At 32.5% G+C, this 144,179-nt stretch overlaps 3 protein-coding genes across 5 annotated transcripts; 2 read left to right on the top strand and 1 right to left on the bottom strand.

Annotated features, from left to right (window-relative positions):
- The first annotated feature begins 21,686 nt into the window (after window positions 1–21,686).
- LOC127733375 (protein glass-like) lies at window positions 21,687–31,570 on the top strand. Its single transcript, XM_052242746.1, has 2 exons — window positions 21,687–21,898; window positions 30,481–31,570. The coding sequence occupies exons 1-2, from the start codon at window positions 21,687–21,689 to the stop codon at window positions 31,568–31,570; spliced, it is 1,302 nt and encodes a 433-aa protein (XP_052098706.1).
- Window positions 31,571–40,384: 8,814 nt separating this feature from the next.
- Window positions 40,385–90,431, bottom strand: LOC127733951 (uncharacterized). 2 transcript variants are annotated; one of them, XM_052243434.1, is made up of 16 exons: window positions 90,364–90,431; window positions 83,343–83,578; window positions 79,980–80,078; window positions 76,811–76,976; window positions 72,744–72,972; window positions 71,286–71,370; window positions 69,339–69,422; window positions 68,150–68,307; window positions 65,119–65,174; window positions 60,398–60,518; window positions 57,035–57,187; window positions 55,415–55,592; window positions 46,699–46,806; window positions 43,010–43,570; window positions 40,778–40,807; window positions 40,385–40,747 (listed from the first exon to the last, which is right to left on the bottom strand). In XM_052243434.1, exons 3-16 carry the CDS (start codon window positions 80,028–80,030, stop codon window positions 40,700–40,702), a joined length of 2,028 nt encoding a protein of 675 aa, XP_052099394.1. In that variant the 5' UTR covers window positions 80,031–80,078; window positions 83,343–83,578; window positions 90,364–90,431; the 3' UTR covers window positions 40,385–40,699. The 2 variants fall into 2 exon arrangements, with proteins under 2 accessions (XP_052099394.1, XP_052099393.1); XM_052243433.1 differs by having other exon boundaries at window positions 40,385–40,807.
- Window position 90,432: 1 nt separating this feature from the next.
- Window positions 90,433–130,433, top strand: LOC127733949 (SH3 and PX domain-containing protein 2B-like). 2 transcript variants are annotated; one of them, XM_052243431.1, is made up of 12 exons: window positions 90,433–90,630; window positions 91,596–91,676; window positions 91,932–92,007; window positions 97,828–97,904; window positions 103,870–103,967; window positions 109,631–109,776; window positions 117,151–117,261; window positions 117,953–118,070; window positions 120,003–120,261; window positions 122,290–122,406; window positions 122,786–122,893; window positions 124,645–130,433. In XM_052243431.1, exons 1-12 carry the CDS (start codon window positions 90,550–90,552, stop codon window positions 126,676–126,678), a joined length of 3,306 nt encoding a protein of 1,101 aa, XP_052099391.1. In that variant the 5' UTR covers window positions 90,433–90,549; the 3' UTR covers window positions 126,679–130,433. The 2 variants fall into 2 exon arrangements, with proteins under 2 accessions (XP_052099391.1, XP_052099392.1); XM_052243432.1 differs by lacking the exons at window positions 90,433–90,630; window positions 91,596–91,676; window positions 91,932–92,007; window positions 97,828–97,904; window positions 103,870–103,967 and adding an exon at window positions 105,201–105,606.
- Window positions 130,434–144,179: the final 13,746 nt, after the last annotated feature.

Genomic DNA, 144,179 nt, shown 5'->3' with positions numbered 1-144,179 from the left:
AGATAGGCCAGTGGTTTTTGTATTAGACTTGTTATATTCCTTGAATCCTTTAGATTGGTACTGATGAATAAATGTATTTTTTCTACATATACTTCAGAAATATTTAATTCTTGCTAAATACAGCCTTTATTTTGCTTTCAAAGTAATATCCTATTAACCTTAGACTATGTAGGATATATGCACACAGAATTTTTTAATGAAATTTAATAAATTTATTCATTGTTATGTATGAGCAATACGATGATGGTCTTTAAAAAAAATAGGTTGATGATTTTATAAAATGAAAGTTACTGCCTTCAAAGATTTTCAGTTTATAACATAATATCTATAAATAAATAAGTGAACTGAAATTTACAAAACTATCGTTTAAGGATTATCTAACAAACCTTGGATAAATCATGGCACCTGAATGTATACATTTTTCCTGTTTAACATGGAGATACTGATACCACCTCAATGATCTTGTGATAGGGTACTCCACACAATTGTGGGACCATGTGAGTTTGATCCACAGCTGGGCAAACCAGACTTAAAATTGGTATTTGCTGCTTCTCTACGTAGCACATGGCATTTAGGAGAAATAGCAAAGAATGGTTGGCTCGGAGTCAGAATACTGTGTCCAGGTAAGGTGTGAACTAGCACATTAAAAATAAGGCTCATCATGTTGGTCTTGTACAAAGGAGGGTTCATATTCTTACCACATGACATGTTCTCTTCCTGATATCCATGTAGCATTTGCCACTAGATGTTCAACACCAATACATCATAGTCATTGAAAAATCTTTGTCACAAACAAGGTCAAATGGATGATGTGAAACTAGTTTAGGCAATTCTAATATTTTTACCATAGACACAAATACTCCATAAAGATCCTGCAACTTGTAGACAGTGATCATCTGTATATTTTCACCTGGTCAGTACCATTACTGGCAGACTGATAGTCTCAAGATTACTAACTGTCTGGTAGCCAGTGCATCAGTACTGTAATATACTTTGATTCAATATTTTCCATTTATAAATAAATGGTACTAAAAGAAAGGTTGCCACTTCTTCAGGCAAAGTTTACATTTGACTTTTTTGGCTGTTCTATTAAGGTCCATTTGGTTTTAGTTTTCCAAAACATTTTATGTGTCTGGCTTCCCAAACTGTTTGACTTGAGCGTTCCTGATGAAAATATGCGTCATGCACAATGAAATCCATCATAACTTATCCATGCACTTAATTTTGATTTTGAATATTGATAGTTAGTTTTTAATCCAAAACACTATGAAAACACATGACATGTCTTTCAATAAAATATCTGATAGAAATTTAACCATGCCCTTGACTTAATGTAGCTATAGTGTCGTTGGATCAAGGATTTGTATAGTAAGACTTACTATACAAATCCTTGGTTGGATCAATTATACAGGAGTGATATTTGTCTCTTGATATCAATCAGATTGTGTGTATCATAAACTGCCTTATTTGTTATCTTAAATGTTTCAATAGCTGTGATCTTATTCATCCAACTTTAAAGAAAAAGGTATTTTTTGCAGTTTAATTCTTCACATAAGTCGTAAAGACTTAACAAACCTATGCCTGCGTGGTCTTTGTTTTTGTAGTATTCTTATTAGAATTAAACAAAATTATGGAGATAATGACTGGTTAGACAAACAAGCTTATTTAAGACGCTATTAGTTCTTTTAAAAGTCATATGAAACTAGTTTCTGGTAATAATAAAGAGTCAATAAAGTTGAGGAAATTTTTGAATCAATGCATGCATATATAATATACTAAGTCCTCTGCGCACGTTTTTAAATTTTTATCTCGCCTTGACGGAGTCAAAAAGCAAAACACAGGTATGCTGTTTCTGGTGTCGGCGGCGGCGTCAACAATGTATTAGTTTGTGATTAGGTCTAGTTTAAGGTGAACCACTAGTGGTTGGTCAATAATATTTGGTATGCAGTTGTATTAGCACTGGCACATCTCATTTCCATGAAGATTATTTGGTCCTGCCCCCGCAGTGATGGTCTATTGACTTTGAAAATTTTGCTTAGTTTACATAAAATTGAAAATGGAAATGGGGAATGTGTCTAAGAGACAACAACCCGACCATAGAGTAGACAACAGCCGAAGGCCACTAATGGGTCTTCAATGCAGCGAGAAACTCCCACACCCGGAGGCATCCTTCAGCTGCCCCCTAAACAAATATGTATACTTTGAAACTTTTGCCTAGTTTACATGTATTAGTTTGTGATTAGATTAGTTTAAGATGAACCGCTAATGTTAAGTCAATGATATTTGGTATGTAAATTTATTGGCATTTGCAAGTCTTGTTTCCATGGAGATTATATAGCCCCACCCCCTCATCATGGTTCATTGACTGAAACTTTTACATAGTTTACAAGTCAATGTTTGTGTTTAGGTTTGTTGATAGGGAACTACTTATGATAAGTCTATGGTATTTGGTAGGCAGTTGTATAAGCATTGGCACAATTTATTTCCATGGAGATTGTTTTGCCATGTACCTTCAGCCATGGTTCATTGACTTTGAATATTTGCATAACTTACATGTTAAAGTATTGCTATTTTAATTTCAACATTTGCATTATCAAAAGTAAGAAAAGGCGAGACATATCTCTGTGTTAACAGTTTATTAAACATTTACTACAAATCCATGCGGTATAATCGACAAAAAATATTTCATCTTGTGATTGTTGATCGAAAATTTTTACCAGCAAATTAACTTTCAGGTTTTGGTGCCGAAGTTTACCGATTGTAAGGGGACGACCATTTGATATTCTGGGGGGGGCCAGGAGGATTTTGAAAATAAATAACTCAGCCTTGATAATCACAAAAATAAATGGTTTGTTCTGTGGTAGTTTGAAAATAAATAACCTGACTTGCAATGTATTAAAAATAAATAACTCGGCAGGTCTATTTGAGAGCATGAGATTGCACCAGATTCTTCCTAAAATTCAACTTTTTTTTCAAAAAAAAATCGGGAATCACTTCCCAAATCTTTGAATAATAAAAGTATAAATATTATTTAAAATACTTGAAATGTCTGAAAAATGGGTTTCATTTAACTTGAGGTATATTGTCTCAGGAACACTTAACTCACTTTTATTACATATGGCAGTAACTACATTCAGGCAAATGCCTCATGTAGGAAATTTCAAAACCAAAAGCTTGTCTTCATATCAAATTGTTTTTGCGGCAAGAAGCAAGTTCTGTTCTCCCTCAGACGTAGCTCCTGTTTTTTGGGGATCAATGTTTCTTATTTATTTGTCTTTTGTTCATTGATTGCCTTCTGTATTCTGTTAGTGTTGCATTCCTTTTGTAATTTAGTAATTTTGTTATTAACTTGATCAAGAGTTTAAAAAAAAACAGCAGCCACATACTTAACTATGTGAATTAAATTTTTGCTTTATCTTTGTCTTTTGATGTTGTTCCTAAAAACTTAAGTCTTACACTGAATCTATACATGTTTCTTTGAGACCAAAATTTGTCAAAAAATTATTAAAACAGAACCTTCATTTTCAGATTAATAAAGGGTATGGGAAACACATTTTGCATAATTAGTTCTATAGCAACTTGGGGACTTCAGCGGCTCCAAAACCCTTCAAATTTTTTTTAGCCTCGCTCCGCTCGGCATACATCAATTGGAATACTTAAAAGACGCTAATTACAGCCAATCTTTAATATCTTGTATGTATGCAATACATGTATATGCAGTTGGGAATTCAGAAGATTCATTTCTACAGATGATGATGATTAATTCTGATTAAATGGTACATTATGATTGGACTATTCATGTATAATTTATAATAAAAAATGAATTTAAAAATTGTATGTTTTCAAATATTATAAATATAGTTGTGAAAATAAATAATCAGTCCCTTGCTTTAATGAAAATGAAAAATCTTGCTTCAACAGTGCAGAAAATAGATAATCTGTCCTCTTAGTTTACAAAAATAAATAACCGATCAAAAACAAATCCTCCTGCCCCCCCCCCCCCCCCCCCCAGAATATCAAATGGTCGTCCCCTAACCTATTGATACACAATCAACATAGAATCATGGAACACGTGCAAAATGAGTGAGACGATATATTGAGCGTACGGAAGCTGTAAAGGGACACATAACAAATAAGATTAATCTGTGATCTCAGATTAATAATCCATGACCTCGATTTCCATCCCGTCATTTCGGATTCCAAATCCGTGATCTCGGATAAATAATCCGTCCTTATAAAAATAAGGAGATGTTGTATGATTGCCAATGAGACAACCATCCACCAAAGTTCCAATGAAGTTTTCCCCGATCCGCGATGTCGGATTCACAATGCGTGATCTCAAATTAATAATCCATTATCTCGGTTTCCCCTTTATGGCTTCCGTAAGAGCGATATATAGTTGTTTTTTTAATGTTTTCCATGCGTACCCATTTGTTAATTGAACTTTATTGTATTAACAGTTGCAGGGCCGTAAATTATATGGAAGTGACTTGGATGGAGAGTTGTCTCATTGGCACTCATACCACGTCTTCTTATATCTATGTAGGCAGTTGCCTCCTATTGTCGGCCCACCAACAAAATAATACAAGAGAGAAATATAAACCAAAAAAATATCTCCTCTTGATACTGGACACTTGATGCTGTCAAGACTAGAGTCAGTCAAGACATACTAAATGCGAAGTATTATTTCTGTGAACTATCGGGCCTACTACCTAAATTTTGTCATTGTTAGCAGTTGTCAGAATTTTTATGGCAATTCTAGGTAAAATCACCATGCATGCTATGAAAGATTAAGGCCAAGTCGCCGTTGAATTTATTTGATGTATGATCAAGAGAAATGCCTATTCTACCGGGGAAAACGGTTCCTGCAAACTAGAAGAAACTTGATGGACATCACAAACCAATAGTTAAGCTTTGTTGTTGAAACACTACGAAATGTTCTTGATATACTTGATGCAATTACAAACTAGACTACTGTTGGCAAATCTTATGCATCATCATACAAACTGACTTTAACTAAGACAGTGTAAACATAGTTTGACAATATTTCGGATTTTCATAATTCATTGAACTACATATGCATATAAAAAAGGTACATGCAGCATTAATTTGCAGATTCTAGAGATACAATTGATTTAAATAATTAAGAAAACAGAAACTAAAAATGTATGGAATGTTGATGTAGGTCACCAGATTCTTTTTTCCCCGTCTTAATCATTAAATACAATGGCTGATGCAAGAAAAAACATGAACGCCAATATTGCAGTAAAAAAACGTATCCGTGTAAATCTGTGGACGCAATTTCGAGAAATTTGAATTAAAAAGGAATAGTAATCGATGCTTTTTACGTACATTCTATACACTTATAGATCCCTTTCACAAATTTTTGATCTGAATTATAGTAGTAAATATTTCACCCTTGTAGATATAAATATGTAGTTTAACGTGCTCCAAACTGATGCGCTTAAAATCTGAAATGCCGCCCAATTACATATAACGACGCCTTAATTTTGAAACAATAGTTGTAGTTGTTACTTTGAATTTAAGACCTTTGTCTATAGAACTTCAATCAGCAACAATGATCTTGCGGATGCTCATGTCCAAGCAAGCTAGAACACGGCTTGCTATATCTTTTATCGAGATATGAGAAAAATTTATAGAACAAGTACACTACTATCGCAAATAAGAAAAAAAATTAAGACTTTGACAAATCATTTTAATAACTAATAACAATGTTCATTAATATCTTCACCAAACTAAAAAGACAAATAATAAAAGGAGAATTTGATATTAATAATCAAAATGATCAGTTATGTAAGAATGCCCTTTTAGTGTTGAGGTTGAAAAAGTTTCTCTAAAACCAAATAAAAATATCACGGGGAAAAGGCAAACAAGCAGGCTAATGCACGAATAACTAACCAACTTCGGGCGGTTTAGGCGAAATCAGGATCCCCGCCTTTTCTAATGCCTCCTATTAAACAAGTTCTTATTTACGGCCCTGAGTTGTTTTTAATTTTAGAATCGATTTTAATAATATCTTCTGTCCAAGTTTGTTACCTTTTCCTTCATCACGATTGTCCCTCACACTTGTTGATTGCCGTGGTTCTAACGAAAGGTGTTATGGTAAAGGTCACTGCATACGGAAAATCTGTCGGCGAATTAGAGTACGAGAAGACAATAATTCAATAGCAGTTCATTTTTGAAGATTTTGATAAAATGACGAATGTTTGGGACCATTACATTTCGAATCTGTCTTTTCTTTCCTAACCATACACATTTCATGTTTTTTTATTAGCATCCATTGTTCGCTGGATTTCTGATTTTCTTATTACATGAAAATTGTGAATTTGAAAGCAAGCACATTTATTATCTGTTTTTTTGGCACAAAGTTCAATAAATCAGGACAACAAAGAAGGGAGAACACAATATTGAAAAGGAGATTACTGTCACCATCGCAAAGTTCCGGGGAAAAAATCTCTGACAATTTTGTAAACGGCAAATTAAGTTAGTGTACACGATGTAAAAACAAACCAATTTTATGACCAGAGTTTGCTTTTTATATCGATTATGCTTTATGTTACGGTCTGTTTGATCGAATGGTGATTATTCACTGAAATTTGAGATAATTAATACTTTTTTGTAAAAAAAAGTTATTGTTAACAATCGTGATTTTATAACAAAAAAATATTATTATTTCCTTGAATTTCAGTTTAAAGAAAAAACAAAATGTATTAAAATTTACGAGATTTGTGGTTTTTAAGCAAACCATTTTATACATTGTAGATCCATTATATATAGAATACAATGCCTTGTATGCTTGTCCTGAGATTTTTTCCATTGTTTCTTTTAAAAGTGCCGTTTTACCCGAAGATAACATGTAGTAATAAATATGAATCAACCGTTTCATTCACTTCACATTGTAAAACATTAAAGTAGTGTCTGCATTTATCGAAGAAAACCCCAAAATGCCACGTCACAAAACGAAAACGACGAAACGATAAACAGTCTATCAAATACTACGCGTAATACTTAACACATGCTTAAGACTGAGCAACACAAAACAAGATATGAATATAAAAGTAGTCATTTATAATTGTATCATTAATTTTCAGTGTTTTATTTGGTTTTCATGCTTCTAATTTAGACATTTCCCTATTTAAAACCTCAACATACACATCATTGTCACATACATTATCAATATCTATACTATAATCACTCTCGTTTCTCCCATCCTTCCATTTTAATATTTGATATATTCCAATAATATCTCAACATCAATTGTATGCTTCTTTTTTTCTTGTTTTGAGACCTTGTGAAGTGTTTTCCAAACTTTTTTTGAGTCCGCCTTCCTTGGACGATTAGTTCAAGTGTTGAATAAAGTATGAATCTCTTATAGGCTGGTATGCAGAATAAGACAAACTGCTAAAATAATAAGTTTACTCGGAAAGTTTTTCTTTAATTTAATCAACAGAAAGCTTATTTTATTACATGACGCCCCCCCCCCCCCCCTCCCCTCTCCCCCCCGGTAGGGGAACACAATTATAGTGGAATATATCCCTTTAGACGACATAGTTCATTTTACGCTAGAGATCATATATATGTAAAAATTCTTAGCTTCAAAAAATTCTGCATGGTAAAAATTTCTGTTAAGGTGGTCAGTCAAATCAATTCCACACCTAAGCTTTATTTTGTACTCTGGTGTGGCTATATTAGAACCGCTACCCCGAAGTCCAGACACTGAAGAATTTTGGACATTGAAAATTGCATCCACGAACAAAAATACTTCTGTTATAAAAAAAATTCAATAATTTGCACGAGACAAGTGAATATTTCTAAAATATATTTTCGACTTCAATTTGTAAAAACCCAAATAGCTGAATGTGAATGACAATGATATCGATATGTAAACATGATATTTGACCACTAGTAATAAATGGTTTGGATTACGCCAATACAATGTTGACCAGTAGCTTTTGTTACATATCATCGACAACTTATGATGTGAAAATACAATAGAAATCTTGTAAACGCCTTCGTTGAATTTATTCCCTGGTTTTATGTCCCTGATCGTATTATGAAATCCTACAATTTACCTAATTAGTAATACCGATCATTTAACCCCTTTGGATATGGTAAAGTTTATCCCACGGAACTATACCCCACCAGTCGTATCACGTTGGACTGACACACTCCATATAATCTGACAGTTCTATCTGGAATTTAATCGGCTCATGTTAACCCGTTACATAAGACGCACGGCAGACTTCATCCTTTTGTTATATTTAAGTTAAGGCTAGTTATTTACCAAGCACTCTAGGCAATAAACGGAGAAGAACATTGAAATTATCGGTTTAATGTAGACATCAACATATTATTATTGGTTAACAAGAGAAATTGATTTGTAAAATGATTTAATCCAATGTTATGATTATTTACAGGAAGAGATTTGTTCCACGTGTTTTCTGGTTGAATTAGCTCCAAGTTCTTTCTACATGAAGCCAGAATTGACTTAATTATTTTTTTCTTTTGTTTTTAAATTTTCTTTGAAATATTTCATGGAATTTAGGATTTGGTATGTCTTCGCAGAAATTACAAGGACAAAGAAATAAAATTTGGTTAAAATCTAAATATGTATATTGACTCGCCGCAATTTTATAAGCACAACGGGGTCAATTGTGTAGATGTTATTTGAAGAAGAAAAAGAAATTTAAGTCAGTCCTGTCATAAACATATTATACTTTTTTATTGTTCTATTGTTTATCAGTTTACAATTATAAAGTGAAATGTAACCAGTGATTGAGGATGCTTTACCATACAATTTTAATTGAATTTTTTTGGTTAAGAGTGGATAGATTTATGTCTTTTGTTGTTTACCATAGAACTTCACCAAAATAAGATAATTTTATTGTTAATTGAACAAATAAAAGACAAGTTTTTCTTAATATCTGGTTTATTTGGTTTTTTTTCCTTGACATAAGCATAGTTTGAGTGAAGTCCTTACATACCCGAAAGTCTTTTCGTTTGTTTATATTTTGTTGACTGTGACAGTATAAAGTCTGCTTAGGTTTGGAATGAAAACAATGTGATGATATTAGCCAGAGATCTTAGCAATATCAACAATCAACGCGTAAAAATTGATTTAATAATAAAAAAAAAACCGAACAAGTGAACAATTTTTTAAGGATTCTTCATTTTTAAATTTTAGAGATATTTTATCAGAGTATATACATGTATATAATATAGATAAAATCAAATTTTAAAAATGCCGATATTTAATATTCTGCGTTTTGATCCTTTTAGTATTCTTAGTATATAATAGTATATATATGCTCTTTTATACTACTATTACAGAAAGTATACGTAAGTACGTTTTGATAAAATATCCTTTATAAGTATGTCAGAAACAAGTGTTTTTGACAAATGTAAAAAGACTTATTCGCATTATAATTTGAAAATGATTGCGTTTGTTTTAGTACAGATTTTGGTAAACTAAACGAGGATTTAAAGTTTGCAACAACAAGTACACTTCTAGAGGCATATATAATACTATATGGCTCTGGTATTTCAACGGTTCTATACATAATGTTCTAGTATATAGCTGACATTTCTTCGGAACACTCATGGATTTTTTTTTTTATTATTTCTATGAGATAGATATTCCCACAAATTTATTATTATATATATATTGATACTTATAGAAATGGAAACAATTTTCATAATTTTTATTTCAAATTAAATATTTTAGTTACACCAATTTTGATTTGAGTGGCGAAGTGTATTACAGGACAATGCATTTAATAATGAGGGTCATGCGACCTCCTCCAAGCTAGCGGCGCACCACCGTCCTAAGTATCGTTTCAAGTGGTAATACTGTACCAGTATTGTGTGATGCCGTTACCTGCACGATGACAGAAGAGGTGCAATACGGAAGGAAGATTCTTCCTGGAATACGGGAAAACATTAACAGGAAATGAAATACTTGTCTTATTTTGGAGAGAAGGTGATAATGTTTGTTTCATGATATTGAAAGAAAACACTCGAGAAAATGTCAAGTTTTTCCCAGGGCAACTATTAGAATCTTGAAAATGATTTGATTTCATTTAAAAATAAGGGTCGACATGTCTATTTTTAATAACAATATTGGAAATGTATTACAAATAAGATTGCTATAAGATTGCTACATGGCAGTGTTAATAGTATAAATGCATTGAAAGTGTACACATAAAACTTATCATAGCTTCAAATAATTATAATTTCTGAAAGCATATTTTCCCGATATATTTCATAAAAACACTACCCATTTCAAGTATTTTTCATTCATTTTAACTCGATTCCGATGAACAAAAATCACACATAAATGAAAATTGATGTAAGTCTATTCGAACGATTTTTCCTAGCTATTTATGTAATTATAATTTCCAAAGGTTTGCAGAAACAATTCTAGATGTCATTTACTTATAAAATTATAAACACAAGAACGCTGAAAGGCAAATAAAAGATATATGATCGATTTTTTATAAAAGAAACAAAATATTTAATGATATATTGAAGTAGATAATTCTAAAGGAAAAATAAATAATCTGTTCAGACTATTACGGGTGCATCAGTCCGCTTGCAAAATAGTGAATGGTGTAAAGTTAATGGACATACTGATGTATTATAGAAATTGGTACCATTTTGTGTAATCAGCTCAACATAAACTTCAACCAAGATCCCTTTTTTAAATGTTTCCGACCATATTGGTGAAGTGTGTTAGTCGTTCCCCAAACTCCCTCGTTCATTTCTGTAATCCGACGGATTCCACCTTTTTTTAGCATGAAGTACCCACTTTCTAGTAAGCGTAAATCAGTCTTTGGTGTTAGTTTATTTTATGTATCGGTTTACTTTTTGTATAAAGTTATTTGTCTTCCACAGTTTTCCCTCTTGACAAGATACTGCCTGTTCTTTCTTACAGTGTCTGGTTTACGCCTATCTGTAGTCAGGGGCAGATCCAGCCATTTTAAAAGGGGGTTCTAACAGAGGCTAAAGGAGGGGGGTTCAACCATATGTCCCCATTCAAAAGCATTGATCGTCAAAAAAAGAGGGGTTCCAACCCCCGCAACCCCCCCCCCCCCCCCTAATCCGCCACTGTGTATTTGTCATGACAACTTTTTTTTGAAGCTTCGTTACTAGTTTATTCAAGAAATGTTTCCCTATTTCAGGACTTACCAACTAACTCTCTTTAATGGTCATATTTTGACATAGGCAACAAATGCTTTGTTAATATCAACAACTTCTACATTTTCAATTATGCAATCATTTTTGAGTGTGAGATTCTTTATATTGCACACATACCTATATAATTCCCCTGTTTGTGGTTTCTCATCTCCTTTTAATAGCTACAAACTTTCCTTACATTACAGTATACAATAGACAATACTTTATTATTAAACCTCAGACACATAGGTGTACAAGAGTATATCATATATACACATAAACATACTTATATAATCAATACATAATAATGAATGCATGGTAAAACACAGCAAAATGTCAATTTACAAATTACCATAACATTCAACTCAAAAAGACCAACAAAAATTATAACTATCGTGTAAATATTTTTGAAAATATTGCTACGTTTTTTTAAAGTTCAACATTGCAAAATATTAAAAGCCATTTTAATTTGTACTCCGTTGGATTTGCAGTTTAATATTGTGGTATATTTTTATTTCTAAGGACTTTTATTTCCTGTTTTTGACATTTGAATAGATAATGAAATTCGTCACCTACTTCATTTTTTCATAGATTACAATTCGTTCATTTTTTGGTATCCCAGACCATCTTCCCGTTTCTATGGGAAATTTTTAATATGAGCATCTGAGTTTCGCTATGTAAATCCTGTCACACGGCTTCAACTTTATTAAATAGGTTTCCAAACGAAAGCCTTGTTTGTATTCTGAATAAAATACACCTCTTGAAGAGTTATTCATTTGGGAAAACCAATGTTTGATAAACTGATCATTTAGTTGTCTTGAAAATATGCTCTTTAAACCAAGTTTATCCAATGGAAGTTGATCTTGCCAAATAAAAGTAAATCCACTTTCGTCAAATATGGATTTAACATACGTAATCCATTTAAATTTTGTGGGATATTGAAAATGTAATTCAAGCTTTAATTTATACATAACTGATGATAACTTGTTGTTCTCCATTGGTAAACTATTCCAAAACAACACCATTTTACGTTTAACAATAGTTTCCAAAGGGAATCTTCTGAGTTCCCCATACACCATATAGTTTGGTTTACGGTTTTTTAATTTCAGGTGTATTTCCTCAATTCTATCTTTACTTTCAAATCCCCATACCTCTGAAGCATATAATAACTTAGGACTATCTAATGAGTCAAAATGTTTTAGCTGCAAATCTACGGGAATACATATATTTTTAATTTTTCGGTACAGAGCATACAAAGACTTCTGTACAGAATACATCTTTTTCAATTATTAGCAATGTAAAAGGCAAAATACCACAATAATACCCAAAAACTTATAATGATTATTCAAGAAGACTAATATCTATGTTTAAGTGTTATTTTTTCTTCCCCCTAAACATATAGAAGCATGATTTGTAAGTTAGATAACTGTTTTCATTTTAAGGCTGTAAAAATTAGCTTAATTTATTCCTTAAGAATATTGAATCCGGTTAATTTTCTCTGGCTTTGGAGACTGTCACTTTGATTATAGCTAGAGGGGGTTTGTTAAAAATGGAAACCATAAACTTTCATGGAATTACTAACGATCCGAACTGTTGAAGCCTTAAAATGAGAATTAATCTTGATTCTGGCAGCACCACTAAGATAGAAGAATACTTACAAGTTGATTACAGACATAGAAAACAAGTTCTTTGTATACTGACGACTATTTATGGTATTAACTTTAAGATGATTTGATGAGTTCTATGTTATTTAATGATATCCTTGGCTTGTAAATGTAGAATGTGTATGGTTTCTTTTCTACGCAGTGTTAGATTAATTCATACTTTTTTCTTCGAAAAAAACCTTATTATTTAATGGTTCACAAATGATGTCATAAATAATATGGTAAATCATGGCAATAGTTCTCTTGTATGGACATTATATCAAATATTTACTTTTTTAATTGTGTACATACACAGACGAAGCGCGCGGGCGTACAAAATTTTAAACTTGATATCTATAATGAGTTTATTTGCTTGTGGAGATTTTCTTCCCCAAGGGTATCACCAGCCCAGTAGTCAGCACTTCTGCGTTAACATGAATTATCAATGGTATGTTCATAATTATTAATTAACTGTTTAAAATACTTATCATTTTTAGAAATACTAAGGATTTTCTACCTCAGAATTTCCGTAGTTGCATTAGGCAAAACCTTTCGGAATTTTCGGTCCTCAGTGCTCTTCAACTTCGCACTTTATTTGGCCTTTTTAACTTTTTTTATTCGAGCGTCACTGATGAGTCTTTTGTAGACGAAACACGCGTCTAGCGTACAAAATTTTAAGCCTGGTATTTATGGTGAATTTATATACAAATATCGTACTTCTTGACATGACATTAAATTAAGTATGTGTTTATGAATTTGGTAATACATGTATAAATCATCTTAATGACGGGGCTTCCTCCATCAACCACGATATAGCCAATAGTACTGGAAGTGCCGTTAAACACCAACAATCGATTAATCAATCTAAAAGAGGGACGACAAAAAATATGCTGATAAATTATGAAAGAAATATTGTTTTCTTGGAAGTATATACATAAGCTTTATGTATGTTTTAACTCCCATATTATCTTTTAAATCAATATATAACAGTATGTCACTATATTGTAACTGTCATCTTTAAAGTATGTCACCATTCTTTAACTGCACATACACAGTATGCCACCATCTTTTAGCTGCACATATAGAATATTTCACAATCGTTTAACTGCATATATACAGTATGTCATCATCTAATAACTACATACATACAGTATGTCACCATCCTTTTACTGCATATATACAGTATGTCACCATCTTTTAACTGCACATATACAGTATGTCAACATCATTTAACTGCACATATACAATATGTCACAATCGATTAATCGCATATTTACAGTATTTCAAAAAATTTTAACTGCAAATATACAGTATGTCACCATCTTTTAACTGCATGTATACAGTATCTTACTATCCTTTTACTGCACATATACAGTATGTCACCATCTTTTAACTGCATGTATATAGTATCTTACCATCCTTTTACTGCACATATACAGTATGTCACCATCTTTTACCTGCGCATATACAGTATGTCACCATAATTTAACTGCACATATACAATATGTCATAATCGTTTAACTGCATATTTACAGTATTTCAAAACCTTTTAAATGCGTATATGCTTTATGTCACTATCTTTTAACTTCACATATACAGTATGTCATCATCTATTAACTGCATACATACAGTATGTCACCATCTTTTAACTGCGCATATACAGTATGTCACCATCTTTTAACTGCGCATATACAGTTTGTCACCATAATTTAACTGCACATATACAATATGTCATAATCGCTTAACTGCATATTAACAGTATTTCAAAACCTTTTTAAATGCGTATATGCTTTATTTTACAATCTTTTAACTTCACATTCAGTATGTCACCATCTTTTAACTGTGCATATACAGTATATCACCATAATCTAACTGCACATATACAATATGTCACAATTGTTTAACTACACATATACAATATGTCACAATCGTTTAACTGCACATATACAGTTTGTCACCATCTTTTAACTGCACATATACAGTATGTCACCATCTTTAAACTGAATGCATACAGTATGTTACCATCTTTGAACACTGCACACATACATAATGTCACCATCTTTAAACTGCATTTATACAGTATATCACCATATTTTAACTGCATATATGCAGTATGTCACCATCTTTTTCAATGTACATATACTGTATTTCACCATCTTTTAACTGCGTATGTACATTATTTCACAATCTTTGAAATTCACATAAACCGTATGTAGCCACCTTTTAAATGCACATATACAGTATGTCACCATCTTTTAACTCCACATATAGTGTGTCACCATCTTTTAACTGCACATATACAGTATGTCACCATCTTTAAACTGTATATATACAGTATGTCACAATCTTTTAACTGCATCTATCCAGTATGTCACTATCTGTTTACTCTCTATACACAATATGTCACTATCTTTTAACTCCTTTCGCACAATATGTCTCTGTATTTTAACTCAGTATATACAGTGTGCCAATATCTTTCACTGCACATTTGCAGTAAGTCACTATCTTTAAACTGCACATATACAGTATTTCACTATTGTGAAAATACATTACTTTTCGTTGGATACCAAATTTCGAGGATAGCAGTTCAACTTTAACCACGAATTTTAACGTACAACGAAGTATAAATTTTCTATAAGCTTGTATGCAGACTTATACAAAACCAAGAAATTAATTATTTACGAAAATGCAATGTTCTTTCAATCCCGAAAATTGGTACTAACGAAAATAAATGAATCCACAGTATTTTTTAACTCCATTATATACAGTAACTTCACAATTACAGCATGCTACTATGTTTTAACTCCATATTTGTCATATATACATTATGTCACCATCTTTTAATTGCACATGTACAGTATGTCATCTTCTAACTGCACATATACAGTATGTCACCATCTTTTAACTGCACATATACATTATGTCACTATATTTTAACCCAATATATACAGTATGTCACCATCTTTTAACTACATATACAGAGCATGTCACTATCTTTTAACTCAATATATACATTGTTTAATAGACCGAACGAAACCCTTGAGATATAACTATCTCAGTGAAACTGGCTAAAGGAGAAGGTCCGGTAAGGGCTAGTTTTGGCCTAAAATTCGAAGTACATCTAAAGAAAGAGTTTTTACATTTTTTAAACACTTAAGTGTCTACTTAAGTCGATTCAAATAGTTTATGTAATAGATTTGAACTGATTTGATCATGAAAGACGCTCCAATTCAACCTTGAGTATCAAAAATCTATCAAATATGCCATAAAACGTCACTTTTCAGATGGTTTTTGTCTAAAATGGAAGTGGCCGCATTCGTGTTCAGTCTCAACCTTTATATATGTTATATCTTATCATCAAATACAACATATATTTAAAAATTTAGACGAAACTTAAATGCGGCCACTTCCATTTTAGACAAAAACCGTTTTAAAATTAGCACAAATGCTTAAATTGTGAAGATTTTAGTAATATTGTATGAATTCATGATGCTAGTATATGATGCATGTGTATTGTATTGTCAAAAACAACCCATATTTAACAGAAGTATTCTTCTTTCCAATAAATAGCTAATAGTTTATATTTCAACAAATTTGTAAAAATTCTATATTTTGGGGCCAAAAAGGGGTCCTACCGAAGCTACTCCTTTGAAGACTGTTAGTTCTTGATTCAAAATACAAATAATTTAAAAGAACCCTAATATAAAGGCACTGTTTGTTTTGTCTATTTTTACATCATTTGTTCTGAAGAGAAACTATTTTTCTGATTCTTCATCATCAGCTATTTTGATATGTATATATTTCTTGTTTTAATTTACTAGACGAAAATCAACTGTACATGCATGCCCTTTTCTGTTATCAAAGAGATCCTCTATAAACAGTTTTCAGGATTTTTTGTTTAGCTTAAGATAATCCTTAACGCTAAAAAAAAACTCATTTATAAACTTGCAGCCAAATTATATAGACCGTTAAAAAAATACAACATATCATACTTAAAGCTTATTTTTATAAACAGATTTCTAAATCCCAAAAGTGTGCAGAAATTGCAGCTAATTTGTAGGTTTTCCAGAAAACTAGGACTCTGACAAAAAGTAATTCTTATCCGAAGACATAATTTTGCATTGTGTCAGCAGTGTCAATGTAATTTGTCAAAGAAATGTGTTTTCGGGTGATATATTTTTGCAGTGTTCACGTGTACAGAAAGTGTTAATTATAATGGACAGAGGAAAATGACCACTGGTATTTATATTTTTGTATTTGTTAGTGTGACAACCACTGTTTACAACCACGCCTTTTCTTTTACAACAGTTGTATGTCCAGGAGCTATTCTGTATCACTGACCGCATCAAATTGATTAAAATATTAACCAATACAAATCTGCACTATGCTGTTACAAATCAGAAAAGAAACATTTTAGAAATAAGTGCAATGTATTTATCAACTTTTTATTAATTATATCAAAGCTTTCGAAACCATAATATACTGCAAAGTCAATTTGCAAGAAGGCGGTTATTTAATCTGTATAAACAAATAAAAAAAAAGAAATAGTTAAAATAAAAAAAACAAAACAAAACAAAACAAAACAGAGCGAGTATTGAATTTTCAGATCCAGTTTTATTATTGTTTAGATAAAAAAAAATATCAATTTGTCCAATTTTTTCCTATTATCATTGATAAATGAATCGGAGTATACAACACCTCTTCTTGCACGGTAAACTATATAAAATTTCGAATTAAAACACATATTTCCCCTTAATTCGGAACGGCGAAACAATTATTAGCCCTAGAACTTGCACTGCAAGTAATGTTACATGTAATCCCGAGAAAACTACACAATTTGTTTTTTAAACATTTTTTTTTACCAGAATTTTACGATGAAATTTCAAATTGGTTTACATTTTACTCTCTTTCAGGAATACTTTTAGAAGTGTATATTATTGATTAGCTATCTAAAAATCAATTTCATTGCACAATAACTTTTATATTTGAAAAATTCATTGGGGCCAAAATGCGAAACCAAACTCCTAACTGTATTTCTACCTTTAGTTTGACACCTAGATAGAGGTGACCGTTGCGTTTGTGCTCAGTATGTTCAGTTCCGTAATGTTGGATTTGGCAAGCTGTCCATTCTATAAGCCATTGCTTTTGATTTTCGGGGCAATGGAAGTATGATTTTTTTTTTCATAAAAGGGGAAAAGATTCTTAGAGTGCAATCAAAAGCCATAAGTAAAAAAAACCCAACAAAATCAGACAAACACTATAACCAGGAGAAATACGACACAAAGTTTTGCTTATATTTTTATTGCACACCATGACTAAGTCTTAGTTTGTGATTTCCAACATACTTATCTTGCAATCAGGTATGTCACTAGTCTTGTTTCACAAAATAAAAAGAATATTTTATTCTTTGCTTGTTTTAGAACTTTTCTTTATTGTTTTTAGAGGGTAAGATTTTCCAATATATTTTAAATGTTATGTTCATTTTCTAGAACTCTGTTTAAGTTTTACAATGTACTTATACAGCCTTGGCTTTCAAATGTTTAAGTTTTACAATGTACTTATACAGTATACAGACTTGGCTTTCAAATAATTAAGTTTTACAATGTAACTATACAGCCTAAGCTTTCAAATGTTTAAATTTTACAATGTACCTGTACAAATGTTTAAGTTTAAGCTTTCCTGATAATGGTAAATTCAGAAAAATGGTTCGGACACACCAAAATTTATAAAGTGTTATTTTCATATTTGATATAATTTCATTTCCAAATAATTCAGCAACTGTTTACCGTCGATATCAAAGGTTATTCACCAACGTATCAAATGAAGTGCTGAGGCGCACCTGAGTAAGGCTGAGTTCACTTACGGAATATGGCGGGGTTCATAATGGAATTATGCTAAATCTTTACAATTTCCGTGGAGAATTTTGTTGACTAGTATTTATTTGTTCGTATTTATTTTGCCATGATTTTATCTGTCTCTTTTGTACCTATATCAAGTACCCCTTTGATATATTCTTAACTATTTGCACGTCTCAAACTTTTTAGAAACAGGTGGTGCCATCATGAAACATTTGTTTATCTTATTTGATCTGAACATTTATGATTATGATAGTATGAGTATCTAAGTCTTTCATATATCGCATGCAAAGAACAGTCCACAGGAAACTCCTTTAAATACTATACTGGTAAGTTTAACCAGGCGTGGAGTACTGGTATCGTTACAACTTCACGGGATTAGTTATATTATTCTGTCATTATCAGTTAAAAAATAAAATTGAGCAGACTAATGATTAGCTGTTATGTAGACAATATTGAGCAAATGCTAATTTGAGCGGACTAATGTTAAATTTGGTTGTGATGTAGACAGCATTTTCAAGACTAATGGTTTGCTTTCATGTAGATATCATCATTCTTGTGACAATAGAATTGAAATTGTATTAATTTCTTTCTCGGCATCTCTATAAGATAATGCATTTACACAAAATTATCTTCTTGCTTTGAAATATACTTCCCATGTACTGAATAGTTGAAAAAGATAAAAGATAAAATTGTCTTTTGTTATAAATCATTATAAACTGTCGATTTTAGAGTGAATGTCAAGTAATGAATGAGACAGAAGTTAGCTTTCTATACCATAAACGGGTTATTTTTGTTCTCAGTTTATGTTTCGAATTCATAATGATATGTTTACATATGAATTATAAAAGAAAATAAGGAATAATGGTTTTTAATCTGGTATAAAATAGTCTGTTTGGAAAATATTATGGTCCATGTACAACATGTTTTCATTCTTATAATGACCACAACTGAGTAACAACTATATTCAATATCATCTTATTAATACGACACCAAACGGTATTATATTACTAATCTGGTAGTTAACGTTTTCCTATAGCTGACACGCGCTGCTCGCGATCAGAGTATCCAAGCAGACAAACGCACATACACGTGCGTTTCCATATTTGTTGAAATCTGTAATTGGCATTCGTTTTATTAAGACAGTTGTAATTAGCTTTCTATGATCTTTATAAACAAGTGTTATTCTTTTATCAGAAATGTTTTATGGTAAAACTAAAATTGATTTCATGCGATGACAACAACGTTATATTGTTGACACCCCCTCCACGCATCTAAACCAATGAAACTAGTTCCTTCATTATAATAATTATTTTTTTCATTAATGTTTTAATGCTGTGCACTGTGATTAAACTTTCATATTTTAGTTTTATATCCGAATGAACAATTTTGACCAATTTTAGAATTATTCTTATAAAGGTAGGTCAATTTTTAAATCATTTGTATCATCCCAATACACAAATTCGTTTTGTTTTTCTGAAACGTATGTTCCGTCTCACGAAAGCTGCTTCGACCTTAAACAGTAAAAGGTGTCATTTTGTTCTTTATTATGTTGTACAAAGTACATTTACACGTCTTTGACTTTTCATTTTTTTACTCCAAGCTTTCCTGATGAAATTTAACCCAGAGGAGTTCTTTGGACGAAGTTTTTGTTAAATTTTGAATTGCGTCGTTTCATATTTTCAAAGAAATTAATGATTTACTTTAAAAGGGGGGGACAGATAATTACCTCCCTGGTATATATATATACAAACGTGTGATTAACCTATTATTAGTACCAGCTCTTTTTATACTCTCCACTCAAAAATGAAAGTTTACTTGCTACTTTATTTACAACTTTCAAATTTTTAGGTAATCAAAAATATATTACTACTTATCTGAAAGTCAAACTCTTTCACAGAAAAAAATATGCAAGATGTATTAAAAGAAGGTCTTGCTTAATTTTCATAAAAAGAAACGAGCTATTAATTTAATGAATTAAATAGAATAACATTAACAAAGGAATGCTTAAGTTTGAAAAACAATAAAATATGATGAATTAAGAATCGATCACTGAAAAAGTTTGACAAATCATGCATCCAAAACTTTTAATTTTTAAGACCATAAACGTATATTTAGCAATTTCAATTTTAGTTTATAACGTCGATTCTTTAATTATCAGAATTAGTTACTGACTTCTTGTTGAATTTACAAGGCCAAAGTGTACCTTTCCTTTCATTTACACACCTAGTTATGTTATTAATACCCCCAAAAAGGATATTCCGGCAATTCGTATGTTTCATTTTCGCGAAAATTACAGTTACAAGATAAACAGTACTAGATTGATAACATCCATTTTTCTCCATTTTTTTTAATTTAACAAAGATAATAAATAATATAACTGATGATAAGCAATACATTTACATTTCCTGTGATCAAAACTTATCTAATATTTAAGAGTTTAACGAACGTTTTCTCTTTCCTCTAGTAAATCTTTGAATAATTTCATATTTCATTCTTAGATATATGAAATGTGAGTTTTGGTATCTCATATTCTACAATAGAACAGAAAGGATATTGAATATGCATCTATGACACAAAATTAGTACATGTACAACAAAAACACAAAAAGGAACAGTGCTTGTATTGCTGTTCTTCATCTCAAAGTCACAGTGAGGTCTTCAAGACGGAACCAAAGAACTCTCACCTCACTGCAAGTTTAAGACGGCCTCTAGCACCGATTTATGCGGAATTCTTTGCAAACTACAAGCTACAGTAATAATTTAGTCTTATAATACAATCAGATTGTTTAAATGAATGTACAATTTATCTACATTTTATCATCATCCTAAAAGACGTCAGAAATATTTGTGTATTAAATAGATTTTGTAAAAACAAACATTTAAGTTAAAAAAAGTTAAACCTATATTAATCAATGCAAGTTTTCTCATACTCATTTCCACTTATGTAAGCCATTTACTTTTCCCTAAACTTTGTTTTAATTGAAATATAGATGTTTCCCGAACATCCTGATTCCTATAGTTGTAACAATGTCAATAGTAATGATGGCTGGAGAAGTTCTACACCACAAGAAACAAAACCATTCTGTATGGAATACAACAAATCTCCTGTAGAAGTCAGTGTTAATACGTACCCAGTAGCCACTATAGAAGTCGACCAAGTCCCTAGTCTCTTCAATATATCACCATGTGCTCCGGTTTACAAGTAAGTGTAAAATACAAAAAGTGATCCTCATGTTATGAAATTAATTGAGTGTTTGATTTCTCCATTTTCCCGCCTCCATCATTTCCCAAAAGTTTTAGAAGTTTTCAACACACTGTAAATATTTAGTATACGTAACGCGAACCCACAAAATATTCAAGACATGTTTTTCATACACTATGATAATTATGTATGTCCCTTCGGCATAGTTTGATAAATTTTTCCTATTTTTCTGCGAACTTTATTTACATTTAAAAAAAAAATCTATCATAGGATACTTATTTTATATTAACATATTCCTATAGTTTTAAACACAGGCCCTTAAACACGTGGAAATTTGAAGAAGGTTGGCAAATATTTTGAAATATTCAGTTGTATACCCCATTTTTTGATATTTTGAACCTATTATGTCTGTTTATTTTGCTCACACATTGTTTTCAATATAATGGAATTCTATGCGACTGTCATACAAGCCAGGTTTAATCCACCATAGGAAATGCCTGTACCAAGTCAGGAATTTGACAGTTGTTTTCCATTCCTTTGATGTGTTTAAGCTTTTGAATTTGCCATTTGATAAAGGACTTTCCGTTTTAAATTTTCCTCGAAGTTCGGTATTTTTTGGTATTTTAGTTTTTAAAAATAATTCCAAATCATTACTATTTAAAATCGTCCACATATTTCCATTGTTTCATTGCAAACATTTTATAAAGAGTATCTATTTTGTGTTATTAACTTCTACAGTTTTCAACCCAGCTCCTTTAAATTTCACAGAAACTGATGTGGACACTAACAGATTTTGTGCCATTTATTATCAAATTGTGAAATTAAAACAATTTCCTATTTTTCCAGATTCAGACAAAGTATCATTGTCAAAATCGAAAGAGTTACATTTTATGTACAACCAATTTCTCGTGTATTTTCTTTTTACCTAGAATATTTGCTCGCACGTTAATTTGATTTTTAGAAGCTTTGTGTTAATTTTCCAATTCTTCAGACTTTAAAGTAATATTATTTGCAGGTAACATTAAGAACAGGGTAATACATATTACAAGAACAGAAAATTTAATAGGTATCTTTTTGAAATACAACGACCTCATATCACAGGCATTTGAATTAAAAAAAAATGTTTACTCGATGCATCAAGTTGTTCCAGCTCTCTGTTTACATTTCGGTTGAAAAGTTAAAAAGATACAACTTCTCCAAATGGTATGTTTACTTTGTAATGTCAAAAAGAGCAGCATTGACGGACACAACATAACGGGCTAGAAGGGGGATTTCAAAGAGAAAAGGAATGAAAATGTACAACTGAAGATACATTACAGGACAACAAATCTTACGAAATACATATATTAACTGTGCTTTCGGAAAATTTTCTGTAAGGTATTTCTCTTGTGAAAAGTTTGAATATACATGTACCATCAATGACGTTATGATTATAATACGGAATTGATCTAGCTTTCCACATTCGCTGAACAAAGAAAACTGAATTTTCTTTATATCAGAGAAAACATATTTTGTTATATGTAGCTAAAGCAGTTATGGCGATTATACATTAGTAAAAGCAATCCAATAAATAGTGTAAAATTGGATAAAATTTGTAATATTCTTCCATGTCCGATTTAAGATGGAAATATGATTGCTTTTGTTTGATTGATTTGTGGCTTTAATACGAAGTGAGATTTAAAGTTCAATACATTTTTATTTGATTTACATTTGAAAATCAATGTGATAAGGGGGGAAATCCAAGATATGAAATACGAAACAAAATCAACCATTGACCAAACACCACATTAGATAACAAATACGCGTATTGAAATTCTTGGATAAGTATTCTATTATTATCAACTTGGTCAAGAGGGAATGCATTGGTAATAAGACTACTTTAAGGAGAATTGTAACTTAAGCATTGTCTTGGCTACAAAAATAACTTAGTTTCATAGAAAAACTAAACTATAGAACTTTCAATTTTGTAGCTTTGTTTCTCTTCAAACCATTCTCGACAACAACAAAAAATCTCAGAAATTGTTAAAATCAACTCGAAATGTACTTTTAAAATTTGCAAACAATATTTTGGTGGAATAATACATATTTATCAATACATTAAAAAAAACGTCAGAAGAAATTGCAAAATAATTTTAGTGAAGTTTTCCCTCAAGACGGTAATATATATATACATATAAACTGCGATATAATTATATGTATATATTTGACCACTGCATCATATGTGATACGATATATCTCCATTCGAGACAATTATATTTTCAAATATAATACGCCAGGCTTGCCAATGTCTTTTTGTTTGGCATCATCAGACATGGTCTCTTTTGTGAAAGCAAGAATTTATCGTTTGACTAATGAAGAACTGAGATCTAACAAAACACACGTTGATTATTAAAAAATAACCAACCGGTCGAGGAGAGTATAAATCGGCTAAGAATTACAGAAATATTTATTTATAAAAGTGACTTTTTTCATATTATTATAAATCCTCACAGCACATCTGTCAAGGTGGAGAACAGAAGTAAAAATGTAAATTTTGATGAATGCTATTTCTTGAGTGTGTTAATTTTTTGTTCACTGAATGTTTATATTTTTCTAATGAAATGAACATTGAAATTTCTAATGAATTATTACCTTGGGGTCTATATATTTTTTTTGCATTTTTGTATTTGAAGATATTTGTTTTCTATGAAATCAAATATAAGACTGAAATTCTATAACCAATTTCCTTTAAAATGAAGCAAAATGTCAGGAAGAAAATCTGTTTGTCTGCTGATCTTCTATAACGTCACAGTAACCAAATTGCTCCGAGTACCCAAATTGCGCCCATTTAGCTAAAATAGCAGCGGAAATCTTGCAAGTTTTCTTAGAGACTAAACCATTTTGTATTTTTATGATTTGACATTATGCACGTCTTTCAACATAGCTTAATATATTTAAATACACACAAAACGTTCACAGTATATATCAACAGATGAAATATTCACTGGAAAAAGTCAAATCTACGGAAACGTCCCATACGACGTCCACAAAAAGTCAACTTTTAGAAATGACCATTAAAATATGTTACATGCATCCATTTCTTAAGAAATGAATAGTAAGCATGGACTTTTGTCAAATTCTTGAAATTATTTGGAGAATAAAACAAAACATCAGTTATTCGATTTTTACGGATGTGAATTTAAGCAATAGATGCAATTTGGGTACTCCTCATTACAGACAGAATAATGGATCGTTTGGAGGTCGGTTCAAACCCATTTTTTTATGATTCAATATGGATTCAAAATTAAATTGATGGAACTATAAAGTGAAAAGGATACATCTACAAAATAAATTCAGAATCGAAACTTTTGTCTGGATCATAAATAAACGTAGGGGAAAAAAAACTGTCAAAATTGGTGCAATTTGGGTACCCTCACGTTACAGATGTAACGACGATATTTTTCAAAAAGTTTTGAGAGAATATGTTGTTGTCTCTGCAATTGTTTCTCTATTAATATTGTTTTGAATGAAAACAACAATTACTGACAGGCACATATAAATAGGATTGAAACTAGTGTTGTCAGTATTCAACCCTCCCCCTTTTATTTGTTTTTAGTATGTATACAATTATTATATATCTAAGTACTTATTACGTAAAGAATTTGTTCTTGAATTTTTGAAATCTCTTCTATACATATTTATTTAGAATTATATGCTTGATAACTAATAAAAAGTTTTAATATTGCCTCACTGTTAAATGATAAAAGTATAATCAAATAAAAAATATTATGTAGATGATATGAAACTTTTAGATTAGTTGTTTTTTGTTTCGTGTCCAGTGGCAACATACCATATATATTCAGGACGAGAGTAAATTAAGGTCTGTGTTTTTGTTGTGTCGTTGTTCTCTTATATTTGATGCGTTTCCCACAGTTTTAGTTTGTAACCCGGATTTGTTTTTATCTCTATCGATTTGTGAGTTTCGAACAGCGGTATACTACTGTTGCCTTTATCTACAAAGTAGGTCGATCAAAGGGCTGGAAATTTGGACTGACCCTGGAAATTAGGGTATGTTGCATAGGGACAGAATGTTGCCTTGCAACAGGCCACTCTGGACTTTAGAAAGAGATTTTCTATATTAATAAAGTATACGACACACGACGTCCTGAGGTGACAGTAGTTGTCAAACATCAAACTTTTGTCAACATTGGTTAAATCAAACATCATATCAACTTTCATATACTATAGTTAAATAAATACCAATGTTATACAAAGGTGTCAAAGTTTATATGCTTAATATAAACAGTAAGATGGGTCTACTGTATTCATTTGATGTTTGTATTTTACTAATTCGCATTTTAATTAACACGTAAATGACCATCATTATTTTTCAAACTTGTTTGCTTTGTGTCTAGTTACTGTCATTTTTGCTTGATAATAAAATAAACTTCAATAACTATGTAAAGAAATGAGTCTTGATTTCCTTATTTATAACTTGTTAATATGTGTTTCTGACTTGTTTAATATCAGACTTAGTACAACGCATTAATCGGAACTTTTAATGGTAAGAAATAGCTTTTTGTGCATTTAAAATATCCTTTTATTTCGCAACGGTTGGCAATCAAGTAATCCGTGTTCATGAACGCACAATTTATTATATTTCAATAATTAAAAGAGAGTTTCATTATGTGATAAAAGCCGTTTGCTTAAAAATATCTCGATTGTATCAGTTATAGTTTTATAAGATAAATTTCGTGTAATTGTTATCAAATTCATAAGTTTTAATAAGTGAAAGACACATTTGAATGTGACGTCATTGTTTACGGTAAATATAAAGACATGTCTACATTATAACATTATATACATTATCACCATACAGCAGCAGGGGTAGATAATAACGTGTACAAATTTGACTCGTTATATTGCGACTTTGTCGACTTTTCACGCAACTACAGATCAAACGCTTTTATAAGAATTCTAATTGACATGTAGCGTGGTCTTTTATTTTATTGTGAAAGGTGCTCCTTATACTTTACGTGATTTTGTTCTAAGTTTCAAGGACATGAAGATCAACTTTTCATGATCAGTATGAGTATTGCTGTCAATTTGGGTCCGTTGTCTGTCCGTCGACTGTACACTTTTTTTTCAAAAATTTTCTTCTCTGAAACTACCCAACAAATTAGAATTATACTTCACTTAATTGATCCTTATGGTGTCTTAACTTTTATTTGTTAATTTGTTTTTGTTCACAAATCAGCACATGACCACCATGGCTATAAATAAACTTAGGGTAAAATGGAAGTAACAGTTACACTGTATAATCATAAAAAGGTACAGAAAATCGGACTGAGGCAAATTTGTTCAGAATGTCAAGATCTATCAACATTATTTAATCAATTAACAGGTTTACGCTTTAGAATTGAAATGTTTAACCTATTATTTAGATATTTTGATTTTATATTCTCAATATAACTGGTTGTGGGAATTTGTTTAGATAATAATAGTTTCTTTTCTAACCATGTTTTGAACATTCACCAATGGATTTCTGATCAATAATACTGTGTTTTTTTGTTGTTCTTCTCATGATTAGAAAATTTAAAAGGGGATAAATAAACAGTAACACAAGTTGGTGAAGGCTAAGCAGTTAAGTTCTGCGGGGGAAGATGCAGGGAAAGTATTGTAAGTCCCTTATGAACCTTTTTGAAAGATAAGACATCATTGTTAATCTATCTCATAACAGTCTTTGTAATCTCCAGGTCGCCCTTCTTTGTACTGGATACCCAAATTACATAATTGTCCTTACAAACAACGTTACGCTGCTAGGTCTGCCTTACGCTCCATAATTTTTTTCCAAATTGGTAACATCTGTTTTTCAGCAATCAAAACCAAGCTTTAGAGTTACTGTGAAACTGCCTCCTCTAGGCGTGGTGTGCATCAGACGCGGAGAATAAAATTCCAAAGATCTGTTAAAGCATGACTTGTCAACCCTTTACACAAGTATTCCTCATATTAATTTATCATAAAGACAGATTGAAACAATTAGTCGTCCAACTTTGTTTCATAAACAAGAATGTCCAATGTAGATACATATATCTTGTTTTAGGAAACGATACATCATAATGTATTGAAACCGCTCTTATTCAAACAAAAATATCTTTGGAAATGACATTTAGATGCTTGATGATTTATTGACAACATATTTGTGACGTTTGGAGTATGTGTTTTTTCAATAGACAATCGATATTCCTAAGGAAACCAACTGTACTCTTCTGATGATCGACTTGTTCCTTTTTTTTCCATATGAGGCAGACTTCATACAGAAGCTTCAAGGAAGAATACAAAGACAGCATTATCCTCTAACTTTACGTTCCGCTATACAATGGTTGTCCTCTCACTAAAATAAAAGTTGGTGACTATGTTGAACGTATCTATCCCATTGAATTTGGAACAAAGGATACCTCAAATACAGTAAAATAAGTCTGTTTTATATCTGGACTTACATCAAGAAATTTACAATGAAGATCGGTTAAGAACTAAACTTAAGACAACATAGATGATTCCGTTTTCATTTCTATGTAGTAAATAGGAGCGCCTGCATACGTAGTATTTTCATTCCAGTTGATACGACATTCCAGAGTTTGCGTTTATTATCGTAATTTTCATAACAGAGGGTTTCTGCTTACAAGACAGCTAATACCCGGTAATAGTTCATTTACTAAGGGTTCCAAATGTTATAGTTGAAATCGTCCCTCGAAAGGTTTACGAATGCCATCATGATTTGAATAACTGTTACGAAATATCTGAGTCACAAATGACCACTGAAATAATTTAATCGTCGTAGCCCTACTCCCGTCCTCCTTTCCTCGATTGTGATATTACCCGAATGCAACTTATCATTGAATTTATAATTGCCTTGAGTATCACGACGGGTGCCACTGATAGAGCAAGATTTATCGACCATTCCGGAGCACCTTCGGTTATCTCCGTTTATATTTTTAGGGGGATTTGTCTTGCTCAGTGATAAGTTTGCTGTGTAATGTTTTGTTCTATTCTGTTGTTTGGGGCCTCTGTGACCGAGTGGTCTAAGTAGTCGAACTACTGTATCACTAGCCTGTCAACACTGAGGTTGTGAGTTCGAATCCCGTACGTGGCAGGTGCGCTCGACTCCAATCTTGACTAGGAATGTCAGTTTTCCTTCTGAAGGTCGGTGGTTCTCTCAAGACACTCCGACGTCCTGCACCAATCAAAACTGACCGCCACGAAATAGCACAAAAGTACTGAAAGTGGCGTTAAACACAATCTATCAATCATGTTGTTGTTTGTCAATTTGCAGTTTTTCCCCATGTTATTGTCTGTTAGCCTCGACTTTAACAAAAAAGGTTTGGTCGTCCCTTTTTGTATCTTTTGTCCCTTTTTTCACAAGACATTAATATATCAGATATCAATTATACTTTATGTGAGCTTTGTTCTACACATTTCTTTATTTCATAGCCTAAAGGGAAATAGCAAAAAAAAATTCTTTGAGATATCCCTGTCAATACAGACACATTAGCAACATCATTTTTAATACACAGACAATGACAACAGACTAAAGCATTTATTCGTCATTAACATTACTTTTCTCTTCTCAAAAACTGTATGTAAATCTGAAGTGACAGTATTTTACTGATATTCGAAATTCCTGAATTCATAATGACGATACAAATCACGATAAAAAACTGATGGAGTCGTATGAACTCTAAAAGGAGCGAGTCTGTCGCGTAGACAGGGTTTACCTGCGATGCACGCATCACACGTCCTAACTCATTAAGAATGTCACAATTTGGTAATTTTAAGAACAGACGACTATTCTGGTATCTTAAGACCTAAATTCGCAAAAAATATGTTGCTTGTTAATTGAGACACAGACGCAATGTGTAGTGTCGACTTCAGTGGGCCTCCTTATAACTCTGATGGATCTTTTTTTTTAAGAATACCACTGTTAATGAAAGCCGTACAGTAAGAACATTAATTGGGATATATAAACACCTTACGATGGGTCAGAGGGTATGATACTGCTGAAAAATGAGAAGCTGACAATTTGAAAGTTGTCATATATTTTAGTTAAAGATGTTCTTCTGTGTGAATATCGAGGAAGAGATCAAAATATGAAACAGACCTTAATGTTTATGTATTATCCTTTATCTCAAGCTTACTTGGATATATGGGATGCAAGCAGTCACTAAAACGTAGGTTATTGAGTGACAGGAGATCATCAATATATAAGCGGGGGAAAAAAAGAACTTGGCAATGCTTTTTATTTGTCTTGAGAAGGCACTGTTTGAATTCTTCTTTATATGGGTACAAAGATAAGTTGGCCAGTAGGGGTACACAATGTTAGTACCCATTGGAATACTAACTTCCTGTTGGAATATCAATCCAACAAATTTAACAAAAAGCGGTAAAGTGGTATTTTTGTAAAATTATTATGACATGTGTATTTGGTTCAGTTACATACAAATGATATTCTTATTTGTAACTGACTAAATTATATCAACTTTGATATACCGGTAGATATATGATTCCTGAACAAATAAATTGAATCATATGTTTTATCTTTTCAGAGACTATTCCGTACTAAAGGAGAAATCGCCTCAAGATATCGCCGATGCTTTGCTGTCTCTAAAACACACAGTTGTATGCCCATCATATTCGGGACGAATGTCACCTTCTGTGCATATTAATCAATGTTCACCAACGCCAAACAGTTTTCAGCATCCACAACATGTATCATATATGAGCCCTGGTAATCAGTATCGCCAAAACATGTACTCGCCACCACCAGGACCTCAATATGGTGTGTTTCAATATCCAGGAGAAAGTTTTCAAAATCAGGCTAATGTGTTTCCATCAATGAGTGTTAATGTTTCGATGAGTATGAATGTTGGAGTTCCCCATGGGATACCCAATAACCAATACAATGTACAACAACAGTGGCAAGGCAATCAACAGACATCTCCTGGAAAATATGCTCCTCAATACCAGCAGCCTCAATATAGTATGGGTCCAGTATCTCCTCAATACAACAGTTTACAAAATCATTCATATCCACAACCATATTCATTTACTTCGGAAGTAAGACATATTCCAAGTTCAGACTCAAAAAACTTTCTCTATCGATCAGGTGATTCTTGCAAAGCGTCACGATTTTGTGCTGTATCCCACTGGAAGAGGCTGAAATTGACCAGCAGTCATCTTAGTGCAGTAAATTTACAAGCGGATTCAAATAAAGTGAATTTATGTAGAATTTGTGGGAAGACTTATGCCAGACCTAGTACTTTGAAAACACATCTACGAACTCACTCAGGGGAGAAACCGTATAAATGCTCAACTTGCAGCAAGTCGTTTTCACAAGCTGCTAACCTAACAGCACATGTGCGAACACATAGCGGAGAAAAACCTTTCCGGTGTCCAATGTGTGATCGGAGATTTTCCCAGAGTTCATCTGTAACAACACACATGCGCACTCATTCTGGTGAACGACCGTATCGGTGTCGCCTGTGTAAGAAAGCATTTTCTGACAGCTCAACGTTAACAAAGCATTTAAGAATTCATAGCGGAGAAAAACCATACCAGTGTAAACTTTGTCTGTTAAGATTTTCACAATCTGGAAATCTGAATCGTCATATGAGAGTACATGCTAATTCATCGTAATCTATCGGCGGTAGCCTTGAGTACTATACTTCATCGAAAGACTTTGTCATCTTTATCGACAAATAAAGGTTCTATAAAGTTGTATAAACTATTGATGTCTGTTTAACTATTTTTTTAATGTTGAGTTATACAAAACCCTTAGGGTTTTCTAAGCCAGGATTAGATTGCCTTAGCAGTATTTGGCACAATCTTTTGAGAATGTTCGATTTAAAATGTTCTGCAACCTTTTAATTTGCTTCCAACTGTTTGAAACGAGCGCCACTGATGAGTCTCTTGTAGATGAAACGCTCATCTTGCATACCAAATTATATGCCTGGTATCTTTGATGAAATTTAAAAACCACTGGGTCAATGCCAATGCTCGTGGACTTTTCGTCCTCGGAGATATCTCCAGCCCAGTAGTCAGAACTTTTTCGTTGCTCATAGATATGTTCATTTTCAGTAAATTTACTGTTTACAAAATGTTAAATTATTCCAATCACAAAGGAATTATTTCTACGCCATGAATTGATTGCCTCAGCCGTTTTTTACACAACGTTTTTGAAATTTGGTTTTAAATGCTTTTCAACTTAGTATTTGACGATTTTGATTCGAGCGCCACTGATGAGTCAGAACAAGATAACCTTTGTTTTTATTTGAATTAATACTAGCAAGATGTTTTGATTCGAGGGCCACTGATGAGTCAGAACAAGATAACCTTTGTTTTTATTTAAGTTTTAACTAACAAAACAGAAACGTTCGGTCTAAGTTCATGGTTTAAAGGGTTGATATGCAAATGAATATAGGGGGATAACGATGCGACAAAGCAGGATGCTATATAAAGTAAAATCACAAAAATACTGAACTCCAAGGAAAATTCAAAAACGGAAAGTCCCTAATCAAATGGCAAAATCAAAAGCTCAAACACATCAAACGAATGGATAACAACTGTCATATTTTTGACTTGGTACAGGCATCTTCTTATGTAGAAAATGGTGGAATAAACCTAGTTTAATAGCTAGCTAAACCTCTCACTTGTATGACAGTCGCATAAAATTCCATTATATTGACAACGATGTGTGAACATAATAGGTAAAAATGTCAAAATAGGGGTACAACAGTCAACATTGTGATATAATCTTAATCACTAAAAAAAAAAAAAATATGTAACAAAGAAACACAAAAAGGCATACAGACAAAGCACACAAACAAAAATGAAAGACAAGAATACAAAAATTTACCATAGCACAATAACACAATGACGGGATGTATAAGTACCGAGCCACGTCAAATGGATATCACCAAAAAATAGACGTAACAGTAAAAGTAATATTAAAAAAAAAACAATTAAAAGAATACTATAACACGTTATTAAGATGATAAACAACGTCAGCACCCAGAATCTATACTTCAAGACCATTGTGTATTATTTGGGAAGTCGATACGGAATATTTATCAACAAGGTCTTGGTACCTTCCGATGAACTTTTTTAGAAAATGGACGAGACGTTCTTTGACATACCCCTGGTTCATCAACTTTCTGCTCAGACACTGGTGACGTTTTACAAAGTCTGAGTAGCTGCTGCAAGCTCTTGAATACCGAATAAGTTGGGAAATGTATATCCCATATGCAGGTGAAGTTGGTATATTGTAAGTTTCTGCAAGAAACCGAAATTTGTCTGTTCGTCAGAGTTTTCTTGACTACTATGAAATGTAATGATTATATATTTGGTGTGCAGCTTAATAATGTTGAGTTGTTGTAGTGTGTAGGCAATTTTTAGTGGAAAAAGTGGAATTTTGCAACATTCATTGTACGAGGAAAAATTTCGTCTCACTTTTCTAGACTTCAATGGAAAGGTATGATTTTATATTCGTTTTTTAACTTTAAAATGTCGAAAGTTTTCTTGGCTTCAACGATTTTAGAGAATGATCGGTTATGCTTCAGTATGCATGCTACATTCATTAATTGCATGCAGCGAAACAGGTCCAGACACTGTACTGGTTTTATGTCTTAAAAAATGACAAGAAAACATGTTGCCAAGCCTTTCAAAGTAAAAGTTCAATTACTTGGTACCTGACAGAAATGATTGTAATCGTATCGATAAATGATTTACAATATTACCATTATTAGAGATTATGCAACATCCATATAGATACATTGTTCACACAAAATATACCGCAAAAGGTTTAACATATTTTATATACACATGTCACTGTGTTCGTGTGTGTAAAATTGTGGATTGTCATATGATATTTTAATATAAATGCAATGATGTTTTAATGTGAATGCATGGCTAAGATCGATTTGAAATGTGAAGCTCTCATACAGGTAGGTAAATTTGATATGATTGCAAAAGAGATTGATCTCTTCCAAAGGAGCAAGCGAAGATCAACACTACCAACATATAACAAGGCATGTCACCTACCAACTGTGAACATTAAGCAAAAACATGTTATATAATTTAAGATATAATAGACCTATACAAAAGAAATATACAACAACAAATATACAAGTGACCTTATTTTAGCAAATATCATTTTTTTTTAAATATTACAGGAAGACAAGGAAAACGCTGATATATAGGATCCTTGCTTAGGACAGGTATACTTTTATATTGTGGCATTCAAACATATGAACTTTGTAACATGTAATTTCCCCTGCTTTTCCTCCACACAAATGTGCCCAGTTTCACGTTTAAGCAGCTCTATGTTGAATTTGTAACAAATTAACAATTGCTTTAGTTGGCTTTAAATTGTAATTTGATATATTTGGCAATTTTGAAGTATGTATCCATAAAAAAGACGTAATAATCCAAAACCAAGTTTTATATACAAATTAATTTATTTTGGTTGACAATACTCTTTTATGTAATTTTACAAACAAGTGTAAAAAAGAGATAAAAGATACCAAGGGATATTCAAACTCATAAGTAGAAAACGAACTGACAATGCCATGGCAAAAAACGAAAAAACGACGAAAATACTAACAACAGTACATAGAATACAACATAGAAAACTAAAGACTGAGCAACACAAACCCCACCAGAAATCGGGGGTGATTTCGGGTGCTCCGGAACGGTAAGCAGATCCTGCACCAGATGTGGCACCCGCCATGTTGCTCTTGTAAGTACAAACCCAGTGATAAGTCTAATTCGGTAGGTCACATTCAAAGAAAAGAAGACGGTATTTGTAACATTTCAATATTGTAACCATCAGCCACTTAGAGCCCTTATTACAATTTTGATTGTTGAAAAAGGTATAGAATATCATCAAATTCTTTAATTAACAAATCTAATTTGGTTTCATTAACAATAAGATTCTGCTGACCCTGAGATAATACAGGAGGGTATTAGAAATACCTCTATTATCAAGCACATACCGGGCAATTTTGGAATATGGAAGGTTTCACCTCCATGTAAAAACAAAATACAATATTTCTTTTTGGCAAAGATTTATATTAAAAGTGAAATCGTTTTTCTTGCCTGAATTATAACATTGGTAAACATAACGGATAATATAAATAAGTTTACAGGAGAAAGAGCCTTTTATTATTCTCCATTCTTTTTCATTTGACGACCATGCAGGAATAATAATATACATGTATGTTTTATATAAAAATAAGATTGGTATGATTGCAAATGAAACAACTGTCCACCGTGTGTTAAATTCCTTTCATAACACAGATTCAATACCACTGCTGGTGGACTGCTAGTCCTCGAGGATACCATCAGCTCAGTGTTTCGGTACTGACATATTTATAACCTACCTGTCTAAAATTCATCGTTGATGAATAAAGAAGTTATTTTAAAAGAACTAAGGTTCCAGCAAAGTTGGCATTAGATGGATTTGACAATTCGTTTTATTTTCCTGTTAGCCATAAAGCTCCTCACCACGTATTCAAGTACTTATACAGCTTTGAATTTAAAAAAAAATGGTGATTGAATGTTCCTGTAGAAGCGATTCGGATGCGCACAATGTAGAAAGTGCCATTTCCTTATTCTACTACATTGCAAGACAACATTTTCTGTATAAAACATTAATATTAAAAAAACAATAAGTTAAAAGTTAAAAAAACCAAATAGATATGCCCAACATGACTTGATTAACTTAATTATCTCACATACAGATAATGTAAAATTTTACATTTTATTTATTTTCAATTTGCCTTTTTTTTCTGACAAACGGGAGATAACTTAATTTGATTTATGCTCCATTGCAAATACGCAGTGGGTAAAATCGATGACACGAAACAAAAGAAAAGCCGAAACAATCAATAGTTTTGGTAACCGCACAGATTAAAAGTTATTTCTAAACCACAATCGTACATTTCATAGAAATTGTGTCTTTAAATATGTTATTTGAAATATACATGCAAATACATAAGGACTTTTTTTTCATTTTTATTGAGATAAATGAATTAGAGGCTTGTCAAATTGGATATAAAATATTTGGGGAAAAAAATATGAACATACAAAATGCAAGGGTCTTTTCGGTTACAAATTTCGGAGTGTTCCACATAGTGCATTGCGTGTTTTACTTTCCCAAATGTACCTATTTTCCACAACAAAGTTTTCTAGCATATCGGTCTGTTCATTTTTACGAGAACTTTCAACATAGAAATATTGTCTTTGCGTGAATGTAATGATCTCATATTTATGTCTGTTAAGGTTAAAACATTAAAGTAAAATAACTGTACAAAATAGATGAATTCATATTAAATGTTTACATCGGAATAGGGTTTATATGCATAGTAACTTAATTTCAAAAGTGTAAATTTTAGCTATATATCAATCGATTTTGTTAGAATATTTTTTTTCTGAACTTCTTTGATCTAGCTTCGTACATTTACGGACAATTAACATGTTCCAGTGAGTGTACATCATGTAGAAAAATAGATTGAGGTAGGTACACCAGAAATTTATTTTCATTGTAACATTTTAAAACAATATTTCACAAAACTCCTATATCCTTCTTTTCTCATCATTTGCTATATTAAAAGAGAAATGATAACATTATATGGTAAAAATTTTATTAATACCATTACCAAGGTCATTTTATGTGAACAAATAATCAAAAGCGTCCTTGCGCATAACAAGACGAACACTGAAATGATCTCGTTTTCAGTGTTTGCAAGGAAGGCAATTTTTTGCCACATGATTCCTCACTGTAACTATCTTCATACGCACGATAGTTGGAAATCTCTTGTCAAAAATTCCTTGCACGTGCAAAAACTTCAAATGGAACTTTTCAATACTTGGCTCCTTATTCCTAAGAAAGCTATTGATTATGAACGTTCTAGCAAATAAAATAAAAAAAAAAAAAATCGGAGATATATTAAAGCGACAAGGTAAGCGTTTCATGCTATGTATGCAAAACCCGCTATGCGAATTCACATTCAGTAAAAATGTCACCATGGGGAATAGGACACAATAAGTAAAATTACAGATCAGACGACTATACTGGTATATAAAGATCTAAGACAGTGAACACTTGTCGCTAGTAAGTTGAGACACCGACATATCTTATCGGTCAGCCAATTCGTGATGATGACCGTAAAAGTTATGTAGTGTCGATTTCAGTAGTTCTTCCTCATAACTCTGTTGGTGCAGTTTATTTGTAAGGAGTACACTCCTGTTAGTGTAGTCCGTAAAGTATGAACATGCACGAGCGTAACGTATTAGCGGAGATATGTAAACGCCATACGATTGGACAAATGGTATGTTACTGCTGAAAAATGAGAAGTTGACTATTGGAAAGTTAAAATCATCAAGTGTGTCATAGATTGTAGTTTAAAGTCGCCCATATGTGTCAATATCGAGATAAAAGATATGAACCAGACCTTCTACTTAGATTGTATTCTTAATCTCAAGTTTACTCGAATATATGAGACGTAAGCACTCATTGATATAACAGACAATGCGTGTTTTGTGTTAAATTAGTTTAAAACATCAATGTGCAAATCAATTCTGATAGACCAATCTAAGTAATTTTTTTACTGGCCGTTTGGGTCTTGAAAACACCAATTCATCGTTTTTACATAAGCTAGACCAGAGAATTTCAGGAACAAATATCTAACAAATCGCTTGGTATCCAGCAAATATAAACATTTGTCAGAGTAAATAAAAAGGCGAACAAATGTATGTTTTGTAGACGAAAACTCGCGTCTGGCGTCTAGAATTATAGGCCTGGCATCTTTGATGAGCTTTTTTTTATTCTGATATAAACATTTAATGCGAATTCATCAAGAAGACCACATATAAATGTTAAAAAATCGAGAAGACGAAGTATAAACGTTTTGTTAAAAGAGTAAAATGTGTTAACGAATAATTATGTTTATGAAAAGAATTTCCTTTAGTGGTTATACCTGAACAAAAATAACTTTTAAAAAGTTATAATTACACAAGGAAATATTTTTATATCAAAAGTTCCGGTGAAAATGAAAAAAAACCTAGTAGTTGAGGAAAGCGCGGAAATCACTATGTGATCTGTGTAAACTCATCGAACCTTTAAACAAACTTATTAGTAAAGGTTATCTTACCAATGTTGTAATTAGATCTTTGAATATAGTTTACATTGGCACTAATATCGATTTTGTCATCAGCAAATTAAAACATAACTAAATTTGTATTCTTTTCAAACGGGATGTATAAAGACACACCCACGTTCATTTTTATCTATTAAGAGGTTAACTCCTAACTATCCTACTGCCTGTCGATACATTTATTTTTGGCATTGCACAAGTCATGTCTTCTTTGACTGTCCATGACGTTAAAATAATAAATCCCTGGGATCTGTTTTAGTTGATTTTAGTCTCTGATGCATGATTTTTTATTATTAATTGTTTTGGGCTTTTAACTAGCTGTCAGTAACTGCGAGTACTCTCAAATCGTACTTGCTTGTTAATTTGACCTGTTGATACTATCTGTAATGCTTTTTTGTTATTTTTAAAATGTTTACTTATTCAGGGTTATATCTGGTCTATATACCAGCTTTGATAAGTGTTTGGTATTACTATAAATTTTCACTTCTTCGAACTATGAACATCAAAATTATTTATTTTGTAAAAATATTTCCTTTCTCCTTTTAAACTGTATACCTAACAACAAAATTAAATTCATTTATCTGTGTATAATATTATTGTAAATGGCGGATTTTTGTTTAAGGTTATTGTTGTTTTTTCTGAAATTGTTTAACATTTCACAGCAGTATAATACTGTTACTTTAATTATTCATCCCTTATTTTAATGATTTTGTATTTACATTGTATCATAGATTAAACTTATTCGTTCAGTGTATGTTCACTTGTGTTAATATGTCTTTTGATTGAGCCATTTCATTGATGTTTTATAGTGTGTCTTTCTATGTTGTGAAGTTACACTATTGTTTCAGATAAGGGTGAAGGTTTGGTACCATTAAAACGTTTAAACCCGCAGCAATTGTTTGCACCCGTCCTAAATAGATATAAGAAGATGTGGTATGAATGCCAATGAGACAACTCTCCATCCAAGTCAAAATTTATAAAAGTAAACCATTATATGTCACAGTACGGTCTTCAACACGGAGCCTTGGCTCACACCGAACAGTAAGCTATAAAGGGCCCCAAAAATTACTAGTGTAAAACCATTCAAACGGGAAAACCAACGGTCTAATCTATATAAAAAACGAATAACGAGAAACACTTATGAACCACATCAACAAACGACAACTACTGAACATCAGATTCCTGACTTAGAACAGGTGCAAACAAATGCAGCGGGTTTAAACGTTTTAATGGTACCAAACCTTCACCCTTTTTCTGAAATAATAGTGTAACATCACAACATAGAAAGACATACTATAAAATATCAACTGAAATAGCTTAACTCAATCAAAGGACATATTAACACCATTGAACATACACTGAACAAATAAATTTGACCTATGATACAATGTAAAAACAAAATAAATAAACTAAGGGAAGAATAATAAAAGTAACATGTTATATCGGTATGAAATGTTAAACAATTAAAGAAAAACAATATGTTCGAACAAAAATATCAGCCATTTGCAATAACTTTAAACACAGGTAAATGAAAATAATTTTGGTTAGGTATACGTGTACAGTTCCAATAGAGAAAGGAAATATTTTTACAAAATAAATAGTTTTGATGTTCATAGTACGAAGTGAAAATTTATAGTAATACCAAACACTTATCAAAGCTGGTATATAGACCAGATATAACCCTGAATAACATTAAATAACAAAAAAGCAATACAATTAGTATCAACAGGTCAAATAAACAAGAAAGTACGATTTGAGAGTACTCGCAGTTACTGAAAGCTAGTTAAAAGCCAAAACAATTAATAATAAAAAATCATGCATCAGAGACTAAGTCAGGAATCTGATGTTCAGTAGTTGTCGTTTGTTGATGTGGTTCATAAGTGTTTCTCGTTTCTCGTTTTTTATATAGATAAGACCGTTGGTTTTCACGTTGAATGGTTTTACACTAGTAATTTTTGGGGCCCTTTATAGCTTGCTGTGCGGTGTGAGCCAAGGCTCCGTGTTGAAGACCGTACTTTGACCTATAATGGTTTACTTTTATAAATTGTGACTTGGATGGAGAGTTGTCTCATTGGCACTCATACCACATCTTCTTATATCTAATCATTGTGAAACTGAAGCATGAAAATGGCTATGCGAAACATTCTGAAAACTAGTGTATGAATATATTGGTAGAGAATTTTTGCGAATTGTTTTATCAATATGCAGAGACGATTAACACTCCCAAATATCAGCATAACAGCTTCATTTGCAAATTTTTTCGATAAATAATGAAAACAAGACAATAGACCTTAGCGTGTTTATTTCAAATAACAGGTAAACAGATCTTTATTTCAAAATGTATGATTGTTGTTTACAATAAAAAAGAATTGATCAGTATGGTTACCGACGTAAACAAATTCCTGATTTTGTCACCTTTTTAAGTTGTAGAGTTACTTTTCTATTTTGATCGCTTTGCAAATGCTGTGAATGTTATGTCGCTTTTAGCCAGTTGTCTCTATAGAACGATAATTTTGGTAAAATTGAACTGAAATCTAACACATTTTTTAATAAATCACTATTTAATAGTATTCTTAATCTTGAAGCAGTATATGACAGAGATCCTCCTTTGTTAAACTTCCTCTTTTGCCTTTGCCTTTGCCTTTGCCTTTGCCTTTGGCTTTGCCTTTGGCTTTGCCTTTGGCTTTACCTTTGCCTTTGCCTTTGCCTTTGGCTTTGTCTAGAATAAAAGAAGAATGTGTCTTATGACACGAATGCCCCCGCTCAAGCTTGCTTTTCAAACGAAAATGGGCGGACGGACGGAAAGACGGAAGGATGGAAAGACAGAAGGATGGAAAGACGGAAAGACGGATGAACAGAAAGACGAAAAGACGGAAAGACGGACGGTCAAGGGTAACACTTAATGCCCCCTTCGACATGTGACAGGGGAATACAAATGAAGAGCTTATAAACTAAAAACGGACAAGGAATCAGAGCTTTGCATGAGTGAGATACATTCCTTAATTTTAAATAATTTTTAAAATTTTGTAACAGCAAATTAATAAAAACACAAAATCCGTATTTTCTTGTCAGTACCGACATAATGGCTTCTTGCCTGGTGATGCCCTCGGGGACTAACAGTCCACCAGCAGAGGTATCGACCCAGTGGTAGTAATAACATTAACAGTACTAATATTTCTACACCAGATAGGCATTTCGACAATAAATGTCTCTTCAGCGATGCTCGAGGCCAAACTATTTCAAAATCCAAGGCTCATTAAAAACATGAAGACCTTATAAACCAAAATGGACAAAATAAAAAAAAGCATTTCATATTCAACGATTTTTTACAATTTTAACCGACGGTTTTAAACATCACACTGAAGGAAATACTTTTCTACAATGTCAAATATCTTTCTGCTCATAAAATGGAATGTTCATAAAGTCTCTTAACCTCGTTATTGAAGCTTGTGAAGTGGAGTACCCAGAAAACGTTATCGTGATCATTGGTAGTAGAAGCAACATATTATCAAAACATTTATTAGTTTTTAGATCGTTTGCATGAATTTAAGAGGTCAGAAAATTGATCTCATAATTTCTTCGTTTTATACACCTATCCTGTTTTTTTTTCCTTTCAATACGACAGGCCTCTGTTATGAAGAAACAACCTGGACGCATAAGTTTCAATGAAATGGACTTCAAGGCATTATATTTGAAAGCATCTTGTTGATTTACACTGTATTGGAAATCCACTATGACCTATGGATGGCTGTGCTTTTTTTTTGGTGTTTCATGTACAATACGATTTTATGCTCTCTTCGTGCAAGTTCCTGATTGTTTACATCTTTATATACCTTTTACATTATCAAATTACCAAATATTCTCATTTTTCTATAGAGGAACAGCCACGCAGTTAAGAGGGATATGAGCCATAATATTCTATTATGATTTTAAATTTTTTTAAAGAAAAATTGTATTGTCAGACAAACTTACTAACGTAAGGTAGTTTTATTTCACCTTAAAATTAAACAGTTGGACGTGGTTATACCTTAACGTATAAGATCATTGATAATATTTTTATCGCTATTTTGTCTATGACGTCGTTGATCTTTACATCGACAAGGGCACGCGCGTCCTTAGTTTCTTGCGATAATATTCTATCTCAAGCGAATAGCATGATATGAAAAATTATCACAAAAAATAAATCAAAGGAAAAATACACAAAATATCAAACAAATGGGATACATTTCCTGTAAAGCTTTGCAAAAAAAATATTTTTTGACGGTATATAAGTCAGACAATGCATTTTTAACGTTTTTATTTTACGTAAAACCCACCTTGTGCATGTGTTATACTACAAGATATGCATGATCTGTAACATATTTTAACTTCGTATGTTTAATTCGTTTTGTTTTCTCTCTCTCCAAATAACTGGGATAACAAAATCTTTACATGGTTTAAAAATAAATTTCTTTTTATTATTGTGTCGCATAATGATAGTACCGTATACGATAACATAATGAAAATATACATTAAAACAATCAATATCCAGTCATTGGTTTGGCTTATCGGAGACTCATATTTACAAAACTATTCAAGTTTATATTAACATATCATTAACTTTATTTGTTTTTGAACAATTAAAAAAATTAATTATCCCTTACAAGAATACACATTCAATTAATAAGTTAAAACAAAAAATTACGAAGATAAGAATTATTATTATCTATTTATTATTCTTAATTTATAACATGACTTTCAAATTACTTAAATCAAAGGTATTACTGAAAACTATAAACTAAGTATCTCAAAACTAAAAATAACTTTCGTCTCATAAAATAAAATTGAAAGTTGAGTTTGACAGATGAAATTAATCTTTGAAATAAAAAAGAAGTTTTAGAGGTCAGACGATAGATTAAATAATATAAGATTAAGTAAATACCGTATCTACTTGACAAAAATCATCCGTGCAAGCTTCATGTTGTTTAATTCGTCCTTTTTTTTTGCATTCTTCATTTCTTCCACAGAACCTGCTCCTCTTTCTGTCACATTTTTTACTACATAAAGTCCATTCAGACCATTGGGGTAAGACAGGATTTTCTGTTGTTGTTGTTAATTGAGTTACACCTGTTGATTCTTTCTCCGTTGTAAATTCCGATGGGGGTTCTGTTTCTGTATTTGTTGTCAATTCAGTAACACCTGTTGTAACTTTCTTTGTTGTTGATTCTTTCTCTGTTGTAACCTCCGGTGGAGGGGATGCCTCTGTAGTTGTTGTTGTCAATTCAGTTACACCTGTTGTAACTTTCTGTGTTGTTGATTCCGTCTCCGTTGTAAACTCCGTTGGAGGTGATACCTCTGTAGTTGTTGTTAATTCCGTTACACCTGTTGAAGTTTGCTTTGTTGTTGATTCTTTCTCCGTTGTAACCTCTGGTGGAGGTGTTGCCTCGGTTGTTGTTGACTTTGGAATATACTCCCTGAGCATGCAATTGCCATTATAGCAAATCTGAATATAAGAGTGTTTATAGAATATGTTTATAACATATCTACATGGTCATTATCATATAAATCAGTTGTAAGACATAAAACATTATGCATTGGCCTTTCATAACGGTTGACACTTCCAGAGGTCCTGATTTCAACCACGGTTTAAAGCAGATTTATGTTTTGGGTCGTGTGTTGTTTTATTGCATTGTGAATACTTTTGTTTTTGTTTTTGCTAAAGTGTTGTCTTATTCAGATCTTACAAGTATTAAAAAGATATAGTATTAACATATCAATATTGAATTCAATCTCGGCAATGATTGTAATCGTTAGGTAAAAAACAACTTACAGTATCGTACCATATTGTGGTAAAGAGGAATTTATATATATATCTTTTATTACATATAAAATTAACTATATTATTTTGACTTATTCAAGATATTTACTTATTAAGATATATGGTATTCAATTCACATGTAGATTTATTTTTATATTCATATTTGTTATATGTTTATCAAGCTAGTGACCCAAGGTTTTGCACCCTTACTTCTATATATGATTGGTCAGTTTTGGTTTAGATGTACTTTTAGAAGGAATCTATTGTTGTCTGGACAATCTTAAAATAATATCTAACTAGATATGCCCACCATTATTTTATAATACTAATGATATTTAGATGTCCGGAGAAATCTTGAATTAGATTGTTATATTTATAACCTGAGAGCTTGGTTCGCCTTCCAAAATAAATTATATCAAGGACCACTGGCACAGTAAGCCACCACTCCACCAGGTAAAGGAGTATTCCACTAACGCAGCTAATGAAGGTGTTACATATCTACTAGGTAAGTGGAGGCACCGTTACATATTTATGAGAAAGGTCAGTTCTCTATATATTTCAATTGTCAAGTCTATAACATTTCAGTAAGTTTGAGATAACGGAATGACAAAATGAGTGAAGGATTGTGATACTGTGTGAAAACTTTAAACCCGACTTAAAATATATGAAAATAGAATGAAATCATTAAAACTAAACAGATGTGTTTAAAACAGCAGAATTATAAACAGTAAAACAAGATAGTGCAATTCGCCAATTAAATATTCCAGAGTAATTAACAGCATAAATAGAGAATTAAAATACTGAATACCATTTGAAATTCTATAAATTTTAACTTGTTAACGTTTATATAAAAATTTTGTTTTTGTCATAAAGCACTTTAGTTATGATTTTCAGTTTTGTTATCTAGTTACGATGTTATCCTTGGCGATAACAGCAGGCAAATAGCTGAATGAATATCATTACATAATTATTGTGAGGATCTTTGCACCTGATTTGAGGAAAGAACAATTTACATGTTTTTTACTTTTTTTATTATGCTAACCAATGCTTATTTTTAACTGTTTTGCTATTGTAGTACGCTGTTTCTTTTTTCATATCTGAGTTCATGTAAATGCTTAGGTTTGCATGTTTATGTATTTTTGATACTTATATGAGTGTACAGTTTACATTTATGACGAGATGAAGTCAGGTACTAGATGTATTTTTGCCATATTCATACAGTCAGGATTTTACTTCGTTAAAATTATCTTCCTATCACGCCACCTAATTTTTCAATCGATAAAATTGAAGCTATTGTAGGAATGACGCGCTGTCAATTAAGCTCTTGAAAACCGATAAATTTATCCACATGGCATCATTACGATTCTTACATGACAGTTGTATTTTAAAAGACAAATGTATCTACAATCTATAAAACATCATTTAATGTACTTTTAGGCCGTTTGTCAACTTAAAACTGATTGGTTATCAGGGGGAATTTCCGGAAGTTAAAACAACAATGAAAAATCGATTAAGATATTTAGTGGAATGACAGACTTAAAATTTCCAGAGGTTGAAGACTAATTACCCTAGGTAACATTCACAAAAAATGAAGTTTTTTTTAAAGTTATACAGTTTGAAGATTCACAAATAAAGTCTATCGTCAAGGGGTTTGAAGTTCTTCCCATCCCTAAAATTGTCCTACAATTAAGTAAAACTATACTTGAAAACCAAGTTCATCTATATTTTAATATAGGTACACTCTTAATCTTTTAAGGTCTTCTTACCCCTGAAATTGCCTGACAATTAAGTCACCACACAGTTAAACTGTATTTGAAAACCGACAATTGCGCCAAAGTTTCTCAATATTCCTTTTATTCTGGACCACATTTCCTTGGATTAAGGGTGACTGAGGAATAGAAATATTGTCACCATTGGTCTTCCTCCGACCGACAGTAAAACCCTCGCAAAAGTGGGACGTCCGGTTGGCTTTGCGGGATGTACAAGTACGCAGCCACGTCCGGTCAGAATTTGGACGTTAAATCCGATGCCTCGTTAAAAGAGAGTGCCACGCTCTTTGCACGTTAAAAAGCCTTGCAACAACTCTTCGAGTTGTCCGTAGGGGCCTGTTGCAAGATTAAATTTCTGTCCCTATCCAATATTCCCTCATTTTCCAGTGGCAGTGTAATTTTTCCCGACCTTCATACCGGATGGCCTCTATAACAGGACCCACCTATTGTATTAATTGTTAATTTGTTCTCGTCCTGAATATGTATGAAATATTTGCCACTGGACGTTAAGCAACCAACAATCAAACAATTAAAATCCTTGGAAATGGCAACAGTTACGAGGTTACTTGTCTCCTTGAGGCATACCCAACAGCTACTTTTATTCATTGTTGTTTGTCTTTTCCCTTTTGCAGCGGTGCTTTCTCTCCATCTTCGAAATATTATTTGCATTGACCCTTGGTATCTTTTTACATATTGTTGTTATAAACTATAGGAGAGGGTTAAGTACTAAAAAATAGTAAATCCACGATGATGTTAATGATCCTTCCCAAGCCAGGAGCATGTTATATAACGATTTTACAGTAACATGCTAAGTCAAAATAAACCAGCGCTTTTAAAGATATTATTTTCTTTGATAATACCATTTTCCTATCAAATGTTATTATCTAAACGTCCCATTACATTGCTAGAATTTCGTCAAATGTTTTTATGTTTTCAGTTGATGTTATTGTGAATTATATTTCGTCAACATATGGTATCTTTGGTTTTCATGCAATTATGGCGAAAATTGAAAATTGGTAATATATAAATTTCTTTCATACTTACAGCAGTTTCATTACATGGGCTTCCATTATATGCATACACACCATAACAATAACCATCTTTTGAATTTAAACAGTATAAATAATCCCAACAGTACGAAGGTCTAGGTTTCTGTAATAATATAACGCAGATGTCCATGAACATTTTTACATACTAATATATGTATATCAAATAATGCTAGAAGCTGGGTCAAAATATTTTTATGATCTTAATACCAAAATTAGAATAGACATGCATTATACTAAATGACCTTACTACGTCTGACCTATAAATATATACTTCCACTGATCCAATCATTTTACTTCTACTGACCTCAAATATTTTACTTCATCTCACTATAATATTTTATGACCTCTGACCCTTATATTTTACAACCTCTGACTCTAATATTTTAATACCATTGACCCTTATATTTTACAACCTCTGACCCTAATAATTTACCATCTCTGACCCTAATACTTTACTACAACTGACCCTAATATTTTTCTTTCTCTTACCCCAAATATTTTACTACTTCCTACCCTAATAGTTTACTACCTCTAGCCCTAATATTTAACTACCTTTGACCCTAATATCTAACTACCACTGACCTAATATTTTACTTCCCCTGACTCTAATATTTCATTACTTTGACCCTAATATTTAACTACATCTGATCCTAATATTTTACTATCTCTTATCTCGAATAAGTTACTAAATCTGACCATTATATTTTAATACAACTGATCCTAATTATTTTACCTCTTACCCTAAAATTTTACTACCACTGACCATTTTATTTCGCTATCTCTGACCCTTAGATTTCATTACTTCTTTTATTTCAACATATCCTTATACTTTACTGTCTCTGACTGAACCTATTATTTCACCCCCGGCCCTTAATATTGTACAACCTGTGTCCCCAATATTTCCCTACTTCTGACCATACAAATTTACTAGCTTTGTTTCAATGTATTTTACTACCACTGACCAAACTATTTTGCTATCTCTGATCCTAATGTTTAAGTACCTCTGACCTAAATATTAAATTACCACTCACTATGATGTTTAGCTACCACTGACCCTTATATTTTATTACCTCCCAAATACTTTACCACCGCTGACCCTAACATTTTACTACCCCTTACCTTATATTTTAATCCATATGAAAAAAAACCCATCAAAGTAAGCTTCAATGGTAAAGCCCTTACGTGACATCATCCTTCTAACAGCCTGGGACAAACTATAGAAATTACCTAGTGCCAGTTTTGAACAAAAAGGGAGTTTGCGATCAAATAAGGTAAATTCTCTACATTCAGGGAAAGTCCATCTAAAACCTGTCACCTACTGGCTAACCTTACTCATTTGAACGGACCTTTATGCTGACTTTAAATTCACCTATGCCATATAGCAGTTAGCCGTGACAACTTTTGTTGCATCATCTAAAGTTTGAAAAATTCGTTTAGAGGGGTCACCTACAAAATCATCGACAGCAGAACCCTCAGGTCTACTACAATCATGTATGATCGGTAAACCCCTCCCCCCCCCCCCCCTCCACGGTTAGGGATAACACCAATGTGACTAATAATTTTAGGTGTTTCACCTGCAAAAATATAGGTACCATTCTCAATTTCAATCAAAACTTTTTTTATGTGCTTTGCTATAAAGAGGGTCAGAGGGGCTAGCAGAAGAGTGATTTTTTGCTTGAATATTTAAAGGGATATCAGTAGCATCAATAATATCAAAGCCAAACTCGATTCCCTGAAGAAGAAATTTTTTATCAAAATCATTTTGTAATTCACTAGAAGAGGCAGACAGGACGAGGTCGCGTGTGGGCCTTACAATTAATCCCGGTTTTTTGGATTGCCATGTATAGAGTTAGAATAGGAATGAGCAGGATGCATATTAGCACAGCCTGGTAAAGCACAAACATGCTCAAACCTACAATTTGACATAAAACATCCCTTCCTGCTGTTAAACCTTTTGCATATCTCCCGCCCACCAGATGTTTTGGAAGCATACGTAATTTCATGTTTAACCATCAGGTCAAGAGCCAACAGTCTGATATTAAGGACCTCCTGTCTGAGGCTTTACAAAACCCTTTGGGCGTAAATAAATTGAATGCAAATGTGGATTTTGTACCCCAACGAAACTTGTGTTGTTTCTGAAGCTGCCTATATTTTCTGTCAAAAAAGAAGACAGAAACCATATAACAAGTAGCAACAAGATTGTAAATTCTTGCAGTATAAAAAAAGTAATCAAGCAACTGAGTCTATGACAAATCGCCAGAGGACAAAAGCTTGTACATAATTGACAAGTTGGCACTGGACCGTTAACACAAACTCAGGGACTCGAGTTTAGGCTTAACTTGACAAGATTTGAAAATCCCCAGAAGCATCTGAAATAAGTTTTTCTTCTGAAAAACTAGTACCTGACATATGTACATTAACAAAATTCGTAAGGGTTCCGCGGAACCCAGTGTCTCGACTACTTTTGCTGTTGTCTATGTTTTCAGTGTGATAGGGGAATGCACATAATAGATACAGTTAATGAACTGGTTTATGAAACTAAGTCCATTTATAAGTAATATACGGAAAAACAGGAAATAATTTTTACAAAATTTCCTTCTAGATACTAGCTTTTGATCATAAACAAGCTTCTGTCCAAGTTTGGTACAAATCCAGGATAGTTTAAGAAAGTTATTAAAATTTTAAAAACTTTAACCACAGAGTGAATGAAATGTTAACTGGCAGAAAAACTAAGTCCATTTATAAGTAAAATACGGATAATCAGGATTTTTTTTACAAAATTTACTTCTGGATACTATCTTATGATCATAAACATGCTTCTGTCCAAGTTTGGTACAAATCCAGGATAGTTTAAGAAAGTTATTAAAATTTTAAAAACTTTAACCACAGAGTGAATGAAATGTTAACTGGCAGAAAATCTAAGTCCATTTATAAGTAAAATACGGATAATCAGGATTTTTTTTACAAAATTTACTTCTGGATACTATCTTATGATCATAAACAAGCTTCTGTCCAAGTTTGGTACAAATCCATGATAGTTTAAGAAAGTTATTAAAATTTTAAAAACTTTAACTACAGAGTGAATGTTATGTTAACTGGCAGAAAAACTAAGTCTATTTATAAGTAAAATACGGAAAAACAGGATTTTTTTTTTACAAAATTTATTTCTGGATACTATCTTATGATCATAAACAAGGTTCTGTCCAAGTTTGGTACAAATCCAGGATAGTTTAAGAAAGTTATTAAAATTTGAAAAACTTTAACCACAGAGTGAATGTAATGTTTACTGGCAGAAAAACTAAGTCCATTTATAAGTAAAATACGGAAAAACAGGATTTTTTTTTTTACAAAATTTACTTCTGGATACTATCTTATGATTATAAACAAGCTTCTGTCCAAGTTTGGTACAAATCCAGGATAGTTTAAGAAAGTTATTAAAATTTTAAAAACTATAACCACAGAGTGAATGTAATGTTAACTGGCAGAAAAACTAAGTCCATTTATAAGTAAAATACGGAAAAACAGGATTTTTTTTTTACAAAATTTACTTCTTGGTACTATCTTATGATCATAAACAAGCTTCTGTCCAAGTTTGGTAGAAATCCAGGATAGTTTAAGAAAGTTATTAAAATTTCAAAAACTTTAACCACAGAGTGAATATTTGTGGACACCGCCGACGACGACGACGACGACGCCGACGACGGAATGTAGAATCGCTATGTCTCGCTTTTGCGACAAAAGTCGCAGGCTCGACAAAAATCAGTTATATCATAAAAATGTATAGTCACATCATTAAAGGAAGATTTTAGAAATATTTGTGGGTCTTTCCAGGAAATAATGTTTGAAACACAGTCAAATTCTTGAGTACCTTCTGGATGCACAGTTGAAAGTCCTTGGTTTGTCTTTTTGTTGTTCAGGCTATCACCAAATTGTAACGATTGTTGCTGCTGAAATTGTTTCGTTATCGCTTGTACATACAAATCTCCACTTCCGGTTTGAACTGCCCCGCAATCTGACGTCTCTGTTGCGCATGCGTAGCGTGAAGGCGCAGATGAAGAAGCCGAAGTTGTTCCTCCGCCGACTTGTTGGATTCGCTCCCGCTATCCGCTCGGAATGTAGATATAATAAACGTTGTTGTCCGATAGGGATATTTAATTTTGTCAAATCTTCTGGTGAGAGGCAAGACAGCGCTGTTTCGATCCTACTCCCACGTCGTATGCTTTTTATGAATGATTTACCTGATGGTGTAAATGACGTCATAGAACGATGACGTAAGAATGTAAAGATTTTACGGGAAATTGCACGAATGGGAAACTGAAAGTCGTCAAAACATGAAAACATAAACAGACGATGGTAAGAATTTGTATAATGTCCATATCTTCTTAAATGAAAGTAAGATAGTTAATTAAATTCATCCAAATCTGTCTAAGAATGCTATTGTATATCGGTTAAAAATGTCACTTATTCAATTTTCTTCGTCGTTTACATCGATATTAATAGTATGTTCAATTACGGGAACAGCAAACATTTCCCTTCACATTGAGCGCTTCGATCCAAAAGAACTGCTGTCTTTGTCCTATTAGAATAGAAATAATTCATTGGGGCTTGAATTTATATTGATTTTACCACGAGTTGGCCCTTTATGCTGATATTTTACCCCTCGCTGTCCCTCGTGGTAAAATATTTAGCATAAAGGGCCAACCCGTGGTAAAATCACGATAAATTCAAGCCCCAATGAATTATTTCTTAAGCACTATACAGTATAAATCAATCCCAGTGATAAAAAAAAAATGAATTGCAACTGGAATATAATAAACAGCCTGCACACGCTTTGTGCAAATTCAAAAGTGATAAAACAAAGACCGCAATTAACAATCTGAGTTGATAGTTATGATTAATCAAAAATAATGATTGGCTAGCATCCTAGATACCAATCATACCAATTAGTAATAGAACAGGGTTGCAGAAATTATGATTTCCAATCTTGATTGGTTAAAGGGAACTTCCTGGGGACGGTAATTTGATATGTAAGCAAAATGCAATATCCAAGTTCCCTCTGTATTAATACTTTATTTAATTAAAATAAGCACCTGAGTCGAAACATTTTCCTACCAGAGACTGGAATATATGTAACACTGATCCCAAATATTTTACTTCCTCTGACCCTTACATTTTACTGTCTCTGATCTTAAGATTTTTCTACCTTTGATCCTAGGATTTATTTACCTCTAACCTATTATATTATACTTCTTCTAATCCTATTATTTTAGCACCGACGCTAATATTTTACAACCAACCTTAGATATTTGGTACCTCAGACCCCAATAATTTACTACCTCTGATTCCAAATTTTTTTCCTAACAGACACCGGAAGATACTTAAAACTGATCCCAAATATTCTACTTCCTCTAACCCTAACATTTTACTACCTCTGGCCCTAATATTTCACTGCCTAAGACCCTAATCTTTTACTACCTCTGACCCTAATATTTTACTAGCTCTAACCCTAATTTTTTTTTACCTCTGATTCTAATTCTTACGGTAGAATTTTATAGATTTTTTGGGAATAAACTTAAATCACTACTGGTAAATGTCTTAAATACAGGATACGATAGAAACGGTCTTTCATATTCACAACGTACTAGTATATTAACTTTGATATTCAAAAAGGGGGATCCTTTACTTTTGGAAAACTATCGCCCAATATCCCTTCTTAATATAAATTTTAAAATTTTGTCATATGTTCTTGCTCAACGCTTAAAAAAGGTACTTCCAAAAATTATAAATGAGGATCAAACCGGTCATGTTAAAAATAGATTTATTGGGTTTAATCTGAGACAAATCCAAGATGTTATAGACTACTCAGAAACATACAAAATTGAGGGAGCAATTGTTTTTGTGGATTTTACGAAAGCATTTGATTCGTTAGAATGGGATTTTATGCTTGGAACTTTGAAACATTTTGGGTTTAATGAATCATTTATTCAGTGGGTTAAAACTATGTATACTGACGTTCAAACATGTGTCATGAATAATGGGTGGGTATCAGAAAATTTCAAAAATTCACGGGGAATCCGACAAGGCTGTACTTTATTAGCGTTATTGTTTGTTTTGGCTGTTGAAATTATGGCTCTAAAGTTGTGAAATAGCAACGAAGTAAAAGGAATCACTATTAAGTTAGATGGGAAAAGTCACAGCATTAAGATTTCACAATTAGCAGATGACACAACATTATTTTGTAAAGATAAAAACGATGTAATATCTGCAATGAATATAATAGAAATTTTTGGCTCGTTTTCAGGTTTATTGGTAAATAGAAATAAAACAGAAGGATTATGGATCGGGAAATTGAAATCATGTAAAGATAAAATTGCGGGGATTAATTGGGGAGATAAACCTATTGAAGCATTAGGGATGTTTTTTGGACATGATAAATAGGAATGCAAAAAATTAAATTGGGATTGTAAAATAGAAAAAATGATAAAAATGTTCAAGACATGGGAAAAAAGGAATCTTTCAATTTTAGGGAAAATACTGATTATTAAAGCATTAATCTTGCCTTTATTTACATTCTTGGGAAGTGTTTGCTTAACTCCCGAAAATTATCTTAAAGAACTAGAAACACGAAGCTTTAAATATATTTGGGATGGGAAGCCAGACAAAGTAAAAAGAAACCTGATAACAGGTCCATATGAAAAAGGAGGCTTACAAATGGTCGATTTTAAAAGTTATTTTATGTCTCTAAAGGCATCATGGGTATATAGACTTGTTAATGGTAAATTTGCCAACTGGAAGCTTATACCTTTTAAATATCTAAAGAGGTCTAATAATATGTTATCTATATTTAATATGAATTTAAATGATATAAAACATTTAGAATATTTTAAATGTGTGCCAGAATTTTATAGAGAAGTAATAAAGTCCTGGATTTTGACGGGTGGGCAAACAAATCAACCAGTTACATATGTTGATATAAGAAAGCAAACAATATGGGGAATAAATTTATTACATTTCATAATAAACCAATTTTCTTTGAAAACTGGATTAAGAGTGATATAATATATTTAACTGACATTCTAGATGCCACTATGTCATTATCAGAAAAAAATATTTTAAACAAATTAAAATGTAAGGTAGACTGGATTGCTGAATTTCATAAATTGAAACAATCTTTTCCCCAAAATTGGATTGACATAGTTGAACAAGAAAATTCTGTTCAAAGTACAGTAAATGTCCAGAGAAATAAAATCACATGGAAAGGTCGTTATTTTGAGACTACATGTTTTTCAAATAAAATATTATATGATTCGCTAGTGAATAATAAAAAAGAACCGTCAGTAGGGATAAGTAGGTGGCTTAAAATTCTACCAATGCAAGAAGCTCCAAATATGAATTCATTATATAACTTTATTTTCAAATATTTAACTGAAAATAAATTAAAAATATACAGATGGAAATTACTACAGTTTATTGTACCAACAAAAAAGCTTTTATTACAATGGAAAATATCGAATAATAATATGTGTAATTTTTGTAACATAGAAGAAGACTATTCTCATTATTATTTCGATTGTTCTTATTTGACAAGATTTTGGCAACACATATACGACCTCTTAAAAAGGAGTAATTTAGATTTTTTAATAAATCTACAACACCTGATATTTGGATACAAAATCACAGACAATAAGTATTACTCAATAATTTTTTTGATTACAATAATAAGTTTTTCAATATACAAGTCATACTATGTATCTGAGCAGAAAACAAAAACATAGACGTCTACAGAATTTTTGTCAATGAATACACCAAGAGAGTAGATACCAATATTAATGGACATAAGGCAATAAGTCCAATGTTACTAACAATTAAAAGGAACATAATCAATGAATAATTTTCTAATATTGTTATTATAGTGTTTTGTATACAAAATGTATGTCAATTAATCTAATCAGCTGGTTATTCCCTGGGTAGTCAGTGGATTGTAACAGGGTACGTCAAGAGAAGCTTGGAATCTTGATGGTTTATGTAACAAGCAATATTTGATGAATAAAATTATGTTGTTAAAAAAACAAATATTTTACTAGCTCTAACCCTAATATTTTTTTACCTCTGATTCTAATTAATATTTTACCACTGACCTAAAATATTTTGATACCTCAGCGCCAGAGATCGGAAAATATCTAACACTGATCCCAAATATTCTACTTCCTTTGACCCTAACATTTTACTTCCTCTGACCCTTACATTTTTCTACGTCTAACCTACTATATTTTTCTTCTTCTGATCCTAACATTTTACCACCGATTCTAATATTTAACTGGTGACCTAAAATATTTTGATACCTCAGATCCCAATATTTTACTTCCACCGATCAGAATATTTTTCTACCGCTGATCTAAAATATTCTACAACCTCTGACCCAAATCTTTTACTACCTCTGACCAACTATATTACTTCCTTTGACCCTTGAATTCGAATACATTCTACCGTTATATTTTACTACGTATGGCTCCAAATACTTTACTGCCACTGAGCCTGATAGTTCACTACATCTGACCCAAATATTATACTGTACTGATCAAATGACATTTTCGGACTAAGATAAAATTGTGAATTTGATTGTTTTGTAATGTAACTTATAGAAGCATTTAGAATTATATTGAATTCGAAGATATACTTTGGTTTCCCCAATAATGATACATAATACTCACCACACATAGAACAGAATAAGGGTCACTCATCAAGTATCTACACTGATCGTTCCCTTGATATCGTTGTCCGGGTAATATAGATTGGTCAACAAAACTATAATCACCATTCACTGAATGATGTTTTAAACATTCATATTTAGGTTCATTCGTGGCCTCGTTGGACATTAAACCACTCAGGCTAAATGAAAAGTGAAGAGAAATATATATATTGATAGCCAATAGTAAAATACGTTATCAATAATTGAGAATTTATATCCATTTTTGTCTATAGTAACTGATTTGGTAGCCAAACGATTATTGCACAGGTATGCTCTGTTTTACATCAGGACATAAGAACTAAATACAGACAAACACATATTGTATTTGTCAATCAAGATGGGGATAGTATTTTTATTATCATGGGTACATAATAGAACACCAAAGGACGTTTCAGCACAAAACTTAATAATATTAAATTTAAAATACTTTAAATAAGTATTTCCCGAAAAAAAGTAAAACAAAAACACCGAACTCCAAGATAAGTTCAAAAAGGGGCAGTCCATAAAAACTGACAAAATCAAACTTTATCAACCAATGGAACTGGTGGAAAACAACTGTCATATACCTGACTTAGAACATTTCGGAAAATGATGGGTAAAACCTGGTTTTATAGCTAGCTAAACCTTCCACTAGAAATCAATTTTACAATCGAGTTTTTGTCCAGTAAAAGAGATACCGTAAGGTTTATTGTTTTTGTTTCTATAATTTATTTATTGTAATGTTAAGTAGTAAAAACTTAACCCTTTTTACTCAGCATGTAGATACATCGAGTTTCTCGACCGCTTGCATTATTCACAGTGAGAAAGCACACACTGCTGTTGGTCGATAATGATGAATTGAGTGTATAAAGGTCTGCTATTATCTTTGTTCTGTAAGCTCCTTCCTACCAATTCACCCTTTCTATTCTGACTCCTTAGTTTACAGAATAATTACGACGGTTGTCGCATGCGAAGCAGGATGATCGGCTTTCATGCAAAATCTAAGTAGTATTCTTGCTTTTTATGAGACCTATGCTTTAGTGTACGATTTCGTTGGGGGAGATTTAAAGTCTTTATCGTTATGTCCTCGATTTCAAGGATTGGACATAAAATTGAACAATTCCTACGTGATTAATACATTTTCATAAAAAATGGAAATTTGTACTGACAAGAACAGTTTTGAAACATATGAAAAAGGATGATTGTTCTTTTCTACGAGAACTGACTGTTAACATCATCCATTTTTTAAAACAGAAATCTCGTTTGTATGTACATTCTGCAATGAAACGATATATTTTTATACTTTTGAATAGTGCATTATGCCCATACCTTAAAAATGCCAAAGTTGTCAAACGGGTCAGTATCAGAAAAACAAATTGATCCATTGTTTGATATAACATATCTATTTAGACTATTTATATTTATTTTTGCATACTCATTTGAGTAATTGGGTAATTAATTAGGGTAAGCATTTAAGGTAAAAAGTAACACATCTGTTTTTGTTATTTCTTTATGACCTTTACGGTTTTCGTACACCAATATGATATTTCTATGCCATTTAAACGTCTAATCTTTTAAAAACTAACGCCAACATTTTACTTACTTCAAAAGGTGCTCACGAATTTTTTCAATGGAGCATGGAGAAAATGTGTATGGATTAGTCCTATATGTGTATGTTGCAGCTTTAAAGTTCGGCGACATTACGAACTGTTCCTCTGACGTACAACCTGCAGTGACATCATGGGGACATCTCATACTGAAATCAAAGTCAAGCGGTTCAATATTACCCTAGTTAACAGTGACATCTAGGGTTCAACTCATACTGAAATTAAATTTACAGTGGTAATATGGGCATTCCGACTTAAATTCAGAGTCTAGCAGTTTACAGTGACTCATCTCATACTGAAATTTAAAGCAACAATGTCATCACATAAAATTCAAGTCAATCAGTTAACTGTTATGAAATAAAGACAAGACGAAAATTCATTGTAATCTGGTATTGTGAATGTTTAAAGGGGCATTAGCTACAAATTAGACAAAACATTGAAAAATGATTGATTTGCATCAAGCATTTATGAAAGCGGAAAATATAAATAATAATTCGCTATTAGCAGTCAGTTTGGTTCAATTGCGTCAAACGTAATATAACAAAAATACCGAACTCCAAGAAAAATTCAAATCGGAAAGTCCCTTATCAAATGGCAAAATCAAAAGCTCAAACACATCAAACGAATGGAAAACAACTGTCATATTCCTGACTTGGTACAGGCATTTCCTTATATAGAAAAAAATACGCTAAAAATTATCGCTGATGTACAGGATGATTGCAAGTCAATAAGTCAACTAATTTGAATCCGTATTCACACAACCTTAAATTTGACCTTTAGTGGAGATGGGTTGTGTTTGTGGTCAGCATATGTTTTCGGCACACAAACAAATCATCATTATGCAGGTAAAACGATGATCGACATATACTTTTAAAGCTATAAAACGAATCAAACAGACCTTGAAAAATAATCATATTACGATTGCACGTGCGTGTCTGTCTATTTGTATTCATATTTGTGTATATCAGGTTATATGACCGTCGGCAGTCTTCGGAGGTCATCTTAATGGATAATTAGATGGCGTCTAGTCTAGAAAACGCACGAATGCTGATACATTAAAGCAAGTCTATGCATTGTTAATTATTTCTTTCGGACTGTCTGTTATTTGGATGTACCTTTGTTTTCGACTTATGAGTTTGAATATCACTTTGGTATCTTTCGCCTCTCTTTTAATATAAAAATAAGGAGATGTGGTATGATTGCCAATGAGACAACTATCCACCCAAGATCAAATGAAGACGGTGTAAGCAATTATAGGCAACCATACGGCCTTCAAAAATGAGAAAACCCATACCGTATAGTCGGCTATAACAGGTACCTACATGAAAAATATGAAACAATTCAATTGAGAAAATTAACGGCCTAATTTATAACAAAACAATTTACGAAAAACAAATATGACAGACATGAACCAACGACAACTACTGAACTACAGGCTTCTGGCTTGGGACAGGCACATAAAGAATGTGGAGGGTTTAAACATGTTTGTGAGCGCTCAACCCTCCCCTAACCTGGGACAGTGGTGTAACAGCACAACATAAGAACAAACTATAAAAATCAGTTGAAAAAGGCTTAACTCATCAGATCGATACCGGACGTGGCAGGGTATTTATCCATCCCTCGCCCCTAACAACAAAAAGGACACTAGGTACAGATCTGAGAGTACTCGCAGTTACTGACAGCTAGTAAAAAAATCATGTATCTAAGACTAAAATATCAATCAGCACACATCCAACATCCAATGGATTTAGTGTAAAGACGTCATTAACAATTAGAGAAAAACATGACCTTGTGCAGTGCCAAAATATAGGTATCGACGTAGTACCGTGAAAGTACATATGTGTATAACAATAATAAGTATGTTATAAATCAAATATTAGAATTTGGGTCAAATTGGTGGACATGAATTTGACATCTAATGCTCTTTTAAAGATGATAGAATATGTGCTTAACAGGCACTATGTAAACAGTATAGTTCACTATACGGTATATGTTGACACGAATTACCATTGATATGGTAATATTAATAGATTTACTGTTTACAAAACTTTGAAAAAATTGTCCCATATACTAATCATTTTCTACCACAGGAAGAGATTATCGTAGCTGTATATGATAATAACCTTATAAATTTTTTGGTTCTCAGTGCTCTTCAATTTCAACTTCGTACTTTATTTGGCCTTTTATTATTTTTATTAAGACCTCCAGTAATCATAAATGTTTACATTCTTTGTCTTTTGCCTTCGGTTGAAAATAGTCCTATATGCAATCATTTAAAATCTCATATTTGTATACTATCAGATGAGAACCAGTGATCCAAAGGAAGCGAGTAACAGTAGTAATACTGTATTCCACTAAGAGGAGAAGAAATCTTTAAACATATGTTAATAATCTCTAAAGAGACTCATATTCAACTTTTGTCAGTGTCCTCAGATTAACGTTTTAACTGTTATGCATGAGAAAAAATCTGAACAGTTGACGTGGATTTAATGAATTATGGGTCACCAAACGGCCCCCAACAATGAGTATTACTCATACCTTATAGTAAGCTATAAAAGGCCGCGACATGACAAAATGTGAAACAGTTTTTACTAGAAAGCTTACGACAAAACAATGAACGACATAACAGACATCATCCAAAAAGACAACCACAAAGTCTATTGCAACCAATTACAACCCTTACACACGTTTGATAAGTTAATGTTCTTTTAAATTGAATTTGAGATAAAGTAAACCATAGATACTGCTAGGTCTGCTAAATATTTTCATTTCTACTTAAAACTTAAAAATTTTCAAAGAGTCTTGATCATAAAGTTGTACTTACATCGCCAAAAGTTTTACCGGCGCGGCTTTAATGACTGACTATTACGAATTATTACGTCTTCCGTATTACATCCACATACCATTGTTGAATAATCGGGATTCAATTGTAATGGACAACGTTATGAGTAAGACTCAGAATTCTGACACTATGTACCTTCCCAGGCATCTCTGTCTTTTTGCGGGATTCATGTTTGTAATATACATTGTATAGGTACTGTATAATTTGTATTGTGTGTTTTGATGTTCTTGGGTTTGCTTATCTGTAGTTTACTACTATTTTTCCGAAGTTAAAGCATATTTATAAGATTTTTTTCTTGTTTGCATCATTTTATACAGTAATCTGACATAGAGTCAAAAATGGTATTTAAATTGTTAAGCAGTTTGGTAAGTCCATTCTCATCAATGCGCAAGTTCAGTATTTGTAAAAAATAAAACACTATATTTTTTAGATATGAAAAGTGTAATAATCCTCTGTACTTGCCTTTAAAGCGATGGTTAGTTGTGTTTAAGCGAGGAATTAACTATGTTTGACTTACTTGTGAGCTAATTCGTGTGCACCAACCCTTGGAACAAATCCTAAACCTGGTGACTCAATGATGGAGACGGCGTAGTAAGGTTGTTTACACATGACACCATCACGACCAGTAAAAGTATATCCTAAATATCAACACTTAGTACAATTAGTCTATAGCCAATAATTTTATTTCAGCTTATTGTTAATTTTGTTCTTATGAACATATATACTACTAGCAAGGTAGGATGTTGCAACCACTAATTATGGTTTAAGAATAATAATCTATATTTACTATCTACAGTAAGCTACTATCATAACTTTATGTAAGGATGTAGACATGTCAGGTTAATGAATTTTTGTCAGATTTTCGGACTCCTTGGGTTTTTCCTACGATAAAGGGTCAATTTTTTGCCCCATGTCACCCACTTTTCTTTTTATAGAACACTTCAAAAGCTCACAGAAGGTCATTACCAAAATTTAAACAGATTCTAGATTTCTTTTTTTACGATTTGCGACCCAAATAATGCCAATGCTAAATATTAGGCAAAAGTCCGAGTAAGTCTTTTCCCGCCATTTCATAAAAAATTCAAATATCACGAAAAGGAGTTCCATAACCTATCAATATTTCTAACTTATTTTGTTCCTTAACTAATGCTCTTCTGACTTATAGTATCAATTTTAAATTCTAGATTTCTTTTGATTTCACCTGACTACATCCAAAGTCTAAACACAAATAAGATTGTTTCACCTGATTATGTTGCCTATACAGATAATAACGTTGTTAATGAAAAAATTTCTGTCAGTCATATTGTCACGTGTGTCGGTCAAGATATATGCTTCATCGTAGTCACTGTTTTTATTGGTCAACCAAGCAAACTATCTTAACTGTTGGTTTTTCTGTAATATTTCATGGTAAATGCATTTATTATGTACTGTTAAAAGCAAACAAAATGATTGTGTTCACCTCTTTCCGTTTATGGTATCGATGTTAATTGTAATCTGATTAATTAGATGTAAAAGTGGGTTTTTAGATACAGTAGTTAGTTAGTCTTTTTGTAAATTCAATATCTTCCTTTTCGTTCTTTTGTTTTCTGTGTCGCGTACAAAGCCTCCCCGTTCAGTTAAAATCATAGTAAAAAACATCGTTCAATTTAGTCACCCTGTACACTCCTGTAATCGCTCTTTTATATGAACATCGGAATATATGGACAAAATTATTAAAAAAAAAATACTAGCCAAAACGATTGATTTTGTCCATTTTTTTCTGTTTCTGGTATTTCTTAGTATTGAACAACTGAATGAGTTGTTAGCCAAGGGACCAAAAATATAGAATTCCCCAGTCCATCAACTGGAAAAAGAACTTCAAGTTACTGATGGATGCAGTTGAGGACTATGCTAGAAAATGAGTAAATCGCGAACCAAACGAACCAGAACTGGACACTTTGTCTAAATGGATCAAAGCTATTCGACCATGCATTCAGAGGCGCATTCAGAAACTACGATTTACTATGATCACAAGGGTTTCTAATGTCGTAGTTAGAAAGTGGTCTAAGTCTAAGGAGATTGTGGATGCTTTATCATCTTTGCATGACAAATATGTCGTTGTTCCAGCAGATAAAGCCTCCAATAATATTGTCTTTGTATGTAAAAACCATTATTTGCAATGTCTCACAAAAGAGCTTGGAATAAACAGCACAACTGGTAATCCTACATATTCTTTAACATCATTTACAAAGGATGAAATTTTACAAAATCACAAATCTGTCCTGCTTTCATTTGGTATTAACATCAAAGAAAACATAGGAAATCTACCGTCATTATTGAACGATACCAAAACTTCACAAAACTCCGTATAAAGAACGATACATAGCTGGATCATCAAGATGTTCGACAAAACATCTTTCTAAGTGTTGACTACTTTTCTTTTACAGTAAAAGATGGCCTTCAAAACATTGTGATGAGATATATTCAACCAGTGGTGTCAATCATATGTGGATTTTCAAAAATTCTAAAGATCTACTGCTAAATCTTAGATCACAATCTCTGCAATTTTGTAGCAACATTAAGACCTTTAATTTTTCTACGCTTTTCACTACTATTCCCCATGCTCAATTGAAAGATCGACTTCACCATCTCATTGAACAGAGCTTATTTTGTGAAGAACCACACTGATTCTATCAGAAAATAACAGCGAAGATGATATTATCAAAATGCTGGACTTTTTAATCGACAATATATTTGTTGAGTTTGGAGGATTGATATTTCAACAGACAGTCGGTATTCCAATAGGTACTAATTGTGCACCCCTTCTGGCCGACTTGTTTTTGTACTCGTATAAAGCAGAATTCATTCAGAACCTTCTAAAAGGCAAAAAGTAAAAGCACCTTGCAAAATTCATTTTACTTTCAGATATATTGATGATGTCCTATCACTGAATAACCCATATTTCAGTCAGTACTTGTATCTCATATATCCCTGTGAACTTGAAATTAAGGATACTACTGATACAAGAAGGACTGCTTCATACCTTGATCTTTTCCTCAATATTGACTCAGATTGACGACTTCACACTAAAATCTATGACAAACGGGATGATTTCGACTTCCCAATTATCAATTTCCCATTTCTCAGCAGTAACATACCCTCTGCTCCGTCGTATGGTGTTTACATATCTCAATTGATACGTTATGCTCATGCATGTTCACACTATACTGACTTCATATACAGGAGTGTGCTCCTTACGCAGAAACTGCACCAACAGAGTTATGAGGAGGAAAGATTGAAAATGACACTCCGTAAATTTTATGGACACCATCACGAATTGGTTGATCTATACAATATGTCTGTGTCTAAACTAACTAATGACATTTTTACCACTTCTTAGATTGTGGTTTAACATCTATGTCGTCTGTCTGCTAAGTCCCGAATATGACTGTTATACCGAGTGTGAGTGTGAATTTGCATTGCTATACGACGTGTCTCGGTATTTTTATATCCAATATTCATATATTTATTTTTGATGTTTCTGTTATGGTTTCGGTTGGATAATGTGTTATGTCTTATCGTTTGTAGTCCAAATAATTATAAAATTGCCTTTCAATACCATCATTGTCATGAAAATTGTTTGGACTAGTATTGTGAAAATAATTGTATTAAGTTCGAGATTGCATGTTCGTTACGTAAGTGGGTCACTATTTGTGATGTCCTGTGGTGTCTGTCGTTGATGGAAGATGTTCGCTGTTGTTCTGCGGTTTGCACGTTTGTGCGTTTCTCTGTGATGAAAGTTTGTGGTGTATTTCTGTCACGTAGTGTTGTCATTTTAGCGATATATTTTTGAACATTGCCATGTAAGCGGGAGGTTTGGCTAGCCATAAAACCAGGTTCAACCCACCATTTTTTCTTAAAATAACCTGTACCAAGTCAGGCATATGGCAGTTGTTATCAAATAGTTCGTTTCTATGTATGTTGGCGTTTGTTTTTGTTGCACTTCAATGTTCCTGCTGTTCCTTTGTTTTCCTCTTATAGTTGATGTGTTCCCTCGGTTTTAGTTTGTAACCCGGATTTTTTTTCTCTCAATCGATTTATGACTTTTGAACACCGGTATACTACTGTTGGCGTTTATTTGTGGTATCAAAGTTAATTGTATTCTGATCAATTAGATGTAAAAGTGGGTTTTCAGAATATACAGTATTTCCAGTTGTTTTTGTCCATATATCCCGGTGTACATATAAAAAAAAGATTTATTTACATATGCAAAAAAATACTTGATCCGCTCTGATATTCGTTCACGACATTGCTGATATAAATTTTGTATGTAAATTTCACATAACAATCCTACCAGCAATGTAGGTATGAGATATATTTCCAAAGGACATAACTCCATGCTAAATAATTTATAGGCACTGATTTCCGAACTTGTGTGAGACATTGTTATATAAACTTATAACTTTCTTAAATACATCGTTAGAATTGTACACTTGAGAGCGCTAACAATGCACTTTTCTATAAAATTTAAATTTCTAAGGCACATAAATCCGGTTAGATTAATTGATCAGCGCTGATTAAAATCTATGTTATCTGAAACTGTAAGAAGTTCTACAAGTGTTAGTTTACCGATGCTTAGTAGTGAGAACCCAGGATACACAAATGTAAAAAAAATGAGTCATGTGATCAAAAAAAAAATTTTTTAAAATAAATAAACAAGAGAAAAAAGAATCATTTTACAAAAAGATAACATGAAATATTTGGAAAATTAAATTTGCTATCCAATAAATTCTGTGTCATAGGACTACTGCACAATCAGAACAGTGGGACCAACATATATCTATAACTTCAAAATAAGAATTTCTATTAGATATGTACGAGACACGGTAATTATCTATAGTATTTGACGTCGGATGGAACTTCTGAATAGCCAGAAGAACGAACGTCAAATCGGCTTTGAGAAATCTTATCCGAATCTCAATTACAGTCATGTAAACTCATGAAATTAATTGGTAGACTTAATCTAGCTTAGACCACTTCCTAACTACGACATTAGAAAATGCGAAAAGTCTTTTTAAGCTTCAAAATTAAACTATTATAAATATATTGTGTTCCGGTATATGACGTTCGTGCTATTATCATTGCAGCCCATCAACCATATTATGGGCCAAAAAAAAAAGCATATATCGCAGTACTTTTTTGTTCTTTGTGTTTTTAATGTTGACTTTCTCATATATACTACAAAGATAGCGATCATACCTTTTACTGCTCTTTCAATAATTTCAAGTTTTGTGTTGTTCCTTACCAAATCTTGCCTTGATGGAATAAAACATATGGAACTTATTTATCATTTATAAACATTTTTCATAAAATGTATAAATATCACATTAGAGAAAATTTTAAATATTTTTTTTTAACTTTTTGTTATTTCATTAAAATCATTGGGTGTGACCAAAGCGTAAGTATCTTATTGATTGTGAACCGAATATAGCAAGATACAATCGGATAAGAAAGGTCAGCGATCTACTTTTCAATGTTAATCAAGAACCTATTTAAAGTTTCGTATTATCATATATGTCCAGGTTTAACACAACATTTTCTTCAGAAAATGTCTGTATCATGTCAGAAATATGACATTTGTTTTCATTCCAATTGTTGATAAAGTCTAACGTTTGATTTTGTCAGTTTTTGTGGACTGCCCCTTTTTCAATTTGACGTGGAGTTCGGTATTTTTGTTAGTACTTTTTTTTATATACATTCGTAATTATAAACCAACATGCAGACATCTTATACATTCAGGTATTTCACATCCAATATTTTATGGTAATATTCTTTACAAAGCACAAAATTGTCGGCATTCACCTCAAAAGCTAACCAAACTTTGAATCACTCATAGGGTATTTGCATCGGAAATAAAACACATTTATTCTAAAACCAGTTGTTGGCATGATACGGGTTATGTTCATCTCATATATTTTATGATGGTATGATACTAAACCCCTAACGGGAGGGATTTTACCTGATTTTCATATGATGAAGACATAATCTTTCAATCAGTTTAATTGAGGTCTGGAGCTGGCATGTCAGTAACTGCTAGTAGTCCTTTGTTAATTTATGTGTCATTGTCATTTTGCTTAGTTTCTTTTGTTACCTATTCTGACATCGGACTCGGACTTCTTTTAAACTGAGTTTTACTGTGCGTATTGCTAGGTGTTTATTTATTCTACATTGGCTAGAGGTATAGGGGGAGGGTTGAGATCTCAAAAACATGTTTAACTCCGCCGCATTTTTGCGCCTGTCCCAAGTAAGGAGCCTCTGGCCTTTGTTAGTCTTGTATGTTTTTTTTAATTTTAGTTCCTTTATATGTTTTGGAGTTTAGTGTGACGTCCATTTTCACTGAACCGGTACAAAATTTTATTTAGGGGCCAGCTGAGGACCACCTCCGGGTGCGGGATTTTCTCGCTGCGTTGAAGACCCATTGGTGGCCCTCGGCTGTTATCTGCTCTTTGGTCGGGTTGTTGTCTCTTTGACATATTCCCCATTTCCATTCTCAATTTTATTACTTCTATGTGTTATAACAATTGAGGTGCGATTTCATGTTAAAATGTCATGTTTATATTATCAAAATGTTTAATGTGATATGTAACGTAAGGTACTTATAGGTGTGAATGTTTCAATTCTCATATATAATTTTGATTCTTATTTTGAAATTAGTTCAATCTTAATGTGTAATTTGTAATTATTATTGTTTGTTTTTAAGCTTCTAAATCCCCATGTGTACATTCATCTAAATATTAGTGTGTAATTAAAAAAAAATCCAATTCTAGTTTCGCTGACGAGATTCATCTGGACGAAACGTGAGTCTGGTGTACCAAATTATTATCCTAGTATTTTAATGAGTTTTTAAACAAAGTTTTTCCGATAATGGCTTGCCATACGCTGGCGCCTTAGGGGAAAGTTGGGGGAGGGGAATGATAAGGAAACTAATCAGTAAATATTTTCGTTTTTTGGCATTGAAATTCTGCACGTTTGTTTTGGACTGCTGAATCAATGAAATCCGCTACGATGTACATCCATCGATGTTTAAATGTTGGAAGCAAGGTTTTATTTAAGCAGATAAGATGCATTTGACTTTTGTCGATGATTGCAGGTAATCTGTGGTACGTTATTGTTACAATTGATTGGTAGGAACTTTGTTCTCATCTCTTTTACCGTACGTTATAAAAGAGTAAGATGCTTTCCCTATCCTGCATTCGTTGTAGGATATTTTGTATATTTGAAAATAAATTCATTTGTTAATTTGGTCAGCATTCGAAGGAGAATGCAAAATGCAATCTAGAATATCACTGATTTGTCATAAAGTGTGGGTTCGGGGTGAGATTATTGACGTCATCATTTTCGTATAGAAACATAACCTCCTCTCAAGTATAGAAAACAAGTTAAAGGTGTACAAGGCATGCGTCGTTACAGGTCGACCGACCAGAAAGAAGTTGCAGAAGTCACTATCGTAAAGTTGATTGGCTGAGTTTTTCCAGCAAATTCTTGGCACATCTAGTATACATGTAGAGGATGTTTGTTAGCGCTCAGTGAAGTTGGCGTACATAGCAAAACTCATTTTCGTGAGAGAAAAAAACATATGGGAATGAAAAGGGTACCCTGCACTTCGGTTTAAATTATACAGCTTTTCATTTCTAAAACTTCAAATCATGGCTCATTGTGATGGCGAGAATCTGGTTTGCCAATCTGATAAAGAGAGCGAGTTCATGGATTTTGATCTTGTTACTGTCAGCATCGAACAAATCGCGACGCTGCCTTAGTTTTATTTACACCAATCCAATAGGTGCAAAGCAACAAAAACAAGTAAAACTGTGAGCTTCTGCTCACTGATGATACCCCCGCCGAAATATTTCGGTAAACAGGAAGTTGTTGAGTGATGAATCTGAAAACGCATCACACGGTGTAACGTACTTATATAAACTCTGAAACCAAATTTCAGAAATCCTTGTCAAGTAGTTCCTGAGAAAAATGCGACGAAAATATTCATGGGACGGAAGGATGGACTGACGGACGGACGGATGGACTGACGGACTGACGGACTGACGGAAGGACAGACAGATGTAAAACAGTATACCCCCTTTTTTAAAGCGGGGGTATAATAAAAAAAAAGAACCATTTCTGAATGATCTAAAATTATTCACGAGTCTATTGTCAAATTGCAAAATTTAAAAAAAGGACAAAATATTTCCACGTGAATAAGATGTTTTCGGAGGATAGTTATAAGCGTATTTACCCAGTAAGTGCCATCACATGATCAACATTTACCATTAGGTAACTGTTATTGTATACAAATTTCACAAGAGCATCCAGGGCCTTATCTGCATCTAAGTGTATTTCTGTTTCTGATAGCTTGATTGGATTATCAGACCAAGCTGCAGCGTCCTCGTGTGCCTAATATAAGATACAATGCATTTACATATGTTTCATGCTTCAGAGAAAGGTTAACTGTATTTATAAGGATTATCATCGAATATGTTAATTGTAGCTCTAAATATAATTCTTTTAACATAACAGTCTGATGAACAAAACATCAGTTTTATTAAAAATTATGAAGATCCGTTTTCGCTAGCATGTAATGCTCTTTGGATAAACCGCCATGGTTATGTTGATTTTTGTTTAAACATTAAAGATTAACAATGAAAAACTCGAAAAAACTTAATCAACCTTACTTTAAATTTCAAACTTACCTGTTATCGAAATCAATCAATTTTTTGTTCAAATTTACCTCGCAGTTAAATGTATGTTTCCAATATTGCACGAGATTAGCTAAATATGAACATGGAATGTAGTAAACTGGCCAGGTTATAACACTCTACCAAATTTAAAATTGTACCGAAATCTGTAGGGGTACATGTAAACATATGCCAATTTCTATAAAATTGGTTGAAAGAGAATCTTTCTTTTCGAAGTCTTTCGAAACACAAACGTTTGTCTATCCCCTTGTATGGATCAAGGTGTCTAAATGAACTAGTCAGATTTTACAAAAAAAGTTTTAATCTTTGTTCAATAAATGCTCTTCGTTACTGATACGGTCTTCCTACGTTTTTGGTTCGAGCATAACCGATGTGTTTTATATTGTCGAACAGGAGATTATAACAAAGGAATACTTCAATTATTTACAGAAGTCAAAAACGATATTCGGAAACTAGTTTTGAAAAAATATAAAATCCGTCTCCCCAGTGATAATTCCAATACATTACTACTAAAAATATAGATGCTTTGACTAACCCTTACTATGAAAGGGAGTTCCAGATAAATTTATTGTTATAAAGACTATCTTTTTTATATTTGCTCTTTTTCATTAGGAAATTTAGATTCTTTTCGGAAATATATGGCCTATAAAAGATATGATTTTTTTTATGCCAGTTTCAGAGGATAATAAGAGAAGGGATTTCAATCAATGTTAAGAAACCAATACTCACCATTATTGGTATGATTGCGTTAAGATGAACCCGCAGTTTTATATCTGGTGCATATCTTCTGATGTTAAACATTATATTATCTATCTGTAAAAATGACTTGTTTATGCTTAAGTTGAACAATTAAAGCTAATAATTTATAGTATAATGTTTAAATTTCAGAATGTTGAAGATTATAACAGAATACATAGACCTGAAGATTAAAAGGAACGAATCCCTAGTCACCAATACCAACGAAGTATTCCCTTAATCGACTACATTTAGGGTCAATTTCTTAATCTGTCTGTGTATCTGTGTTTCTGTCTGTCTGCCTGTATGTCTGTCTGTCTGCCTTCCAGTCTTTCTGTCGGTCAACATGCAAGTGTGTATGTATGTATGTATGTATGTTTTATAATTTCTGCATAATTAGGAGTTTGGTGCACGATGAAAGATTATCCAAGTTGTAGCTTAATGATCACGTTTACTTCTAAACAAAATTATTTTTTGACGGCGATGTTCCTTTGGTCGCTACGTCCGTGTTTATATTTTACAACTTGTTCGATGTACCCGTGTCTGTAGTGATGTTTCAGATTTCTGTGTTTAATGTATAAAAACATAAGTCAGGAATTTCGTTTTCACAAATTACTTTATATATTTACTAAATTATGTCAACGATACAAATATTTTGTTTAGAGAAGTTTGACTGTACCTTGGATAAACCGAAAAAGAAAACAAGTGTATCATTTATCAAATGATCCATATAAACTTATTGCTCATTTGAACGTGTGCCAAATGTGGAGCAGGATCTTTTCATCTGTGATTAACAGGTTTTTGGTGTGATGTTACTCAATTTCGTTTTCGATCTTGTGTTTTGAAGACTGTTGTTTGTCTTTTCCTCGTTTTTCTTTTTTAGCCATGGCGTTGTCAGTTTATTTTCGACTTATGAGTCTGAATGTCCCTTTTGTATCTTTTGCCCCTCTTTGCCATGGTGTTGTCAGTTTGTCTTCGATTCACGAGTTTAACGATCCCTTTGACATCTTGCGACTCTCTTGGATAAATTCTTAAAGGGTATTAATTAGCATCAATCTAACACTGAAGTCTGTCTTTATCGATATTAACATTAGTTTTGTTTTTTGAAATATTAAAACAAAACTAAATATATATTGCAGATAGTAATGAACACCTATGACTACATTATAGCTGTACCTATATCTTGGCATAGCACAATGTAATGCTTTTCTCAGAGTAACGTCTTTACACTTTATCAATTGAAAGTTAACTGATTGATATTTAAATCTTGGAAAATTAATTCATTAGTTGTAGCTGCCTTTGGGATAGCTATCAGTAAATGCAAGTACTTTGTGTCTTCTGTCTGTTTGTTTTATCTGTTCCTCGTCCAGATTTGATTAGTAAAGTCCTTTCTATCTGATTGTTCTGAGTGTTCCTATTTAGTGTTGTAACAACGCTGTGCCAGGTTAGTGAAAGAGTTGGGCGCTCGCACACATGTTCAAATCCGCCATATTCTGTCATGTAATCTAGTGGTGGTCGTTGATTGCAGTTTGCCATATTTGTTTTTCGCTCATTGTTGTAGTATAAATCAGGCCGTAGGTTTTCATTTTAAAATTGTTTCACATTATGTTATATCGGGGTCTTTTATGGCTTACTATATGGTATGGGGTTTGCTCATTGATAAATTTCCTATTGTCATCTGTAATTGTCAACATTAAAGAAATTTGGTTTATTGAATGTTGTGTCATTTGCAACCATACCAAATGTCTCTATTTATTTTTAATTACCATTGATTACTTTGACGCATATGGTTTAGCTAAATAGTATCAGTTTAATGTACTACAAAAGAAAACAGTCAGCATACTTTTATATGTTTTAGTTTCAAGGATGACTACATTTTGAAACCAGAAACATTCACTTCAATTAATTACTTGAAATATTTAACTTATTCTTAATGTTTACCGCATAGGCGTCATATGCTTGTTTTTCTACCATCAAGCCCAAAGCTTCCTCATTCGTCTTCACAATGCCATCCAGATTCTTAAATCTTAAATGAAAAGCGAACAGTCAGTCATTTATACAGAATGATCCCTAGTATAGAATTGAAATGTTGATTTTGATTTCGAAGAATATTATAATGCAGACGGAAAACGTTTGTCTTCTGAATAAAATAAAATATTACCTTACTTCTGTGTATATATATATATATATACCAGCACAGACTGAACATCCTGAATAGCCTGCGACGAAAGTCCCATAATGCGAAAAATATGAATGCTTATCCAGCTGCAGGTTAACCATTTATAGTTTTATATTTCAGAAGGTTAAACCAAATTGATACTTCATAACTTGTATAGAATTGATTTATGTAATGAAGTTTCCATCTGTAACAATATTTAGAATATGCTAGGTTTACATGTCCGTCAAATAGGGTTCACATAACTTTGGTTTCTTTTTATGGATCAGTGATTAAGGTTAAAAACTATATCTTAGATACTATGAGCAATGGGTCAATTATACTTTGTGTATGGAATGATTGTATGGTACTTGTCCTTCTTGCAGGGTTCATCTGTCCTTGACCTCGTCTTCATGGTTCTTGGTTCATTTTAAAATTTCGTGGTTTGGTCTTTTTTTCAGACACTATAAGCAATAGATCAACTATATCTGGTGTATGCAATGTGTACATGTTCATTTGGCAAGCTTTATCTGACCTTGAGCTCATTTGTATGGTTCATTGGTCAAAGCTAAGTATTTACTTTTTCTCAGATACTGTAAGCAATATGTTAACTATATATGGTGTATAAAGTGATTGTTAGGTCTATAGGTCTGTCTGGCAGGGTTAAACTTTACCTCATTTTGATTGCCCGTTTGTTAATGTTAAGTTTTTACTGTGTGGTCTATTTTTCGGGTACTTTAAGCAATATGTCGACTATCGTTGGTGTATGTTATGATGTTAAGACATAGATAATATGTCTGGAAGTGTTTTTCTGATCTTGACCTCATTTACAAGGATCATTGATAATGTTAAATTTATTTTATATCTGTATTAAAACCATTGTCTTAAAGACTTTCATCAAAAATTGTTTCATGGACAGTAAAGCTGTTTGTAGAATTATAAAAACGGAAAGAACTTAGTATCAATATAAAAATAAGGAAATCTGGAATGATTGACAATGAGACAACTATCCACCAAAGATCAAGATAGTAATGATGTTAACAACTACTGCTCACAGCCTTAACTAAACCCATACCGTATAGTGAGCTATTATAGGCCCAGAGGGAAACAAAATATGAAACCATTCAAAAGAGAAAACTAACAATCTGGTTAGCTAATAACATATAAAAATCACACAAAAAACAATGACAATAAATGGCAATAAACATTTCTATGACAAAAAAATAAATAAAATCATAGCTTACTGTTGAAAGTATTGAAAATCATTTGTCATCACCAGATCTATAACGTTTTCGTCTTCAGCAAATAGGTTTCCTGATATTTGTCTTTTCTTTCTTTTTCCTTTATCTTTCTGTTTTTCTTTTGCTAGTATATGTAGCGCCTCCTCAGATAATATGTCGTCCATCTTTAATTTCTTACTTGGTTCTAATACTGGTGGTAGCTTGTCATTGGGACATCCTTCTGGATCTAAACCTATTATTAAATAGAGGATATGTTAATGCCGTTGCTCAATCAACAGTTGTAAATATAAGTAGAAACTACCATTGCATAGTACCACTTTTTAGTATTTACTCTGGTCAAGACTACCATTGCATAGTACCACTTTTTAGTATTTACTGTGGTCAAGACTACCATTGCATAGTACCACTTTTTAGTATTTACTGTGGTCAAGACTACCATTGCATAGTACCACTTTTTAGTATTTACTGTGGTCAAGACTACCATTGCATAGTACCACTTTTTAGTATTTACTGTGGTCAAGACTACCATTGCATAGTACCACTTTTTAGTATTTACTCTGGTCAAGACTACCATTGCATAGTACCACTTTTTAGTATTTACTCTGGTCAAGATACTTGCAACTAAACAATCTTTACTTTTTTTTCTTTTATTCAATGATGTGTTTCTCCTACTCGTAGAAAAAAAGTAAAAAAAAAAAAAAATACCGAACTCGGCCAAGGAAAATTCAAAACGGAAAGTCCTCTATCAAATGGCAAAATCAAAAACTCAAACACATCAAACGAATGAAAAACAACTGTCATACTGATTTGGTACAGGCATTTCCTTATGTAGAAAATGGTGGATTAAACCTGGTTTTATAGCTAGTTAAACCTCTCACTTGTATGACAGTCGCATAGAATTCCATTATATTGACAACAATGTGTGAGCAAAGCAAACTGACATAATAGGTAAAAATGTCAAAAATTTGTGCACAGCAGTCAACATTGTGTTATAATCTTAATCACTATAAAACAAATAACTATTTTAACAAAGAAAAACAAAATGGCATATAGACACTAAATAGACAAAGTACATAAGCAAAAATGAAAGACAAGAATACAAAAATGAACATAGCACAAGAACACCATAGCGGGATCCATAAACCAAAAATAGACTAACCAGTAAAGGTTGAATATATACAAAGACAAAAAAGGAAAACTATACCACGTACTAAAATAATAAACAATGTCAGTACCTAGAATCTATGCTTCAAGACCATCATGTATTATTTGTGAAGTTGATACGGAATATTTATAAACAAGGTCTTGGTATCTTCCGATGAACTGTCTTAGAAAAAGGACGAGACGTTCTTTGACATAACCCTGGTTTATCAACTTTCTGCTCAGACACTTGTGACATTTTATAAAGTCTGAGTAGCAGCTGCAAGCTCTTAAATACCGAGTGAGTTGGAAAAGGTATATCCCATATGCAGGTGAAGTTAATATATTGCTGCTAAGGTGGGGGGAATTTATAATTTCAAAATTAAAATCGTCTCGTTTGTATTCTAAATTCTGGTACTGAGATGACTGTTTATGCAAAATTCGAGGTACAAGTCTAAAAATGAGGTGGAGGAAGCCGTGTCTGTTGTTTCTTTAATCTTTAATCTTTAGTTTTGGAGGATAATGAGTTTTTTAGAATCCACATATGGTTAATGCCACTTCGCGAGTAAAGAGTTTCACAGTATAAAACGAAAGATAAACGATTACTTGGCTTGCATCTAATATATCACAATAAACTTGAGATAAAATTACCGAAACTATTAAGTCTAACTCTTCTTTATATCATTGTTTTCTCTCAATATTGACACAGATTTCAAACTAAGATTTATGACAAACGTGAGGATTTCAACTTTCCTAATGTCAACTTCCCATTTCTCAACTAAATCATACCATCGGCCCTATAATATGACGTTTACATATCCTAATTAGAGCTATTTTCCTAATGCATGTAGTTTAAAGGTTTGGTTGGCTTGCTTGCTTTGTTTGTATAAATGTTTGCTCGAGCATTGTAATTAAGATTGACATTTGCAATCAATAGATAGGCGGGGCTTCAGCTTGTATACATTATACTCTGCATTATACTTAACATCCAATAACATTTAAGTATAATGTATACAAGCTAACCCCCCCCCCCCTATCTATTGATTGCAGATGTCAATCTTAATTACAATGCTTGAGCAAACATTTATACAAACAAAACAAGTAAGCCAACCAAACCTTTAAACTACCTGCATTATGAAAATACCACTTATACGGTAGGATTTCAACTTTCCATTTGTCAACTTACCATTGCTCAGCAGTATCATTCTCTCTGTCCAATAGTATGGAGTTTGCATATCTCAATTAATACGTTACGCTCGTGCATGTTCACACTATAAATACTTCTTTAACAGTGGTGTAATCCTTACAAAAAAAACTCGGACGCGGTGTGTCAGTGTAAGATCACCCCGACGGCCGGAGGCCGGAAGGTGATCTTACACTGACACACCAAGTCCGAGTGGGATAACTATTTTACATCCCAGCTCTTCTAGACTATATGAAAAAACATGTATGCTTCATAACATCTAGTTCAGAATGCCATACATTAATTATAATATACTTTATATATTACTATATAGTATATACCCTTTATCAGCCCCGGATACAATGTTTAAATGTGTTAAATTAACAGTGAGTTTGTATGCAGCCGTCCTGGTGTAGAGGTATGAATCGTGGTTTCATATACTCAAGGTCTTGAGTTCGATTCCCCGCATAGACACTGAAAATTTAGTGGATTTTGTCTACATAAATTTTGAAAGTTAGTCTTTATTCCGCATGAATATTTCTAAGTTTTATTGTGTGTTCGACATTCCCGCCAAAATGTTACAGAACAAAAGAAAGCATGCAGAACAAAGAAACTCAAGGTAGTGTGATCTGGTAGGGGTGATCCGACTCAGATCACCCCTGTTAGAACAAAGGAGTTGGGATGTAATAAGGAAGAATGACGAAAATCGTCATCATCAAAAATTGGTCAACCAATACCATGTGTCTGAGTATCAACTCACTAGCGAAATGTTTTCAATGTCGTACATATTTAGACCCAGATTAGTAGTACGACTGTTTTACTTTTTCTGGATTGTGGCATTTTGACTGTGGATTCGCATGGCAGTGATGCATGCATCGCAAGCGACACACCCGGTCTGTTTTTTTTTATTACCGTTAACTGTTTTTTTATTTCATTTTTTATATTTGAACATCGGTAAACTACTTTTGCCTCAAACCTAACATGAAGATATTCATATAGGTGAAGCATCCTGGCTCTTTATAATTTCAGAGTTATGTCCCTTTGTTTTTAGATCTTTTTGATATAATTCAGTATGTACCTTTTTTATGCAGCTCATGTGTTCTTCATCTTATGTTTATGAAAAGGAGGCAAAAAAAAAGATACCAAATGGATAATCAAACTCATAAATCGAAAAATAATTGTCCATACCATTGTCAAAAAAGATAAACGCTCAAAGGAAACCCAACAATATACAAAAGACAACATAGAAAACTAAAGACTGAGCAACACGAACCCCTCCAGAATCTCCTGATCTCAGGTGGTCAGGAAGGGTAAGCAGATCCTACTCCACATGTAACACCCGTCGTGTATAGAAGTGAGACATTCTGGTCCATTGACAAATCCCTGAAATATGCTCCTTTACACTTAGAAACTTTTGATCAGTATTTTGTCCTGCTAATCAGGCAGATCTAGTTTAATCCAGTAATAATAACTAACTCGCCGAAGAATAGTTTATCATCTTATTATTAATTTATTCAGATTAAATTGTTCCCAGCTGATAATGGGTAGTATCCACTTTTAACCCAGAATTAACGACAATTTTGGTCATTTTTACAACCATAATTCTTAAAATAAAAAAGTGTTTTTCTGTACAATTGTGATAATATCAATTTAGACTGATTAATGTTGCTCGTATAACGAGGACTCGGTGCATTTCTTTCTAGCTGTAACGGTACCACCCCTTTCATGTACTAGTATTTTTACAAACCTGGTACCCGTGCGTCATCTGTTCCGGCAGCAATAGTATCTTCAAATCCAGGAAGAAATTTAACATTATGAGGAACCACGTCTAGTGCTTTATCATATTCAGCTTTCTTATCAGCAGCAGATCCAGCTATTTCTATTAGCTTATCTTGTGTTAATAAGTCTCCGGTCTATATAAAAAAGAAGGCCTTACTCATTTGTTAACTTGTTCAATTACTTTTCGAAATGTTACTCGCATCATCTATTATCCTTCACTTAAAAGAGAGGGATAGAGAAAGATAAGGGAAAGAGAGATAGAAAGAGGTTGTATATGTGTTTGGGATATCATATATCAGGGAAAAAATGCATGCTTTTCATGTTCATATCACGGACTCGATTATGTAAAGGTAAGCTAGCTATAAAACCAGGTTTAATTCACCATTTTCAACATAAGGAAATGCCTGTACCAAGTCAGGACTATAACAGTTCTTTTCCATTCGTTTGATGTGTTTGAGCTTTTGTTTTTGCCATTTCATAAAGGACTTTCCGTTTTGAATTTTCCTTGGAGATCGGTATTTTTGTTATTTTATTTTTTACAGGAGTACTGGAACAATTCTTAATCACACAAAACTGTCAGGTATAGTGTGTGATAACATTGTGTGAGGGAATTCGATGTTTGCTATGCCACGGTTCATTTCAACGCACTTTTTGACCATACCACTATACCAATCAGAATGAATTTTTTTGCAGTGTTTTAAGAAATGATTTTACTTTGTATCCATGTATTATATAAGAAACATTATATGTTTAAAAAGGGCGAATTTTCTGCATAAAGTCAATAATTATGTAGACTTTTGAAGCACAAAATTTCTATTGCCTTAAATACGCAAATGAAAGATCCAAAAACTATACCAATACAGAACGACATGTTTTAGAGATTAAAGCAAAACTTTTGGTTGACAAATTTTTATTCGTTAAATGAACTTAATATATCTGTCACTTTCTCCCTACCCAGTTTACCCTTATTACCAGAAGTCCATTACTAGCTAGTAATGGACTTCTGCTATTACTTATTATGATGTGGCCGGTCATTGTTATTGAATCTTACGGAATTTGATTAAAATAAGATATTATTATTTTACCTTTAAACTGTTTATTTTATCATACACGTATATTGATTAAATCAGAACGTGCATGAATGTGTACAGTAACTTAAATGACCAACAAACTGGACACTGGACAAGTCCATATTATTTTTTATCAATGAAACTAAAGTTAAGAAAGGTAAGAATTGTCACTTTTTATATTCTCACAAAATTTTCCACATATAGAGTAGATAAATTACTTTTTTATAGCCCAATTCGGACAAAATAGAGAAAGTTTACAAATCAGACGTTTTATTCCATTAAACAAGTCATTTTTAGAAGAGAAATGCTGAAATACATTTTACGCACGGCTACTCCAGGTAAAATTTTTGTTTATCTTAACAAAAAAAAACATTTTTCATTCTCATTATAATGTTATAATTACAATTAATCCCATACAAGAGTATTCAGTAAATAGTCTAAAATCAAAATATGTCCGATCTGCTTTTTTTTGGACATCAAAATTCAATACGATCGTTCTAAGGTCAATTTTGTCTACCTCACAAAATCTTGTTAGGCACTATAGTTAGAAGTCCTCATTTAAGCTTTTCTTTAAATTTTGTATTGACGTACAAAATACTTAAATCTAGTTGCTCATTCTTTTAGATGTCCATCAAGTTTACCGGCGAAGTCGTTAATATCGAATTTTGAAAAAAAAAAAAAAAAAAAATTTAATGCTGATTTCGTCAGATAATGTGACTTATTATTTTAATATTAAAAAGTCATTTATAAATATTAGTAAATGATAGGAATTCTTTATATCAAATATTTCATTCATTATTAATATTAAAAAATCATTTTTTAATATTGATACATGATTTTGTAAAAGAATCAATTCCACAACGGCTTGCCATAATAGACATGCTAAGAAAGCCCAAACAATAGGCTATATATATAGTAGAACCTTTGTGACATCAGGCTATAGATATACTTAGAAACTTATAAGATTGATAGGAATGGCTAGATATTACCGAAAACTTTGTCAATATTTTCTTACGTTTAGGATTATTTACTAAATTACTTGGAAAAATGTGAAATTTACATAAACTGATCAATATGAATTTGCAGTTGAGAATATTAAAGCCATTTTAATGTCTTCTTTTGTTTTAGGTCCACATGACTTTAGTACACAATTTAAACTTGCAATTGATGCAATTCAAGGTACAGCTGGTTAACAGAATGATGAGGATGGTTTTGAACATTCTATTTGTTATTTTTCTATGACGTTTAATAAGCATCATATTAGTTATCTTGGTGTAATCAGAGGTGTACAGAATTTTACACCGTTGTTGAAAATTCTTACACCCTGAGGCGCAGCCGAATGGGTGTATGAATTTTCAACAACGGTGTAAAATTCCGTACACCCCTGATTACACCAAGATAACGAATTTATTTCTTATGAACAATTCCTTTACTCATTTTTAAACCAGGATGTACAATTGTACAATTGAAAAATGGTAATGAAAAATTTCCAGTGTAGCATTTTTTCAACGTCGATGTTGTTGCGCATTGTCAAATACTTTTTTTCTTTATTTTGGGGAAATTCAGAAATTTTTTGTGTTCTTTTCAATTTTTGTCCTCAAATTGTTTTTTTTTTACATTTTTTTGTTTTTGTTTTTGTTTTTTTACCATTTTTTTGTTTTTTTGACATTTTGGCAAAATTTTATTTATCCCGGGGTGAACAAGGGTGGGGTGCTATTTACACCGGGGTAATTAACCAATCAGATTGCAGTAAGACAAATGATCACCCTTTTGAGAAAAAAAAGATAGCATTATTAATTTTTTTTTTTTAATATTTTGATGTTTATTTAAATTTTAGTATTTTCTTTAATCTTATATACAGATATTAACCTGAAAGTAAAAGAGTTATTATATGTTTGTCTATGGACATGACAAACGGGTAATGGTGACGTCTGGCTAATAATATATATCATGGTATTTAAAACTGTCTTGTAAAACAATCTTACATCACAATATTAAAAAGTGGTTTATTTTTTTTTCTTATACATTTTTATCGAAAGTAAAATGACTACAGATTTAAAAGCTTACGATTTCGCATCTTGATGATGAACAGTCATTTTGGAACCGACATTTTACCATGATTGGAATTCTGATTCCATCCTCCTCGTAATAATACAGTGATGTAACCTAGCATAAACAAATATATAAATATGAATTTACAACAGAAGTAAGTGCTAAATGGTCTTCTACTAAATGACAATCCTGAACGTTTTTTTGATGTCTACAGAATATTTTCTTCCTCAGCAGACTTATAGCTTTGGAGTTGCATTGCAGTGACTGCACTGAAGCATTCTTTAATACGATATTATTATTTTAGCTTTAGTTTGTTTTTTCTTGTTAACTATTGACCATATGCATCATTTTTTTGGGGGCTAATTATTTTCTTCACTTTTATTTCATGTGCTGTTCAAAATAAACATTTGAAATAACGTTAAATGTTTCAATTTAAGACTTATTTTAACATAAGGGATATAGTTACGATACTGTTGTCAGGTCATTAAAGATTGCATATTTTGGCGTTAATATTGATTCACTTATAGGGTCTTTGCATCGGCACTAAACACATTTATTTAAAAACCAGTTGTTGGCATGACACGGGTTATGTTCTTCTCATATATGTTATGATGGTATGATACTAAACCCCTAACGGGAAGGATTGTGCCTGATATTCATATGATGAAGACATAATCTTTCAATCAGTTTAATTGAAGTCTGGAGCTGGCATGTCAGTTAACTGCTAGTAGTCTGTTGTTATTTATGTATTATTGTCATTTTGTTTATTTTCTTTGGTTACATCTTCTGACATCAGACTCGGACTTCTCTTGAACTGAATTTTAATGTGCGTATTGTTATGCGTTTACTTTTCTACATTGGCTAGAGGTATAGGGGGAGGGTTGAGATCTCATAAACATGTTTAACCCCGCCGCATTTTTGCGCCTGTCCCAAGTCAGGAGCCTCTAGCCTTTGTTAGTCTTGTATATTATTTTTAATTTTAGTTTCTTGTGTACAATTTGGGGTTTAGTATAGCGTTCATTATCACTGAACTAGTATATATATTTGTTTAGGGGCCAGCTGAAGGACGCCTCCGGGTGCGGGAATTTCTCGCTGCATTGAAGACCTGTTGGTGGCCTTCTGCTGTTGTCTGTTCTGTGGTCGGGTTGTTGTCTCTTTGACACATTCCCCATTTCCATTCTCAATTTTATTCTAACATTAAGTATCATATTCTTTATGAGGACACTAAATGTCATCGGTTCCGCCATAATTTGTTTGTCCTTTATGCCAATCGGTATTAAAACCGGGTCTTTGGTATTCTCCTGTAAATTTATTCACTGTTGGTCTAGACGACAACGTTAGGCATGGAAACTTGCCATGTATATGTAGATCATTCTAGTCTCAAGAGTATATGAGTGCATCGTTTTAAGTATTCGAAGGCTTGTGTTTCCTACCAGGAATTCTTTGATATAGGGATGATGTCTGCAAAGATCTTTTAAACCAATGGACCTTCGTTGTAAAGTTGCAGTCATGTATTTTCTAGTTTTACAAGAAAATTTACCATTTATGACCTTTATTAATATCATGGTCCGCCTATAATAGTAAGAGGCATTAGGTTTTTCGTTCTGTGTGCCCGTCGATCGGTTCTACATTTGCATTTCTTGTAAAAGTTTGTAATCCTTTCAGTTAGACATTTAGTATACTGAGATGTAAATTTTGATGGGATTTGTTTTTAAATATATACCAATTCAGGATTTTATTGTTTGTTGAAATGTAATAGTGTCAGCGGTGCATGATACATTATGGATATAAACATTGTTGAATATCAGACTGAAAGATGATTATGTATGGCAGGTCGTTCTCGTAAAAACTATGTTTAAGCCATTTCTTTTTTAATTTCACATACTGAAAATTATACTAAAAAACAAACTTAAAAATACAATTTGAGCATTACAAACTACGCATAGAGATTAAGAACAGTTTAAAAAACACACTGGGAATTTAGAATCAAACAATTTGAAAAAAAAACATCAGATATTGAGAATAATATTCCCCCATTGATATTAAAAATGAAAGACGAACACTGAGATTTGTGCGCAAATTTTATGCGCTTGATATATCTATTGAAAAGGGTATGCAATAATAACATTAACGGTACAAGTTTACTCGGCACCAGATGCGCACTTTCACAATAAATGTCTCTGCAGTAAAGCAATACACTAATACACTTGTGTGGCTACATGTGGACGTTTTCACTCAAAGGAAACTTCAGTATTGTATTTGAAGGTGACTGTGTAAAATCTGTGTGGGGTTAGAAGTGGAGGCTATTTGTAAATTTCAATTGTGCATGTCCGGGAAATTTCACATTTTAATTACTTATTTTTGTACTTATTGGGAAGAAAATTATCCCCCACCAAAAAATAGATTTAGAAGTTTATACTTTATTATGCGAGGGAGGACAAAGTTTTTTTTTTTGGTGGGGAAGGGGGGGACGGGTATTACTGTGGTTGTAAACGGAGAAATGGAGAAATGGTTTTGAGAAAAAGAAGAGGTCAAAATGTTATGTATCGGCTGGATAGCCTAGACAGTTTCGTTTCTGTGTTTATTTTTGTTTTGAATTCTTCCGGATGTCGATCCCTATCGACAATTTTTATATATAAAAGTGTATTTTGTGGAATAATCATTCTTAAATTCCTAATAAAGTTCTTTTCATACTTTTGACTAGTTAATCTTTTAAAAATAAATCTTCGTGTAAGCCTTACTTTGAAACCAATATTGGTATCTATAAATATATTGCTCAATCGTCAATAAAAGTAGAATCACTGAAAGAAATTAATGATGTTTTCAGGTGAGAACTTGAAACAAACACATCTTTAAGTCTTCCACAATCTACCCATTCCTTTTCACGCACCCTCTTTTCTCGAGTCTATTTCTACATTTATAGTCCCAATTCCCGAATTAATAATTTTTCGTTTTTCAATCTTTTCTCCTCACGTGCAAAGATTAGTAAGTACTTCGAAAACCATTGTTGGGGGAGGGGGTAAATGTCATGCCCGAAGGTTGACATTTTCCTAGGAATGATTAAATTAAATTTCAAACAACCTTCAAGCCATCTCTCTTCGATTTTGTGGATCTCAAAAATAAATAATAAACTGAAGTTTCATTCGGTTGAAAACGTCAATTTTAGCGTAACATGCAAAAACAAGAATGTTAGTTTATTATAAAATACTAATGTTCAATAACTACCCATTTAATCTCAAAACTCGAATTTTAAACCAAAGATACCCCTTCATAAACGAAAACAGCAAAAAGTTTGAAAGTCAAAGGTGCGTAAATCAAAAGCACAGATCTGCTAATGGACTTTGCTTATAGCTTACATTTTAACTTTTTGTTTCCTACCTCGTTCTTTCTTGTTTTTTTCTTCTTGGTTAGGTATCCGTATTCATCCTGTATAAGTAGAGGTATACTTTCTGTAGAAAACTGGTTATTTCTCGTCAGTTGCAATGTTTTCTTGTTATTTTTATAAGAAATAGGAAGAAACAATTCTTCCTTTAAATCACACGGAGCTTCATCAGTTTGTCTTTTGTGTCTTGTTTTATGTTCTAAGACATTGGATAAGTCTACGAAAGCATAGTCTGTAAAACAATTTGCTATTTGTGAGAATACCAAATGAAATCATGAATATTCATTATTTCCTAGAATCTTTAAAAGAACAATACAAGAACTACTAGCATTTGGCAAATGCTTGTTTAAAAATCAATAAATTCGATATTGAAAAGCTATATTCCTAATTTATTTTAAAATATACCAAAATATGTAAAAACAAAGAAGAAGAAAGAAGAAAGAATAATGAGATTGCGTGTCTGCTTTTTATGTACATTTTTTGAAATTATTCAATAAAAGCTGCATCTTCAAATGTTTTAACAAAATATATCGTCTAGTTTTCTTTCTTTCACATAGTTTTTAATTTTTAATTTTGTGTTGTTCTTTAAATACGGTAATAGAAGAATGTACCTGAGGACACGAATGTCCCCGCTCAAGCCTTGCAACGAAAATGGGACCGACGGAAAGACGGAAGGACGGACGACCAAGGGTAACACTTAATGCCCGTCGCCTACGGCGGGGCATAACAAACAAATGTGTTGACCTCCTGCAGCTTATGATTAAACAAGATCGACAGAAATGTTAAATATTTGGCACGTTTTCTAAAAGAACCGTAATGCTCATGTGTTCGCAAGAAAAAATCAGGTAAATATTGATAACGGTACCAATAATATTGAGTTAAAAAAAAGGAAAAAAATTACCTCTGTTGCAAACTTACGAAACTCAAAGTTTGATTTATTAGCATTTAAGGGGGTCGTATTAACTATATACTTAGCGATCTCTGATAGAATCAATTATTATGTAAGCCGAGTAAAATACCAAATACCTGTTGTAAAATATTTTCAATTACATACATTATCGTGTTTCAGTCGACTATAAGTGTACACGTGTCATTACAGCTTTTTTATATAATGATAGGCTGTCGCATATTGATAAACCTGAAGATCATAAAATACATTTAAAATAAAAATAAACAGATTCACAGATTCAACTTAGTTAGTATTTTAATAACTCTACCGTTCATTTTTTGTTATCTTATATTTGAACACAAAGAACACATATTTCATATTAATATAAACAAAATATAGAAATTTAACTTTTAATTATATATCAGATAAATCAAAAATAATGCTCCTTCAAAATGAAACTGTGAAAAGAATGAAATGATAAATTCTTCTACATCCCAGGCCGAGATCTCCACAGAGAGTCATTCAGAAGATAATCATATCATTACTATTCAGTAGCTTTTAAAAAAATTTAGTATGTTGTTGTTGTTTGAACAGATCTCAATTAACTGCAAGCGAATTGTCTGAACCGTACTGATTTACCGCTGTGGATAAACGTGAAAATTGACCGAAAGACTGAACATGACTAAATAGGTTCCTACTCCTTCATGCAATGTTGACCAAAATGAATTTTGTTATTCTTTTTATATCCCTTTTTTCATATAGCACCTCGTGTATTCAGGTGTGAATTTGGCTTTCAAATATAGGGTTCAAGCATTCCTGACGAAGGTTAATCTAGAAAAAAGCTTTGTATGCATCAAATTTATCATTTTTAAGTACCGAGTCGATACCATTTCTTGTTGGCTGCAGCATGCTAGTCCCGGTCGATGGGATCACCAGCTCAAAACAGGGTGTGCTTCAACAATAGAATGATTTACAACATACTCGAATTTTTTGTTTATAAAATAAAATTTTATCAAGAAACTAATTAAAAGCTTGAACTCCGTCAGACAAAGCTGACCTTAAATGAATGTGGTTATTCTTCTTATGTGTCTTTTTGTCGTGTAGTTCCTCACGTGTCGATTAGTATTTATACATCCTGAATTTTTAAGCCAGTTTGAGCGTTCCCGATTATGATAAATCCAGAAAAGCGATTCGGACGCAACAACTGTTCAGCCTCAAACGGGTGTGTCTGTTCAAAAGTCTTAAACTTGGGTAATAAGAGAGATTAAATACAAAAATATCAACAAAATCGAGTTATATTCAGCGAATATCATATAATTCACCAAAGAATTTCTTTCACCTGGCAGCTCAGGAAATTTCACCTTTTCTCAACTGTTTTTTTTTTCCTCGCAAATACCCCTCCTGAACATGATACACCTGTTCAGAACAACCAAAAGTTCCTCCCTTCTCCTGGTAATTACCGGAAGTCGTTTGTATTATTGAAAATCATAGTTATTTTCTATCGACTGCAGATTGCCGCTTTTATAAATTTTTCATGTTTCAGATTCCTGATAAATTGTTTAAAGTATTTTATTCATGATGTATTCGGTTTCATGAACAAATTCAGACATATCAGTCGGACTGAAAACAATGGTTACCCTAAAAATTTGAAAATTCTGCATTTCTACCTCCAAAGAAGGTCGTCATTGTATTATACTTGTTATCAAAAAAAAAGAAAAGTAAAATCACAAAAATACTGAACTCCGAGGAAAATTCAATCGGAAAGTCCCTAATCACATGGCAAAATCAAATGACAAAACACATCAAACGAATGGACAACAACTGTCATATTTCCTGACTTGGTACAGGCATTTTCAAATGAAGAAAATGGTGGATTGAACCTGGTTTTATTAGAATTAAAATCATCATATTCTGTTGCAAAAATGGCCGTGCTGAAAGCACAAAGTATATTATCCGTACAGAGTAACACGTGCAACTGTTTTAAGGGATTGTTGGACCTAGTTATATAGAAGTAGTATGCATTTTGTGTTTCAGAATATTAAAACTTTTCAAGGAATTTTAGATTTCGGTTGAAAATTAAACTGAATATATCAATATGATTTTCTGAGTAGATAATATGTAAGTTAGGGGACGACATTTGATATTCTGGGGGGGGGGGGGGGGGGGGGGGGGGGCAGGAGGATTTGTTTTGGATCGGTTATTTATTTTTGTAATCTAAGAGGACAGATTATCTATTTTCTGCACTATTGAAGCAAGATTTTTCATTTTCATTAAAGCAAGGGACTGATTATTTATTTTCACAACTATATTTATAATATTAGAAAACATACAATTTTTAAATTATTTGTTTATTATAAATAATACATGTATAGTCAAGTCATTATGTACCATTTAATCAGAATTAATTATTATCCTCTGCAGAAATGAATCTTCTATATTCCCAAATGCATATATACACAGTATTAAAGTTTGGTTGTAACTAATGCTCTTTTAAAAGTATTGGCAAACGTGTGTTTTTTTTTTTGAAGGGTTTTTGAACCGCTGAAGGCCCAAGAAGCTATAGAACAAATGATGCAAAATCATGCTTTCTGGGTGTTCCCCAGACCCTTTCTTAAATTGAAAATGCAAGTTCTGTTTTAATAATTTTTTGACAATATTTTGGTCTCAAAGCAAAATCACGTTATAGACTCAGTGTAAGACTTAAGTTTCTAGGGACAACATAAAAAGACAAATATGCATGATAAAGCAAAAATGTAATTCACATAGTTAAGTCTGTGGCTGCTGTGTTTTTTTAAACTCATGATCAAGTTAATAATAAAATTACTAAATTACAAAATGAATGCAACAATAACAGAATACAGAAGGGCAATCAATGAACAAAAGACAAATAAATAAGAAACATTGATCCCGAAAAATCAGGGGCTACGTCTGAGGGAGAACAGAACTTGCTTCTTGCAAGGCACTCACGGTGAACACAATTTGATATGGAGACAAGCGTTTGGTTTTGAAATTTCCTACATGAGGCATTTGTCTCAATGTAGTTACGGCCCTGATTTAATAAAAGTGAGGTAAGTGTTCCTGAGACAATTAACCTCAAGTTAAATGAAACCAATTTTCTGACATTTCAAGTATATTTAAATAATATTTATACTTTTATTATTAAAAGATATGAGTTATTTATTTTCAAAATCCTCCTGCCCCCCCCCCCCCCCCCCTCCCCCCCCCCCCCCCCCCCCCCCAGAATATCAAATGGTCGTCCCCTTACCTGATCCTGAATCCTGCATAAATTTTCCAAGGGTGCATACAATGTAACACAAAATAAGGAAAAGTTTCATGCTTAACTGTTTCAGAGTTAGTTGTGTTAATAATTCAGAATATTTGAGCATACCGTGTAATGAATTTCACATCATGCCTGTGAATTAATCAAGGCATTCGCATAAAAAAAGATCACAAATAATATTGTTTTGCTTATTGATTTCAGATGATATCAATAAGTTTATATAAATCTGGATAAGTGCATCAATGGTTTGCCAAAATAAATTAAAAAGAATTAATAACGCCTTCATTTTAATTTGGATCCTTCAAATTTGTTGATTGATTTATAATTGCTGATCACCGCCACTTTACGGACCCCTGGCTATATCATGGCGGTCAAGTTTTGTGAGGAATCGAGAGTACCAGGATAAAACCAAAGAACTTTCCACAGAAAACTGGCAATATCCTAGTCAATTAATATTCAAGTCAAACACACCTGCCATGAGCGGGGTTGAACTCACAACCTTCTGTGAACTGCTTAGACCACATGACCACCGCGGTCCCAAAATTTGAACCGATTTACTCTTAACTAAAATAAATTAAAAAAAAAAACATCATGTGTTTGTTTATCAGAAAAAAATATATCAATAATATTATGTATTATTTTTTTCGTGGGAAGGAGGGCTGAGATTGGGTGTATTTCTTACCATTTATGCGGGAGTATGTGATATGTAACCTTAAGCATAAACTATGGTCTACAGTAACTATAGAATTAAATACCAGTGGTCTACGAATTTGGTGGTTTGGTTGTAGCGTGTTTGCCTCTTAGTGTAGGAGGTCATGGGTTTGATCCTCAGCCAGGTCAAACATAAGACTTAATATAGTATTTGCTGTTATGTGCCAATCATGCGAGAAGAGGAGAAAGAGCAAATACTGATCGGCTCGGAGTCAGTTTAAAGGTGTTCGGGTAGGATGACATATACAAATAAAGAGTTGCGCCATGAGCGCATATACGCCTGTCGCTTTTTCAACGAAAAAGTTCCATAACTCCTCAATGCATATCAGAAATTTATATAAAAAAAAAACAAACTAAAAGGAGCTTATTTTAATAGACATAAACCAGTCACCAAAGCTTTATGAAAACTGCTCAAAGCATTTTGCGAGTTATTGTCCGAAAACTGGAAAATCATGGCCCCCCTTTTTTTACGAATAAAGTCCCAATACTCCCCGTTGAAATGTAATATCAGAAATTTTTAAAAATCGAAAGGGAACTTATGTCAATATATATAAATAATTCACCAACGTTTCATGAAAATTATTCAAAGCGTTTTTGAGTTATAGTCAGAAAACTGGAAAATACCCCATTTTTTTATGAATAAAATCCCATAACTCGGAAACGTAAAATCTAAAATTTATAAAAATCGAAAGGGAGCTTACGTCAATAGATATAAACAATTCACCAAAGTTTCATGAAAATTGGTTGAAGCATTTTTGAATTATTTTCCGACATGTTGACGACGGACGGACAGACAGACGAGCGGACAATGGTATACCATAATACGTTCCGTAAACGGGCGTATAATAAGATGTTGTATGATTGCCATTGAGACACCTCTCCACCAGAGACCAAATGACGTAAAAATTAACAACTATAGTGTCCTGCGGAAAGTTAATTTGTGAGCTAGCACGTTAAAAATCCCCGGCGGCTCAGCGTGTCGGTCATAGTAAAAACAAGGATTTGTATAGTAGTTTACTATACAAATCCTTGGTAAAAATCAGGGTTCATATTGATATCAAATAAATATGTTTTGGTCCTGATCATGAATGTGCCGATTTGATTGGCCACTAGATTTTCAAGGCCATCATCATCCTCACATATGAATTTGATTTATCATATAGTTCTGCATTTTCCAACGTCTTCAAATATGATAGTTCGATTGATATATGACTGCTTAATGTCCGGCGGCAAATATAACATGAAAGGAACTTGTAACAGAAAAATGGAGTGAAACAGTCACCTTACCCGGACATATTCATTACTTTCACTCATCAATTTTGCATGCTTGCTGCAGAAGCAAGAAATCATAATTTTTAAAGTATTCGATTTTGACAGAGTCCGCGGAGATCGAACACTCAAACTTTGGCGCTCGATGTTATATCGCTAAAACGAGACCACCGAAGTGGTTTCAGATGAGACACTCGAAGGCCACTGCAATGTCTTGAAACATTTGACTCGGCATCCTTCATTAAAAAACTCTAGAAATTTACAAATATCTTTCAATCAGCAGCTTTTAACAATTAGTATTCGTTAGTTACAGTTTTTTGCAATATATTTAAAAAAAAAAAATATTTTTTTGATATAGTTAAGGTTATTCACTCTGGTGGATTTTACCTCGGGGGAGGGGGGTGGGGGTGGGGGGACCAATTCCTTTATACAAGGTGATAGGACGTGCCGCTGGAATAGGTAACATTTTCCAGCTTAAAAATATGTGAATAGATGGGGAAAACTATCAGAAATATATGATAAGGTCAATAAAGTTCCATTTACTTGTTTACATATGAAAAGCCCTGTCATTTTATTACAGCCGAAAGTCTCGCCATAAGTAAACATTGCATACAGAATCTTAATTAGCCTTAAAAATATTCCACTTTTCCAACACACCACACGAAAGCCAACCAATATTGGAAAAGGTTACATTTTTACCTACGCAATATATGAAAAGGTATACAATTTTAAGATCTAAATTATATAAAAAGGGTGGGGTAACAGAACCCCAGCGACACCCGCTATCAATTAAAAATTGAAGTGCGGATAGTCCTATATTTTCCAATTAAAAAAATGTAAAAAAACATGTTTTACATATTAAAATTACTTGTGTTATTGCCTGAAATATAATACGTCTTTGTGTGTCCACACTGAAGTAATTATTTCCCTTCCTTGTTGTTATACATTTCCTGTTTACACCTGTAAATTTATATTCTGAATCATCGTCACATATTAATTTTGATTTGTAACAACATTTTATCATGTCATTAACAAAAAACATAACTAATGAAGTATGATGGCTTCCGAAAACAGAAAAATAACAGAAATACAAGTCGAGGATATTCAGAAGAGACGACATCCAAGTAAACACTATGTAAGTTTAGTGTGTCTTATTTTTATTTGATATATCGAGAGCAAACACTAAATACAATATATTCCAAGTACATGTAATCATGATAATAGTAATACACTTAGAACTTGTTTTAAGATCAAGTCCCGTTTCATTTTTTTTCAGAAAAGTACGCCGATGTTTATAAACAAAACTATAATTTACGGGATACACCTGAGATTACTACTGATTACTATAACACAGTTATAGTAGCCTGAAATTATACCATAGATTTAAACAGTACTATATGATAATATAATTTTAGAAATTGAGAGCTAAGTAATCAAACCTGCCAAATGAAAAAGAATTTGTAAATTGTGCAAACTTAATGATTAATGTAGAAGATGAATTTCACTGTGTTATGTCATGTACTGCATTAAATACATGTCATCAAGAATTAATGTTGAAATAATATATCTGGTTCCATCCTTTTCTGATCTATCTGAATTTGAAAAATACAAATTTTTATTAAGTTGTAATGATTTGGACATTTGTAAAATATTAAAGTAGATCAATGGAGTGTACAAGATGTATTTATAAACCAAATCAATCCTTAAAATAAGTATAATGGTATAATGTTCAAGTTGCTGCATTTTTGCGCCTGTCCCAAGGAATTTCTAGCCTTTATTATTCTTGTGTGTGTTTTTTCAATTTTGGTTTATTTGTATGGCATCCATCTCCCTGAACTAGTATACATTATTATTTAGGTACCAGCTGAAGCCCGCCTCTGAATGCAGGATTTTCTCGCTGAGTTTAAGACACATTGGTGTGTTTTCTGCTTTTTGGTCAGGTTGTTGTCTCTTGACACATTCCTCATTTCCATTCTCTAATCTAACATGTCTAAAAAGAATATGTTAGGGTCATGTGAATATGTATTAATGATTTTTCTTTATATATCACCAATGCAGATTCATTGCTTTTTAACAGAGTATGTATTTTTGTTAAAATAGGTTTATGTCATCAAAGTAATCTGGTCGGATGGATCTAGACATGTTATATACAGACGTTACAGTAGATTTTTTGACTTTCAGGTAAATATTATTCAAGTTTACTTATTATTCCTAGTCTATGTTCAAAAGATAAAAGGCAGTCAGTTGCAGTTTTGGATATATATATTTATCATCAATTATGTAATTAAATATGAGCACACTGTCATTCTTTTGTCAAAAATAAAACAAAAATGTACTCTTTCAGTTTATGACACTAGTATATTTTAAATTTTAGTTTTGGTTAAGAGAAATGAAGAAAAATAAAACCAAACAAATGTAAATGTTTTTCTTTTTAAGCTTTCTCTGTTGGAGAAGTTTCCTATAGAAGCTGGGACTATTGATCCCCAGAGAAGGATTATACCATTTCTTCCAGGTAAGAATGAAAGATAACAAATGAAAGATGGTTAAAGATAGCTTAAGTAATATTTGCTAGTTAAAATACCCATTGAAGATTTTTAAAGTTGATTTTTCAGTATTACACTATTGGAACTATCACAATTAAAAAGAAGTTGCAGAAACATTGACAGGTTGAATATCTTAAAGTACATGTGAACATAAAGGTGCAATATCATAAACTACATGTGTACATATAGGTCCAATATCTTAAAGTATGTGTGCACATAAAGATCCAATAGATTAAAGTACATGTGTACATAAAGGTCAAATATCTTAAAGTACATGTATACATAAAGGTCCAATATTTTAATGTAAATGTGTACATAAAGGTCCAATTTCTAAAGTATGTGTGCACATAAAGGTCCAGTATATTAATGTACATCAGGGCTCGACATTACCGTTTGTCGGACCCAATTGTCTGGGTCAAGTGAGAGTCGCCATATTAGTTGTGTAACGGGACAAGTGAAAAATTCATGTTATAAAACATGTAAAACTAAAAGACTTACCAATGCCTAAAACGTGAACTATTTTTTATTGATCATACGAAATCTAAATTCATTGATTGAACCAGGGGACTGTAAGTAAGGGGAAAGAAATCAATGATAAAACATGCTGACTGACGGAAGTTTTCATATCTGAAAATAAATCCAGAGAGTTCCAGGTCTTCAGAATTGCGATCTTTTGTATGTTTTAATCAGATGGGATTCGCAAGGTGTTTTTACACATGTATATTGATGTTTACCTGCGAGACAAAATCAAAATAAGAATTGATTTAAGAAAATTGTGATTCACTGTTGCAGCAGCACCCATATGACTATAGAATGGATATGTTCTATTCATCCTCATCCCTCCACCCTGGGAAATTTGATATAACCAGTTTATTTATGGTATCAACCAAAAATCAGAAAATAATCTCTGCACATGTCATGATTGTCCTGACTTACATGTGTACACATGAGTTGGATATGTTTAAGTACATGTGAACTTACTGATTAAGCATATGATATATTTTGTGTGATTATTTTGTTTACTATTATAAACAGGAACCTATATAGAAAACTTGAAATAGGAAACTACACTAACTTATATGTGTCTATTTATTGTTTAGTAATTAAAAGAAAAAAAACACAAATAAGATGATTTTGCATTTTCTTTTGTGAACATTCTTAATAGTACGGGTTTATTGTTCATTGTATATTATATTATTTTGAAGTAGGAAATAAAAACCTTTATGAAGAAGGAGGAATGGAAATCCTTATACTTATGATACATCAACTTTCATATTAATATACTTCTTAGAAAAATGATATGAAATATGATTAAGGAAGGGTTTTATGATGTACATACAAAGTTTCACTGATTAGGGATGAATTACATTTGTTTTGAAAATGCTTAACTGTAACTACATGTACTTCAATCCTCATTGAATACATCTTTTCTTTTATGCTACATGTATAAGAAGAGACCCTCCTACATGTATATGGACATATGTTAAGCTTTATCACCAAGTGTACTTTAGTGTTGATAATACACTTTTCACTGTCTATTTACAAATTATTGTTTACTTGTATAATAATAATACCAAAACAAAATAAAAAACATTGAAAGCAGTCAGTTGTTGATAGGTTTGGTGTAAATAACCTGATAGGTTCTGGTCATTAGTAACAAGACATTATAATGTCAAATTGATTGTTATATTTTACACCTATTTTCTGTGGTCAGATCAACATTAAATTTGATGTTGACGTAAATTAGTGTTTTACCATTGGCTCTCTTGTATAAGCTAAGGCATATAAAACACATCTGTTATTTTCTAATTTGTTTCGTATATTATGTAGAAGGAAGATGCCTAATAATTGTAAGTCTGTTTTTACTACCATTTTTTTGTTTTCAAACAAGCCTTTCATCTTTATTAAAACATAAACTTAAAGACATCATCCTCCCTAGCCTAAAGTTGAAATCATAATAGTTATTTTTGATACTCAAATTGACATCTAAATATTATGTTTGAAAAATTTTGTTGGTCAAATTTTATTTTCTTTTAGGTTAATTTAGGTGTGTTGTCCATAAGAATGTGAGGGTATACGTCTATAAGACATGACCCCAATGACATGGTCCAGTCAGAAAGGTTAGGTTAAATCTGATGCTTGTGTAGGGAGAGTGTAATGCTCTCTGCAAACTAAAGAACCCTTTCAACAACTCTTTGAGAGGTCAATAGCTCACTGGTTGAAAGCCAAAGTTTTTAGCCCTATCAATATACCCCCATTTACCAGTGGCACTTGTAATTTACAGCCTCTATTCTGGTTGACTATCTTTTTGGGTAAAGATTGCATGAAATGCAATCAAAACCCTATGGTTCTGACTTGATATCTATATCTTCCAAGGTTTTTTACTACCTTTGATAGTTCAAACAAAATAGTGCAGTGAAATGATAATTATTTAGATTTTATCCAGCCAATGTCATGCAATTTATTGATGATATGATAATTTGATATTTGAGTTTAAATATGGTGTGTATTTGAATTACCATACTTGTCAAAAAAACATTTTTTTATCCCCCTTTACACCGTAGTTGAGGGGGCATTAAGTTTTACCCTTGTCCGTCCGTACATCCGTACGTCCCAAAATTGGTTTCGGTTCTCTAACTTTAGTTTGCCTCAACCAAATGTTATTAAACTTATAATTATTAATCTTATACACAATGCTTATTACCACAAAACACAGATCAAGTTTGAATTTTGGGGTGTCACTTTTACCTTTCTAGGTTATGCCCCTTTACAAGTGGAAAAATTGCTGAATTTTTTGTTTCCGTTTTCTAACTTAAGTTTGCCTCAACCAAATGTTATGAAACTTATACACAAAGCTAATTACCAGAAAACACAGATCAAGTTTGAATTTGGGTGGGGTCACTTTTACCTTTCTAGAGTTATGCCCCTTTACAAATGGAAAAAATTGCTGAATTTTTCGTTTGTTCTCTAACTTAAGTTAGCCTCAACCAAATGTGTATAAATCTGTTATAAAATTAGGTTCAAATACAAATGTACAATCATGAACAAAGGAAGATAGCTCCAACTCAAATTTTTGATTTCCCTAGCAAAATACAATTCAATGTTTTATTTAAAAATTCACAAATTGCAAAATGAAGGCAATCTTTACCTTTCAGTGCTCACAAGCACTTTGATTTGAACATACCTATTGGATTTATTAATGCTGCTTGTTTTTGTCCTGACTAATGCATTAATTATTTGTCACCAGACGTTTAACAAAAAACAATCAATCAGTCAATCAAACAACCAATTAGACTGGTCAATGACCAGGAAACACCTAGAGGTTAACATCCAGTGTTAAAAACAGGAATCTTAACAATATCAAACTTTAAATGATTGGAAACTGAACAAGTTGGGCTAAATTAAACAGGCTATCAATGAACTACCATCAACATCATATTCTTCTAAAAGGGATCCTAATTTTGGACAGGCAAATAAACATGTGGCAGGGTTAAACTTGTTTTTTAGGTCTCAATCCTCCCACTTTTTAACCTTAATCATTATGTTGGTTTTCAGTCCTATAAATTACTGACAATTATTCTGGTGTGTTGTTGTTTGGGGGTTTTTGTTTCAAGTTATACCTGTTAGGATTCTAGATTTATCTGTAGTTTATATGAGCTTAAATTCTCTGAAACTACAAATGACAGTGTAAGAATATATACATCCTGAAAATGGATATTATCTCCACTGGCAAAAACTTCATATTTGTTTACTAGTATTCATTTATAATTCCATATATATAATTGTGGCATTTTTCCAAAAAGAAAAAGAAAAATATTGAAACAAATTTTTCAAAAATTATAGAAAAGGCATTGTTTAATCTTTAGCTATGTCTTAATGTTTGCCAAAATATCATTTTTTTTTTATGCCCCCGCCGTAGCGGACATCCGTACGTCCTGCAATTGGTTTCCGTTCTCTAACTTTAGTTTTTCTCAACCAAAAGTTATGAAACTTATTAACAATGCTTATAACCACAAAACACAGATCAATTTGAATTTTGGAGGCATCACTTGTATCATTCTAGAGTTATGCCCCTTTATAAATGGAAAAATTTCTGAATTTTTCGTTTCCTTTCTCTAACTTAAGTTTGCCTCAACCAAATGTAATGAAACTTATACGCAATGCTTATTACTACAAAACACAAATCAAGTTTGAATTTTGGTGGTGTCACTTTAACCGTTCTAGAGTTATGCCCCTTTACAAATGGAAAAATTGCTGAATTTTCCGTTTCCGTTCTTTAACTTAAGTTTGCCTCAACCAAATGTTATGAACCTTATACACAATACTTATTACCACAAAACTCAGATCAAGTATAAATTTGGTTAGCATCACTTTTACCGTTCTTCAGTTATGTCCCTTTTTAACTTTATATGATATGAAAGCGGGGGCATCATCTGTGTCCCATGGCACACATTCCCCATTTATTTTTATACGACCGCAAAAAATTTTGCGGTCGTATATTGGTATCACGTCGTCGTCGTCAGCGTCGTCCGAAGACATTTGGTTTGCGGACAATAACTTTAGTAAATGTAAATAGAAATCTATGAAATTTAAATACAAGGTTTATAACCAAAATCGGAAGTTTGGGATTGATTTTGGGGGTTATAGTCCTAACAGTTTAGGAATTAAGGGCCAAAAAGGGACCCAAATAAGCATTTTTCTAGTTTCCAGACAATAACTTGTGGAACGGTGTATGGATCTCTCTGAAATTATACCACAAGTTTCCATACGACAAAGGGATGGTTAGGATTGGCTTTTGGGGGTTATGGCTCAAACCGTTTAGGAATTAGGGACAAAAAAGGGGAAAACAAGGGTTTCCTGGTTAATGGACAATTAAAAAAAAGTACAATGTTACTTTTGGATTACCTCCCTTACACTGCTTTTAAATTATGTAAAAAGAAATGTTGTATTGTCTTGAGGTGATTAGCTGTCAATTTAATTTTAGAAGTTACTATTTAAAAATGCTGATTAAGGAATATTAATTTAAGCCATGATTATGTATGTCATTTTCTATTTTTTTTTTGGAAAAAAGGGGGGGGGGGGGGGGGGGGTGGTAAAAAAAAATTGGGGCGGGGGGGGGGGGGGGGTAAAAAAGAAATTGTGCGGGGGGACAATTTTTTCACATTTCAGATTTCAGAAATTAAAAAAAAAAAAATTGCAAAAAAACATGTTTTTTTTACATGTTTTTTTTTGTGGGGGGGGGGGGGGGGCAATTCGCAACAGCATAGTGTATTGCACAAAAGCAAAAAATTGGATATTAATTCAAATCATATAACCAATTCTAAGTTCTTTGACTACAGTTATTCTGTGTCAGAAACCTATTATGTGTCAAATATTTAATTATAATCCAAATTCAGACCTGTATCAAGCTCGAATATTGTGTCCATTTTTGCCTCTACTATTCAGGGTTGGACCTCTGCGGTCGTATCCAGCTGCGGTCGTAACCAGCTGTGCTCTGCAAAGCAATTTATTATTTTATATGTTTAAGTCATTATTTATAATATCAGTGACTGTTGTGCATACTAAAATTGGAATTGATAGTAAATAGCAAATACAAGTTATTTGTAGTATATTTATGTTTTTATAATACAGGAAAACGCGAAAATAAATGAAATTTATATAAAACGAAATACTGATTTTGGAAAAAAGGGGGAAGGCAAAAAAAAAATTGTCCTGTCCCCAAGTACCTATGGTTTAAGTAGTGGAAATTTTTTTATATTTTTCATTAAAAAAATTACAATTATTTGCAGGGAAAATATTTTTTGGTAGAAGTCATATAAGAGAAGTTGCCCTGAAAAGACAAGTACAGATTAGTGAATACTGTTCTGTAAGTACAGAATCTAAATAATGTTATCTGTAATAAGTGCTCTGTAACAATGTGTAATATAAACACATGGAGAACATATCATTACAATGTGGATATTTATGTAACAAGTAAAGATCATTTAACACTGTTATTACAATGTGGATATTTGTGTAACAAGTAAAGATCATTGAATACTGTAATTACAATGTGGATATTTGTGTAACAAGTACAGATCATACCAACTTGGAAACTGTAATATGTTTTCCCATTCATAGTTTATCAATTTCCTGTTAGCTGAATACTTATATATATTCTTACACAGAATGACCATGAATGAAATTTTTGTCACATTTTTCTGGGGAACAACAAATAAAGAGGTTCCTGAAATTTGTTATCAGGCTTCATGTTAACATGGTAATATACTGTGTGATGCATTTTCACATTTATTGCTTATCAACTTCCTGTTCACCTAATAATTATATATTCTTAAACATTAAGACGATTTTTTGAAATTTTCATCACATTAATGGCAGGAGCTACAATTCAGAGCATCTTGAAATTTGTTATCATTCATATTAGCACATTATATGATGTGATGCTTTTTTTACATCCATTGCACTTTAAGTTCCTGTTTATCTAGAACTTTAAGCGGGGGAAAACAAAAGTCAGCAGTTGCTCTCAGCTCTACTTATTATATTTTGCTAAATTTTGTTACCTCGAGCAGGGAAGACCTGCAATTTTGTCAAGATTCACTACCAAAAGTACCAATAAAAACTTAAGGCTAGACATTTTGAGGCATAGAAAGATAGGGTAGGTCCTGAAAACCAAAATACAAGTTATTTTTTATTTTGGCCCCAGATTGGCTGACTCACAGCACTTACAATGCTTCAATTTAAATTTCAGTGTGTAGTTTTATAGATATTTCAGATGATGGAGAATGAAGTTTAAAATAGATCAGCTGCTTCATCCATCATAACAGTTGATTATATATTTGGATTCATTAAATTGCATGGTGCAATGGGCAGTAAAAGCACATATTCTGTTCAGTTCCTCAATATGAAAATAAGGAGATGTGGTATGATTGCAAGTTCAAATAAGTGGATATAAGCAATTACAGGTCACTGTACGGCCTTCAACAATGAGAAAAACCCATACTGTATAGTAAGCTATTAAAAGGCCTAAACAGAAGTAGAAGTATAACCAGGTTTATAATGTATCATCATATTTATGAATTGAACCTATATTTCTATTCATTTATGCATTTTTTTCATTATCTTGTTGTGCAAATGTATTCATTACCTGAACACATGTCACAACACAATGGTCTTAACAACAATTAGGATTATACAAAAGATGTATAGAAGAATAGAAAATGGCATAAGTCATGACTAAACATTATTTTTTTCTTATCCTGGAGAATAAATCATGATGAAAGTCATGCAAAAAATACTCCAATGGGTAAGGGAAAGGTCATGACCTGAAAAACATTGACACAAAGTTTCCTTTGACTATTGGTAATGAAGCATCTGTTTAATTGACCTTGAGCACAGTACATTGTCTTTTTGTGACAAAAGTGACTTTTCTAACAAAAGTTCCCCTGGCAACTTTATTATTAACAATGCCATAATATCTTTTCCTGTTGGAACAAACATCTATATCCTTTATTCCGTTTGGAACAAACATCTATATCCTTTATTCCGTTTGGAACAAATACTGTGATATTTGTTCCAGTGGAAATAATATTCCATAATATTTCTTCAATTTGGAACATACATTATGAGGAACTTATATTTGATGACACATCCAGTAACATATATTTACTCTAAATAGAATTTCCAATCTCACTTATATGTAGATGGACATATTTTGTGCTCCTTGCACAGCTATTTATTCAGATTATTTTTTTTTCAAATTGCTTGGATCCTTTAGTTGTAATGAGTGATAATATTGGACTAGATTTTATGTTGTTGAAGTTGTAATAAAACATATGCATATAAAATGAGAAGTTAATGAGAGAGCAACCAACCTGTTGATCCCTTTATATGTCTGATACCATTGAAATCACTAATATACATTTTATTTCTCTGTTAGTTTTACATATGCTTTGTTATTGATGAAAAATATTGCAGCACAAAAACGTTGTGAAAAAATTGTGAAAAAATTGTTTGTGAAAAAAAGTTGATATGAAAATTTTTTAATCATTTGAAAGAAAATAAAATAAAGTGTTGGATGTCAGCTGCTAAATTTAATTTTGATATAAATGACTTTCAAAATGATCCAAAAACAGAATTATGGAGATTAAATGGAAAATGAGATAAAAATGTTTGTTTTACATAAAATACTTATAATAAAGTATTCAATTTCCTGTAAGGGTGGAATTTTGAGAGAAAAAAATATGATATGATGGAATATGAATAATATCCTGTTAGTTATCTTGAGAGTTTTTTTGTACATCCTAAATTCTGGAAATTATTTCTAGTTTACTGATGAATGGACTTTATTTTTTTACAGTTAACAAGTTGATAGTCTGGGGTTAAAGTTTGTTACACATCAATTACTTTGTCAAACATTCACAGAGATTTATGAAAGTTTGGCAGAATTTTTTTTTGTAATGAAGAGATAATGTCCGAAGAAAACTTTTGAAATATATTTTTTCATTGTCATTTTTTTTCTGATAGATGAACTTAGTTTTTTACAATTAACATTTACAGACAGTCTGGGATTACAATTTTTTGACATGATAAATTTGTAAACCTTCATGGATTGTTATGAAACATGGATAGAAGCTATAACCTTCTAGATCAAGAAAGAGCAATTAAATGAAAAAGTTTGAATTTTATTTTTAAATTCTGTATTTTAATGATAAATTGACTCACTTTTTAAGTCAATATTACACTTTTACACTGACAGCAGTAATCAAGGGCAGACACAGGGTTCTGCGGACCCCTTACAAATTTTTTAATTAAACTTTGTCATAACAGATGATTAATGATTTGGTGTATTAAATTATTTCTTTAAGAATCAATTGCTGTAAATTCAGAAATTATTGCAAGGTTTTTGTCGAGCCTGCTACTTTTGTCGCAGAAAGCTGGACATAGGGATAGTGATCAGGCGGCGGCGTTAACTAACTTCTTAAAAGCTTTATATTTTACAAGGTGGAAGACCTGGATGCTTCATACTATGCATGTAGATGCCTTATGTTATGAAGTTTCCGTCTGTCATATGTCCATTGTCCTTGACCCCATTTTCATGGTTCAGTGACTACTTTAAAAAAAAAGGGAAGATTTTTTGTAATGTTTATTTCTCTCTTATTATGAGTAATAGGATAACTATATTTGATATGTGCGTACCTTGCAAGGTCCTCATGCCCATCAGACAGTTTTCATCTGACCTCGACCTCATTTCATGGATCAGTGAACAAGGTTAAGTTTTCGTGGTCAAGTCCATATATCAGATACTATAAGCAATAGGTCTTCTATATTTGGTGTATGGAATGATTGTAAGGTGTACATGTCCAACTGGCAGGTGTTATCTGACCTTGACCTCATTTTCATGGTTCAGTGGTTAAAGTTAAGTTTTTGTGTTTTGGTCTTTTTTTCTAATACTATATTCAATAGGTCAACATATTTGTTGTATGGAATGATTGTAAGGTGTATATGTCTGTCTGGAAGGTATCATCTGACCTTGACATCATTTTCATGGTTCATTGGTCAATGTTAAGTTTTCATGGTTAAGTTTGTTTCTTAGATACTATAAGCAATAGGTCAACTATATTTAATGCAAAGATTGATTGTAAGGTGTACATGTCTGTCTGGCATGGTTCATCTGACCTTGACCTTATTTTCATGATTCATTATCATTGGTCAATGTTTAGTTTTCCTGTTTAAGTCTGATTCTTAGAAATTATAGGCAATAGGTCAACTATATTTGGTGCATTTAATGATTGTAAGGTGTACATGTATTTCCGGTGTGGTTTTTCTGATCTTGACCTCATTTTCTTGGATCATGTTAAGTTTAAGCGATACTTTTAGTAAAGCTTTATATTTAGGACTTTCAAAATAAAATCAATGGTTAGTAAAGAAGGCGAGACAGGTCCATATATAACGTATTGACTGAGTGAAAGTCCTTAATTTATATATTACATATGTAAATCGTGTAAGTTTAAAAATGATATTGACTCGATGTTACTATTTTTGGAAATGATATTGTCTCTATATTACTACTTTTAGTAACATGGAGTCAATATCATTTTTAAAATTTGTAACGTGAAGTCAATATGTCAAAATAGTGAAAAAATACAAAATATATATTGGGAAACACGTGACCAAATAAACCAATGAGAAACAAGAAACATCAAACCATATGTAATATATATCTGTATGTAGCTTTTCCGAAAATTCGCAATTATCAAACTCACATTTTTGTTCATTCTTCAAACATCTCAATAATAAATGCACGCAATATTTTCTAAATTTACAGTAACACTTTCTAACTTTCACATTTGTTTTCCTTTTCTTTCCTCACTGTTTTTATCTTTTACTTAAAAGAAAGTCCATGTATGCATGTTTTTTAGTGAAACTTAGCCATTCCAGAATATAAAACATGTTCAACTTTTTTTTAAATTTGAAGAATCATATAACTTTAAATATCCACAAAAAGATAAGTTTTCCTTAATTCATGAAAATTTGAATCCAGGAAAATAAATGAATCCACAGTAGTTTGTTTGGTATTTTCTACCTGTTACTTTTTCATGATTTTTAATGACATTTTACCTTAGTTTGTTTTGTAGTTTCCATTGGTTAATTATTTTAGTAAAATGTATACATTCCTTGGAATCTTGAGGTTAAGAATGGGAACACTATAAAGGATTGTTTTCTCCTTGGAATCTTGAGGTTAAGAATGGGAACACTATAAAGGATTGTTTTCTCCTTGGAATCTTGAGGTTAAGAATGGGAACACTATAAAGGATTGTTTTCTCCTTGGAATCTTGAGGTTAAGAATGGGAACACTATAAAGGATTGTTTTCTCCTTGGAATCTTGAGGTTAAGAATGGGAACACTATAAAGGATTGTTTTCTCCTTGGAATCTTGAGGTTAAGAATGGGAACACTATAAAGGATTGTTTTCTCCTTGGAATCTTGAGGTTAAGAATGGGAACACTATAAAGGATTGTTTTCTCCTTGGAATCTTGAGGTTAAGAATGGGAACACTATAAAGGATTGTTTTCTCCTTGGAATCTTGAGGTTAAGAATGGGAACACTATAAAGGATTGTTTTCTCCTTGGAATCTTGAGGTTAAGAATGGGAACACTATAAAGGATTGTTTTCTCCTTGGAATCTTGAGGTTAAGAATGGGAACACTATAAAGGATTGTTTTCTCCTTGGAATCTTGAGGTTAAGAATGGGAACACTATAAAGGATTGTTTTCTCCTTGGAATCTTGAGGTTAAGAATGGGAACACTATAAAGGATTGTTTTCTCCTTGGAATCTTGAGGTTAAGAATGGGAACACTATAAAGGATTGTTTTCTCCTTGGAATCTTGAGGTTAAGAATGGGAACACTATAAAGGATTGTTTTCTCCTTGGAATCTTGAGGTTAAGAATGGGAACACTATAAAGGATTGTTTTCTCCTTGGAATCTTGAGGTTAAGAATGGGAACACTATAAAGGATTGTTTTCTCCTTGGAATCTTGAGGTTAAGAATGGGAACACTATAAAGGATTGTTTTCTTCTTTTTAATTTTTTGAGGAATAAATTCTGCTATTTCAACCTCTTGTACTCACAATAATAAAAATTTCAGATGTCAAAATGATCATACAAACTTTGAATGGATTCTGTATTGCATTGTCTGTTACTTCAAATGATGATTTCGTCCTGAATATGCATTTAATTTGCTACTGGACGTTAAACAGTCACCCATCCATCCATCCATCTAAAAGATAATTCTAGATAGATGTGTCATGATTTTCTGTAATGAATTTTTTTTCAGGCATTAATAAGACTACCTCCACACATAGCAGAGGATGAAGAGTTGATAGATTTCTTTGACCTTGAACCTGATGACCTCAACCCAAATGAACTTGAGCAGTAAGTTTGAAAATCTTTTTCTGTATAGTTTCAGTAACTAAAGTTTGCAGTTAAATGAATGTCTTCACAAGTCCAATCAAGAATCTGCAAATGATTTATACATATATATAATTTCAGAATTTACTTTGACCTCAAGTCTGATGACCTTTAATCTCAAATAAAAATCTAGAACATCTTATGCAAAGTTCAAAGACAAACAGATATTTATTTGTACTGAGGCATATGAAAGAGTTAAAAGACCCAAATATTCTTTAAAAAAAAAATCTTTGAAATTTATTCATTTAGAAGCAAACACATTTTATTTTGCATTTGGAATAACTTTCATGTTAATTTTATCCCTGGTATAAATTAAACTTTTTTAAAGTCTTGTGTATGACTTGAAATTCATTGATACAGTCATTTTTATGTAAATTTAATGTTAACGAAACACTGAAGTTTTTCTAGCTCCTTGCATAGTTTAACTAAGCCTGATTTGGCACAACGTTTTAAATTCTGCTTTACAGATGTTCTTGAACTTCTAAATCATTTGGCCTTCCAATTGTTTTGGTTTGAGTACCACCTGATCATTCTTATTTAGATGAAGTGGGCATCTGGTATATTGAATTATAAGTCTGCATTATCTTTAATGATTTTTTACATATAAATGGTCAAAGATATATTTCTGTTAATATTGATCATGATCAGGTAAATTTTTTTATTGCCTTAACCAGAGTATGATTATAGTTTATCTAAGGTAAACACAAAATACATGTTCCAGGTATAAAAAGAAAACTTTAATAATAAAGTTACTCTGAACAATACATGCTTTGATATTTTAGACATATTTTAAAAGTCTTAAGTTTGCATGACTTCAATAATAATAAACAAGACGTCAATGATTTTGATGTAAATAGTATTCTGTATGTAAAGGATTTCTGTGAAGGGGGTCTTAAATTCAAATTGAAATGAAACGACATAAAATTAAAGGATGAATTATATATATTTGTTACATTTAAAGTCTGCTTTTGACTGTAAACATAAAGGCATTTAATAAATAAAACTGATTTTCACTGATTTCAGTCAATTGATGCACTGGGATACTTTTTTTTAAAAGGTGTACATTGTTATCATTTTGTAGGGTTTATTAATCTTGAAAGTAAACATCTGATTCAGTCATGCTTTTAAAAACAATGTTCTCCGTGATGTAAAGACAGATCAGTTAACTATGCAGTGATGTAATAAAAGTGTAATTTATATCCTCCTTAGTATGAAAAGTTACATAAATCAATTAAATAGAAAGGTTTAATAGATACTACCCAAAAATATATGAAAAAATGTAAAAATTGTACGTGAGTAAATGTTGAATCAGTCAGGAAGCACTACAGTATACTATTATATAGTGAGGAAACACTACAGCATAGTATTATACTGTCTTAAACTGATAAGTAGGGAAAGTAGGAAGTCTTTATAAAATCTCATGTGTGTTACATTGTATATTGTGGTTTTATGATATCTTATTGCTTCATGTATAGTAAATATGAAAGACAAATATGTGAGGAAGTTAATGTACACATGACGAAAGTATGAAGGGAGTAAAAGCTTTTATGTGTAAAATTTCTGGAAAACATCCTCAGGAGGACTTCCTTCATCAAAATGATATGTAAGTTCTAAATCATTATTTATGAAGACAAAATTTTTTCGCTTTCTTATGTAAAAATTTTGGGTGTGGGGGTTACGTGAAAAAAGAAAATTGGGGAATATTTCAATGAGACAGCAATCTCTAACTTATCTCTGTGTCCTCGGCATGACTAGAACAAATATAAAGGTGTTTATCTTGTCTGCCAACCATGCATTCAGCATATATAAGAACGGGGCTTATTCTGAATAGGAAAAAAACTCTGTGTGAGTGGAAAGTGGGGAGGGTGTAAAAATTATTTTTGCTCTATATTAGTATTTGATGAGATTTTTATGCCCCCGCCGCTAGTCGAAGGGGGCATTAAGCATTGCCCTTGTCCGTCCCGTCCGTCGGTTGCATATGTCCCCAAAATTGGTTTCCGTTCTCTAACTTTAGTTTGCCTCAACCTCACTTTTACCGTTCATGAGTTATGCCCCTTTATAAACGCGAAGGGGGCATTAAGTGTTACCCTTGTCAGTCCCACCTGTCAGTCGCGTACATCCCCAAAATTGGTTTCTGTTCTCTTACTTTAGTTTGCCTCAAACAAATGTTACAAAGCTTATACACAATGCTTATTACCACAAAACACAGATCAAGTTTGAAATTGGGTGGCATCACTTTTACCGTTCTTGAGTTATGCCCTTTATAAATGGAAAAATTGCTACATCTGTCGTTTCCATTCTATTACTACCAAATGTTATGAACATTATGCCCCTTTACAAATGGAAAAAATGCTGAATTTTTCGTTTCTGTTCTCTATCTTAAGTTTGCCTCAACCAAATGTTATGAAACTTATACACAATGCTTATTACCACAAAACTCAGATCAAGTATGAATTCTGGTAGCGTCACTTTTACCTTTCTTGAATTATGTAGTTTTATAATGTTAAATGCAAGCGGGGGCATCATCTGTGTCCCATGGACACATTCCCCATTAATTTTTCTTTTAGAACTCTGATTTAAAATATAATTAATTTAAGGATATTTCCAAGATAATCAAAGTGCTCATACCTCAATACCATATTAGGTTATCCTTATCATTTACCTTTAATGTTTTTCTCATGAATATTTTAATTTTGATATTTTCATATAATCATCAGTATACATTTATTAATTTCCTCTTATATAGAATAAATGTGAGAGAAGAAAAAAAACAAATGTTGTCTTGAGGCCAATTTGAACAGGTTAATATCATCATTGATCAAATCATTCATTGATGTTTTAATTATGCATTGAGAAGACTTGAATGATTCAGCATTACATGTATACATGTCCAATGTATTTGTCATTGGCTAGCTAATATTTTAAGGCTTGTCTAGTATATTTAGGATTATAATCAACTCCTTGTAAAATCATTTTTAGGCCAAGTTAAGGATACACAGAAATTGCATTATATTTTATCTTAATTTGTCTTCTCCATAAGGAAGTGATTTTTACCTGTGGCAGGTAGAACAGAGAAATAAATATTTATTTACATAAGATTTAGTGTGTAATGGAGATTTTATAGTTTGTTAGAAATGTTAATATATGTACAAGTTGTCAATCTGCATTTATTTTAACATAAACCAGACAATGCAAATCCTTTCATCTTTGAAGCCTTTTGAAGTTTAGTTGATAAAAAGACAATTTTTACTTTGATTCATTTATGTACAGGTGAAAAATATCAAAGTTTCTTTTTGAATACAACATTAATTTTAAGAAAATTATGCATTGTATGCAGTTTGAATTTATTTGTTACTGAGTATAAATGTATAATTTTTTGTCTCCCTCTAACTAATACAAACAAAAAAATGAATAAACAAAGATTTTTTTGGTTTTTGTTTTAACTGATTCACTCCTACATATGTCCGATGATATATAATTTAGTACTGTTTACCTTTTTTTACTTTTTTATTACGTAAAAAATGAAGTTTAATTAATTGAGATAAAATAAAGAAGATCTGAATTTCATAGGTCTTTGTTACTCTATATGAAAATATCAAGTCTAAACAAACCTTAAAATCATTCCGCAATTGAAAGTTATCCATATCAAAATAAATGTCCAAGATAATTTATCGAACAACCTGTTATAAAAATGAACAAAAATAATAAAAATAATTTATGATAAAAATAAGTGAAATAAGAAGATATTAAATAAGTAACAAATATTTAAGTTTCCAAAAATCCTTCATCAATATCAGTCACCAAATGTGTAAAGTGTTGACCATAGTATATACTATTTCTTGTTAGAAATGACAGAATTGTTGACCAATGGATATTGCTAATCATCCCAAAAATATTAAATATTTTCAAAATAACCTAAACTTATTATGTCATAAAACACATATATAACATACATTCAATATAAAAATGACTAAATTAGCAGTTATTAATCCAGAGATTATCTGTAATCGGCTGGTTTATTTATTAAATACATGAAAGTTTATGTCACAAGAATATGAGATGTCTGGAGGGTGGTGTTGTGACAGACTGATGGATAACTTAGTAACACCAGGAACATATACCCTTCTGTATACCTGTATCATGATGAAAACCACTGGCAAAACAGCTTTTGGAGAAAAGTTTGTTATCATTAAGTGCAATTTTACCACCAAAAATGTTGTGTAGGATACTTGTGCCCTGTGGATACAGTGAAAACATCACAATCATCAAAGTCGTGCATTTAAAATAAGAAATTTTAATTAAATAAAGGGATAGTAAGTGTGAAGAGATACAAATTTCAGAGATGAAGTGTGAAAATGAGTGAGGATTCTTCTGTTTTTCAAATGTTATCATTTGTTCTGTGTAGATCTTTATGTTCACGGTAAGAATGCTGGATAATTTGTTATTTGTCAGATAAACTTTTAACAAACACAGTATTTACAATGGTTTTATTTTGGATTCATTTGAATCTTTTCATACTGATTTCATTTTTTTATCGCAAAAGCTCCTTAAAAACAAATACAAAGTAATTTATCTTTCATTACATCAACAGTAACCAATGTTAATCTGGCTATATATGTTATATTCCGCTGTTCACCAAGGAAACACCAACATGTTGATGGAGAAAGGAATGTAGTGTAGAAAACCAGTGTTTTCCAATAATTTTTCAATTATTGTTTGTTTCTATACCCATAAAGTCAACAAAAACTAATATTTTTTAAAATGATGATGAATTTTAAGTATAGAATCTTCTATTCAGGATAAATATAAATAAGAAGATGTGGTATAAGTGCCAATGAAACAACTCTCCATCCACGTGACAATGTATAAAAAGTTCACAATTATAGGTCAAAGTACGGCCTTCAACACAGAGCCTTGGCTCACATCGAACAGCAAGTAGATAAACTTTTATGTGAATTGATATGTTGATATAAGTAATATATCTAGAGTGGAGAACATGTCTCCTTTTGTGCCAAGAAATGTTTTGACAAAATATGGAAATGATTCAAATGAGCCCTACACTTATCATTTAGCCTATATTGGTAATCAAGATTAAAAAATCTGATTGATCTTGAAACTTCGTGATAGTTCTTCCAGCAATATACACTTACAATATTAGCTAATTTTGGAGAAGTTATTATAATAAATTTTTTATGTGCATTGGTCAGCCTTGTATAATGGGCACAGAAATGCCAAATCCCATGAATTTCACTTATCCCTATAAATTCATATATCATTGAAAATACATTATCATCGTAAGATGATGGGTGCACCTAGCTCCTGCCCTTAAATTGGAAAAATATTATTTTTTTGGTCATTAAACATGTAATTTGTTTGCCTTGCTCTGATCTTCAAACTTGTTAATGTCATAACCACACTAACCTCAAATCCTAATTCTTTCATGTGTAATTTGTTGGATAAGTTTTGTAGAATTCGTAATCCGAGATCAGTGATCTTTGGTATGTAGGTTCAATCTTTTCCTGAATAAACATGAAATATTTGCCACTGGATGGAAAGCAAACAACAATCATTCTAGTCAGAATATCACAGGCAGGGCTTTATTGCTTAGTAAATTTTTTTTTCTTCAGAAAACAAAAGCAGAAAGCGGAGACTATTTCTGGTCCAACCTTAGCCGAACAATATATTGTGATAGCAGACTACAAGAAAGCAGATAAATGGGACTTAAATCTAAAGGCTGGAATGGTCTTAGAAGTTATAGAGAAAAGTGACAGTGGTAAGTTTTATAAGACAAACGACTTCTGAGCTTATAGTGAGTGTCATATAAATTGGAAAAATATATTTTGAAGGAGATTGTTATAATCTGTATTGGCCCTTTCTATTACTGGAGATAAAATAAGCATTTTGAAGTTGCTGATGTAGCTTGTCTGTATCTAACTTGTTTCTTTGACTAAATTAGTTTACCAAGTAGATAGATTTTAAACTCCTTGTATTATAAGTTACACAGTGTGCTAGTGACCTAATAAGATATACCGGTATATGGGGTCAGTAAATTCCATATAGGGTTAGAGCGAACCTCTCACCCCATATGGAATTTACGAACCTCTCACCCCATATGGAATTTACTGACCCCATATATATCGTATTAGGTCAATAGCACACTGTGTAACGAATTTATCTTACCAACTATCTTAACATGTGGCATTTTGACTAGTGGCCTATCAAAGTGATCAAGTCTTCAATATAAAGAACCTACTTCCATTGGTCTGTACAAAAACAATTGCAAACAATAACAACTTGTAAGCTTTTATTGTGTTTTCTGCATTTATTTCAATCGTTCATAATCAATTTCTTCATATTTGTACTGGCGAAACGTTTCAGATGTTTCCTCAACGCCTAGTTGTTTTTATAAAGGGACATAACACCACTTCTAACCATGTATTGAAATTAACCACACAACCTATCCCCATATTAAATATACACGGTCTCTACACGGTTGCTTTTAGCCAATGATATTCCTAGAAATGTATAGGAGGTAAGATAATGATGTATATGGATGGAGGGGGTTTAAAAATATCTTTGATTATATTAGTATTTGGTGAGATTTTTTTCTTTTAGAATTCTGTACTTAAGGGGGTACCCAACACTTTGACTAAAACAGATGTGGCTCGTTTAATTTTCATAACATTTTGACAAAATATTTACTTTGACCTGTTGACAAAAATATAAAAATTTCAAGAAATTTGAACCACACAATTTACAGGAATGATTTCATTGGTTATATAGCAGTTCGACAACCACCAATTTTGATCATAGCATGTGATTAAAAGTTTCAGCTGATTTTGAAAGAGTTAACTCTCTTAGGTGTTCTGTACCCCTTTAAATATAATTAATGTAAGGGGATTTAATTTAAACTTGCTTCATTGACTAAATTATTTGACCAAGTAGATAGATTTTATACTCCTTATATTGTGGTAGGAATGATTCTATGACATTAAAATTAGATTTTCCAATATACAGTGAATATGAAACAGGAACACTTGCATATATGCATAAACTTTTTACAATTTATATCCTTTTTAAGAGAAATGTATAGTAATACTAACTATGTCACACCTTGTTAACAAGATAAAAATGATAACAATTTTTATCTATTTTTGTCAAGTACAATACTTTAAATTGTTAAATTTCTATGTCATATGTTATCATCTAAAATACAAGGAACAAATATCATGAGATACAAATTTTAGATTCTTATAATACAAACCATTGTAAATTTCCTGGCTTCCTTATTTTGATTGTATATTGATGACTGGGTCAGCAGTTGAATTAAATGGAATATGAATCAGATGGCAAGTAAATATTTGATATTAAGGAAATATTAAGTTTATCTTTCAAAGAATTTACGGCAAAATACTGCATTAATCAAACTTAGATGCTTTTAAAATACTTTTTATATGCAATTTTTGTGTATAAGTGGAGTTTACAATCCAATGTTTTTATATTTGCCTGATCAGAGTTTTAATATATTACATTGTGTAATAATTGAGCACAAATTATGGCATTGATATTAGTGAATATTCTACCTAGCAGATTATCAAGTTGCCAACATTGTAATTGCATAAGATATTCTGCCAGAAGCATTTTTATAAGGCCTAAATGAATACATGTGTTTCAGCTCTCCCTACCAACCCTAGTTTTAAGTGGCTACGTTAAAGATTTTTTATTCTATTTTGGACAAACACTGTTCAAATATTTTGTTCATCATGATTTGGTTGCCCATTAAAGAATATTTGTGTTACAGATGACACAATCATTATCTCGTTTCTTGTTCATGACTCACCAACAATGTGACAAATCATCTGATGTTTACATGTTATGAGTAACACTATAGGTGCCACTAGTGGAGCAGGAATTTATAACACTCCCTATGAACCTGAGTCCTCCCTGGATATAAGTAGGGTTCATTTTACTCACCTTCTATTCACTTTTTCATTTATAAAGATTTTGGCCAGTTATTTGTACATGTCTTTAGTTCTTTTGGTCCTTGTGTTATTTGTACATGTAGTTTGTCTTTTGTTCTTTTGTCCTTGTGTTATTTGTACATGTAGTTTGTCTTTAGTTCTTTTGTCCTTTTGTTATTTGTACATGTAGTTTGTCTTTTGTTCTTTTGGTCCTTGTGTTATTTGTACATGTAGTTTGTCTTTAGTTCTTTTGGTCCTTGTGTTATTTGTACATGTAGTTTGTCTTTTGTTCTTTTGTCCTTTTGTTATTTGTACATGTAGTTTGTCTTTTGTTCTTTTGGTCCTTGTGTTATTTGTACATGTAGTTTGTCTTTAGTTCTTTTGTCTTTTATTCTTTTGGTCCTTGTGTTATTTGTACATGTAGTTTGTCTTTAGTTCTTTTGTCCTTGTGTTATTTGTACATGTAGTTTGTCTTTAGTTCTTTTGTCCTTGTGTTATTTGTACATGTAGTTTGTCTTTAGTTCTTTTGTCCTTGTGTTATTTGTGCATGTAGTTTGTCTTTTGTTCGTTCTTTTGGTCCTTGTGTTATTTGTACATGTAGTTTGTCTTAAGTTCTTTTGTCCTTGTGTTATTTGTACATGTAGTTTGTCTTTAGTTCTTTTGGTCCTTGTGTTATTTGTACATGTAGTTTGTCTTTAGTTCTTTTGTCCTTGTGTTATTTGTACATGTAGTTTGTCTTTAGTTCTTTTGTCCTTGTGTTATTTGTACATGTAGTTTGTCTTTAGTTCTTTTGTCCTTGTGTTATTTGTACATGTAGTTTGTCTTTAGTTCTTTTGTCCTTGTGTTATTTGTGCATGTAGTTTGTCTTTAGTTCTTTTGTCCTTGTGTTATTTGTACATGTAGTTTGTCTTTAGTTCTTTTGTCCTTGTGTTATTTGTACATGTAGTTTGTCTTTAGTTCTTTTGTCCTTGTGTTATTTGTACATGTAGTTTGACTTTTGTTCTTTTGGTCCTTGTGTTATTTGTACATGTAGTTTGTCTTTAGTTCTTTTGGTCCTTGTGTTATTTGTACATGTAGTTTGTTTTTAGTTCTGTTGTCCTTGTGTTATTTGTACATGTAGTTTGTTTTTAGTTCGTTCTTTTGGTCCTTGTGTTATTTGTACATGTAGTTTGTCTTTAGTTCGTTCTTTTGGTCCTTGTGTTATTTGTACATGTAGTTTGTCTTTAGTTCGTTCTTTTGGTGTTTGTGTTATTTGTACATGTAGTTTGTCTTTTGTTCTTTTGGTCCTTGTGTTATTTGTACATGTAGTTTGTCTTTAGTTCTTTTGTCCTTGTGTTATTTGTACATGTAGTTTGTCTTTAGTTCTTTTGTCCTTGTGTTATTTGTACATGTAGTTTGTCTTTTGTTCTTTTGGTCCTTGTGTTATTTGTACATGTAGTTTGTCTTTAGTTCTTTTGTCCTTGTGTTATTTGTATATGTAGTTTGTCTTTAGTTCGTTCTTTTGGTCCTTGTGTTATTTGTACATGTAGTTTGTCTTTTGTTCTTTTGTCCTTGTGTTATTTGTACATGTAGTTTGTCTATAGTTCTTTTGTCCTTGTGTTATTTGTACATGTAGTTTGTCTTTTGTTCTTTTGTCCTTGTGTTATTTGTACATGTAGTTTGACTTTTGTTCTTTTGGTCCTTGTGTTATTTGTACATGCAGTTTGTCTTTAGTTCTTTTGGTCCTTGTGTTATTTGTACATGTAGTTTGTCTTTAGTTCTTTTGGTCCTTGTGTTATTTGTACATGTAGTTTGTCTTTTGTTCTTTTGGTCCTTGTGTTATTTGTACATGTAGTTTGTCTTTAGTTCTTTTGTCCTTGTGTTATTTGTACATGTAGTTTGTCTTTAGTTCTTTTGTCCTTGTGTTATTTGTACATGTAGTTTGTCTTTTGTTCTTTTGGTCCTTGTGTTATTTGTACATGTAGTTTGTCTTTAGTTCTTTTGTCCTTGTGTTATTTGTACATGTAGTTTGTCTTTAGTTCGTTCTTTTGGTCCTTGTGTTATTTGTACATGTAGTTTGTCTTTTGTTCTTTTGTCCTTGTGTTATTTGTACATGTAGTTTGTCTTTTGTTCTTTTGTCCTTGTGTTATTTGTACATGTAGTTTGTCTTTAGTTCTTTTGTCCTTGTGTTATTTGTACATGTAGTTTGTCTTAAGTTCGTTCTTTTGGTCCTTGTGTTATTTGTACATGTAGTTTGTCTTTAGTTCGTTCTTTTGGTCCTTGTGTTATTTGTACATGTAGTTTGTCTTTAGTTCTTTTGTCCTTTGTGTTATTTGTACATGTAGTTTGTCTTTAGTTCTTTTGTCCTTGTGTTATTTGTACATGTAGTTTGTCTTTTGTTCTTTTGGTCCTTGTGTTATTTGTACATGTAGTTTGTCTTTTGTTCTTTTGTCCTTGTGTTATTTGTACATGTAGTTTGTCTTTTGTTCTTTTGGTCCTTGTGTTATTTGTACATGTAGTTTGTCTTTAGTTCTTTTGTCCTTGTGTTATTTGTACATGTAGTTTGTCTTTTGTTCTTTTGGTCCTTGTGTTATTTGTACATGTAGTTTGTCTTTAGTTCTTTTGTCTTTTATTCTTTTGGTCCTTGTGTTATTTGTACATGTATTTTGTCTTTAGTTCTTTTGTCCTTGTGTTATTTGTACATGTAGTTTGTCTTTAGTTCTTTTGGTCCTTGTGTTATTTGTACATGTAGTTTGTCTTTTGTTCTTTCTTTTGGTCCTTGTGTTATTTGTACATGTAGTTTGTCTTTTGTTCGTTCTTTTGGTCCTTGTGTTATTTGTACATGTAGTTTGTCTTTAGGTCTTTTGTCCTTGTGTTATTTGTCCTCCTTTGTCAAATGACTTTTGATTGACCCTTGACCCTTGGTAAGTTGTTGTATTTTTTTGTCTTTATTGACTTTACCTCATGAAATGATAAGGACACTACTTTCTCGCTGATACCATAATGTGAAAAAAAATAGTGTCAGTTACACCACTTGTGCTATTTTGTAAATTTAAAGTCACATGAAACCAGTTTCTAGTGATTATAATTTTAAGGAAGTAATTCAATCAATGCATGCATATATACTAAACTAAGTCTTATGTGCATGTTTTTTAACAGTTATTACAAATCTGTCGACAAAAAAATTTTGATTCATGGCTTATTGATTAAAAAAATTGGATGCTCGACCTCATTTCATGGGTCAGTGATCAAGGTTAAGTTTTCATGGTCAAGTCAGTATCTCAGATACGAGAAGCATTAGGTCAATATTTGGTGTATAGAATGATTGTAAGGTGTACATGTTTGACTGGCAGGTTTCATCTGACCATGGCCCCATGTTCATGGTTAATTAGTCAGTGTTAAGTGTTTGTGTTTTGGTGGGTTTCTCAGATACAATAAGCAATAGATCAACTGTATTTTGGTGTATGGTATGATTGTTTTGGTAATCATGTATGTCTTGCAGGATTTTTATGACCTTGAACATTTATCATGGTTCATTGAATAGTGTTTTGTGGTTTGGTCTATTTCTCACTTACAATAAGCAATAGAGCCACTATATTTTGTGTATGGAATGATTGTAAAGTGTACATGTCTGTCCCACAGGTTTCATTTGACCTTGACCTCATTTTCATGGTCCATTGGTCAATGTTAAGTTTTCATGGTTTTGTCAATTTTTCAGATATTATAAGCAATAGGTCAACTATATTTGATGTATGGAATGGTTGTAAGGTGTACAAGTCTGTCTGGCTGGGTTCATCTGACATTGACCTCATTTTCATTGTTTATTGATCAATGTTATTTTTTCATGATTAGTATGAAAATAAGGAGATGGGTACAATTGCCAATGAGACAACTATCCACCAGAGTACAAATAAGTGGATATAAACAATTATAGGTAACAGTTTGGACCTTGACCTCATTTACATGGATCACTGATCATGTTAACTTTATGTGATACTTGTAGTAAACCTTGATATAACAGGCTTTCAATATAAGTTAAATGGTGATAAGTAAAGCAGGCGAGACATTTCAGTGTGTGCACTCTTGTGATATTTAGTATAACAATGGTACTTCTCATTTTTACATCGCGATGACCTTGGGGTCATTCAGATGTATTGCTATCGCCTAGATTTCCATTATGTAAATTAGTTTTGGGTTTGTAACCGATCTATAAACATGATAAATATGCGCACATAAACGAATGCAAAATAACATTCCTTATCGTTTGATATAAATACATCTCTTCAATAAATACTGATAAAAATATTTTTGTTTAAACAAGGAATTATTTGAATCTGGAATAATTTTGAATTCTGGAAAATTGATGAGAAATATATGATGAAAACTAACCCAACTAAATAGGGTTAGCCATGCGCGCATCGCTAAGGTGGGTTAGTTAGTTCATACTGAAATGATAGTGAAAGTAAAATTAACCTTAGCCATGCACGCATGGATAACCCTATTTAGTTGGGTTAGTTTTCATCATACATTTCTAATCAATTTTCCAGAATTCAAAATTATTCCAGATTCAAATAATTCCTTGTTTTTACAACATAAATTAATAATATGAAAATGTTTTGTAGTTAGATATATATATATAAGTAAAAAATCATTGATAATATCAATGCAGACGTACCGAAAAATTGTGTTAAAGCATGCGGAAGAATATCTCAGAGAACTTTTTGCGAGGACCGGTAACTCTGTAATTGTTTTTGCGGGAAAATATGAATGCCTACTCGTATCCAATCTTAGAAAAATCGAATTTTTACAGAAAAGTGTCCACCATGTTTACTGATTTGTATCACTACAATATAATAGTTATTACGGTGAAGTTGAATTTCCTGTCATTTATTCATCATCCACGCACGAACTTGTCTCAGAAAAAAATATATCTCTGTACATTAACCTCAGTTTCAGGTAAAGAGATATGTTGTTTTTTTCTGAGACAAGTGCTTTTGACCATCCTCAAGAACTTGTGGTCATCCGATGTTCAGTACTTCAGTACTTTGATTATGTTTGATATATATCAGGTGGCCAGTAATTATGTAGTCTGTACATAAAAGATTTGACGTTACAAACTGTTTCTTCATCAATGGACAGTGAAAAGTATAGCATAGAAATAGAAAAAAGATAATATCAGAGAAGTCACTAATTTTATTTTGTTGTAGGTTGGTGGTTTGTTAATGTTGATGACAAACAAGGATGGGTACCAAGTTCTTATGTGGAAAGGAAAGATGGACTCAGGGAAAATACAGCAATTAGAACTAATTTAGGAGAAGGTAGAGAGATTTTGATGTACAATTAAGCTATTAAATGTTGTCATACCAATAAGTTTGTGAATTTTTAACGACTTGATTTAAAAAAAACAGACAACTGCTTAGTAATATTTTTCACATCATAATTTTTTGAAGGGGGAGGGTGTTCCAACTTGAATTTATCCACTGCCTAATTATTACACACAAACGGTTTTAGTAGAAATAAAATGTGATAGTAACAAGGAATTATTTGAATCTGGAATAATTTTGAATTCTGGAAAATTGATTAGAAATGTATGATGAAAACTAACCCAACTAAATAGGGTTAGCCATGCGTGCATGGCTAAGGTTAATTTTACTTTCACTATCATTTCAGTATGAACTAACTAACCCACCTTAGCGATGCGCGCATGGCTAACCCTATTTAGTTGGGTTAGTTTTCATCATATATTTCTCATCAATTTTCCAGAATTCAAAATTATTCCAGATTCAAATAATTCCTTGTTTAGTACACATAATGGTGAAAGTAAATGTCTTTTCTGAAAACATATAGGTGGAAAGAAATTATTATTTTAAACATTTTTTTAGAAATTTGATGTGATTTACATTAAAAAAAAACAATTTATGTTTTAATTCTGAATACTACACATTAAAAGTAATAAGAACACCATTTACAAATGACCTCTAGTCTTTATGTTAGATTTGGATATTCCAGATGAACGGTACATAAGTACAGAAAACTATACCCCACAGAACTGTGATGAGATAACCCTAGAGAAAGGAGCTGTTGTAGAGGTTCTAGAGAAAAACTTGGATGGTTGGTGGTTTGTCAGGTAGGGGAGATCAGTTATTTCTTTATAGAGCATGAACTATTTGTATTTTTTTTAGAATGAAATATTCATCTTAACATCAAAACATCGAAATAAAAAATTTTAATTTGCAGTTTGAAAATTTATTAAAATGAGAATTATTATCCATCAATTTAGATATGTAGAAAGGATTTATGGGAAAATCTGACTTTTTAAAGGTAATGCTTTCAATAAATGTTTGGGAAGGAAATAATAAGCACTCTACAGTTTTCGGGAAATTGAAACATTATTTTATGTTTATTAACTTTCAGAAAATGTAAAAATATAAAAAATGCCAAGGATGAATATTTTTAAAACAATCAATTCCCTATTTTTTTTACTTGAAAATGATTTTTTTTTTTATGAAATCCCAACATCCAATGATATATAGTTTAAAGTAGTGAAGTGAAAACTTGTCCTTAAAAAATATTTTAAAGAGAATAAATAACATTGGACCAGTTTTTTACCAAAATATTTAAGATATTTTGGAATTTGTTTCCAATATTTACAAGTGAAACCAGTGGCTGACCAAGATAAATGTAACCACTTTGTGACCAATTAGCCAATGTTTTTAAGTGCAGTAGACAATGTGTTAGACAGATAGCATAACAAAATGGTGTAATTTTTTATACCACATGTTATAAATATGTCAACAATGTGACAGTTTGATGATAATCATTGTTTGTGTGGTTAAACATTAAGTCATGTTCCCTGAAAGGAAAAAAACTCGCTCTTACATACTTTTAAATATGTGCATGGCCAAAGGCAAATTGAACTTTTAACATTTCATTTTTATGACATAATGTGTTGTTAAAGTGTAATATAATCATAAAAGTGAGTATTTTAATTGAAAAAAAACTTGATTATTTAAGAGAAATTTACTCTATGTTAATACAATTTAGGACTTGTTTCATGGTAATAAGTTCAATGGGAGTATGTACCATGTCCATTAATACTTGTTTTACAACATCATTTAGAGTCATAAACTATGCCTGTTCCTTGTTTGATATAGACACCAAAGCCAGAGAAAGTTAATGTTTGTGTCTAAGGTGAAGTCCACATTTCCCAAAATTGATAACCTCATTTCAAATTATTACTTTTGTAAAATTTCTATTTTACAAAAATGAAAAGGGAATATTGGAATTTAACAAAGTAAAAATGGGATATTATTCATGAGCAAATCATCTTTTCATATAAACTTGTTTGATACTCCTCTGTTAATGAAACTATTGGTGCCTACTAATCATTGAATTTGCCTGTTCATTGAACTGTCCATACTTTGTATCTGTTTTTTAAAATTAAAATTCTCTTATAAAGCCAGTGCCAATTTCAGTGAGTATATGTAGTATCTTATGGAATTGGCTACCCCCTATTTTATTTTTGTTTTAAAGATATTTGGGTTTCCATTAGCAAAACATGAACTTAACCATATATCTTCAATTGGTTTCTGGAATAAATTTTATGGCAGAAGTCTTCAACTGAAATTTGAACGTGACCCATCACTCATTCACTTGTAGGTCCAATGTTCATTTTACTACATGTATTTGTGTTATATGAAAACAAACTTTCAACAGATTTTTTATCTGATTGAATCCATTGAAGTCTTTAATTCTCAGAATTCATAGTCGATATATCTTGATGTACTGCTATCAAAACAAAGTTAATAGAACTTTCATATATGCCTTAAGAATAAATCTGATTTCTGTGGAATACTAGTTTTCTTGATTTTATTTCTTATTTACATGGTTAATGAAAAACATATTTTGTGGAAAGGAGCAATGTGTTAACACCAGAAAGATTGAAAAGTGGTACCCACGATTAATTAATGGATTTTGTTTGTTTAAAATCCATTGGCAAATATTTCATGTGTATTCAAGATGAAAATAAGTGAATACAAAGTAGTGTAATTATTTACAGGTCTAATGGTAATGAAGGTATAGCTCCGAGTACATACCTAATGAAAACAGAGAAAGCTCACATAGAACGTGTAGCTCGTGCTTCAGGAGTACAAATCATTGGTAGTATGAGTGATGTCAGTGATCTGTTGCAACATTCCACTAATTCTGAACCTGTGGCCGACAAAAGAGGCAGTGTCCAACATATCCTAAAGAAACAGAGATCTTTAGAAAGAGGTGGATCATTACGACCTCCACCTAGGTTAAACTCTGTAAATAAGGTTAGTTCTAAAAATAAATAATAGTAACCTCTGCTATTGCTAAACTCCATTTCTTAAGTCAGGTTTAGGATATACTGGAAAGCAACATTTAATTTTTGTCTCACCTGCAACAAAAGTCACAGAATGGGAGACATAAGGATCACTATCTGCTGGCGGCGTTGTAAATATTAGTATTAAGCTTTATAATCCAGAGGGAAGAAGACCTGGAGGATTCATTCCTTTTCTACTGATGCCTTATGTTACAAAGTTTCTGTCTGTCATATGTCCATTGTCCTTGACATCATTTTTCATGGTTCAGCCACTGTTTTAAAAAAAAATAGATATTTTGTCATGTAAATTTCTGACTTATTATGAGAAATAGGATAACTATATTTAGTATATGTGTTCCTTGCAAGGTTAACATGTCCATCAAATAGAGTTCACCTGAACTCAACCTCATTTCATGGATCAGTGATCAAGGTTAAAGTTACATGAGTAGGTCCGTTTCTCAAATACAGTAAGAAGTAGGCCAAATATGTTTGGTGTGAGGTATGATTGTAAGAGGAACATGTCAGTCTGGCAGATTTCATCTGACCTTGACCTCATTTTCATGGTTCATTGGTCAATGTTAAGTTCTTGTGTTTCGGTCTGTTTTTCTAATACTATAAGCAATGGGTCAACTATATTTGGTGCATGGTATGATTGTATAGTGTACATGTCTGTCTGTCCTTAACCTCATTGCATGGTTCATTGGTGTAAGTTTCAGTAGTTAGGTCCACTTCTAAGATACTCTTAGCAATAGGTCAACTATATTTGATGAATGGAATGATTGTAAGGTGTACATGTCTGTCTGGCAGGATTCATCTGACCATGACCTCATTTTCACGGTTCATTGGTCAATGTTAAGTTTTCCTGGTTAAGTCTGTTTCTTAGATACTATAATTAATAGGTCAATTATATTTGATGGAATGATCGTAAGGTATACATGTCTGTCTGGCAGGGTTGATCTGACCTTGACCTCGTTTTTATGGTTTATTGGTCAATATATTAAGTTTTCATGGTTTGTTCTGTTTCTTGTATATTATAAGCAATGTTAAGTTTATGTGATACTTCTAGTAAAACTTTATCTTTAGGACTAACAATAGAACATAAAATCAATCATGGTTAGTAAAGCAGGAGAGACATGTAAGCCTTTGTACTCTTGTTCTGATTTACAAGATTCAAACTCCCCATGTTGTGAGAAGAGGTGGTGCAGTTACATAGAAACTGAATTAGTTTATTTTAAAAATTGAGTATTAATTGCAAGGCATGCAAATTTAGGCTTAGTGCTGAAATAGTTTATTCTGAGAAATATTATACTTCACACTTGGTCCTTGTCATTTAAACCAACATTTTATGTATTGTAATGCTGCATCCACAGTAAAGTTGTGTAACCATAGCATTCAAATAGTATAGTTGTGTTAAGAATGTATGAATGATGATGCATTTTCAAAAAAGATTCATGTTTTCTTTAGATCTAAGCCCATTTCTACTTTCACAGAATGGTTGGTTATTTTTTAATAATCAATGTGTGATTCATTTGATTTGAGTTCTTAATTGGTCAAAATTATTTTATGACATCTTGCATTACTCTAACTTTATTATTGTGACGTCAAAAAGAAGGAGACCATAGCTGATGACGTGGCACAGAAAAAATACAATCTTTTTTAGAATATTAAAAAAGAAAGATAAAGGTTGCCCAAATATTGACTAAAAGTCATTAGAAAAATAGATTTAACCACCATATCTGGTGCAGTTTGATATTTTTTTTTCACTCTACAGTTGAATTTTAAATATTTAAACGACCTGACAAGCCTCATATTTTAAATTTGAACAAAGTGTTTATCAGTCATCAGAAAGACAGTTAAAAATGTAGTAGACCTTTTATAAATATAATTCTTTATATGAGGGTAGTTTATTTGTAAGTCTACTGCTACATTAATCATTCACACAAATATCAACAAAAACTACAAAAATATCAACAAAAACTACAAAAATATCTCCATTTAGGCATCAGATGAGGTGATGAGGTCACTGAAGAAGACAGAAGACCACTATGTTACAATCTCAGAGTTTGAGGACAATGTTGGAGACGGAATATCATTTTTCACAGGAGAAATTGTCCAGGTTTGTTATTATATGTTAGAGAAATATTAATCTAGGTACTGTTGATTCATTATCAATAGTGGGGTACCAAGTTTATTGATTTCATGGGTATAGGGAAACCATCAATTGAAATGTTCAACCAAGAATAAATTTTAATTTTTTTTAACAACATAATTTTAGAGGTAAATGATGATAAAAGAGACAGGTAAAGTAAATGAAACAGCAAAGCAACAAAAACAAAGAAAATCTGATAACATCCAGTATCTCAGACAATGTAGTAAATGAGCTCCTTCAAAGAGAATACTTTTGAGATTTGCCAGAACTGAATAAAATTGAAAATAAATTTAGCATTACATCCTCCTAGTACAATGAAGTACATTTATAGCTTGTTCTATTTCAGGTCTTGGAGAAGTCAGACAGTGGCTGGTGGTTTGTTAAGATAGATGGTAAAGAAGGATGGGCTCCTGCTTCTTACATAGGAAAGACACATATGAATGGTATTGAGGAGGTAATTTTTAAGATCCAAACATGTTGATGAGTTATTTTTCTATATAATAAACCTTTAGATTTGGTCAAAGTCAGAACTTTGACAAACAATAAGATATACTAATTTGACAAAAATAATGTATGCTCAGAGCCAGAATTTGACAAAAAAAAGGTATGCTCAAAGCCAGAATTTGACAAAAATAAGGTATGCTCAAAGCCAGAATTTGACAAAAATAAGGTATGCTCAAAGCCAGAATTTGACAAACTTTGAGGAATGCTCAAAGCCAGAATTTGACAAACTATAAGGTATGCTCAAAGTCAGAATTTGACAATCAATAAGGTATGCACAAAGCCAGATGGTTTCAAATTATACGGTATGCTCAAAGTCAGAATTTGACAATCAATTAGGTATACTCAAAGCCAGAATTTGACCAAAATAAGGTATTCTCAAAGCCAGAATTTGACAAAATTAAGGTATGCCCAAAGCCAGAATTTGACAAACTTTAAGGTATGCTCAAAGCCAGAATTTGACAAACTATAAGGTATACTAAAAGTCAGAATTTGACAATCAATAAGGTATGCACAAAGCCAGGATGTGACAAATTATAAGGTATGCTCAAAGTCAGAATTTGACAATCAATTGGGTATGCTCAAATCCAGAATTTGACCAAAATAAGGTATGCTCAAAGCCAGAATTTGACAAAAATAAGGTATGCTCAAAGCCAGAATTTGACAAACTTTAAGGTATGCTCAAAGCCAGAATTTGAAAAACTTTAAGGTATGCTCAAAGTCAGAATTTGACAAATTTTAAGTTTTGCTCAAAGCCAGAATTTGACAATCAATAAGGTATGCTCAAAGCCAGAATTTGACAATCAATAAGGTATGCTCAAAGTCAGAATTTGACAATCAATAAGGTATGCTTAAAGCCAGAATTTTAAATGATTACCAGTATCTATGCTCAAAGTGAGGTGTTTTGACAAGCAATATGGTATGCACAAAGCCTGAATTTTAACAACCGATTAGATATGTCAAAGCCAGAATTTAGATAACAAACGTTTTAACCAAGTACATGTAGCTTATAATTTACAGAAGATGACCATTTCAGAAAATATGAAATTAACCTGTAGACATAAAACATTTCTTCACTCAGGGTAGCTATAAATTAAAAAACGTTATCAATTGAAATCTTTTCACCATTTTAAAATGTTAAATTTAGAAACTTTATTGTACAAGCTACAGTGTCAGAACCTGTCCAGGAATAAATTACATGTATGCATGTAGATATAGCTCTGTTTATTATTTACATATATATATTGTCTTTATTATTTTGATATAATGAAGAAAAAAAATCATAGAACAACGGGTTAAATTTCAAAATTTACATTTTTTCGATTTAATTACAATTGACCAATCCAGAAACAATGTTGCATCATTGGAGTGCAATTCTCTATTGTTAATTCTTTATAGGAAAAGGGGTCATTTGGGAGGATTTGACAACCTAAAGTTAATTTTCTGATTTGGTCCAATAAGGTTTCTCATTTAAAAACAAGGAGAAGCGGTATGACTGCTTATATGAGTTTTCCAGCAAAGACCAAGCAACAAAGATGTAAACAACGACAGGTCATCACAAGGTCTTCAGCAATGATCAAAACCCATACTGTAAAGTAAGCTACTATTTTCTCCCCTTGTATCGAAGAACTTTTCTAATTTTGTCCTTAGTATAAAGATTGCATCAATTTTGAGCTAACTTAATACACTATTTTATTTTTTCAGGAAGAAAATGTGTATCATGACATAGGAGAAGTTAATGAAGACGCAGATAATAGTTATAACGAGGATTATACTGATGATGATAGTGATGATTATGAAATCCCTGATCCTGTGAAAGATGACATTAAGCATGAGGAATCTGTAAATAATAAACTTAATGATATAAATACAGCATTACAAATGAGGATTAAACCATCAGATCTTAGTAATACAAGACAAGGAATATCAGATAAAGGTGCTGTAAAAAGACCAAATTCAAAACCCCCACCTCCACCAATGGGCTTGAAACCTGTTGATATTGATATGGATAATGAATTATCATCTCAAAATAATTTTAAATCTCCGACTTCAAATGGACCTCCTGTAACACCTCCTAAAAAGGGTAAGGACAAACCCAATTTACCACTAAAAAAAGATACATCTGGAAGTGCTAATTTTCAGTCTGTATTGAAAGCGAAAAATTCATCTGACAAACCACCGCCACCGCCTCCAAAGAACAGTAAACCGGCTTCTCTGGGCACAGGTTTTAAGAATAATTCTTCAGAAGTTTCTGAACAAAAGAAAACTCCTGTTGCTGAACTGAAGGGTAAACTTGCAAAACAGTCAGATGAAAAAAAGGGAGATAACTTATTAACTCCAGGACAGCAACGTTACAAATATACTGATATTGTTCCCAAGGATCAAAGACAATCTGCTTCTAAACAAGAATCTCTTGTTGGAGTGTTAAAATCTAAGTTTGGAAAAAGACAAGATTCTTCTGATGATAGTATATCACCTGTAACAAGTCCTAAATCTGACACTGGAACAAAGGGCTTCGTTCTACCCCCAAAGACATTTCATAAACAAGCAACACCTCCTAAAAATGTGTCTCCAATGTCACCAAAAAGACTTAATCATACTCGTGGAAAAGATTTAACAAGACAGCATGAGGAAGAAACAAGTGTAAATAAATCTATGGGTGAATTGAAAGCTAGATTTGAAAAACAACACCCAGAGGTATCCAAAAAACCTCCATTAAAACCAAAAACAGTGATGAACATTTATAAAAGTAACTCTAGTATTAGTTCTGAAAGTTCATCTTCAACAGTTGATGACAAACCAAGTGTTAAAACAAGTGCATTGAAAGCCATGTTTGAACATTCAAATTCAGAACCAGTTACTAAACAGAAAGTTGTTGCTAAGACAAGTTCTGGTAGCAGTAAAGCATCAGGAATTGCTGCTATGTTAAACTCTAAGTTTGAAAGTGATAAACCATTATTAAAGCCACCTGTGCACTCTAAGTTTGAAAGTGATAAACCATTATTTAAGCCACCTGTGCAAAGATCAAACAATTCATCGTCAAATCAACTTCCATTGTGGTCAAAATCAAAAGTGGATCAATCTAAACCACCACCAGTTATCCCTCATAAACCATTAAAACCAAAAACATCAAATCCTCCACCTTTACCAGCTAAATCCTCAAGTAGTAATACAGAAAAGGTCAGACCTAAATTAGCCGTACCACAAAAACCATCTAATGTGGATAAAAATCATAATGAAATGGGAGATAAACAAAGGGGAATAACTGAATTATCAAAGATACTAGCAAATAAAAATCAGTCTACTACAAGCCAGGAAGAAAGTGAGCCACCAACACCACCTCAAAAAGATTACGAAATTCTCTCTAAGTGTACATCTCCTCAGTATAAAACATTATGTGATTACATTGGGGAAAATGAAGGAGAAGTTGGATTCACATCAGGAGAGAATGTTGAAGTATTGGAACAAACGGACGAATGGTGGTTTATAAAGGTACATGGAGAAGAGGGTTGGGCTCCAGCATCGTATATAGAACACTGCGAAGTGACAGCATTTGATGATGTCTTTCATCAACAGTATCGAGCAGTTGTCGAATTTTTTGCCGATGCTGAGGGAGAAATAAATTTAAATTATGGTGACATTTTGGATGTTTTAGAAGAAACCGACACTGGATGGTGGCTGGTTAGGAATGGTAAAATGGAAGGTTGGGCACCTTCTGAATACATGGAAAAGGTGTAAAAGTGTTGATTTGCATTGTATTATAGATATTGGCCAATATCTAAATACAGAATATACTTTTCTTCAATTTCTCAATAAAATGCATTTAACTTTATCACGAGTTTCTCAACAAAAAGTATCAATATTTTATTAATAATTAGAAAATATTGCATTTACACTTAGTGTCAAAATTGTTCAAATGAAAAAACCTTGCCTTCCTACCCAAATATCTCTAATTAAAGTTCTACAAAGTACAAACTCAAACTGTGATAGATTTGAATACATGTATATATTTTTATTTGTATTTTATCATGACATTATAATTCTTTTATTTTCAAGCTGTTAGAGTCTTTTCAGATAAAAGAGTAATATTTTCTTAGATTGGAAAACACAAATGATACAGAGAGCTCTAGTTGATCTGTTTTATAGGTAGACCTCCGTCTGTTTATAAGCACTATTTTATAAAAAATTTGATTTAAATTTATCTAAATAAGATGAATTACTGTAAATTCAGAAATTATTGCGATGTTTTTATTATTGCGAAAAATGCGACAGGGTTATAATCGCAATAATTTAAACTCGCATTTTAAAATTTTTTATATGAATTAAACAGGATTTTTCTCAATATTGCAATAAATTAAAATCGCATTTTAGTCTAAAATGAGAAAATCGCAAAAATAAATGTACGCAATAATTTCTGAATTTACAGTATATATTTGTTTTGTTTTAATTTGTTTTTTGCAACAACCTGTATGTATGGATAATGTAGCTGCTACTATTTTTAGACATTTGGTGCATATTTATGCCCCCGCAGTAGTGGAGGGGGCATTAAGTTTTACCCTTGTCCGTCTGTATGTCCGTACATCCCAAAATTGGTTTCCGTTCTCTAGCTTTAGTTTGCCTCTATGAAATGTTAGGAAACTTATACAGAATGTTTATTTTTTTACCACAAAATACAGATCAAGTTTGAACTTGGGTGGCGTCACTTTTACCTTTCTAGAGTTATGCCCCTTTATGAATGGAAAATTGCTGAATTTTTCATTTCCGTTCTCTACTTTAAGTTTGCCTCAACCAAATGTTATGAAACTTATACACAATGCTAATTATCACAAAACTTAGGTAAAGTATGAATTTGGGTACTCACACTTTTACCATTCTTGAGTTATGTTCCTTTATAATGTTATATGCAAAAGTGGGGGGGGGGGGGATCATCTGTGTCCCATGAACACATTCCCCATTTATTTTTTTATAAAACACAACTAGGAACAGATGTTAAACCTAAGTATTGTTAAGTTTGAATTTATTTTATAAAGTTGACCAGTTGTTAAAATATTGAATTGATACATAGTTGTAAATCAATTACTTAGTTAAACATGTTAGTGAAAACATTTTACATTATAAATAAATTCAGAATGACATATCACCTTACCATATATTAATTATAGATCATTATAGCCCGCCACGAAGGAGGGGGTATACTGGTTTTCATCTGTCCATCTGTATGGCTGTGCATCCCTGCCTCTGCCTATCCAAGTGTAGAGTCCGTCTGCAGTGCCATGACATTTTTGTTGGTATTTTCTCAGAAAGTTTCAGAAGAACTTCCTGAAATTTGGAAGCAAGCTTCATGTAAGCATTGTATACAGTGTGATGCATTTTCATATTCATCTCTCATCAACTTCCTGTGAACTGAATACTTCTATTATATATATTTTTACACACGATGTCTATGTATGAAATTCTCATCTGATTTTTCTTAAGATCTAGGAAAAGGAGTTATTATAATTTGGTTTCAAGCTTCATGTGAGCATGCTAAACTGTGTGATGGATTTTAACATAGATTTCACTGTCTTTTTCATGTTTATGACAGCTGATTTTGCATTTAAGCAACAACTGTAAAATCATATAAAAAGTTAGGTAGTCATTTTTTAGTTGTCATATTAATGACAAAATTAGGTTTCATATTCATGATATTATTGCATCAAAAATATATCCTGTATCTACAAGAGTCAGAGCTCTCGTTCAAATGAAACTTTAACTGATAGTATATGCTACCCTCTTTTTATATAAAAAAAAAGACATTGATGTCTAAAACTAAAACTTAATTATGACATAATTTAAAAAACAAAATGCTTTAGATTTTAGTTTGAATCTTTTTTCTTCTTTTTTTGCAAAAGAAATAAACAACAACAAGAAACTGAAATTAAGCAGATGCACAAATATATGATTCATAATTATGTGCATTTGGAAAATAGTTTTTTTTGTCCCCTGCGCAACGCGTTGTGGGAGACATAGAAATACCAGGCATCCATCTGTCTGTGCGTCCGTTGATTCGGTCTTGTTATCGCTTTCACATGTACAATTCATGCCAGATTTTTATGAAACTTATCATAGGTTTATATCAGCGAGTTCGAAAATCAGTGCCGATCAATTATTTTTAAAAGAGTAATGCCCCTTGGAAAAATTAATTATATGGAAAATTGCATTATTAGTGCTCTCATTTGTACAATTCTTGCCACATTTTTATGAAACTTATATCATAGATTGATAACAGCAATGTCTTGGATGAGTTTGAAAATCAGTGCTGATCAATGATTTTTAAAAGAGTTATGCCCCTTGGAAACATTAATTATATGGAAAATTGCATTTTTAGTGCTCTCGTGTACAGTTTTTCCAGATTTTTATGAAATTTATATTATAGGTTTATATCATCAATGTCTTTGACGAATTCGAAAATCAGTGCTGATCAATTATTTTTAAAAGAGTAATGCCCCTTGGAAATATTAGTTTTATGGAAAATTGCATTGTTAGTGCTCTCATGTGTACAATTCTTGGAAATATTAATTATAACAGAAATCGCATTGCATTTGCTCTGAAGCCTTCATTTCTCTAAGATATTTATGAAAAGCTTTAAAGAACAATAAAAGGTTTTTTTTTTTAATAAATTGCCCTTGTACCGTGGATAGATAAAATATGTGCAACACGGGGGACATTGGAACACTGTTCTTTTATTGTCCATTGAGTTAGCATTTTATAACCACAACTGGGAAATTTGAAAGTATTAAATATTAAAGAGCAACAAACTCAAAATAATGGAAAAATATACTAAAATGTCTTAAGAGAAAATATGTTTGCACTCTTGCTACATACTATTTTCTAGTTATAATATCAGTTGAATAGATTGCTGTACAAGGTTCATTTCTTAAGTTGTTGTTAAATTTAACATTTTTTATATGCAATGATATGAAAACTTTGCTGAAGTACTTGATTTTAGAATAGTTTTCATGGTTCTAAACATCATTTAATGGTTTCTACATCACATCACTAAATTGTCATCTTGAATTGTTGGTGAAACCTGATTTTTTTAAAAGAAAGAATTGCTCAAAACTTTTTTTTAATTATAAGTCATGGCATCATCAAATAAAAATTCATAAGTACAGCAAAAATAAAGACATACATATTTGATAATTTCTCTGAAATGTTAGCCCCAGGCTATAAAGAGGCAACATGGTTTTCAAAACTTTAAAAAAAATGAGACCATAATAGGTTTCATCACCTGTGGTCCTGAAATATTTACCAGTTCCAACCAGATTTTGTTTGCCATAGCCAGAAGTTTTTGCATTTATGTTATTTACAAAGTTAATTGATATTGCTGTGTTAACATTTTTAACTATTAGGTTGTACAAATAAATTGGACAGAATATTCTGATGTTAATACACATGTTACTGAAACTTATGAGTGCCTAAGATATTAAACAATAAACAATAAAAAGAAATAAGTGTTACTTGTCTATGTGCTTACCTTCTGTGAATCCATTTCATATTCTAGTATTTTAGTTCACATGACCTAAAGGGCCATGTGAGCTTTTGTGGCTTTTGCCATCACTTGGCATCTGTTGACATCCGTATGTCGTAAACATTTTTCTCTTCTACTCTGAAACTACTGAACCAATTTCAAATGAAATTGATGTTAATGATCTGTAGGACATTCAGAATAATATTTAGAATTTCATCTCTGCTGACCAACCAACATGGCAGTTGTGACCATATGTCCATTGTACGTGATCTCATTTTCATGGTTCAGTGACTGCTTGAAAATTTTTAGTCCACTACCGACGAAGTCAAAGGAGACTTTAGGTTTGCACTCCGTCCATCCATCTGTCTGTCCATCTGTCAGTCCGGCAAATCAGTTTTCCAGACTTTTTTTCTTCATGCTTGAAGATATTGATTTGATATTTGGTGTATTGTTTTCATGACAAGTTACTGGTCAAGTTCAATTTTCACGATTTTAGCTTTTCTCCTTGTTCAGTTAAAGCCCTTTCCCTAGAATTAAATTTTTGACAAAATACTTATTAATTACTAGATTTCTGTTCAAAGGGAAATAACTAATTTTTTAAAAGATTTTTAACAGATATTTTTATTAATGATAGATGACATTTTGGATTTGTTCCCTTTTATTTGGTAAATTGTTTGAAGAATTTAGTGGTATGTTTGATTGTTATTGATTCTGTATAAACTAATTTTCTGAATGCTATATATTAAAAAAAAATTTTGATGAAGTGAACTCTTTTATTTAGATAATTATTTTTGATAAAGGATATATTTCATTTAAGAAATAATTCATGGAAGCAAAGGGCATGTGTAAATTCATTAAAATAATCAGTTTTCCACACTTTTTTGTCATTCTTGAAGATATTGATTTGATAATTAGTATATAGTTTTATCATGAAAAGTTACAGATTAAGTTAGAATTTTGTTTCGGTCTGATGATTTTGTGCAGAGTTATGGTCTTTGGACATAAAAAAATCACTTAAATAATCAGTTTTCAACAGTTTTTTTCGTCATGATTGAAGATATTGACTTGATATTTTTATGTAGTTAAATACACCATGACAAGTTATAGATTAAATTAGAATTTCGTTCCATTACAATGAATTTTTAACCGGCAGGGGACTATGTATTGCCATGCAATACTCTCAGAATGCTTGTTATATCTTGTTTGTCATGTGAAATACTCACTTATGAGTAATAGGATAACTATATTTGGTATATGGGTTCCTTGCAAGGTCTACATGTCTGTCAGACAGGGTTCACCTGACCTCGACCTCATTTCATGGATCAGAGATGAAGGTTAAGTTTTCGTGGTCAAGTCCGTATCTCAGATACCATAAGCAGTATGTCAACTATATTTAGTGTATGGAATGATTTTCAGGTGATCATGTCAGAGTGTCAGGTTTTATATGACCTTGACCTCGTTTTCATGGTTCATTGGTCAATGTTACGTTTTTGTAGTTCGGTCTGTTTCTCAGATACTATGAGCAGTAGAGCCACTACATTTGGTGTATGGTATGATTGTAAGATGTACACGACAGTGGTCTCATTTTTATGGTTCATTGATCAATGTTCAGTTTTCATAATTAGGTGTGTTTTTCAGATGATATAAGCAATAGGCTCACTATATTTGGTGTATGGTATGATTGTCTGTCTGGCCTCGGACTGGTTCTGACCTTTACCTCATTTCCAAATGATGTAAAGTTTAAGTGATACTTGTCACTGATTAAAACCTTCATATTACAGACTTTCAACAGAAGTTTAATCACAATAAGTAAAGCAGGCAGTCATTTCAGCTTGTGCACTCTTGTTAATTTTATTAATTAAATGTAATGCAGATGGATCTTTTCTAAGTTTGGCCATCGACTGTGATTTATAATGCAGGCGTCACACTGTCCCGAAATTGGCACAGGATGGACACACGGTAAAGGAAATGTTCAAATTCGGGTGTGATCGTATTAATAACGGACCTTTCGTGAGGGCATCTTAAGCCATCGTATGACCACCGGTTGAGTTTTCAGGCTCCGGCAGAAACTTCGTGAGGGGTGGCAAAATCTTTGGCATGCCAACAAATTTCTGTGTTGAATTCGTATGTCCATTTTGCCCCTCGTAAGGCCATCGTGAGGGAATCTTTTCAAATCATGTCATCTTCGTCTTTACTTCGTGTAATCATCGGTGCCGTCGGGCATTTTCGCCTCACGAAGAAAACAAGAAGCTGCCAGATCTTCGAAGGAAGGCCACACGGCTACGTGTAGCTCTCGCAATGCCGTCGTGTAGCCATCGTATTATAGTACGATGACATCGAGATGAGACGACAGTGTCGCAAAGACAGCCGAATTTGAGTAGCTCAAGCGTTTCACATGTGTCGTGGTAACGTGGACATATAAAAGGCCAGCCTCAGAGCATCTTCCTCAGACATTCATGAGCAACTCTACAGAACAGCGGCGCCGGTGTGTAACTCCCAAAGCTTTTATCACCATTATTCACAATTCAGTTCCTGCAGTATGGAATACTTTGATGATGAGATAATCTGGAAAAAGAAGGCAACATATCTTTATTATATCTTGCTAATTGTCTTTCTAATATTCGACAATGTCCTTATCTTGTTTTGCTTTTATATTCTAGTACAGGGACAAACGCGAAGGAGGAAACCGAGGTCTATGCGGCTCAAAAATTGCTGTCTGACAAAAGAAGAGACCGCTATGGCCACTATAGCACTCTTCTGAAGGATCTGAAGACAGAAGATAGGAAAGCCTTCTACAACCACACAAGACTTCCCAGAGGCGTCTACGATGAGGTCCTTTGAAGGTAACAAGGCAGAATATAGAAGAAGGACACATTGTAAAGACAGTCTCTCCCTCCTCATCTCAAGCTGTCTATCATTCTATGACACCTGGCATCTGGTGACAATTATCCAAACCTGTCCTTCAACTTAAGAGTTGCTCCAAACACGATCTCCCTTATCATCAATGATATCTGCGATGCCATCAAAGCCCGCGTTAACTGTTGAGGTGATATAGTGTCCTACTACAACAGAGGAGTGGACCGCCATTGCTGAGCAGTTTGAGACGAAATGAAAATTTCCACACTACTATGGTGCTTGGATGGCAAGCATGTTTGGGTCACCTGTCCTTTGAATACTGGCTCTGTGTACAGAAACTACAAGGGCTTCTTCTACATTGATCTCATTGCCCTGGGCGATGCAGACTACAAGTTTCTCTGGGTTGATGTCAGCTCTGATGGTTCCAGGAACGATGCCAGCATCTACAATGGGTCAGAACTAAAGGAAGGCCTGGAAAGTCCGAACAATATAGTTACGATACTGTTGTCAGGTCATTAAAGATTGCATATTTTGGCTTTAATATTGATTCACTTATAGGGTCTTTGCATCGGAATTAAACATATTTATTCTAAAACAAGTTGTTGGCATGACACGGGTTATGTTCTTCTCATATATTTTATAATGGTACAAGTGTGGACACAGATGAATGTGGATAGTATGTTTGGATGTTTGACAGTGTTTTATATGACAAAAGGAGTTCTATGTTTTTCCTATATGGTGTTATTAACTGTGTTGCACGATGACAACCAACCTGAGCATGAGGAGTGTTGTTTATTTAATATCTAGATTTTATGTTCAAGAGGGCATGGAAGAGACACTAATTGCATTAATGACCAAATGATTATGATAGAATATTTTCCACATCTTTGATTTTGGATAAATTTTGTAGCTAGGAGAGCAACACATAATAGGTTCATTTTTTCATGTGATTTTTTTTTAAATGGGAGATGATATCTGAGAACATGATATCAGGAGGCTGTAATTCAGTGGTTGTCGTTTGTCTATGTGTTACATAATATTTGTTTTTCGTTTATTTTGTGTACATAAATAACATAAATGACTATGCGTTATGGGCTTTGCTCATTGTTGAAGGATGTACGGTGACCCGTAGTTGTTAATTTCTGTGTCATTTTGGTCTGTTGTGGAGAATTGTCTCATTGGCAATCATACCACATCTTTTTATATGTATTTGCTCACTATTTGTATGGTTCTATTTATATTACTTTGTGGTGGATTGTCAGTATCATTAGTAAAATATTTTGTTAAAATGTCGAAATTGTTTCTCAGATTAGAAGACATTTATTGGTTTTTAGTAATGAAAATGCCTGACATGATGCTTGGGGCTAGATGAGCTAGAAAGTAAACTTCTGTGTTGTTTTTTATCAATTCTTTGATAACATCTCCAAAGCTGGCCGAAGCAAAAAAAAGTTTTGACCAATATGAAAACGATATCAACAAAAAAACCTTTGTAAGCATGCTTCAAAGACTCATAACTGCTCCAAAAGTAATCTGATAGAATTTCAAGCATGTCAAGTGGGTATTATGAAAATCTACTTAATACAAATGTATGTCTAAATATCAAAAAAGTTATAGTATTCAATATGAAAAAGGTATTGCAAAATTATTCTCTTTTCAATTTTTTTTGTTATATGGATACAAATATAAGTGATACCAATACAGTATTTGTTGTGGTATGAAAGTGTAGTAAATGTAATTAACATTTACTGTAACAATGTTAATTCACACAAATTAAGAAATAAACAAATGAATGAAAAATGTTGAACATGTACAATGAAATATAGTTTTAGAAATCAATTAGGCCAGCTAGGCCTTATAAATTTTTTTTTTTTTTTTTAACATACTGAATGACCATTTACACTCAGGACCGAGTCATCAGTAGGCAGTACAGATGTATTAAAACAACCTAGCATCATATTGCTAGTAGCGAGTGTAGCATTGTCGGGTAAATTTGTTCTTTTTTTAAAATTTGGTTAAAGGACAAAAAATGTTTGGTTCAAATCATAATAAAATGCTTTTATCTCCTTACTTACATTGTACATACATGTAGAATGGATACTACCCTGACAAATCCTTGTACATGAGAGTTGTCTGTCAAATCTTTATTTCACAAAGAATGAATTGCATAACAATGAACTGAGCTCAAAGCAAAGCACTTTAATAATACACTTAGACAAAGAGCTCAATCCAGTGATATACTTTGTACTACAGGTCCTTCATGAACATCCTATCCACCAAAACCATATCTCACAAACATGCCATACTACATGTACATGGTTCGATCAGAAGTCCTGAAAAAGATATGAATTTTATTATCATATTATACATACACAGGTTAAAAGTTATATACTCCAATGGCAGTCTTTCCTGCTAAAATGTCATGTGTAGAATGTGATATACCATTTTTGGGTCTATATGGGTACTGTCCTTTATATTCATTAGGTCATTTTGACACAACAAAATATATAGAAAATGTTAACTTTGATCTGGAAATTGAGTTCTTTTTCGCAAAATAAACCCACTAAAACTAAACTTTAAATGCAAAAGACCCCTAAATGGCTAACAGATATTGCTATAAAGAATAGTCCATGATGATTATTGTTATTAAAGAGTTCATGAAATGTACACTGATTCTGTCAGTTGAATGGACTAGAATGAGATGAAGTTATATAAACATAAAGGTTTTTTCAACAGTTGTGGTGTAAATTAAATCAGTTTTATTTTATGGTTGACATATTTAAGTATATATGTAGACCATTGGCTTTTCAACACATTGATATTTTACAATATCGATTATCTATTTATTGTTATATTGTTGGTATTTTTCACCTTCCTAAAACAGTTTTAACGCAACATGAACACAAGCTTAATAGATCTTGATAGGGTGTCCTCACATATTTTGACGTTGCTGAAAAATTTTGGTTGACATATGTATCCTCTTCTCATCTTTTTTCGTGCTATTCAGAATGCATACTGTCGTCACAATTTCCATTGAAAAGGCATGCATAGTACAAATTCATATGACGAACGAAAACATATGATCTGACCATATACATGTACATGTATGTATAGGTTATCAGCTTTTCTACACATATTAGCCAGTAAGCTGCAATGAACCTATTATGGCGAGTGAGCACAGCTAATGAGCTAAAATGAATCAAATTGTGTCCTCAGTGGGGGATATTTTAAGGGATCTATATGAAGAAAACCTGATCATCTGTTTATCGTTCTATTACTGGCTTTTTCACCTCCCTAACTTGTCCTAAGACAGTTTTTACAGACGAAAGCAAGCTTGATAACTACTCCTCACACACATGTATAGATTATCAGCTTTTCTACACGAGTCATGAATATCATAAAATGTTAGCCAGTAAGCAGGCCCGCAATGAACCTTTTTAGCGAGTGAGCCCAGCTAATGAGCTGAAATGAATCAAATTGTGTACTCAGTCACAGTTGGTGATATTTTAAGGTATCTACACAAAGAAAACCTGCTTATATAAATCTCAATGGCAGATCCACAACTTTTCATAAAAGGGGGGTGGCCGCTGACTGACCTAAGGGTTGCCCACTCCCATCATGCTTCCCCAGTGGCAGATCCGGGGGGGGACGGTTCCGAGGGTTGGAACCCCCCCTTTTTTTGGACGATCAATGCATTTGAATGGGGACACATAGTTGTAACACCCCCCCCCCCCCCCCTTTGTCCCGAGTTGGGAACCCCCTTTTATAAAATGGCTGGATCCGCCCCTGCTTCCCTATAAAATCAACCAAATTTTCCTCCACCCCCTGGATCCGTCTATGTAACTGTTTATCGTTCTGCGTAATACTGGCTTTTTCACCTCCCTTACTTGGCCCTAGAGTGAGTAGCCTAGACAGTTGCTTATCTGTTTATCGTTCTGTCACTGGCTTTTTTTAGACTAGAGACTTCATGTGTACAAACCTGACGTCAAACTCGTGTACTATAAAAGAAGAGACAAATAATTTCACATTAAATCCTGTAACATTACATCTAAAGATAATTACAATCCAAAGTAAATTATATTACGATGTCAATAGACGAAATTCCCGCGCAAATGTCATCACTGGGATAGACCAATACGAATTTTAGGTTTATGTATCATTCACATTCCGATCAATTTACTCAGTTAAATAAAATATATGTGTTAACTATTTTTATATTGGTTTTGAATTTAGTTAATCTATCAGAAAAAAGGATTTATTTCTCGCAGATAGCCCTCAATACTATACACCAACTCGACACTAAAGCTATAAAACCCTAAAACATAATAGTATATGGAATCGTCCAAACGGATTACCTAATATTGATATAGGTGAAATATGTAGATTCAGAATTGTGTACACAGAAATAAGATCAGAAATAAAGCCCTATGTAAGGTGAAAACAATAACACAACTGTATAAAATTATGTTTATTAAATTTGCTTGCATAAGAACCATGAAGTTAAAATTTATAACGATTACGTTTATCCTGTCAACCCCTTTTCTTCATGCATCAAGGCTTCCGTTACTTTACATCGAGCAGCAATTCAACCAATCGGGGAATGTTAAGTTGGGACATACCTCTATTTTTGGAAGCGTGATCTTTACATCGAGGCTTGCGTTGCTTTACACCGAGGCCACAGTAGTTCGACCAATCGGGGAATGTTTATTTGGGGCATGTGACCTATTGAACTGCAGGTTTTATAATATTTTAATCGAAATTGTAGAAAAATGAAATGTTGTTAGTACATACAAAACAGAAAATGATGAATACTTTTAGTAAAAGATAAATTGGATCCGGGTTCTGTGTATTCACATCATTTGTACAACTCTCCTTACTGATGCTATTTTTTGGAATTTCTGTGACCTAAATGGTTCGCGAAAATTAATATTTTATTATATATATAGTAATAATACTAAACTCCTAACAGGAGGGATTGTGTCTGATATTCATATGATGAAGACATAATCTTTCAATCAGTTTAATTGAGGTCTGGAGCTGGCATGTCAGTAACTGCTTGTAGTCTGTTGTTATTTATGTATTATTGTCATTTTATTTATTTTCTTTTATTTCCTATTCTGACATCGGACTCGGACTTCTCTTAAACTGAGTTTTACTGTGCGTGCTGTTGTACGTTTGTTTTTTCTACATTGGCTAGAGGTATAGGGGGAGGGTTGAGATCTCAAAAAACATGTTTAACCCCGCCGCATTTTTTGCGCCTGTCCCAAGTCAGGAGCCTCTGGCCTTTGTTAGTCTTGTATCATTTTTAATTTTAGTTTCTTGTGTATAATTTAGAGTTAAGTATGACGTCCATTATCACTGAACTAGTATACATATTTGTTTAGGGGACAGCTGAAGGACGCCTCCGGGTGCGGGAGTTTTTCGCTGCATTGAAGACCCATTGGTGGCCTTCGGCTGTTGTCTGCTCTATGGTCGGGTTTTTGTTTATTTGACACATTCCCCATTTCCATTCTCAATTTTAATATATGCAGTATCCCTGAAGAGAAGTATCTACCTGTTGATAATGTTCCTGTCCCATACTACATAGTAGAGAAGAATGCTTTTGGGATCAACAAGCGCCTGATGAACCCGTTTTCCATCAGAAAAAATGGAGCACCATGAGAAAATATTTAAATATACACCCTCCAGAGTCAGGCGTGTAGTAGAGAATGCCTCTGGTATTCTGGCACACAAGTTCCGAGTTTTGCTGAGTACCATGAACCTGCAGAGGTCAGACACACACATAAAATCATTATAACTTGTGTGATCCTTCACAATCTCATCAGACAGAGATATCCAGCCACTGACAAAAACCTGATGGACTTGGGGGACTAGAACCAGAATGTCATCACAAGGGCATGGAGAAATGACAAAGTACTTCTAGATGTTTATCATTAGAGGGCAAGGAGACCTGGCACCCAGGACGGGAGGCAGATTAGAATATACCTGGGTCAGTACTTAACCTCAAAGCCTTGTTTGGTGCCATGGCAGGACAGGATGATACAGTATATTCCCACAAGGCAATGGCAGTAAAATCAATAAATAGACACTAACATTGTGATAATGAACAAATTATTTTCACTTATTTCATTGTTACTTAAAGTAAAAAATGAAGAGTAATACATTTTGTTTCTGAAATTTTGATTGAAAATTACTTTAATATAGAAATTAAAATAACTTGTCAAGTAATGACAAAGGACTAAAAAATTAGGTAATTAAATTAAATTTCCCATGGCCGCTCGAAGGTTTTATACCATCGGGAGGTCTCGTGAAGCCTTCGTGACCAAGTTTGAACGCATCGTTCTCTCAATACGACATCGTATGGACATCTTGTTGCCTTCTTTTGTCCTGCGTATAAACATCGTAATAAAAATGCACATCTTTGTGTTGCCTTCGTGTGTAGTTCGGTTGCCATCGTGTGACCTTCTGTAGGCAGCGTACTTGCTTCGGCTGATGATTGACTTTTAAACAAGTTCGGGACAATCTTCGCGCGAAATCCAAAATTCCATATTCGTATAGCCCTCTGGTGTCAATTTCGGGACAGTGTGACGCCTGCATAACAAAACATGAACACGTTTCCTATTAAAGGGCACAATTGGCGCCCATAGAAATGCATACAACCAGTCAATAAACTGTATTGCAGTAAAATATCGTACATAGATGTTGTCAAGGAGAAAATTTAAAGCTATTAAAATCTTATCACAGTTCCAGTAAGTATGTAGGACTCGGAGGTGCGATGGGGGCGCTGAAGTGCGATGGTCACGCTGAAGAGCACTGGTCCACGCCGAAGTACGATGTTTTGGCATGACGCTTGAATATTGTGACGTTTTCAAATACAACGTTACTTTAAATACAACATGGATTCGCAAGCAGGAGGATAAGGTTTTATAGATTAAGGTGTCATGCTAACAAAGGAAAGGAATGGAAAAAGAAAGTAACGAACGATTCAAGTCCCGAACAGGTTTGAACATTGGAGGTTACAAAAAAATGTTAAACCAAGTCAAACAGCAAATCATGGGGAGCAAAGCGGCTGAAAGATGTACTTGGTCTGCAAATGGGCTAATCAGTGTTCGTAAGTATGCCACAAACGTTTTGCACGACAAATAAAATATATTAATCTAAATATTGATTTTGACTTCTCTCCAAGTCTGGTTCACGTGATTTTATGTGGAAAATTTTATAATAGAATTAATTATTAGCAATGTTTTTGTTATATCAAGTTGATATAATTTTGTTTTATTCCTGAGATAAATCCTGCTTTGTAATAACACCGGAATTCTAGCCTAATTTTATTGTGGTTACAGTGTTAATCTTCTACAACAAGTTAGGCCGAAATAAACCCGACTTCGCTACGTGTACTTCCAAATTTCGCCTGCTCAGTACTACTAGGGGTTGTTTAACGACCTTGATTACCCATGAGGGTCTTACTCAGCGGAGAAGCGGCTAAATAAAGGTTTTGGTGGAACACGTGACATGTCTTGCTTTAAGTCATGCATAAATGACTGGACGGTTTTTTACTTCTTGGACACTGTTCCGATATCAGATAAATGGATGAATGATTGTTGTGAGCAATTTCTAAGTTGTGTCATGACGTGACTGAAGAAGTTATATTTGATAAAATGAGATGGACCCTGTTTAGTACTATAAACCTACACACTAAACCTTTTTTATCGCCCTTGAACACTCCATAGGAAGACATTTTCTTCCATTCAAAACCATTATACTTATCTGAGCCATCCTGTCTATTTTTTGACTCCATTCCATACTGCTGCGTGCTAATCGGAGAATTGGCAAATTTAAGATGTAATTTAATAAAAAGATAATTTTTAATAAAATTCTTTGGTTTAACCTGAACAGAAATCAAATAATCTTCCAAATGCGAGGCTAGCACGCTAACCATTACACCACCACATTAATTGTGGTTCTTACCTCAGACCATCGCATTTTAGGTAGTATACACCATCGCACTTCATCGTAACAATCAACGTCAACGTCACAGTTAGACCATCGCACTTCAGCTTGGTTATCAACAAGTAAGCGTCACAATGTTACCATCGCAATTCAGTGTTTTAACCAACGCACTATAGCGCGAACCATCGCATTTCAGCGTGACCAACGCAGTCCGGAGTACCATCGCGGTTCAGAGTCCTACAAGTATATCTAGCATATTTCCCTTTTTCATTATAGAAGAAGGCTTTATATGAGTAAAATATATGGATTCCTTTATTTTCTTATGCTTTTTTTACCACAGTTTCTTTAATAGAATTAATGGAAGTAGTTAACAGCACAGAAAAATTCGTCGTAGAACACTTACTGGAAGCCGAGATGAAACAAAATTTAAAGGGTTTTTTGTGAAGGGACTTTCAAATATTTAGATAAGTCTAAAGCTGAGATGTGGTAGTGACCTGATAATTTACTATTTGGATCTCTCTGTCGAGCGCACGGTATTGAATGTAGATGAATGTATGATTTCATTCTGAAGAACGTCCATGTAGCTGTACGTTATACCACTACCACAAGTAAAACGCCCATGTTCAAGTACCCGCAAAGCGTTTGTGTTCGTAAGGTCTCGATGCATAATATAAGATCACTGCGATACAGCCTTTTTTGTGCTAAGGCGGCGTAAATCAAACACCAATCAATCAATCAATCAATCAATCAATCAATCAATCAATCAATCAATCATAATATAAGGGAAACAAACTTTGTGTGAAACAAATAAAAAAAACATTGCTGAAAACTATACAGTCCATGAATTATGCAAATATCACTGAATCAAATTGCATTTAAAGTTTTCTTAATTATATTGCAGTCCTTCATTACGGTTTTGTAATCATTTGCATTCCTTCTAAAAGAGAGGCGAAGGATACCAAAGGGACATTCAAACTCATAAGTCAAAAATAAACTGACAACGCCATGGCTAAAAAAGAAAAAGACCAACGGACAACAGTATACAAAACACAACATAGGAAATAAAGACTTCTAAGTGTTTGAGATTCATCAGTTTCATTAGTATTTATCTTTAATGAATAGAATTTGACTATCGATCTATTAAAAAGTCCACATTTTGAATGCACTACTGCTGCACACATCGATGATACCAATGTACCAGTTAGTAAAAGGCGAGTCATCATGAACCTGTACGATATACTCCGATTTGTATACTCTGTGGATTAATACCATTTTCTCATTTGAATCCCAGTAATGATGTCAGGTACTCCTTCTTCCAACTTGTCCGAAAATTTAGTAACTCCTGGTGAAGATAGTGTTCAATCGATTTTTAAGCAAGTTTTTGTTAGTCCAATAAGTTATTTTGTAAATCACATCAGGTGCAGTAAACATGGTACCATTAATGTTATGACTACAACTGGGTCGATACCTCTGCTGTTGGACTGTAAGTCCCAAAGGGTATAACCAGTCCAGTGGCAAGTACGTTGTTACTGAAATAAACATACGGATTTTTCTAATTGTAAGTTACTGCTATAAAATTTTGGAAATCGTTTTAAATTAAGGAAAATTGTATAACAATAATACCGAACTTTAAGGCAAATTCAAAAAGGGAAAGTCGATAAAAACTGACAAAACCAAACTCTATCATTCAACGGAACAAGTGAAAAACAACTGCGACATTCCTGACTTGGTACATGCATTTTCCGAAGAAAATGATGGGTTAAACCTGGTTTTATAGCTAGCTAAACCTCCCACTTGTATGACAGTTGTTTATAGTTCCGTCATGAAAGCTATGATTCCTTTTCCGGTTTGACTTTACTTGTACTATTAGTTTTTTATCAATTTGTGCCTGTAATGTTGTTGCTCCCAGCACCCTACGTACGAAGGCACTCTTGTGGATATATAATTTCACGTGGTTCAAGACTCACGTTTTCCGTTAACAGATCCGATTTGAATATTTACAAAATCTCTGATACTGCAGTGTTAGAGTTATAAGCATTGCCAGATATTATTATTTTTGACAAAGATCGACGTCTAACAAATCATCGAAATGCTTATAAAACATGAATGTACCATTAAATCCTGAACCTCTTTGTCGGATTTTAGTATCCAAAATGTCTGCGGAATAGGTGGCACGGTAGTATTTACATTCCGGAATTTAGCTTGCTCTTTTTTGTACCCTACTTAAATCAATGTATCTGAACAGTGTGATTGGACAAAAAATACAGTATCTACTGAACTTACTTTCCCAAACTGAGGAATGAATCCGGTTTAGAAAAAAATGAAATAATTTTACATACAGGTGAAAATAATTTTTTGAGAATTTTTTTTCATTTTGTATTCACTGCATGATAAAAGACCCAAAAGCACTAGTGGCCTTAGGTTCATAAAAATAGCAAAAAAAGTAAACGGTCATCATACATATTCAAATTCATTTCTGAATATTATAATGAAAGTACTTCAGTTAACTGTGTATGTAGAATTTTGGACAGTGTTAGAAAGAGGTGAAAATTCTAAATAGGCTATCATTATCCCTATTGCACAGGAAATACTACCGTGCCACCAATAGACTTTTTCATTTTACCGACTTTTGACTTCTGGTTATAAAATTATTCGACAGGTTACCAATTATCTGGTAGGACATCCTAGTACTCGGTCACAGTAATAGCTACCAAAAGAAGTAAAACCAAACATATAATCGGTCCAATTTGGGGGCAAAGTTTGCTGTTTTTCGATGATTTCGTCGTGTATAGAAAAACATAAAGCAGTTAATTTCCATCCAAAACTGTACCGATTGGAAGCTTGATTTTACTTCTTTACGTTTCTCTTACTTGACAGAGTACCAGGATGTCCTACCAATGTGTAGATAACCTGTCGAAAAAAAAAG

Source organism: Mytilus californianus, unplaced genomic scaffold, assembly GCF_021869535.1.
Source record: "Mytilus californianus isolate M0D057914Y unplaced genomic scaffold, xbMytCali1.0.p SCAF_3, whole genome shotgun sequence".
NCBI classification, from domain to species: domain Eukaryota; kingdom Metazoa; phylum Mollusca; class Bivalvia; order Mytilida; family Mytilidae; genus Mytilus; species Mytilus californianus.
Note: the sequence above shows the minus strand (reverse complement) of the source record. Positions and strands in the feature narration are given on the sequence as shown.

Bases quoted from the DNA above. Each gene is read 5' to 3' on its own strand.
- LOC127733375 (XM_052242746.1), top strand. From the start codon at position 21,687: ATGTTTCCCGAACATCCTGATTCCTATAGTTGTAACAATGTCAATAGT. The intron at 21,899-30,480 runs GTAAGTGTAAAA...TTATCTTTTCAG, and splicing joins CCATGTGCTCCGGTTTACAA to AGACTATTCCGTACTAAAGG.
- LOC127733951 (XM_052243433.1), bottom strand. From the start codon at position 80,030: ATGGTAAAATGTCGGTTCCAAAATGACTGTTCATCATCAAGATGCGAA. The intron at 71,371-72,743 runs GTAAGCTATGAT...TTTTCATTTAAG, and splicing joins GATTTTCAATACTTTCAACA to ATTTAAGAATCTGGATGGCA. The intron at 57,188-60,397 runs GTAAGTCAAACA...CTTTGATTTCAG, and splicing joins GCACACGAATTAGCTCACAA to TATGAGATGTCCCCATGATG.
- LOC127733949 (XM_052243431.1), top strand. From the start codon at position 90,550: ATGATGGCTTCCGAAAACAGAAAAATAACAGAAATACAAGTCGAGGAT. The intron at 120,262-122,289 runs GTTAGTTCTAAA...ATCTCCATTTAG, and splicing joins GGTTAAACTCTGTAAATAAG to GCATCAGATGAGGTGATGAG. The intron at 122,407-122,785 runs GTTTGTTATTAT...GTTCTATTTCAG, and splicing joins TCACAGGAGAAATTGTCCAG to GTCTTGGAGAAGTCAGACAG.